Genomic DNA, 144,179 nt, shown 5'->3' with positions numbered 1-144,179 from the left:
CTGCAGTCGAGGTCTTAGTGGACAAAGTGATAAGCAGTCACTGGTAAGTTTTCAACATGTGGCCCGATACTGTGTTCAATGATTGCTCACACCCATTCACAAAACAGGCCGAAATGAGGAAGCAGGGCAACTGTTGCAGCTGTGTCGAGGTAAGCCAGATGACATCCTAAGCCACATAATCACCACTGACGGATACTAAGTGTATCACTATGACTGCGACAAAGGCAAGAAAACAAGCAGTGGGAACATGTGGATTCACAGCCACCGAATATGGCAAAGAGCCAACCGCCATCGGGCAAGGTGTTTCTTGGTGAAAGAAGTCTGTTTTCAAAAAAATATTCATCTTCATGATAAAGGGGACGCCTGGGATAAGATACCGGATAAGAGAGACGTTTTAGACAAATTTCATACTCGTACCGCAATCTTCACGTACCACTGTGATTGCGGGAGACACGTGAATGAATCTGCACAGATATTCCGGCTCCCTAATCCCATTAATATCGATTCTATATATTAATACATGAACTGGGTGCTACGTGGTACGAACAGAATGACCCAGTACAGATTCCTTTAGTTAGCTGCATTTTTCATTTTGAAATATTCATCATGTCACTGCAGCAGGTTAAATAGACGGAACAGAGAAAGCTGAGATTCACGGTTACCAGCGACGCGCATAATTTAAAGGATTCTCAGGATATTCGTTTTATGCTAAAGCAGTGGCGTTTGCGTGGAGGTATGAATGAAAACAGACAAGCAACATTGCGTGAAATAACCGCACAAATCAATGTGGGCCGGCCGGGGTGGCCGAGCGGTTCTAGGCGCTACAGTCTGGAAGCACGTGACCGCTACGGTCGCAGGTTCGAATCCTGCCTCGGGCATGGAAGTGTGTGATGTCCTTAGGTTAGTTAGGTTTAAATAGCTCTACGTTCTAGGGGACTGATGACGTCAGAAGTTAAGTCCCATAGTGCTCAGAGCCATTTGAGCCAAATCAATGTGGGACGTACACCGGACATATCAGCGAGAACAGTGATGCGAAATGTGACATTAATGGGCTACGGCAGCAAACGACCGACGGATGTGCCTTTGCTAACAGCATGACATCACAGACAGTGCCTATCGTGGGCTCGTGTCCATCTCGGTTGGATCCTGAGCCACCCAACGACAGAGTCCTGGTCAGATGACTCAGGATTTCAGACGGTAAGAGCTGACGGTAGGTTTTGAGAGTGGTGCAGACGTCACAAGGCTATGGACCCGAGTTGTCAAGAGGACACTGTGCGAGCTGGTGGTGGCTCCTCAGTGGGCTGTGTTTACATGAAATGGAGTGGGTTCTCTACTCCAACTAGATCGATCATTGACTGGACATAGTCATGTTCGGCTACTTGGAGACCATTTGCAGCCATTCATGGACTTCAGGATCCCAAAGAATGATTTTATTGATGAGAATGCGCCATGATACCGGGCCCCAATTGTTCGCGTTTGGTCTGAAGAACATTCTGGACAATTGGTTCGGATGATATGGCCACCCATAGATGTTTAAGGAACTTAATCGAGAGTTCAGTTCGAGCACAGACTCTCGCTCAGGCAACATTTTCGCAGTTATGGACAGCTATAGAGGCAACATGGCACAATGTTTCTGCAGAAGGCTTCCAAAGACTTGTTGAGTTCATGCTATATCGAACTGCTGCACTACGCAGGGCAAAAGGAGATCCGAATAGATATTAGGAGGTATCTGATGACTGTTGTCACCTCAGTGTAGTGCCACGCATCGTGGTTACCAACCAATGATCAACAAAACTACGGTTTAGCAAGTTGATATCACACGAATGCCGAAATAATAATCTCTGAAAGTTTCTAACAGTGATCAGTCAGAACATGACCAGGTGCCTAATTGCCGATATGACCATTCTGACACATAACAGCGATGACGCATCGTGGCAAGGAAGCAATGAGGACTTGGATGGTTGGCCACCGGGGAGGGGGGGGGGGGGGTTGGTGAGGGGAGGGTTTGCACTACATCTACACATACGAGGGACTTAATTTAATTCCCGTAAATTCCGGGGGGCGATCTCTGACGCCAGGTTTGGTTACACTACAGATGTGTTCGATCGGGTTCAGATCAGGCAAGTTGAGGACCAGCACATTGTAGCTCGCCATTATGTTGCTCAAAAAACCGCATTCTACAATTAAAAGCTGAGCTAATACAACCAAACGTATGCTGCAAAAGAACTGAACTGCAACTGTCAATGAAACGGATTAAATTCTGGTACATGATGAAATGAATCAGATGAGTGTAACTCCAAACCATATCCGTAAGCTCAAAATGGGTTACAGTATTACACTCAGTAGACCCCGACAAAGATTGTCTGACATTTCGAAAATTCGGCCGGACGCCCTCGCCCGCAAGTGGTGGGGAAAACCAAACCTTACTCGCTGACAACTGATGATCAATGGCGTTGAAAGTAAGTGGTAAATCATTGATACGCCCTGTCTTTGCTACTAACCCCCAACTACAAGAATGCGAAAGCACTGCCTCCCTCTTCGCCTTCCACTTCGTGCAATTTTTTCTATGCAGATTTGGCGAATTTTTTATAAGTTACTGAGTAGTTTTAATAAAAATGGTACATCAACTTTCTAAAAAATTTGAAATCAAATCAAACTCTGTATCACATTGTTTGTGGCCAGCTACTGTGCATTAGTTGTAATATGATGTGTAACAGAGAACAACTATCATTTCATTATTGATCAGAAACAAATGAAAATTTCTATATTAATGGAATTGAGAAAATATTCGTTTCCAGGATTGTATTTTTATTAGAATTTTACTTAGCATTTTCTTGCTTTGAGCAAAGCAAATGCATTGATTATATCATAGATGTTTAACGTCTGATTAACAAGAAAATACTAAAAATACTAAAAAAGAAGATCTACTTCCAGGAGTCATACGACAGCTGATGATCAATAACAGAGCATACGTTTATTTGTACGAGAGTTCAGTTAAGATAAATAAAGTGACTACGGCTGTGTGCAGACACAATGGCTAACAACTGACGTGTAATTATTAACCAGAGACAGAAGGTTTATTCTTCACTTCTTTATTTACGCAGCAGAGATTCACCCAACTTAACTTTCGAGGAGCAGAATTACTGCCTGGAGGATGAGTGAATTACATGTCGCATCCCCTCCATGTTTTCTGTTTGCTCTTCCACAGCTGTATCCTGCTCCTGCCCTCAGTCGGCAGAAATCCCCAAATATCGCAAGCCTTCGGTCAAACAGCATATTTACTCCAGTACAAGCTTGCAGACCATTTAGATCCAACAACAACGTAGCGAAGCAGCAGCAACAACTCCACTGCTGAACATAGGCTAGCGGTGTACGCGGTCCTATGTGAGAACAGCGTACTGTTGTCGCATATGTCATTTTTACGATAAATGTCTGCTCACCGGTAGTCACTTCTTTGTAATGCTCCTTCTTTCTGGTTCAATTTGGACGAGCTGACGCTATGATAATAGTGCGTCTTCACAGTCGCGAGCCGAGGGAAAGACTTCTTTTCGGAGAGAGAAGCCAGGAACATAGGATACGGGACAACCCACGTACCTTTCCTAAATCTTAATTTTTCTTGTAATTGTTTTTCTTTTCTGGTCAGTTTGTGGACGCGTTATATGCCTGCGCCCTTGGCAACGGCCTGTCTCGTCATCTCCTCGGTATGGCCCTGCTAGCTGATCCCTGGAGGAACTTACAAAATTGATTCATTCATCCATTAATCCAGAAAATTTAACTTGAAATAATGTGGAGTAAAAACGTCTTACTGCTTAATAAGCACATTTTACATCCATTCTTCTATCACAGGCTCGTCACAACAGTAGAAAAATGAACTATAATTCGATAATAGCACCCTCGGAAATACCTGCGGCTTATCTTATGAATCGGGACTGACAGTTTCGTTTTGTTGGGAGTGCCATGACATGGTGCTAACAGATTATCTCGGACGGGCAAACCATCAAAGGAGCGTAGTACTAAAACTTCCTTATGAGGTTGCGAGAAGTGTCAAGACGAAGCGTCGCGGTGTGGGTTTACTCCACGCCAACGCTCCAGGCCATATTCTGCACAGAACACAGTGACAACGGTGGGGCTTCTTTGGGCTATCAAATTTGCCCTCCCCAAACACTCTCGCACGTACTATGAGGCGTCAGAAGTCATCGGATAGCGATGTACACGTCTAGGGTACAGCGTACACAAGGTATTGGTGGAGCTCTCATTTGTTCTCAGGTTATTCACTCGTAGAGGTTTCCAACGCAATTATGGCCATACGATGGGAATTAACAGACTTTGAACACGTGATGGTAGTTATAGCTAGACGCATGGGACACTCCATTTCTGAAATCGTTTGGGCTCGCAGTGTGACGACAATAGCAAATTTCAGGCATTTCCTCACACGAAGGACGTCGCAGTGGCCTTCACTTAACGACCGAGAGCAGTGGCGTTTGTGTAGAGTTTTCAGCGCTAACAGGCAAGCAACACTGCTAGAAACAACCGCGGAAATCAGTGTGGGACGTACGAAGAACGTAGCAGTGCGACCGACGCGAGTGCCTTTGTTAACAGCACGTCATCGCCTGCGGCGCCTCTCCTGGGGTCATGATGATATCGGCTGGACCGTCGACGATCAAAAACCGTAGCCTGATGAAATGACCTCCAATTTCAGTTGGTAAGAGCTGATAGCAGGATTCGAGTGTGACGCACACCGCACGAAACCATGCTACCAAGTTGTCAACAAGGCACGGTGCAAGCTGGTAGTAGATCCATATATGGTGTGGGCTTTGTTTACTGGAAGCGGTTATATTCGACTACGGTGGGCTTCATGTTCCCAAACTACGATGGGCATTTTATGGATGATAATGCGCCATACCATCGGGTCACAATTGTTCGCGACTCGTTTGGAGAACATTCTGGACATTGGAGCGAATGATTTGACCACCTAGATCACGCGACATGAATCCCATCGGACATTTATGGGACATAATCGGGAGGTCAGTTCGTGCAGAGGATCCTGCACTCGCGAATGTTTACCAATTGTGGACGGCTACAGAAGCGGCATGGCTCAGCACTTCTGCAGGGGTCTTCGAACGACTTGATCCCATGCAATCTCGAGTTAGTTCACTACGCCGGGTGAAAGGAGGTCCGAATCGATTTTAGGAGGTATCCCATGAGTGTTGTCGCTTCAGTGTAATCTTCTGACTTGGCACCCGGTGACTTTTGCTCTTTCCTCAGGTGAAGAAAACATTGTGTGGGTGGCATTGTATGACTAACAGTCAGGTGATTTTCGAAGTGGAACGCTTACTGAACAACGAAAATGCGTACAATTGCAACCAAGATCTCTGCCAAGGCATCAATCGTGGGGCAAAAATGTGTAGCATTGAAAGGGGAGAATATACAGAAGGACAAATCTGGCATCGAGTCTTGAGTTGATGATTAAAACCTTATTACTATCCGCCATAGAGGCATATGATGTGTACGCTAATTGTTCACACAGCTTCAACAGTGTATTGGATAGAGAGCATCTGCAGTTTGCCGCCACTTATTGTTTGCGGGCGCCACTTCTATGTCAACGCTGATTTCTCAATTATCAGTGTAAACCATTCGTAACAGGCATTATCGCTCAAATGGATGACGAGCGTAGTATTAATAGCATTCGCACTAGCGTTACGGGCTCTCACAGATTTCACTGCGATAATTAATCATTTACTGCTTTGCACATCCTGTCAGATACACGGTTGCAATCAAAGGTACGTAAAGGCTTACAGATCTCTTCAAAGATTTAAACCATTCTCTGTGCAACTATTACTCATTATACTCATTGTTATCTTCGTTAACTATTCACTTTCTAGTTGGGAATGTACAGCACAATAACAGCTAACCAAGGATCCGTCACATATTTCAGAGCCTCGCTTTGCTCTTGCAACTACATGCATTTTCGCGAATGTAGTCTTTACTCTTACAACAGCGTATGAGCACCGTATGAGCGAATTTACGAGAGAATTGTGTAAAATTTCTAGTGCGGCATTTAATGAATGTTTTAATTTCACTATCATCTGTACAAAACTTTTCTACGCTGGTAGTTTATAGGGAATGATGGACTCTATATCTTTCCTTTGGATTCAAGATGGCGAATCGGTGCAGCATTATCGAGAGTAATTAAAAAATAAACATCGCTTTGTTTCACCATCTGACAGTAGTAACGAACACGCGACCCTTACAACACATTTTTCCATTTGATTGAACTCTACACATAAAACCCGACCGATTGAGACCGACCTGGTAGAATAACTTGCTGTAATACACTGATTTTACTTTCTTGCGGAATGTACCTTAATGCGTACTATGCTAATCGTTTCCTTACTCTGTGAATCAATAACCCATAAATTCTTTGATTTTATGCTTTGTTAGCTGGGGTTGTTAACTTTGTGAAAAGGAAGTATTCTGCTAGAATGTACTATAACATTTACAGAGTAAGTGATTTACCATTCTCTGCAGCAATGTCTATAATATCAGCTCAAGGCCTCGTATGTAGGCGAGCTTTGGGTGCTGCGCCTAGGTTTCGTAATTGTCGCTAGGGCAACGGAAACAGGTACAGCTTATTCCGTTTTCAATGCAAGTAATTATTAGGCTGCGGTGGCAATAATTATCACTCTACAAATGTCAACGCGTTAATTATCAAGGAACGTCCAATAAATAACCACGTTGTTCGAATGTTTAATTCATAACGTTGTTAACACAGCATACAGTCGAAATCGCACATGGTGGTAGGTGAAATGACTTCGCACTGCATTAATAATAAAATTAATTATTTTACAGTGAGTGAAGTGCGTGGTCCAATATCGAACGTCATACTTTGCTACGGGGAAAAATGCAAAACATAAACTTTTCATGTCATTGATTAAAATAGTAAAAAATGCAAAGCAACACATATATAAACATTGATGACTGACTACAATCAGACACACCATGTATGACTTAAGAGGCTGTGTAACTGTTCTCTACCTATTTAGTGAAATAGGAAGGATAGAAAGAAGTAGATTGAGTAAAACCTTATAACTGTAGGAATCGCAATTTCTGAACCTGGTGGCCAAAATTAAAACTAATTTCCTTCAAATGTAAATCTGTAGCGCATTAACGCATTGAAATATCTCCATCACACGATAATTACAACTCACATTGGACTTCTGTTAGTAGCTGTACGTCAGTTATAACCACCAGGTATGTGCTGGAGTGTGACTCGAAACTGGGTCCATTGTCTTTTGTGTTTAGGTTTTCTATCGACTGAGCTATCCAGATACGATTCACGGAGTGCTCTCACAAATTTACTTCGGCCAGTAGCTCATTTCCAACCCTTCCAATTTACAGAGAAATTCTGCAGCATACGTTGCGAGATTGACAATCTTAGAAGAAAGGATATTGTGGAGAAATTACTTATGCGCAGCATACGGTATTGTTTACCGAATGAACTTTCACTCAGCAACGGTGCGCGCGCTGATACGAAATTTCCTGGTGGATTAGAACGGTGTGCCGGACAAGGATTCGGGACCTCAGCCTGTTGCGGAGAAGTGCTCTCGTTTTTAATCCACACGGAAGGCTCACATTAGCGCACACTCCACTGCAGAGTGAAAACTCATTTTTAAAATAATCCCGTAAGCGGTGGATAACCCATTTCCCTCAATATCCTTTCATCCAGGAGTGCTTGTTGACACCGCTCTATCAATACTCGCCCTCATAGAGTTTATTTCCGCAGCGTTGAGTTCCGGGTTCCGTAGCGGGACGGCGCCTTGCGCGCGAGTGTGGACAATAAAGGGCAGGTGCATGTGATGGACGGAGACAGTTGGTTCAAATGGCTCTGAGCACTATGGGACTTGACTTCTGAGGTCATCAGTCCCTTAGAACTTAGAACTACTTAAACCTAACTAACCTAAGGACATCACACACATCCATGCCAGAGGCAGGATTCGAACCTGCGACTGTAGCAGTCGCGCGGGTCCGGAATGAAGCGCCTAGAACCGCTCGGCCACCGAGCCGGCGATGGAGAGAGTGCTGCTACGGACCAGGAGACAAGTAGATAGACGCCACGTGGAGTCAGCGAGCAGGACACAGCAAGGTGTGAAGAGTGGCTTGCTGCAGGTGAAAGAGGAAGGGATGCTAGAAGAACTCAAGAGGATTGTCGCCGACGGTTGTGTGTCTGGGCCGATCCACCAAGCGTGTGTGTGTTTTGTATGTATGTATGTAGGTGTGTGTGTGTGTGTGTGTGTGTGTGTGTGTGAGACCATTCCCTGCTGCGGGTGCACCAGCATGTATAGACTTTAGTTTTAGAAACGATGGCCATATATCTTAAAATGTGCTCCGCAATGGTAACTGGTCATCGATGTTGTGTGGTTGTACGCGGTTATGCCAAGTGAAGTTCCGTCATTCCTTCGTTTCCGGTAGTCAGTGTGCTGAACCAGGGGCACGACTATTGTGGCTTATTAATGGTTTAGTCTTCTCAGTGCAGTTCTTCCATGATGTCGGCCCACTGGCGTCGATCCTTTGTTTTCAGAGAAGCACTGCTTCTCACCGGTTTACTGAAGACGGTATGGATTTTCTCAAAGAAGACTAATGGCAGCTGCAATACATGCTGTTTGCCGGTAATCAGCTTAACTACGCAGTACCTTCTGCATCGTGAATGACGGTGTTGTACGGGGTAATCGATGTTCATGTTTTCTAAAGACAAATCGCTCACTGCTAGCAAAATTAACAGCGCAGCATTTCCTTTTCTGCACTCTCGTTATTAATGTTTCAATCAAGACAAAGACTAAGCGCCAGCCATTAGTAAATGTAACTGAGCAGTAATTTTCACTGTGCACTAAAGGACTATGTTAACTACACATTAAATGTATTCGTAATTGCGAATATGGACAAATATCAGCAGCAGAATTGATAACGACAATGAAAATTTGTGCCAGACTGGGACTCGAACCCGGATTGCCCGTTAATCGCGAGCGGTCGCCTTACCATTTAGCTATCCGTGCACAAGTCGTGCCCGGACCGAAGCCTCCATATGTCGTTAATCACGGGACTACAATCTGTACTCGTACATCCATCTTGTATGTTCTAGCACAGGTGAGACATTTTACTTGAAAGTCGCTTGCCCAGTTTCAGCGGATAAATACGACACTGCAGCGCCTGTGTTATTCCGAACCACAATGCAATGTTCTCTTGGACATACATTCATTGCAGTATCTTATTTACCCGTCAAAACCGGGCAAGCGACTGTAAGGGAATGTACACTACTGGCCGTTAAAAGTGCTACACCAAGAAGAAATGCAGATGATAAACGGGTATTCATTGGACAAATATATTATACTAGAACTGACATGTGATTACATTTTCACGCAATGTGGAAGCATAGATTCTGAGAAATAAGTACCGAGAACAACCACCTATGGCCGTAATAACGACCTTGATACGCCTGGGCATTGAGTCAAACAGAGCTTGGATGGCGTGTACAGGTACAGCTGCCCATGCAGCTTCAACACGATACCACAGTTCATCAAGAGTAGTGACTGGCGTGTTGTGACGAGCCACTTGCTCGGCCAACATCGGCCAGACGTTTTCAGTTGTTGGAGATCTGGAGAATGTGCTGGCCAGGGCAGCAGTTGAACATTTTCTACATCCACAAAGGCCCGAACAGGACCTGCAACATGCGGTCGTGCATTATCCTGCTGAAATGTATGGTTTCGCAGGGATCGAATGAAGGGTAGAGCCACGGGTCGTAACACATATGAAATGTAACGTCCACTGTTCAAAGTGCCGTCAGTGCGAACAAGAGGTGACCGAGACATGTAACCAATGGCACCTCATACCATCACGCAGGGAGATACGCCAGTATGCCGATGACGAATACACGCTTCCAAAGTGCGTTCACCACGATGTCGCCAAACACGGATGCGACCATCATCATGCTGTAAACAGAACCTGGATTCATCCGAGAAAATGACGTTTTGCCATTCGTGCACCCAGGTTCGTCGTAGAGTACACCATGGCAGGCGCTACTGTCTGTGATGCAGCGTCAAGGGTAACCGCAGCCATGGTCTCCGAGCTGATAGTCCATGGTGCTGCAAACGTCGTCGAACTGTTCGTGCAGATGGTTGTTATCTTGCAAACGTTCCCATCTGTTAATTCAGGGATCGAGACGTGGCTGTACGATCCGTTACAGCCATGCAGATAAGATGCCTGTCATCTCGACTGCTAGTGATACGAGGCCGTTGGGATCCAGCACCGCGTTCCGTACTACCCTCCTGAACCCACCGATTCCATATTCTGTCGTTGGATCTCGACCAACGCGAGCAGCAATGTCGCGATACGATAAACCGCAATTGCGATAGGCTAGAATCCGACCTTTATCAAAGTCGGAAACGGGATGCTACGCATTTCTCCTCCTTACACGAGGCATCACAACAACGTTTCACCAGGCAACGCCGGTCAACTGCTGTTTGTGTATGAGAAATCGGTTGGAAACTTCCCTCATGTCAGCACGTTGTAGGTGTCGCCACCGGTGCCAATCTTGTGTGAATGCTCTGAAAAGCTAATCATTTGCATATCACAGCATCTTCTTCCTGTCGGTTAAATTTCGCGTCTGTAGCACGTCATATTCGTGGTGTAGCAATTTTAATGGCCAGTAGTGTACATTCCAGCGCAGGGTGAGTCATTTTACTTGAAAGTCGCTTTCCCGGTGTCGGCGGATAAATACGATATTGCAGTGCCTGTGTTATTCCGAACCACAATGCAATGTTCTCTTGAACATGCATACACTGCAGTATCTTATTTACCCGTCGAAACCGGGCAAGCGACTGTACAGAAATGTACATAATGGACGTACGAGTATAGGTGTGGGCATATGGTTGACGACGTATGGAGGTTTGGGTCTCGCTGCGAGTCGTGCACGGATAGCCAAATGATGAGGCACCCGCTTGTGGTATGCGTGAAATCCGGGTTCGAGTCCCGGTGCGGCACGAAGTTTCATTGTTGTCATCCCGTTCTACAACTGATAGTTGTCCATATTCGCAACTGCCAATACATTCATTGTATTTCATAACATTTCTTGTCGCCACAGACCCTGTTCCTTTGGACATGCAGGCATTCCAAAGGAACTTTGCATCGTAATTCAGAATAACGCAGGCACTACAATACCGTATAGGTTAACTGAAGTGGTTGGTTGAAAGATAAGACTTGAGGGGTGATATGTATGTGTTTCATCGTCGTGCCTTTTAAGAAAATCAGCCTTTAAACTCGTTCGAGTTTCACTGTTTTAGTAAATAGATTTACATGCTGTTACGCCCCATTCCTGTGGGGCGACGGCCTGCTTGTACACTCCTGGAAATTGAAATAAGAACACCGTGAATTCATTGTCCCAGGAAGGGGAAACTTTATTGACACATTCCTGGGGTCAGATACATCACATGATCACACTGACAGAACCACAGGCACATAGACACAGGAAACAGAGCATTCACAATGTCGGCACTAGTACAGTGTATATCCACCTTTCGCAGCAATGCAGGCTGCTATTCTCCCATGGAGACGATCGTAGAGATGCTGGATGTAGTCCTGTGGAACGGCTTGCCATGCCATTTCCACCTGGCGCCTCAGTTGGACCAGCGTTCGTGCTGGACGTGCAGACCGCGTGAGACGACGCTTCATCCAGTCCCAAACATGCTCAATGGGGGACAGATCCGGAGATCTTGCTGGCCAGGGTAGTTGACTTACACCTTCTAGAGCACGTTGGGTGGCACGGGATACATGCGGACGTGCATTGTCCTGTTGGAACAGCAAGTTCGCTTGCCGGTCTAGGAATGGTAGAACGATGGGTTCGATGACGGTTTGGATGTACCGTGCACTATTCAGTGTCCCCTCGAGGATCACCAGTGGTGTACGGCCAGTGTAGGAGATCGCTCCCCACACCATGACGCCGGGTGTTGGCCCTGTGTGCCTCGGTCGTATGCAGTCCTGATTGTGGCGCTCACCTGCACGGCGCCAAACACGCATACGACCATCATTGGCACCAAGGCAGAAGTGACTCTCATCGCTGAAGACGACACGTCTCCATTCGTCCCTCCATTCACGCCTGTCGCGACACCACTGGAGGCGGGCTGCACGATGTTGGGGCGTGAGCGGAAGACGGCCTAACGGTGTGAGGGACCGTAGCCCAGCTACATGGAGACGGTTGCGAATGGTCCTCGCCGATACCCCAGGAGCAACAGTGTCCCTAATTTGCTGGGAAGTGGCGGTGCGGTCCCCTACGGCACTGCGTAGGATCCTACGGTCTTGGCGTGCATCCGTGCGTCGCTGCGGTCCGGTCCCAGGTCGACGGGCACCTGCACCTTCCGCCGACCACTGGCGACAACATCGATGTACTGTGGAGACCTCACGCCCCACGTGTTGAGCAATTCGGCGGTACGTCCATCCGGCCTCCCGCATGCCCACTATACGCCCTCGCTCAAAGTCCGTCAACTGCACATACGGTTCACGTCCACGCTGTCGCGGCATGCTACCAGTGTTAAAGACTGCGATGGAGATCCGTATGCCACGGCAAACTGGCTGACACTGACGGCGGCGGTGCACAAATGCTGCGCAGCTAGCGCCATTCGACGGCCAACACCGCGGTTCCTGGTGTGTCCGCTGTGCCGTGCGTGTGATCATTGCTTGTACAGCCCTCTCGCAGTGTCCGGAGCAAGTATGGTGGGTCTGACACACCGGTGTCAATGTGTTCTTTTTTCCATTTCCAGGAGTGTATATTGGAGCGTAGTGGAGGACTGCCGCGCGGGGTAGACGCGAGGGCGCCTTGGCACGGTCCGCGCGGCTCCCTCGGTCGGAGGTTCGAGTCCTCCCTCGGACATGGGTGCTTGTGTGTGTGTGTGTGTGTGTGTGTGTGTGTGTGTGTGTGTGTGTGTGTGTGTGTGTAGTCCCTAGCGTAAGTTAGGTTAAGTAGTGTGTAAGCTTAGGGACCGAAGACCTCAAGAGTTTGGTCCCAGAAGTCCTTGCCACAAATTTACCGCCGGCCGCTGTGGACGAGCGGTTCTAGGCGCTTCAGTCCAGAACCGCGCTGCTGCTACGGTCGCAGGTTCGAATCCTTCCTCGAGCATGCATGTGTGTGATATCCATTAGTTAGTTAGGTTTCAGTATTTCTAAGTCTAGGGCACCGATGACCTCTGATATGAAGTCCCATAGTGCTTAGAGCAATTTGAACAAGTTTTCCGTAGCGGAGGCCTAGGCTGGGCCATCTGAGTCTCAGCATTGCGTGCCGCTTGCTGGGTCGCTGCGCGTTTGATGCTATTGTGTGTTTTCTTTTCTAAATTGTATAATGGATTCATCTTCATTGTGAATGAGATATTAAATGGTTTGCCGAGGGTGTTCTTTGTGTGGCTAATTTTTTAATAATACTTGCATTTTTTTAAATTTAAACATTAGGGTTTAGCTTTGGATGTTGAATATACTGCAGTTATGTGAAAATTGAGCAACATTTAGGGGTTACTTTCTCAGAAAGGATACATTAATTACCAGGACGTAAAAATTTGAAACTGATTACGTCTTATTCTTTTCTCTGATATTTTCGCATGGTCAAGAAAACTTAATGCTGGCTTGTACGTAATAATTGTAGTGAAAAATAAATGACGCCGTTCAGGACTTGCCTCTCCATCACATGGGTGCTGGGCTACTGCAAGAGTCTCTTTCAGACTGCTGGAGTCATTCTGTAAGTGTGTTTGTTATTGTATTTGCTTCAGTGGGGTCAGTGGTTTCCACTCCCGGATCCCCATGTCCTGTTACCATATTACACTATTCCCGCAAGGTATCCAGGAGAACTGCAAAATGTTCATATGTGTGTGTGAATTCCTAAGGGACCAAACTGCTGAGGTCATCGGTCGCTAAACTTCTACATTACTTAACCTAACTTATGCTAAGAGCAACAAACGCACCCATGCCTGAGGGAGGACTCGAACCTCCGGCGGGAGGTCACAATCCGTGACATGGCGACTGAAACTGCACGGCCACTCCGCGACTTACCTCTCCATCACATGGGTGCTGGGCTACTGCAAGAGTCTCTTTCAGACTGCTGGAGTCATTCTGTAAGTGTGTTTGTTATTGTATTTGCTTCAGTGGGGTCAGTGGTTTCCACTCCCGGATCCCCATGTCCTGTTACCATATTACACTATTCCCGCAAGGTATCCAGGAGAACTGCAAAATGTTCATATGTGTGTGTGAATTCCTAAGGGACCAAACTGCTGAGGTCATCGGTCGCTAAACTTCTACATTACTTAACCTAACTTATGCTAAGAGCAACAAACGCACCCATGCCTGAGGGAGGACTCGAACCTCCGGCGGGAGGTCACAATCCGTGACATGGCGACTGAAACTGCACGGCCACTCCGCGACTTACCTCTCCATCACATGGGTGCTGGGCTACTGCAAGAGTCTCTTTCAGACTGCTGGAGTCATTCTGTAAGTGTGTTTGTTATTGTATTTGCTTCAGTGGGGTCAGTGGTTTCCACTCCCGGATCCCCATGTCCTGTTACCATATTACACTATTCCCGCAAGGTGTCCAGGAGAACTGCAAAATGTTCATATGTGTGTGTGAATTCCTAAGGGACCAAACTGCTGAGGTCATCGGTCGCTAAACTTCTACATTACTTAACCTAACTTATGCTAAGAGCAACAAACGCACCCATGCCTGAGGGAGGACTCGAACCTCCGGCGGGAGGTCACAATCCGTGACATGGCGACTGAAACTGCACGGCCACTCCGCGCGGCGGGGAACTGCAAACTTCGGAAACTAGTGAATTGAGTAATGACGGCATCGAAGTCGGGCGATGTTTCAGTGTCGGTTGATGCATCGTGAGGAAAGGATTGGAGCAGTAGCGGGTGGAGGGCGGCGCGTGCACCGTGAGACGTAACAGGTTGCCGCGGAGCTGCGCGCCGCCAGAGACTTGTTGCGGAGGGCCGGTGGTCCCCGTGCTTGCGCCGCGCGCACGTCCCACGCCGGAGCGCGCACTGCTCCGCGGTGTGGTGAGCTGTGGCCAGCTCGATAATACGACACCGCCGCCGCCGACGTTCGCGCGTCCTGCCCGGAGGCTCCCATTTCCTTTCTGCTCCCGTTCTCGGCTCTCCGGCTGCAGGGCGTGCCGCCCGCTACCTTAATCAACCGTCCCCGAGCACTCCTCGGGAATCTCCGAGATTAAGAAGCCGTTCTCGGAGGCGAGTTCCACGGTCTCGAGGAGACGGTCGGCCTGGAGAATGCGTAGCACCTATTCACAGGATTACTGTCGAGAAGAATGCGATTGCAGTTTATTTCAAATGGAATTCCTGCAATCTCCATTATCGGACAACTACGGGGGCAAAGTGAAATTTTTTTTCTTCTTAACAGCACAGAGAACGAGAGAGAGAGAAGGAACCCAGTACGTCGTCCTCGACGACGAGTGTTTATCGGTGGCAGAGGTATCCTCAGGAGTGCCCGTAGGAAGTGCGATAGGACCACTGTTATATTCTGTATACGTAGATGATCTATCGACCGGGAAGAGCAATAATTTGCGGCTGTTTTCTAACGATGCCGTGGTGTCGTCGTTGAGTTATTGTAGGAGGATACAAGATGACTTGGACGAAATTTCTAGTTGGTGTGATGAACTGGAGCTAGCTCTAAATGTAAAAAAAAATTGTAGTTAATGTAGATGAGTAGTTAAAACTGGTTTCGCAGGACATGTAGTCGAAAGGGCCCAAGGTCAGTTACTGTTAGTTATATAAGAACACACAAAACTTTATTCCTTAAACCAATGCACAATTTTCTCTTTAAAAGAAGAAAGATCAATTCACGGCTGAGGGCCCAAGTAACTTCTCCAGAATAAGTTTAAATGATTGCTCTTAAAACACTAGGATTTAGAATAACGGCTGAAGGCCTTACTTAAGTAAAAGTACAGTATCTTCTCGTCTACCGGCCGCGGTGGTCTAGCGGATCTGGCGCTGCAGTCCGGAACCGCGGGACTGCTACGGTCGCAGGTTCGAATCCTGCCTCGGGCATGGGTGTGTGTGATGTCCTTAGGTTAGTTATGTTTAAGTAGTTCTGAGTTCTAGGGGACATATGACCTAAGATGTTGAGTCCCATAGTGCTCAGAGCCATTTGAACCATTTTTTTATCTTCTCGTCTAAAGACCGAAATAATATTTCAGATCAGCTAATGAAATTCTTTAAACGCCAACCATTTACAAATTCCGGCTAAAGGCCATATTAAGGAAAAGCTCAATTTAAAAAAAAAAGTGCTTTGCATAATGAAAGATAGACATTAAAGATAAGCCTTTACGCAGTACAACAGAAAACATCTTAAGAAACCTTGAAGTACCTTATCGGCTTAAGGCCCAAACAATTACTCACGAATAATTAAAGACAACCTTAATGGAAACATTTACAGAACACGGCCGTTTCAAGAATTCAAGATAATTAAAGAGAAACCTTACTGACAAGGATTTACATATTAAAGTCACAGATTCCGAAACAAACTCGGCTGAAGGCCTAAATGCAGAGCAACAAGTATTTTAAATGAAACACGGCTGAGGGCTGATCTTAAAGTTGTTATGAAGTTCGGCTGAAGGCCATAAACTAATCCTTAAACAGACAATACTAATACACGGCTGAAGGCCTGGCATAGGACCTGCGACCAAACAAAATGACAATCACACACAACGCCGGCCGCGGTGGTCTCCCGGTTCTAGGCTCTCAGTTCGGAGCCGCGCGATTGCTACGGTCGCAGGTTCGAATCCTGCCTCGGGCATGGATGTGTGTGATGTCCTTAGGTTAGTTAGGTTTACTTAGTTTTAAGTTCTAGGGGACTGATGACCACAGATGTTAAGTCCCATAGTGCTCAGAGCCATTTGAACCATTTGAATCACACACAACAAACAATGGTGCTCAGAAGTGTTCCAAGGGTCGACCTTTGGAGGAAACTCTAACAACAGCTTAGGTGAGACAGGCAGCCAAGCGTAACAGTAAATGATCTGGTGGCAGCACGACGTAGGCACGGCTGACGAACCAACCAGCAACCTAATAAATTCCCCTCCATCGGACCAACGGCACGACATCCGAAAATATCAGCTAGGACGAAGATCGCAGCAGCACTACTTCTTTATAATTAGCATCTAAACACATCTGATCAGCGGAAATCACAGAAGCTACTCACAGTTCCACGTAAAAACTTGCACCAAGAACTCCGACAATCCTAAAACCAATCACCGTGGAACAACAAGGAGAAATGACAAGTTACACACACACACACACACACAAACACACAGATTCCATGAGCGGTCGGTGATCAAATACACGTCATCCAATGAGTCGACGACAGAACGACCAACCAAGGTCGTCCCCAATCAAGTTATCAGTGTCGGCAAGGGTCGGGCGAGTCTTGGCTGCCCGGCGCTCACTGCGGCTACAACACGACTCAACTCGACGTCCGTTCAGAACTCGGAGACACGGCGACCCGGGCATACTGGCTCGGACCCAACCATGCTGAGGTAACACTTGCACATTGGCCACCCGACAGCTCTGCCAAAGGAAGGAACCAACCCGCGTCCAACAGGCTGACCAAATGACGAGGCCCAGAAACGGTCAAAAGACCAAATACAGGTCTCCCGATGAGACGACCGTCCGGACGACCAACCAACGGTCGTTCCCGCTCCAGTATCCTTCCATTGAACAGAACATGTGTGTCACCAGCGGTCGGCGAGTACCTGGCGCTCTGTCCCAACTCGACTACACTGGCGCTTAATCCTGACTGAACTCCCGACGCACGACGACCCGGAAATACTAGTGGTCGCTCCAGAGATGGTACGACAGTGTACGTATCGATAAGCGCTGCTGCTGCCACTCACTGGCAGGTAAGGCAGCAACTTAGTGACGCCAGGAAATAGAATAATAAAACGAGGCGGCAGTACCGTAAGTGAAGATGACAAACAATAAACGGCATGCACCCGAGCCGCGCACGCCTCAAGTAGGAAAACCGAACTCATAATGTTTGAATACAGCGTTAGTAATGTGCTGCTTGACACAGTCACGTCAATTAAATGCCTACGCGTAACGTTGCAAAGCGATATGAAATGGATCGAGCATTGTAAAGGCTATACCAGGGAAGGCATATGGTCGATTTCGGCTGCTTGGGAAAATTTTAAGAAAATGTGGTTCATCTGTGAAGGACACCTCATATAGGAAACTAGTGAGACTCACTCTTGAGTACTGCTCAAGAGTATGGGTCCCCACCAGGTCGGATTAAAGGAAGACTTCGAAGTATTTCAGAGGCAGGCTGCTAGATCTGTTACCGGTAGACTTGGACAACACGCAAGTATTATAGAGATTCTTCGGGAACTCAAACGGGAATCCCTGTACGGAAGGATGCGTTCTTTTCATGAAATGCTAATGAGAAAGTGTAGAGAACCAGCACTGAAACTGACTGCAGAACGATTCTATTGTCGCTAACGTACATTTCGTGTAAGGACCACGAACGTAAGAAAAATTAGGGCTCGTATGGGGGATTATAGACAGTCGTTTCTCCCTTGCTCTATTTACGAGTGGAACAGGAAAGGAAATGACTGGTAATAGTGCAGTGTACCACCACGCAGTGTACGGCTGCTTGTGGAGTATTGATGTAGATGCACAAAGAACGAACCGTGGAGGGTATGAGGTTGTTTACGTGTAGCAACACCTTGAGTGCTGTCAAGCCAAACACCGTGATGCTGCGGAAAACGTTGGCATTAAACAGTATCGTTGGTGAAGTATGGCAACGTCGCATTCTGGACTGGTATATTTATCACAACGTAGCGCTGTTCATGGGGAGACGTCGAAGTATCATTGGCTACTGGTGGTTAGTAGAGGGGAATTCGCAGCAAGGTTCGGAACTGGATCGCCTTTCTATGTAACGTGCACTATAACTGTTGTGGGTTGGCAGGAGAGCCAACACCGTGTTACTAGAGGAAGCCGAAAGGCACGCGTTTTAGCTCACGCAGGCTGGCGTGAGGTCTGGAACAAGTCAAGGAAATTAGAATTCAGAAAAACGGACGTAGCTGGTGGAATACTTAACTTTAATCCATTAATGATGAGCGTCGCTCATGACGGTACATGATTCCTAGTATCAATAGTAACTGGTAATGGCGTCTTGCTAGGTCGTAGCAAATGACGTAGCTGAAGGCTATGCTAACTAAAAAATGGTTCAAATGGCTCTGAGCACTATGGGACCCTACTTCTAAGGTCATCAGTCCCCTAGAACTTAGAACTACTTAAACCTAACTAACCTAAGGACATCACACACACCCATGCCCGAGGCAGGATTCGAACCTGCGACCGTAGCGGTCGCGCGGTTCCAGACTGTAGCGCCTAGAACCGCTCGGCCACCCCGGCCGGCTATGCTAACTATCGTCTCGGCAAATGAGAGCGTATTTTGTCAGTGAACCATCGCTAGCAAAGTCGGTTGCACAACTGGGGCGAGTGCTAGGAAGTCTCTCTAGACCTGCCGTGTGGCGGCGCTCGGTCTGCAATCACTGATAGTGGCGACACGCGGGTCCGTCGTATACTAACGGACCGCGGCCGATTTAAAGGCTACCACCTAGCAAGTGTGGTGTCTGGCGGTGACACCACAATAACACTAAGTTACTTCTTCACTTATTTTCGTGTAGATACTGGGGGAAGCAAACAAAACTGACGTTGTTTGTATTTGAGGAGGGATTTGGACAGGTGAGCGAGAGACGTGTGGGGGGGAGAGGGGGGGGGGGGAAGGATTGTAGCTCGCCCACACTAAATCAATTTAAACAAGGGCTAGAGGCAGAATATTGTACAAAGGGCGCTCAAGAGGGTGTGAAAGGGACGTGGGAAGAATGAAAGAGGAGGTATGAGGTTTGTCAAAGGCAATAAAAGGTCGTACAGTGAAAGAAAATATCTGCCGTTATTTCAGTCTATGGGGCCAGAATGGGACCCTCCAAGAGGGAAGTACATTTTCCATATGCAAGGAGGACAACTATTGTTGGCCGAAAGCTGAACACCAATGAGAAGACCTGAGAAGGCTACAGAAGTAGCAGGAGCAGATGGTCTAATCTGTCGTCCCTGGGAGCATGTCATAATTCTGTCGACGAATTTTCATTGTAACCAAGGACGGGAAGGAAAATCTGTGAAACGTTTATGTTTGATTTCATGTCTTAACTCATTTCTGTGTACTGAACAGATGAATAACTGCTGCCACTGCTAAAAAAGTTCAAAATGTTCCAAATGGCTTTGAGCACTATGGGACTTAACTTCTGAGGTCATCAGTCCTGTAGAACTTAGAGCTACTTAAACCTAACTAACCTAAGGATATCACACACACACAAACATGCCCGAGGCAGGATTCAAACCTGCGACTGTAGCGCTCGCGCGGTTCCAGACTGTAACGCCTAGAACCGGTCGGCCTCCCCGGCCGGCTAAAAAAAAGTCCTTGTATTAATCCAGGACCGGCTTCGGTTTTGATATTGAAGCCATTTTCTACTGCAATCTGAAATTAAGTTGTACATAATGATATATAATTAACATTTAATTACTTTACGTAACTGGAATGTAGGTGTTTCGACATGGGAAACAAACATATATTGACACGTGTACAATTTAAGTATAAAAAAAGGAAAATACAGGCTACCATGCACTGTGGTGAAGCGAGGTGAAAGTCGGACAGAGTTAAGAGATCTATGGTCAATAATATCGTAGGAAATGTGGTCGTGTCATGGTTATAAAAAGTTTATATTTTGAGACATTAATACTATCGGCATGTCTTAGCATTAAAAGGAATTATATTTAAACATGTTCCAACTTCAAAATGAATAAAAATCAAAATTTAATTGTTAAGATTTACTGAAATTTTAAATAACTAAACACAAAATACCTTTAGCTTTTTCATTGGTAAAGTAGGGAAAAATCTACTGTTTTTATGTTCATGACACACCCATTGTTTCTACAATATTATTCGGTACAACACATTTGAGTCTGACTGGCTTTTACTTTCGTAATCATGTGACTTCGCTTCACCACAGCACAGTGAAAGCTAACTTTTTCTTTTTTCTGTGCTCATACTGTAAATACGTAAAATCAACTTTTTTCATGTTGAAGCTCCTACATTCTTCATACAGCAGAAACTTTCATGGTCAGTATTCGTGCCCCATGTGATCTGTTATATGAGCATTATGTCGTGGCCCAAGGTGCATTTATCTACCTAACGTTTTGTCTCTTAATGCTGGAGGCACCGTCTCAGTCTCAGTAGCTTCTGATGACTTCTGCACCATTAACTTACGAAACGTTACCGACAGAAATGTGCCGCGCACCACATTATAATGCACATGAGACTAAAATTCTACATTCCTGTCTAGTCACCTCAACGAGCATCTTCCACAGTACTGCATTGGACGTGCTGCGTCGAATGATGTGGCGTTCATATATTGGCCTCCCAAGTCATCTGCCCTTACAACAATCAATTTTTCTTTTGTTTTGAGGATGTGAGGACTTGGTTTACTTGCCACCATTTCCGCAAGACTTAAGCAGCTAAGGCACTGGATAGCTGGCACGGTTAACTTCATCGATCAGGCTTCGTTGGAACGGATCTGGCAGGAAATGCAGTACTGGATGAAAATCTGCCGTGTCACAAATGGAAGCCTTATCGAACATCTGATAATGCCCATCGGAATTGTGAGAGTTAACATTTCACTCTATATGTGTAATTCCAAAATAAAGTTGTTACTATAGTGCAGAAATACTTTATTTCTTGTCCCATCCACTTTGAATCACCCTGCATGTAGCCCGAATTATATGAAAGACTGGAAAGTGTCGAAGTGAGAGGGTCCATTGTTCTGTGACGTCACGTCACGTTACAGTTACTGCAAGCTGTCACAGGAGAAAGAATGCTTATGAGGGTCACAGTCCTAGGTGCTGTCTAGGACAATCAGTTCACCCCTAATCAGAGGAAGAACGATAGCCTCTATGTTCCAATTCATACTAAAAACTTGTGATGTTCGTGGAAAGACAAAATTGAATTCTTGGTTGCAGCATTACATAGCTAAACTTTGCTGCACACACTTGTTTAACAAAATTACCTGAGTAATGTGCCCTACGTGGGCCACATTAGACTGCATTAAGATTGCATATTTCAACTACCCACCGTACTGCTGACTTACGACAGCCTCGTGGAGATCGTGATTGACCATTTGTTGAATCATTCATTAAACATTGGACCATCCCAGGAGTCTCTCGTGAAGTTAAGTTTCCAGTTGCTGCAGTGCGACACCGAATGGCGTGGAAATTATGTTACAATTCTATGCTTACAGGTCAAGGTCAATTAGAGTGAGTATGCTAGTAATACCGGGTGGTTATAATCAGACTTTCCCTATTTAACTCGCTCTAGCATAGAACCTAATTACCGTACGAGTACCAAACTTGGTAGCATTAATGTTAAGGACAGAGGAAGAGAAATAATGCTGAATCAATTCAACTGAAACACCTTTAATATGCTGCTACAGTACGTCATACTATTACATATCGGTACCATTACTGCTACAAAAGGGGCACAATATGGAGGAGCCCATCAGTGTCCAGAAGAATATGAAAGCACGCAATTACATTCTCAAAGCAGAATGAAGTTAGTGCGTAGGTATGATGGCTACCTCTCTTGATAAGCTGCGCTTTATATCAGCACATCTGCAAGTGTTCCCCTGGTAAAGCTGTCAATCAGGTAGTCAAAATGGTTCAAATGGCTCTGCTCTGAGCACTATGGGACTTAACATCTGTGGTCATCAGTCCCCTATAATTTAGATATACGTAAACCTAACTAACCTAAGAACATCACACACATCCATGCCCGAGGCAGGATTCGAACCTGCGATCGTAGGGGTCGTGTGGTTCCAGACTGAAGCGCCTAGAACCGCTCGGCCACAACTTCCGGCTCAGGTGGCCCCGCAACCAGAAATCACAGGGAGTGAGATCAGTTGATCCTGCCGACCAGGCATTTGTAAACAATCACCTGATAATTCGATCGTTTCCGAATTGCTTCGGAGAAGCAGGTGACTTCACGAGCGATGTGCGGTGGATCCTTATCTTGCATGAAACCCGTTGAGCTCAGTACGTCTCTCTCCCGTAACACGGGTATGACAAGCTGGCGAATCATACCGCAGTAACGCTGGCCAGTCACACTGCACGTCTTTGGCCCTTGAGCGCCAACCTCTTCAAAAAAGAATGGCCAATGATGAACGTAGCCATGAAACCACGCCATATGGTGATACGTTCAACACACAGAGAAACTTCATGCACAATGACTGAATGTGAAGATCCCCACACTCGGCAATTCCGTGTACCCACCTCACCCGTCAGAGAATAATGAGCTTGGTCTGTCCATAGGATGGTCCAGGACCAGCCCTCGTAACTCCAATCCTTGCAAGAAAGTGGAGAGCGAAGTTAATAGGTCGTTGCACGTCCTGTGATGCAGGCTGCAGTACGATACAGATCTTGTACCGATACCGTTTGACAGTGGTTCGAAGCACCTTCCGTACTGTGGACCACAGGATGTTCGACTGTCGTGGCACAGCACGCGCAATGCTTGACGATCGGGAATTGCGCGCAGCGTTGTCTGCTATAGCAACAGTGATTTCATCAACCACTTGCGGTGCAACCAGTCGTCGGCCTCTTCCTGAAACGACGTCCAGCTCTGCAAAGCCTTCATCGTTCTCCGTACAGCAGGTGAAGGAGAGGCCGCTTCCGTAATCCTTCAGCCGACGATATTCTCAAAGTTCAGCTGCAGCATTACTATTGTTTTGATAATAGAGCTTCACCAATAATGCCCTGCTCCTTTTGTTCAAGCTCATGTTGACACGACAACAAGTGCACTGCGACTGCTCAAGTGTGAGAGGCTATGAATCACGATAATATAACGGCGGGTATCGAGGGCCTCCCGTCGGGTAGACCGCTCGCCTGATGCAAGACTTTCGATTTGACGCCGCTTCGGCGACTTGCGCGTCGATGGGGATGAAATGATGATGATAAGGACAACGCAACACCCAATCCTGAGCGGAGAAAATCTCCTACCCAACCGGGAATCGAACCCGGGCCCTTTGTATTGACAGTCCGTCGCTCTGACTACTCAGCTACCGGGGGCGGACATGAATCACGATGATTGATCACGGCACCTTGTGGCCGTAGTTGAAAGTGGACGGTGGCGCTGTGACGCATGGAAATCATGCACCCCGTACACTGGACATTAATGCTAGCAAGTTCGTTGCTCGTACGGTAATTAGTTTCCGTGTTATAATGTGTTAAATAGGGAAAGTTTAATGATAACCACCCGGTATCTTCAAGAACGTGGGATCACCGGCTACCGTTACTGGACACATCCCATCCCACACTGCTGTGTTACGGGTTGCCAACCACGCCTGGAACGCAGTGAGCAGCGCCAATCCAACGGCTGGTCAACAACAGTCGCCTTCGGTGGATGAACTACACTCCTGGAAATGGAAAAAAGAACACATTGACACCGGTGTGTCAGACCCACCATACTTGCTCCGGACACTGCGAGAGGGCTGTACAAGCAATGATCACACGCACGGCACAGCGGACACACCAGGAACCGCGGTGTTGGCCGTCGAATGGCGCTAGCTGCGCAGCATTTGTGCACCGCCGCCGTCAGTATCAGCCAGTTTGCCGTGGCATACGAAGCTCCATCTCAGTCTTTAACACTGGTAGCATGCCGCGACAGCGTGGACGTGAACCGTATGTGCAGTTGACGGACTTTGAGCGAGGGCGTATAGTGGGCATGCGGGAGGCCGGGTGGACGTACCGCCGAATTGCTCAACACGTGGGGCATGAGGTCTCCACAGTACATCGATGTTGTCGCCAGTGGTCGGCGGAAGGTGCACGTGTCCGTCGACCTGGGACCAGACCGCAGCGACGCACGGATGCACGCCAAGACCGTAGGATCCTACGCAGTGCCGTAGGGGACCGCACCGCCACTTCCCAGCAAATTAGGGACACTGTTGCTCCTGGGGTATCGGCGAGGACCATTCGCAACCGTCTCCATGAAGCTGGGCTACGGTCCCGCACACCGTTAGGCCGTCTTCCGCTCACGCCCCAACATCGTGCAGCCCGCTTCCAGTGGTGTCGCGACAGGCGTGAATGGAGGGACGAATGGAGACGTGTCGTCTTCAGCGATGAGAGTCGCTTCTGCCTTGGTGCCAATGATGGTCGTATGCGTGTTTGGCGCCGTGCAGGTGAGCACCACAATCAGGACTGCATACGACCGAGGCACACAGGGGCAACACCCGGCATCTTGGTGTGGGGAGCGATCTCCTACACTGGCCGTACACCGCTGGTGATCGTCGAGGGGACACTGAATAGTGCACGGTACATCCAAACCGTCATCGAACCCATCGTTCTACCATTCCTAGACCGGCAAGGGAACTTGCTGTTCCAACAGGACAATGCACGTCCGCATGTATCCCGTGCCACCCAACGTGCTCTAGAAGGTGTAAGTCAACTACCCTGGCCAGCAAGATCTCCGGATCTGTCCCCCATTTAGCATGTTTGGGACTGGATGAAGCGTCGTCTCACGCGGTCTGCACGTCCAGCACGAACGCTGGTCCAACTGAGGCGCCAGGTGGAAATGGCATGGCAAGCCGTTCCACAGGAGTACATCCAGCATCTCTACGATCGTCTCCATGGAGGAATAGCAGCCTGCATTGCTGCGAAAGGTGGATATACACTGTACTAGTGCCGACATTGTGCATGCTCTGTTGCCTGTGTCTATGTGCCTGTGGTTCTGTCAGTGTGATCATGTGATGTATCTGACCCCAGGAATGTGTCAATAAAGTTTCCCCTTCCTGGGACAATGAATTCACGGTGTTCTTATTTCAATTTCCAGGAGTGTACTTTGTTCGAGCCTTCCACGCGTGCCAATCTGCGACATCGAAAACATCATCCGGTCAGCAAAGCCAGCCGACGATTAACTCTGTATCTCCGATATCGGCTGCCAATCACGCTATTCATTTGTATTCAGACGCGCGGTTTTGTAGCACGCAACTAAGGGCTACAGAGGCAGTCTCACCATGGAGTCGAATCCAGGAGTTGTGACCGGGAGTTCTTCAGTCATCACGGATTAATTTGGACGCCATCCTGGAGTCCATCGTAGTGGTGGCGGAATCGTATTTGGACTTAGTTTCCGGCTGCGGTGGTATTACTGGAAATACTGTACACTTTTTTCTAAGGAAATTTCCGCCTTTTGAGTGTTTCTTGTTCATTTATTTTACACAATCATGATTTCGGCTTTATAGCCATTCTCAAGTCCACGTTGAAATATTAAAATATTTCTAGCCCGTCTGTAACATGTCATTATATTAGCTGTTAAATAAGCTATACTGTGTGTTAATAGTTTTTCACGGTGCACAGTGTTAGCTATATTATGTATCTTCGCTTTGTACTTGTATCATTTGATACAACAACTGCTCTATAAGGTGAGAAATATTTTTCTTCCATGATGAAATGTCATAGACAGGTCAGACATATTTTAGCATTTCAATTTCCACTTCAGTGTGGCTCTAAAGCCGAAATCACGATTGTGTAAAACAAATAAATAACACTCAAATTGCAGGAATTTTCTTCAAAAAATTCTGTATGACTGTGGTTCCGCACGAAGGAAAGAGCATTGTGTACTTATGCTCAGAGCTCTGATCGAGGCATTTTTGTGTTATAAACGAGAGTTTCTGGGGTCGTATTACTTTATTCTGGAGTGGTTCCAGAACGCTATATCGGTGCAATCAGAGTGACGTAACTGTCCAGCACCGAAAGTACGTCACAACGACTAATACTGCGTGTGTCCCCAATGCAAGTGAGTGATGGAAATGAGACCGTGTCATTCGTTAGGTACGAAAGTAGTTTGAATGATTTTTAATTTAGTTTCACTTTGTTATTATTAATTTTCACCGAGGTTCTTTTATATGAACGAGAACGCCCTGAGCGCAGAGACACGTGCGGCTGGAGGCAGTTGGCGACTAGGAGAAACCAACGTAGTACACGTGTAAAACTGAACTTGTTCCGTCGCAACTTCTATTGAGGTGCAATTGGTTAGCAATGAGGTGGTTTTCCGGAGAATCAGTGAGAAAAGGAATAAATGGTAAACAGTGACAAGAAGAAGGGACAGGATGGTCATGTTGGCAGGACTTCCATTAGGGCAACACGGAATAACTTCCAAGGTAGTAAGGGAATCTGTAGAGGGTACAAATTTAGAGAAGGTAACAGAGACTGGAATACATCCAGCAAATAATTGAGGATGTAGGCTGCAAGTGCTACTCTGAGATGAAGGGGTTGGCATAGGACAGGAATTCGTGGAGGGCCGCATAAAACCAGTCAGAAGACTGATGATTCAGAAAATGTGAGGGCGTCGATAGAACGTATAACCACTCCTGACGGTATGTGATCATCTTGCTGAAGCAGACAAGAGCCAACTGCATTACTGTATCATTTACGTGAATTTTCTGGGGCAGCTAACACGTAATTTCTGCGTCGTCAGTCAGTGGCATAAAACTACCTTCCTGCAATTCTTTCGCGGCATATCTAACAGTTTTTATAAATCTGTAAGTAAGCTATATAAAAATTGTGCGTCATTGAAAATTATTAATTATTTGATCCAAACTGATGAAAAATATTGCACACGACAAACTGCATTGATCATTGCTGGCCATAAACTACAATTTTTATAAATTTTCTGAGAAACATTTAAAATAAAACCAATTTCTAGCTTACTGTTGATGGCAGCTACTTCAAATTGGTTGTAGTATGATGAGTAGTAAGAAAAAATATTTTACTTTCTCTTCATAAATTATAGATAGTACTTACGTTATTAATTGTAAATAAAATTGAGGCTATGATGAACGGTTGAGGAAGTATCTATATCCAGGAATGACGTTTTCATCATAATTTTACTCTCCATTCCCTTGCTTTTAGCGAAGAAAACTTATTATTGTACTGACGTCAAGTTTAGGAGATGTAACGTACTCTATCTAGAAGATTGTTTTCTCCTATATCTCGACCTAAAGTGGTTTTCCAAGCTACAGTGACTTTCATAAGTTTTGAGACAAACAGAATAGTTTTGTATTTACTTTGAGAAATAAAATATCAACAATTAAACTATTACGTTTGTTATTCCAACAGACGGAGTGATATTCATAGAGCAATAAATTGAAAATTTTTCTTTGTTTACCCGATTCACAAAATACAAATAATTTCATATTTATATGAAATAACATACACTCCTGGAAATGGAAAAAAGAACACATTGACACCGGTGTGTCAGACCCACCATACTTGCTCCGGACACTGCGAGAGGGCTGTACAAGCAATGATCACACGCACGGCACAGCGGACACACCAGGAACCGCGGTGTTGGCCGTCGAATGGCGCTAGCTGCGCAGCATTTGTGCACCACCGCCGTCAGTGTCAGCCAGTTTGCCGAGGCATACGGAGCTCCATCGCAGTCTTTAACACTGGTAGCATGCCGCGACAGCGTGGACGTGAACCGTATGTGCAGTTGACGGACTTTGAACGAGGGCGTATAGTGGGCATGCGGGAGGCCGGGTGGACGTACCGCCGAATTGCTCAACACGTGGGGCGTGAGGTCTCCACAGTACATCGATGTTGTCGCCAGTGGTCGGCGGAAGGTGCACGTGCCCGTCGACCTGGGACCGGACCGCAGCGACGCACGGATGCACGCCAAGACCGTAGGATCCTACGCAGTGCCGTAGGGGACCGCACCGCCACTTCCCAGCAAATTAGGGACACTGTTGCTCCTGGGGTATCGGCGAGGACCATTCGCAACCGTCTCCATGAAGCTGGGCTACGGTCCCGCACACCGTTAGGCCGTCTTCCGCTCACGCCCCAACATCGTGCAGCCCGCCTCCAGTGGTGTCGCGACAGGCGTGAATGGAGGGACGAATGGAGACGTGTCGTCTTCAGCGATGAGAGTCGCTTCTGCCTTGGTGCCAATGATGGTCGTATGCGTGTTTGGCGCCGTGCAGGTGAGCGCCACAATCAGGACTGCATACGACCGAGGCACACAGGGCCAACACCCGGCATCATGGTGTGGGGAGCGATCTCCTACACTGGCCGTACACCACTGGTGATCGTCGAATGGACACTGAATAGTGTACGGTACATCCAAACCGTCATCGAACCCATCGTTCTACCATTCCTAGACCGGCAAGGGAACTTGCTGTTCCAACAGGACAATGCACGTCCGCATGTATCCCGTGCCACCCAACGTGCTCTAGAAGGTGTAAGTCAACTACCCTGGCCAGCAAGATCTCCGGATCTGTCCCCTTTGAGCATGTTTGGGACTGGATGAAGCGTCGTCTCACGCGGTCTGCACGTCCAGCACGAACGCTGGTCCAACTGAGGCGCCAGGTGGAAATGGCATGGCAAGCCGTTCCACAGGACTATATCCAGCATCTCTACGATCGTCTCCATGGGAGAATAGCAGCCTGCATTGCTGCGAAAGGTGGATATACACTGTACTAGTGCCGACATTGTGCATGCTCTGTTGCCTGTGTCTATGTGCCTATGGTTCTGTCAGTGTGATCATGTGATGTATCTGACCCCAGGAATGTGTCAATAACGTTTCCCCTTCCTGGGACAATGAATTCACGGTGTTCTTATTTCAATTTCCAGGAGTGTAGATTTTCCTTTGCAAGCCTCGTGATGCCAATTGAGAAGCTACTCGACCGAATAGTAGCGGCTCCGGTCAAAGAAAACCATCACAACGACCGGGAGAGCGGTGTGCTGACCACACGCCCCTCCTATCCGCATCCTCAACTGAGGATGCCACGGCGGTCGAATGGTCCCGATGGGCCACTTGTGGCCTTGAGACGGAGTGCTTACTAGCGCATCCCATAAAATCTCTATGGGGTTCATTTCCGGACTTTGTGGAGGAAGACTTACAACCTTTTGGCAGTTGTACAGGAGAAACAACTGTAGCATACAGGCGGTATGTTTGGGGTCGTTGTCCTGATGAAATTTGAAATAGTCTCCAATCCCCATATATTCTACGCTCTTCTTCAAGTTGTTCTTTAGAATCTGCAAGTATACATTTTTATCCATTGTTTCGTCAATGAAGGACAGCTCACCCAGTCCCTTGGCCGACATACAACCCCACACCATAACATGTCCCGTGCCATTTTTCACTGTGGCTTGCACATTTTTATCTTCCAGCTCTTTGCTTGGCTGCCGCCAGATCGTTACTTGTCCATCCGGTCCTGATATGTTAAATTTTGATTCATCCGAAAAGATTACTTGATTCCACAACTTGCCTTTCCTTGCGAATAACAGCCTCTTCTTCCTAATGGCAGAACTGATGTAAGGAGTCCTTCTCGAAGGTCGCCCACGGTAATTTTCTCTGTACAGTACTCGTCTGATTGCGCTAGGGCTGGCCTTCTTCCTATATCTTCCTCAGCCTCAATAGAAATTCGTGTAGCAGTGATTAGTGTATATTTATTGACCTTTTGTACCATTGTCCTCTCTTCACTGGAACCTCTAATACCCAGCAGCACATCCTCTTGCCAATGCATGCATGTATTCGTCGTGGCATACCATCCACAAGTTCATTGAGGTACAGATTGTCCCACTCCTCAACGGCGAATCGCCGTAGATCCCTCAGAGTGGTTGGTGGGTCACGTCGTCCATAAACTGCCCTTTTCAGTCTATCCCAAGCATGTTCGATAGGGTTCATGTCTGGAGAACATGCTGGCCACTCTAGTCAGTCGATGTCGTCCATGAAGAAAAATACCTCGCCAATATGCTGCTGACGTGGTTGCACTATCTGTCGGAGGATGGCTTTCACGTATCGTACAGCCGTTACGGCGCCTTCCATGACCGATAACGGCTCGAAGGAACCCTGACAGAAACAGGACGTCGTGTTACGACAAACTGTACGCAATACCCTGTACGCAATATGCTGCATGATGCGCAACTCCATTCCTGACGTCCACAGCGAGATCGACCCCACATAAAACCACCCGAAAACAGCATGGAACTTCCACCTTGTTGAACTCGCTGGAAAGTGCGTCTAAGGTGTTCAGCCTAACCGGGTTGCCTCCAAACAAGTCTCCATCGATTGTCTCGTTGAATACATATGCGACACTCATCGGTGAAGTGAACGTGATGCCAATCCTGAGCGGTCCATTTGGCATGTTGTTGGGCCCATCTGTACCGCGCTGCATGGTGTCGTTACTGCAAAGATGGACGTCGCCAAGGAAGTCAGGAGTGAAGTCGCGCATAATACAGCCTATTGCGCACAGTTTGAGTCGTAAAAATGACGTCCTGTGGCTGCACGAAAAGCATTATTCAGCATGGTGGTGTTGCTGTCAGTTTTCCTCCGAGCCATAATCCGTAGGTAGCGGTCATCCACTGCAGTAGTAGACCTTGGGCGGCCTGAGCGAGGCATGTTCAAAAAATGGTTCAAATGGCTCTGAGCACTATGGGACTTAACAGCTGCGGTCATCAGTCCCTTAGAACTTAGAAGTACTTAAACCTAACTAACCTAAGGACATCACACACATCCATGCCCGAGGCAGGATTCGAACCTGCGACCGTAGCAGTCACGCGGTTCCGGACTATGCGCCTAGAACCGCGAGAGCGAGGCATGTCATCGACAGTTCCTGTCTCTCTGTATCTCCTCCAAGTCCGAACAACATCGCTTTGGTTCACTCCGAGACGCCTGTACACTTCTGTTGAGAGTCCTTCCTGGCACAAAGTAACGATGCGGACGCGGACGAACCACGGTATTGACCATTTAGGCATGGTTGAACTACAAACAACACGAGCCGTATACCTCCTTCCTGGTGGAATGACTGGAACAGATCTGCTGTCGGCCCCCTCCGTGTAATAGGCGTTGCTCATGCATGATTTTTTACATCTTTGGACGGGTTTAGTGACACCTCTGAACAGCCAAAGGGACTGTGTCTGTGATAAAGTATCCACTGTCACCGTCTATCTTCAGGAATTCTGGGAACGGGGATGACACAAAACTTTTTTCATGTGTGAATAAACAAAGTTATTCATAAGCTATTTAAACTGGAACTTGAAACCAGCTTTTTCATTTCCTAGCGTCGCCGTTATCAATATCTCCCTTAATTTGGCTTACATCTAAGGCATTTACTGATGAGGAATTAAAGTCGTTTGAAATAGCATCATAGTGGTATCATAGTTTGAGATCTAGTTTCCATTTCACTCTTTACTGTACTAAATACACTAATGGCCATTAAATTTGTTACACCAAAAGAAATGCAGATGATAAACGGGTATTCATTGGACAAATATATAATACTAGGACTGACATGTGATTACATTTTCACGCAATTTGGATGCATAGATCCGGAGAAATCAGTACCTAGAACTACCACCTCTGGCCGTAATAACGGCCTTGATGCGTCTGGGCATTGAGTCAAACAAAGCTTGGATGGCGTGTACAGGTACAGCTGCCCATGCAGCTTCAACACGATACCACAATTCATCAATGAGTAGTGAGTGGCGTATTGTGACGAGCCACCATTGACCAGACGTTTTCAATTGGTGAGAGATCTGGAGAATGTGCTGGCCAGGGCAGCAGTCGAACATTTTCTGTATCCAGAAAGGCCCGTACAGGACCTCCACTGTTCGAAGTGCCGTCAATGCGAATAAGAGGTGACGTAGACGTGTAACCAATGGCACACCATACCATCACGCCGGGTGATACGCCAGCATGGCGATAACGAATACACGCTTCCAATGTGCGTTCACCGCGATGTCGCTAAACACGGATGCGACCATCATGATACTGTAAACAGAACCTGGATTCATCCGGAAAAAAATGAAGTTTTGGCATTCGTGCACCCAGGTTCGTCGCTGAGTACACCATCGCAGGCGCTCCTGTCTGTGATGCAGCGTCAAGGGTAACCGCAGCCATGGTCTCCGAGCTGATAGTCCATGCTCCTGCAAACGTCGTCGAACTGTTCGTGCAGATGGTTGTTGTCCTGCAAACGTCCCCATATGATGATCGAGACGTGGCTGCACGATCCGTTACAGCCATGCGGATAAGATACCCGTCATCTCGACTGCTAGTTATACGAGGCCGTTGGGATCCAGCACGGCGTTCCGTATTACCCTCCTGAGCCCACCGATTCTATATTCTGCCAACAGTCATTGGATCTCGACCAACGCGAGCAGCAATGTCGCGATACGATAAACCGCAATCGCGATAGGCTACAATGCAACCTTTATCAAAGTCGGAAACGTGATAATACGCATTTCTCCTCCTTACACGAGATATCACAACAACGTTTCTCCAGGCAACGCCGGTCAACTGCTGTTTGTGTATGAGAAATCGGTTGGTAACTTTCCTCATGTCAGCACGTTGTAGGTGTCGCCACCGGCGCCAACCTTGTGTGAATACTCTGAAAAGCTAATCATTTGCATATCAGTGCATCTTGTTCCTGTGGGTTAAATTTTGCGTCTGTAGCACGTCATCTTCGTGGTGTAGCAATTTTAATGGCTCAAAATAGCTCGGAGCATTATGGGACTTAACATCTGTGGTCATCAGTCCCCTAGAATTTAAAACTACTTAAACCTAACTAACCTAAGGACATCACACACATCCACGCCCGAGGCAGGATTCGAACCTGCGACCGTAGTAGTCGCGCGGTTCGGGACTGAGCGCCTGAAGTGCTAGACCACCGCGGCCGGATAGCAATTTTAATGGCCAGTAGTGTGCTCAGAAGTATTTGAGTGGGCAACAATTGGCTAAAATCGGACCCGAACAACGACCTATAGCATACCGTAGGGAAGCAGCAGGAAGAGCTCCTTTGATGTGCATGCGCGAGCTGTGTAGGCGACAGCTGTGTGAACCAAGGGCATTGTTGTCTGTTAAACAACGTTCGCGGCAGACGTCTGTTCGGTTGTAGTCGTCTCTGTATGATGCTACCTGAACTAAATGCAACTGCGTTTACAATATCGGGACGAGGGGAAAGTTTTCCTCTCGCAGGAAAAAGTAGGACCATCGGAAGTAGTAGAACTGACATATCTGCATTTTCATATCGTCTTTTACTTCTGTTGACTACTTGCGCCCTTGCCGAGGACCTATCTCTCCACTCCCCCGGTACGGCCTCGGCTGCAACACGTTTACAGAGAAAGCGGGAAGGGGCCACGGTGGAACTGGCTGTATCGACGGCGCAGTATTCTACTCCGACACAGCCAGCGGACGCTTAGCGCGCGGTGGTGGGGGGGCCGTGGCTAAAAGCCGGACGGCGCTCGGTACTCACATCGACGCGTGCCCGCGAGTGCCGCACGGCGCATGCGCGCGCTGCGGTCACGCGGGGACCGCACGAGGCGAGGCAGCGGCGGCTGCTGCGTTCAACAGGCCGTGGACCGACGCACCGCGCTCAATCGCCAAAACAGTCACGCACGGGAATGGACCGTTCACCGGCGTCGAACGGGTAGCGTCTTTCGCTGCTAATCGAAACGTCGTAGCTCTCTTATTTCATCCCAGCCACTGCCTAGACTTTGAATAAAAATCATTAGCATTGGCGACCGATGACTTACGGCCTATGAAGTCACCTTCGCCCTGCGAACCGCCTTGTCAAAGAGGGTGGAGGAGCAACTGTTCAAGCATTTTATTGCTCTTGCGGTGATAGATTACCCATAAAGGCGGAAGAATCAGCGATGGTTCAGACTCATGAGGATGCAGAAGATGACAGATGATGATGATGATGATGATGTATGGTTTGTGGGGCGCTCAACTGCGCGGTTATCAGCGCCCATACAAATTCCCAACCTTTCGTCAGCCCAATCTTGCCACTTGCATGAATGATGATGAAATGATGACAACACAAACACCCAGTCATGTCGAGGCAGGTGAAAATCCCTGGCCACGCCGGGAATCGAACCCGGGACCTCGTGCTCAAGAAGCGAGAATGCGACCGCGAGACCACGAGCTGCGAACAGGAGAAGGTGATAGAAACCACTGGAATAAAGACACATAGTGTGTATCCACAGTACATGTAGTCTGTAATTAAATCGTGGCGTGATGATTTCTCCATCTGTAATTGATTTCCGGGAAGTCTCTCCTCTGATCTACAGGAGGAGACACAGGTAACCATGAGAAAAAGTACTTTAAAAATGAACAAAGAGTTTCGACCGCAAAAAGCATTCAATTCGTGGCAGCCGATTTCGGTCAATTTTTGACCATCTTCAGACCTCATATCATGATGATGGGTGGTGATGGTGAATGGAGCGAGTGTTATAACTCTATTCCCCGCCACCGCCTACCATCTAAAGATGGTCACAAAATGACCGAAACTGTTTGTCACAAAATAAATGTTCCTTTCGGTAGAGACTATTTGCGTTCATTTTCAAAATACTTTTTGCCAGACAGCTTTTCTCCACGACAAATGTTGTCAAAAAGTACATGAGGAAAAGGCTGAAAAATGGTTCAAATAGCTCTGAGCACTATGGGACTTAACATCTGAGGTCATCAGTTCCCTAGAACTTAAAACTACTTAAACCTAACCAACCTAAGGACATCACACACATCCACGCCCGAGGCAGCATTCGAAGTTGCGACCGTAGCTGTCGCGAGGTTCCGGATCCGTTTAGTGAAAAAAATACGAGCTTACGGAATATCGGACCAGGTTTGTGATTGGATTCAGGATTTCCTAGAAGAAAGTACACAACATGTCATTCTTAACGGTTCAAAATCTGCAGATGTAGAGGTAATTTCGGGAGTACCGCAAGGAAGCGTGATAGGACCTTTATTGTTTACAATATACATAAATGACTTAGTTGACAACATCGGTAGCTCCGTGAGGCTATTTGCAGATGACACGGTTGTCTACAAGAAAGTAGCAACATCAGAAGACTCGTACGTACTCCAGGAAGACCTGCAGAGGATTAATGCATGGTGCGACAGCTGGCAGCTTTCCCTAAACGTAGATAAATGTAATATAATGCGCATACATAGGGGCAGAAATCCATTCCAGTACGATTATGCCATAGGTGGTAAATCATTGGAAGCGGTAACGACCGTAAAATACTTAGGAGTTACTATCCGGAGCGATCTGAAGTGGAATGATCACATAAAACAAATAGTGGGAAAAGCAGGCGCCAGGTTGAGATTCATAGGAAGAATTCTAAGAAAATGTGACTCATCGACGAAAGAAGTAGCTTACAAAACGCTTGTTCGTCCGATTCTTGAGTATTGCTCATCAGTATGGGACCCTTACCAGGTTGGATTAATAGAAGAGATAGACATGATCCAGCGAAAAGCAGCGCGATTCGTCATGGGGACATTTAGTCAGCGCGAGAGCGTTACGGAGATGCTGAACAAGCTCCAGTGGCGGACACTTCAAGAAAGGCGTTACGCAATACGGAGAGGTTTATTATCGAAATTACGAGAGAGCACATTCCGGGAAGAGATGGGCAACATATTACTACCGCCCACATATATCTCGCGTAATGATCACAACGAAAAGATCCGAGAAATTAGAGCAAATACGGAGACTTACAAGTCGTTCTTCCCACGCACAATTCGTGAATGGAACAGGGAAGGGGGGATCAGATAGTGGTACAATAAGTACCCTCCGCCACACACCGTAAGGTGGCTCGCGGAGTATAGATGTAGATGTAGATAGATGTAGAACCACTCAGCCACACCGGCCGGTGAAAATGTTGAGTAACCAATAAAAGGGTAACATCTTGCGGAATATAGAAAATTTGAAGGGAAGTGCAAACGTTCATTATAGATATTCTGTTGGTCACTAAAGTGAAATGGATAGAAAGTAGGTATTGGTAAAATTAAAGTTATGTAATATAAAAAGAAGCAGAAAATGGCGTAAGAGGAAGGTAGAGCAAAGAGAAAATTACAGTACACAATTCATTGAGAGGATTATTCGCATCAAAAGCGATGGCACTTAGATGTCAACAAAAAACAGTTGGAGCTTATATGCCGGCGTCACAAGCAAAAGTAAATGACGCAGAGAAATAGGTTGCTGGATGTGTAATTCAGTATGTGAAGGGAAGTGAAAATTAATAACTACCGAGGATGGGAACGCTACTGTAGAGGAACGAACACGGGATTGGGGACTATACGAGTTCAGAATGAGATATGAGAAAGACTTCTTCAGTTCTGCAATAAATTAATACAGCAATAGTGAATATACTGTTCGAAATTGAAAGGAGAATGAGATACACTTCCAAAAGGCCTGGAGACACAGGAATGTAGCAGGTGGATTACATCATGCTGAGACAGAGATTCGGAAATCTGATATTGGGTTGTTAGACGTACTTCGGAGCAGACATGCAAAGTGTTACAGGAAGAATAGGAAAAAATTAGGAGTCGATAATACGGAATAACTCGAAAAACACATAACATAAAACACGGTCCCCATTTATTTTTTGCAGAGGTTCAGGTGGTTAACGAGATAGATTTTCATTTCACGTTGCGGTCGCTTTACTTATGGCTCATCATTACCTGTTTAGTTTAACTTGTGAAAATATAACTGAATTTTTCAGCTGTGACTGTGACCGTTTGGCCAATTCTACTGCCTCGTTTAAGCATACTGCTTGTATTTAGAAATGTCGAGTATGTTGATGTGGTATTTGGGTCCGGGCTCTCCAATGGAAACGCTGCTGCTCCTGCTGCTTGTGGATAATACGGATGAATGATTTCTATAACGGCGGAGTACCAGTTTCAGGAGTGTTTATTCGTGTTTAAGCTGTACTGTGTGAGACTAGTGCAGTGCACAATAGCTCATCGTAACGTGCAAATGAACAGAGTAAGGAACAAGTAGACATTATTTAGTTGGTAGAACGCAGTCCTTTATAAAGTCACCCGAAGAATTTCTACACGTATCGGTGTTTCACATACAAGAAAATTAAGTATCCTTATCATTTACAGCGGATTCAACACCTTCGATATGAAGGTAAGTGACACGAATGCCATCATTGGATAGTTTCAAATCTCCGAATAATCGCAATTACCGGTTTTGCTAATGAAGCCAGTTTCACTCTTGCCGGTATCAGTAACACGTACAACTCATATCGCGCTCCAACGGAAACCAGCGTTTCTTTGTGGAGAAATAATTTCAAGAACGTTACGTAAATATGCAATGTGGTATCATCCATAATCAATTGACTGAGCCTGTTGCGTTACCAAATCGTTTTACAGGGATCTGTTACCTAGGCATTTTTGAAAATGAGCATCCAGTATTGTTGGGAGAGGTTCCTTTTGCTATAAGGATGTTGATACGTTCTTCCGACATGACGGTGGCCCTGCACATTGTATTCGTAGGTGACAATTCATCTAACCGCAAAATTTTCGAGACGGGCAAATTTTTAGGCCACCAAGGTCTATGTGCATTACACTTTTAGATTTTTACCTGAGGGGTGGTTAGGCGAAATCTACAACCAAAAAGTAAAGAGACAAATTCATCGTTCAGATTATGAATAATGCTGACCTCTGTGCCGAGTGGGTGGCGCGATTCAGTATCGACAGATCCCTCTCCTTGCCAGCAACACTGGCGGTGGTAGATTCAGAACGACTTTCTGCCGCTGGAGGGAAGCGCAGTGACGATGAGGTCGATTTCAGCGCGACCACGGGGACGGTTGCTTTCTCAGTGATCGGGTAGGGTTGTTGGGTTGTTTTGGGGGGAGGAGACCAGACAGCGAGGTCATTGGTCTCATCGGATTAGGGAAGGACGGGGAAGGAAGTCAGCCGTACCCTTTCAAAGGAACGATCCCGCCATTTGCCTGGAACGATTTAGGGAAATCACGGAAAACGTAAATCAGGATGGTCAGACGCGGGATTAAATTGTCGTCCTCCCGAATGCGAGCCCAGTTTGCTATACCACTGCGCAGCCTCGCTCGGTAATGATCGGGTATTTAGCGGTTTGTGTGGCGACGGCAGGTAGTAAGTCGAGGCGCACAAAAAGATAGGCCGTACGTCACAGCATATGACACTGCATGTCTTACGAGTGCTAGGAGCCATCTCTGGTGCTGTGCGATTAGCTATTTCAGACGGTTAATAATAAAATTCTTAACTTCTTGTTAAATGTATATACGTTATCAGTACCCCACGAGAAACTTAAAACCTCTAGTGGGTGCCTTTCGCATTACATATTGATTTCTCGTGATCCCCGCATCGAGCCGAGCGTTCGCGACGCGTAGCGGACAAGCCAACTAGTGTGACGTCACAATGTCGCTGCATGGCCGTATGTCTCGTTGGTCCCGGTCGTAAGCGTCGTGACATCGTAGCCGATAAGATCCATGGCTCGCTGCAGCATTTGGAACGTTAGAACGAGTTACACGATGTCCTAGGTCGGCCGGATCAGTGGATATCGCTCGATGTAGGAGTGATTTCGGTGTGTTGCTTCGGCACCTACTTGGATTTGGATTATTCCGAAGAATCCTGTGTCCAATGTTGTGCTGTGGGGTTCCCTGTCAGCCAGTTCCAAAAGACTGAACACGAGGACGGCTGGTGGATATGCTCATCCCACTGCAGCCATTCACTGGTCTGTTGTTGACTTACTTTCCTACTCCCTGGCAATTATAGTGAGCATTCACTTACAGTCCAAAGCGTTATAGTTGCCGTGTGAAAAGGTTATTCTCTTATTTTGCCATCCTGGTTATCCATGGACCTCTGCAAAACTGTTTTTTTTTTTAACTTTTGGAGAGATCTCATTAAAGTCATTCTACTCCGTAGTTGTGACGATCAGACTGGCGGTATGGAAGCACCTTGCCCGGTTCGGCCGCACTAACTAGAGTTACATAAATTAAGCAGTATATAACTTGATTTCAACACATTACTCGCTTTTCTCAAATTTTGTCCAGCGTCCTTTGGTGTTTTAATTTTTACCTAAGCTTGTTAACCAGTGGTGGTAAGTTCCTATGGGACCTAACTTCTGAGGTCATCGGTCCCGAGGCTTACGAACTACTTAATCTATCTTAAACTAATTTACGCTAAGGACAACGTAAACACCCATGCCCGAGGGAGCACTCAGACCTCCGGATGGGGGAGCCGCGCATACCGCTGCAAGGTGCCTAAGACCACGCGGCTATCCTGCGCGGCTGCTGACTAGTAATTTTTACGTTAGAGGGTAGCACGAGTACACATGTGCTTTATATTATGAGTTCCGCTAAAAGGGCCTTGGATAAAAGAAACGGTTATTCCTCAACTGCTTTATCTACCTGTTAACCGAACTAAAGCGACAGCCTAAAAACTCACCTCGCCAAGCAGGTTGAATGTTGTTGAGGCCTTACACGGACACCTTGTCTGCAGTACCAGCGGACTGCGCTTTATGTAACCTTGTCAGCAGCCTATTTACTTGGACTGCTTGTTTTCCCTAATTACATGAGATCTGTTTTACTTGCCAGTGGATGTCGGATGTTAATTGCCTGTTAATCATTTCTGTTGGTTTCTAAAGCTTAAATTTGAAAAGTACTGTTAAACGCCACATTGTTCATCCACTTTAACATCTGTGGTAAGGCTTGTATTTAATGTCAAGATTCCAGAATTTGTTCTTAACAGTCTTTTCTTAAACTTTTTTCTTAAATGTTATTTTAGAGGTTTTGTAAAGTCTGCCGCCTGTGCTCTGCTTCTGAAAGAAAAAGTCACTAGTACACTCTTGGAAATTGAAATAAGAACACCGTGAATTCATTGTCCCAGGAAGCGGAAACTTTATTGACACATTCCTGGGGTCAGATACATCACATGATCACACTGACAGAACCATAGGCACATAGACACAGGCAACAGAGCATGCACAATGTCGGCACTAGTACAGTGTATATCCACCTTTCGCAGCAATGCAGGCTGCTATTCTCCCATGGAGACGATCGTAGAGATGCTGGATGTAGTTCTGTGGAACGGCTTGCCATGCCATTTCCACCTGGCGCCTCAGTTGGACCAGCGTTCGTGCTGGACGTGCAGACCGCGTGAGACGACGCTTCATCCAGTCCCAAACATGCTCAATGGGGGACAGATCCGGAGATCTTGCTGGCCAGGGTAGTTGACTTACACCTTCTAGAGCACGTTGGGTGGCACGGGATACATGCGGACGTGCATTGTCCTGTTGGAACAGCAAGTTCCCTTGCCGGTCTAGGAATGGTAGAACGATGGGTTCGATGACGGTTTGGATGTACCGTGCACTATTCAGTGTCCCCTCGACGATCACCAGTCGTGTACGGCCAGTGTAGGAGATCGCTCCCCACACCATGATGCCGGGTGTTGGCCCTGTGTGCCTCGGTCGTATGCAGTCCTGATTGTGGCGCTCACCTGCACGGCGCCAAACACGCATACGACCATCATTGGCACCAAGGCAGAAGCGACTCTCATCGCTGAAGACGACACGTCTCCATTCGTCCCTCCATTCACGCCTGTCGCGACACCACTGGAGGCGGGCTGCACGATGTTGGGGCGTGAGCGGAAGACGGCCTAACGGTGTGCGGGACCGTAGCCCAGCTTCATGGAGACGGTTGCGAATGGTCCTCGCCGATACCCCAGGAGCAACAGTGTCCCTAATTTGCTGGGAAGTGGCGGTGCGGTCCCCTACGGCACTGCGTAGGATCCTACGGTCTTGGCGTGCATCCGTGCGTCGCTGCGGTCCGGTCCCAGGTCGACGGGCACGTGCACCTTCCGCCGACCACTGGCGACAACATCGATGTACTGTGGAGACCTCACGCCCCACGTGTTGAGCAATTCGGTGGTACGTCCACCCGGCCTCCCGCATGCCCACTATACGCCCTCGCTCAAAGTCCGTCAACTGCACATACGGTTCACGTCCACGCTGTCGCGGCATGCTACCAGTGTTAAAGACTGCGATGGAGCTCCGTATGCCACGGCAAACTGGCTGACACTGACGGCGGCGGTGCACAAATGCTGCGCAGCTAGCGCCATTCGACGGCCAACACCGCGGTTCCTGGTGTGTCCCCTGTGCCGTGCGTGTGATCATTGCTTGTACAGCCCTCTCGCAGTGTCCGGAGCAAGTATGGTGGGTCTGACACACCGGTGTCAATGTGTTCTTTTTTCCATTTCCAGGAGTGTACATTAAATTCTAGTAGTCCGGTTTTAGACATTTTTGATATTGCAATAACGTGTTTATTCCTTTATTGAATTTGTTAGTAAAATTACATCCCGTTATCCTACCACTCAACACCCTCGCCACAGCACTGCATCCACATAAAAGAGCGCCAAGACGACATCAGAAGAGCTACACGTGGCCGTTGTCAAGAGAATTAGAAAGTGCAATGTAGTCGGAGGTTTGACTTATGAAAATCAACTTTCAAATTAGTCCTCTGGTTTCGGTTAACACTTTCAGAAATATTTTTGGGTTTCATTCTAACGGCAGTATCTCTGCAACCAATAAAAATAGGACATATGCTGAATGGAAAGGTTTATTGGCGTTACTCTATAGTACTACCTCTCAAAATATTTGCTGTTTCTCTTCAGAAACTATGCAGACTCAGATCACGTTACAGACCTTTATGGTATAATTATTAGAACCACAGTCAATAAAATCCTCAAAGTCCTGCTCACACACACATACTGACAGGTCTCTTCAGAGACTATGCAGACTCAGATCACAATTTAGTAGTGATGAGGAGTAGGCTAAGGTTTAAGAGAATCTAGAATCGAAGTGCAAGGAAGAAAGCTACTGGAGCACTGAGAAATGATTATATGCGTTTGAAGTTCTCTGAGGATGTAACTACTGAAATAAGGAATACAACAGTAGACAGTTCAGCTGAAATGGATTCGTTATCCCTAATTGGACCAATCGGGGAAGTCGTAACATAGGTAGAGAGTTTATTAAGTACTGTCACCGCAAAGCCAGGCCGTAGTCTTGCTTACGTAGGAGTCCTTCCGTTTCAGTGCAGAGGGGAGTGCCTTCACCTTGGGCCCTGTCCAAGGAGAAACTGACTCTTGATCCTACTCCTGACCACGTATCGCTAATGAATTGGCACTGCTTGTAGGCGGTTCCAAATTGGTTAGTAAGAGACTGAAGGTGTGGACAGGGTTAAAACACACAGTTCCACTAAAAATATTTTCATTTAAATGTTCATATATTAAAAATCCTAACTTTAAACATTGGCGAGGACAACCTTCGTAACACACTGACAACAAAGAAATCGATTGAAACAATATGTTTACTGATACCAGTGACTGTTTATTATTTGTGAAAATAAATAAACAGAGATTGGTAACAGTAAATTTGTTGTTTCATTCGATAGCAGTGTTACGGCTGGGGTATTTGGACCAAACAGTGTAACTGCAACCACCGCCGTCCAGGAAAAAGTGGGGTGAGGTGTCTCAGCACCGGAGTAGTTCGACTTCGGAGTGATTCCCTCCTCAGAAAGCTCCCGATTAAAAAAGAAAAAAATAGGTTCCACACCAATAGCTGAAAATGGCAGTGACCCGGTTGTACCATCTGGGACATAAAGAGCAGGTAATGCCTTCGTTCCTCATAGGTTTCCCATCCAGCCCTAATGCCAACCGGAGCAAGGTTGCACGAGTTTCGTATCAAGGTGCTTCTTTGAAGAAGGACAAACCGTTCCAAATTTTTGTGAATCATAACAGTTGTAGGTATTTTGATGAAAATGGAAAATTCTCTCATAACGTTCGTACCACTGGTCATGTTCCAGGATACTGCACTCCAGAAATTAAGGAATCTATCATGGTCTCTTTTCTCTCCGATTTTTCTTGGAGTGGTTATCGGCCTATAAAGGTATGCAGACAACAAAAATTAATAACAAAATTTGAAGTAAACAATCGTGTTAATTGCAAAGAAGAATGTGTAACAATGTGAACCCTATTTAACTATTATGAGTATTTGCCTTTGTTTAATGGCTTGGCGCGAGTCTCATGTACACGTCTCGAACCCATGCGAGACTGGCTTGAGTTGAAGTGTTACGAGGTTTGACTGACAAATGTAGATAAAAGGAAGGCAACGTGAATAAAGCTAAGATGACTGAAAAAATACTAAAATTGATCGATGAAGAAAGAAAACATAAAAATTATGTGTATAGAACGCAATCAGCCACAAATACAGTCACTAATTAAACACAAACACGAATCCTGTGCAGAAAAATGGAAAATATGGTAGAAGCCTTGGGGAGGCTCAGTTTGGATTCCAGTGAAACGAAGGAACACGTGACGTAATACTGATCCTACAAATTCACATAGAAGATAGGTTAAGGAAAGGCAAACCTACGTTTTTAGCACTTATAGACTTATAGAAAGTTTTTACAATCTTGACTGGAACACTTTCTTCCAAATTCTAATGGTGGCAGGGGTAAAATATAGGGGGCGAAAGGCTATTTACAATTTGTACAGAAACCAGACGGCAATTGTAAGAGTCGAGGGGCACGGAAGGGAATCAGTGGTTGAAAAGGAGTGAGACAGGGTTGTTGCCTATCCCCCATTTTATTCAATCTGTATATTGAGCAAGCAGTAAAGGAAACAAAAGAAAAATTTGGGGTAGGACTTAAGGTCCAGGGAGATGAAATAAAAAGTCTGAGGTTTGCCGATGACATTATACTACTGTCAGAGACAGCAAATGACTTGGGAGAGCAGTTGAACGGAATGGACCGTGTCCTGAAAGGAGAACTTAAGATGAGCATCAACAAAAGCAAAACGAGGATAATGAAATGTGGTCGAATTAAATCAGGTGATATTAAGGGAATTAGATTACAAATGAGACAGTTAAAGTAGTAAATGAGTTTTGCTATTTGGGAAGCAAATAACGGATGATGGTCGAAGTAGGGAGGATATAAAATGTAGACTGGAAATGGCAAGAAAAGCGTTTCTGAAGAAGAGAAATTTGTTAACATCGGGTATAAATTTAAATATCAGGAAGTCATTTCTGAAAGTATTTGTATGGAGGGTAGCCATCTTGGGAACTGAAACATGGACGATAAACAGTTTAAACAAGAAGAAAATAGAAGTTTTCGAAATGTGGTTCTACAGAAGAATGTTGAAGATTAAGTGGGTAGATAACGTAACTAATGAGGAGGTAACAGAATTGGGGAGAAGAGGAATTTGTGGCACAACTTGGTTGGAAGAAGGGATCCGTTGACTGGACACGTTCTGAGACATCAAGGGATCACCAATTTAGTAAAGGTGGAAAGCGTGAAGGGTATAAATCTTAGAGGGAGACCAAGGGATGAATACAGTAAGCAGATTCACAGATTCAGAGGGATGTATGTTGCAATAGCTACTTGGAGATGAAGAGGCTTGCACAGGATAGAGTAGCATGGAGAGCTGCATCAAACCAGTTTTGGGACAGAAGATCACAACAACAGCAACAATAGACAGTTTCAGCATAAAAAAGTGTCAAAATAACTGCCAGTTTAAGTGAAAGCCGAGAGACAACGGCAAAAGAGGAACAGAGAGAAGGGAGAGTATTTAATTGTGAGTTTCTACGTAAATTCTGATTTCACAATTCTCAGTCTTTTCCTCTGTTTCTGTATCACCTTTCATATTTAATACAGCACCTCTTCAATCTGTTGCTTGGCACTCGTGTGACACACTAATTGTACATTATTAAGATCATTAATTTATAAGGAACAGTAAAATGAAAACGAAACTGATCAAAGGAACAGTAACCCCACATGTTGCCAAGGTTGCTTCGACTATGCTTCAGATGTTTTTTTAGGAAGCCCTGACACATCATACAGCCCCGATCTCTCCCCACCCATACCCTTGGAGCCCCGAGGAAAGACATCCGTGGCCTCGATTTGCCTCGGACGAAGAGATGGAAGAGGTGGTCACCTGGGTACAATCATCCATCCGCAGGCAATTGCAGACATTTTCCCGTGAAGGCATTGACCGTATTGATTCACAGTGGGAGTAATGTATTAATAGTTACCCCGTTTTCATTTGACTGACTTTTATATATGGGACTCATAGAACAATTTTGTTCAGTTTCATTGCCTGGAGGCTGAAGCATCCGGACGGTACATTCAGTTTAAAAATTCACGTTTAGACTCCAGTATCTCCTAAGGCGACGGTGACACTAGCAGCCTCTCCAGCACAAGAAACTGCGTTTGTGAGGGGAAAAAAAGACTGGCTATTTGTGCGAGCAACAGACAGAAGAAAATTACTCACATTTCCAGATGTTATTTTTTAATTACAGCACGTGGAGGAACCCTACTTTGTATTGTTATCTTTAATTTAAGAGAATAATTACTTTCACGCAATAACTTACTTGACTTAGTTTTTTTAACTGCTTGTTATACGTAAGTTTCCCTACGTCTGCGAATGCTTATAACCATACACTACTTGGTGCCTTCCAGAGCTCAGAAGTAGAACTACACTCTCTTAATCCCACATTAAGTTACCATTTACACGGGTATACCATTTCCTTATATCCTAAATAAAGTATAATGTGCAAAGCACTCCATCTTAACTAGTTTATCTTTTTCAAGTCCCTGCCCGACCATCCAGACTTAGTTTTACCATGATTTTCGTAAAGCGCTTGAGGCAAAGACGGAAATGGTTCCTCTGAAAGGGCAATGCTGACTTCTTTCCCCATCTTTCGCCATTCCCAGCTTATACTACGTCTCTAATAACGTTGTCGGTGACGAAACATTAAAGCCTCATCTCCCTTCCTTTCCTTCGATGTATTTTTTTTGTTTGTTTTGTTTTTAGTGTCCACAAATATACTGAATAGCCGGAATGTATATCAACTCGCGCTGCATATCAAGGTGCTGGCTGGCTGTGCTTGAAGTAAAGATAAGGGCAAGTTGCTAAGCTTTCTACCTGATTGAAACTATATGCTTCAACGAAACTTACTTTTCACAAGCCGTACTCTGCTCACTTTTTTATTTTTTATTTTTTTTTGTCGGGCCTCCTGCCTCCTCGTCAGCCTGTCCTCACGCTCGCTCGTACTGTGGCATCCCAACCTGGCTTCAGTGCCTTGTCTGGAATCGTAAAATAATAGGTTACATTCAACACTCTTGAAACTAAAATAAAAAAATCTTCTTTTATTAATAAAGGTCCTAAAATCATTAAGACAAAACAAATCAGGTTTTTCTGGAAATTTTTTTTTTTTTGCTTTTCTTTTCTTTTTTTTTTTTTACATGTTGTGGTTTCTAACAGAATTTGAGTCCACGGCTTTTCATAAGCAGAAACTTTTGCATCAAACTTATTGAAACGAATGTGCACTTCTTGGCAACTCTTACCTGAAGTGCACAAACCCAGAATTATCACTTCTTTCCGGTACAGTGTGAAGTAACGAATTTTGAGGCAAAGATTTGTATTTTTAAGCTTTGTATTTTTAATCTTTGTATTTTTGACTCTTTTGAAGACTATTGTAATTTCCATTATACAGGTTGTTTCACAGTTCATGTTACACACTTATAGACGTTTTATAGACGGGACATAGTAAACCGTCATTCCGTCATTCTTGAAGGTCTATATCATCACAACCCTCTATGTATACACATTTACAGGCGTCGGCTTCTGCAACTTTGACGTTCTGTGGGGTCGATGGATGATTTTTCCGGATATGGGTTCCCACGTAGAACTTGATCTATTAAGTCCCCTCTACAACCTCTAGAAGGCTATAAACACCCTGTATATTGTACATACTCAAACATACTCGCATTTCTGGTCATATTGGCAAAAGATGCGAACTGACCGATTATGCAAGCATAACTATTGTTCTTTATTTTAGAAAAAAATGCAGTTTGCCTGAAGTACATCTTTAAGTGTTGTAGTGGTTTCTGAAATCCTATAACTTTTCAGTAACTGCTTGTTGTTCAGTTTCATACAGGAAATTGATCTCTTTAGATTAGTGTCTGTGCCAGAGTTTCGATAATATGGCAACGATCGCAGTAAGGACTTTCCTTCAAATTAATTTTGTCAGGATTTTTACCCGTGGGGACCTTCTCGCTTCCAGTATCACACTCTTTTGGATTGGAGATTGGGGTTAGTATTATTCTGGACCTTTCACTGTTAGCAGCTGGATACTTCTCTTTCACAGGGTTTGGCCTGTAGTTTCCTATCCGTTAACAATCGATCTTTCCGGTGTTCCGGTTGTGGAACATATCGAATCTACCTCTTTTCGAAGAAGAAAGTTCGGACGTACTCGACCAGTGACCGTTGAGACACGACCCACGACCCGCCATCAGTGCTTTACGTCTAACAGTACATCTCTCTTGCTTTCCAAATTTGACATCAGCTCTCCTGACACAACGTTTCAAAACAGCGGACACTACACTGCAGCGCAAAATTCATTTGGACAGCCAACCCTAGACTGTGGCTAAGCCATTTCTCCGCCACATATTTCCCTAAAGGAGTGCTAACCCAGTAAAGTACACAGGAAAACTTTGTGGAATTCTGAAATTAAGAGAGAGGTAGTGGCAGAAAGTAATAAACTGCTGTTGGATAACCCATATCGTAACGTTACTGATGTCATCTCCGCCCCGATAGCTGAGTGGTCAGCGTGACGGATTGCCGTTCTACGGGCCCGGGTTCGATTCCCGGCTGCGTCAACGATATTCACCACTCAGTGATGCTCTGATGAAGAATTATGGGTCGTTTCCGGATAGCTCAGCGGGTGGAGCACGGCGCAGAGGAAGGTTCCGGCACACATCTTTAATCCATAATTGGTTCCAATGGCTCTAAGCACTATGGGACTTAACATCTGAGGTCATCAGTCCCCTAGACTTAGAACTACTGAAACCTAACTAACCTAAGGACATCACACACATCCATGCCCGAGGCCGGATTCGAACCTGCGACCGTAGCAGCCGCGTTGTTCCTGACTAATACATAATTCAATTAATAAATTTCTAGTAGCAAATTATAAGAAAATTATGCTTTGAAAGAGTAATGAAACGCTATAAAGTACATAAGATCAAATTTAAAATGTTACACCTGTCAGTCATGTCGAGTAGTAGTTAAGTCAGCAGGCCTCTGAGAATCTGAATACTTATAACAATTAACGTAGTAAAAGATTTTTATTTAACAGTTTGACGTTTCATTGAAAGGATTTACAGGATTAAAAATGAAATATATATGGTAGCATACATTTTGAATAATTATATATCATAAAAAAGCCTTATTCATAAAATTCTTGGAAACGGTTTATTCTCTTGCTTAGATAAAGATGAACGTTACACTTACTAGACGTGAATACTCTCTGTCTTTTACAATCTGGTCTATTACATCTTAGCCTTATGTCAGTGACATGAGGGAAATGAAACGAAAATGAAATATGATGTGGCTCGGGCCTCTCATAGGGTAGGCCGGTCGCATGGTGCAAGTCTCTTTAGTTGACTCCACTTCGGCGACTTGCGGGTCGATGGTGACGAGATGATGATGATGATGACAACACAACGCCCAGTACCCGGGTGGAGAAAATCTCCGACCCAGTCGGGAATGGACCATGAGCCCCTTTTGTATGGCATTCTGTCACGCTGACCAAACGTTTCTTTTCTTTTTTTTTTTTTTTCTTTTTGTTCATTATTGTTCGTTGCATATGATAGCAGCAGACATCATATGACGTCCGTCGAAGTTTGTTGCTGATCTCTGCACTCAGTTTATTATTATTATTCTTATTATTATTGTTTCAGGGAGCAGCCAGCTCTGACCGAAAACGTGGAGCTACCGTGCCGGCACCACTCAGTTATCGAGGCGGACACATGAAGGCAATTATATACTACAGCAGTTTTCGGATAGACTTACCTGGAACCGGTTTTGTTGGTGGGGGGTCTATTGCTAATAAAATAAAAACTTCAGAGAATCAGCAGTTCGTTAGAATTTCTACATCTGAATCTACATCTACATCTACATCTACATTTATACTCCGCAAGCCACCCAACGGTGTGTGGCGGAGGGCACTTTACGTGCCACTGTCATTATCTCCCTTTCCTGTTCCAGTCGCGTATGGTTCGCGGGAAGAACGACTGTCTGAAAGCCTCCGTGCGCGCTCTAAACTCTCTAATTTTACATTCGTGATCTCCTCGGGAGGTATAAGTAGGTGGAAGCAATATATTCGATACCTCATCCAGAAACGCACCCTCTCGAAACCTGACGAGCAAGCTACACCGCGATGCAGAGCGCCTCTACTTGCAGAGTCTGCCACTTGAGATTGTTAAACATCTCCGTAACGCTATCACGGTTACCAAATAACCCTGTGACGAACACAGTTTAATATAATCAGTCGAAACAGTGTTCAGGTCGAACGTGCATTTGAATTATTGGAACCTTGTAATAAAATGAAGTATGTACGTTAACAATGAATAAAATTTATCACTGAAATGTCCTTGTTTTACAAATCAATGCGAATATTCGCTTTCATTTAACTTCATTTCATCTCTGCTTGCGCCCGCAAAGGCACACAAACGCATTATGATGTGTATTTACCACAAACAGTACTCTCGAATTCACTTTCACACGCTGCTAGTTGATTGCATCAGAATGTAATTTGCGTCATGTCAGAGATATAATGCGATCATAAAGATTCCGTCTGAGGGCGTTGCTGCAGGGTATATGTGTTGTAGCGCGACCCCGATGCGGGTGTATAAGCACTGACACGTTGCTCTTGATGTGGTCTTCAGTCCAGAGACTAGTTTGATGCAGCTCTCCATGCTACTCTATCCGGTGCAAGCTTCTTAATCTCCCAGTACCTAATGCAACCTACATCCTTCTGAATCTGTTTAGTGTATTCATCTCTTGGTCTCCCTCTACTATGTTTACTCACCACGCTGCCCTCTGATACTAAATTGGTGATCCCTTGACGCCTCAGAATATGCTCTACCAAGCGATCCCTTCTTCTTGTCAAGTTGTGCCACAAATTTCTCTCCTCCCCAATTCTATTCAATACCTCCTCATTAGTTATGTGATCTACCGATCTAATCTTCAGCATTATTCTGTAGTAGAACATTTCGGAAGCTTCTATTCTCTTCATGTCTAAACTATTTATCGGTCATGTTTCACTTCCATACATGGCTACACTTCATACAAACACTTTGAGAAAAGTCTTCCTGACACTTAAATCAATACTCAATGTTAACAAACTTATTTTTCAGAAACGCTTTCCATGCCATTGCCAGTCTACATTTTATATCCTCTCTACTTCGACCATCATCAGTTATTTTGCTCCCTAAATAGCAAAACTTGTTTACTACTTTAAGTGTCTCATTTCCTAATCTAATTGCCTCAGTATCACCCGACTTTATTCGACTACATTCCATTACCATCGTTTTGCTTTTGTTGATGTTCACATTATATCCTCCTTTCAAGACACTGTCCATTCCATTCAGCTGCTCTTCCAGGTCCTTTGCTGTCTCTGAGAGAATTACAGTGCCATCGGCAAACCTCAAAGTTTTTATTTCTTCTCCATGGATTTGAATTCCTAATCCGAATTTTTCTTTTGTTTTATTTACTGTTTGCTCAGTATACAGATTGAATAACATCTGGGATAGGCTACAACCCTGTCTCACTCCCTTCCCAACCGCCGCTTCCCTTTCATGTCCCTCGACTCTTATAGCTGCCATCTGGTTTCTGTACAAACTGTAAATAGGCTTTCGCTCCTTGTATTTTACCCCTGCCACCTTTAGAATTTGAAAGAGAGTATTCCAGTCAACATTGTCTAAAGCTTTCTCTAAGTCTACAAATGCTAGAAACGTAGGTTTGCCTTTCCTTAAACTATTTTCTAAGATAAGTCGTAGGGTCAGTATTCCAACATTTCTACGGAATCCAAACTCCTACCAGGTCGGCTCCTACCAGTTCTTCCATTTGTCTGTAAAGAATTCGTGTTAACATTTTGCAGATTTAACTTATTAAACTGATAGTTCGGTAATTTTTACATCTGTCAACACTTGCTTTCTTTGCGATTCGAATTATTGTCCTCTTCTTGAAGTCTGATGGTATTTCGCCTGTCTGATACATCTTGCTCACTAGATCGTAGAGTTTAGTTAGGCCTGGCTCTTCCAAGGCTGTCAGTAGTTGTAATGGAATTTTGTCTACTCCCTAGGCCTTGTTTCGACTTGGGTAGGCACGTAGGCAAGCGACTAGTTTGGGATTCCTGTCTTCCCGACGTGTGTGCTGTAAATGTGGAAACATGAACTATGGCGACGTTATTACCAAATGCGCCCAAACAGGACCAACATGCTGCTATTCTTTTCTGGGCTGCCGAAGAAGAAACACATATTGATATCTGTCGGAGAATGAAGAATGTCGAAGGGGCAACTTGTCCGTCGAAAACCACCGTCGTGAAATGGTGCGCCATGTTTCGTGTTGGTTTGTGATTCGAAACCAGACGCCGCTCGATCTGGGAGGCGCGACTCAATCGGGACACTTAAGTAGGAGATACTCGAGCAACCACCCTACTGTCTTGATCCCTCACCCATGGCATTACCGTGCCTTTGATTCTTTAAACAGGCCGCGACGGATCGACAATTCCTGTCGAACGAGAATGTGCAGCAGGCAGTTACTGACTTCTTCGTGCAGCAGAACACTGTGTTTTACAAACCGGGCATATTCAACATGGTGCGTTGGCGGTATGATTGTCTCAATGCTCGTTCCGCATTTGCCTCGCTGACATACCGATTCTGGACTGTACAGTCTTCGAACAGAAACGCTTTGATTATCTCTTATACAAATAATTTTCGAAACTGAAATTACCTCTGCATATGGCTGTAACTCTCAAAACAGCAACGGAAACATCTCGTGTGCGCATCGTAAACGAAGGCGCGAAGAGAATTCGCTCTAGAAGTAACCGAAACAGCGGCGTTGGTAGCTTCGTGTATAATCTACACCTGTTGTCACTGGCACTCAAAGCAATTAACCTTCCATTTATTAGCGTCGCTTTTCTATGATGCGAATTTGCGACGCTCCGCATTAAGGGGTTAACATGATTTTAAGCTTAAAAACAATGCACACTCTGCTGAAGAGTGGATTCATTCTGAAAACAAGATTGTGGTCTAACTTATTGATGGTAGTGTTATTAAAGAATGGTTAGCAGCACTGATTGGATAACGATGAGGCATGTTCAAACGCAAATAAAAAAAAGACACATTTACTGTAGATGGTTTACATAAACCACATAAACCTAAATCGCAATAGCAGCTTAAGAAATTTTTCTGAACTGTGTTTGCTATTCAAGGGTAGCGCTGTTCCGATTGAGCTACCCATGCACGGATCCTCGCTTGCAGAAGTGTTTGACCAGCAAGGCATCTCGAAGAGATTCTGTGAAATTTGGAAAGTAAGAGAGAAATACATAATAAAATTGCAGCTGTGAAGGGGAATAACGAGTGGAGCCTGTACAGATCGATAGTGTGTTCGTGTCCAGGCCCGGCACACAAGTTTTATCTGTAAAGGAGATTCCGTTTGCTACTCTTTTGTTATCGGTTTCTCTGAATATGGATGTCAATTTACACACACACATACACATACACACGCACAAACACATACACACACGTCCACTCAAATGACGTCAGATTAGATTTTAACGACTACGAAAGATGTCACACGCACACGCACACACACACACACACACACACACACACACGTGTCCACTCATTTAGATTTTAGCGTCCTTTCGACAACGAAAGATGTCACTGGTAGTAGAGTGCTAACCCGGTTGTGAGAGTGGTGGGGCGAGTGGATGGCAAGATGATTTTGAAACAAACTCATTCCGCGTTTGCCACTAATGGTTTAGCATCACAACGAAAAACTTAAAATCCGGTACACACGTACATAAAAAAAATGCAAATTACATATACGAGTCAGCATACGAAACCACATGCACACATTCCTAGCACCTGGAGACAAATAGATATGGAAGACACTATCAGATGAAGAAAAAACAGATCACCTTTCAGTTTATTGGCGTCTAAAACAAAGAAGAACACAACGCATACAGCAAACGGTTAATTCTAAAGAAGAAAAATAAAAATGTTCTTAATGAGGAAATTTGCTTTTTCACAAATATTTCAATCAACGTGCGACATGCACAACACTTGAGGACATTGCTAATATGGAGAATTTGAACTTTCAATAAGAGGTACGATTTCTGCTCAAAATGATTACAGTCCGTTTAGAAATCAGAATTAGAACAGGCATTATATCTTGGAAGTAGCACCTCCACTAAAATTTTTAACTGAGAAACAGAGTCTACTTAGCATTTTTGAAAAAGACATGTCTACAAATTACTGAAAACATCCCACATGGTACTACGATATACAAAGAAGGAAAAACTGGATATGGATCTCTGCAAATCTAGCATTCGATTAAACAAGTCCAACAAGCAGGTTGACAATCTGTATTCGCTAAAAAATAGTGATATACTGAAATATATTAATTTTTTTCAAATTCTTCGTGCATTTAACTACGAGTGTTCCCAGATAAGAATACTATATTTATGTCTTCGTTTTGCTTATGAAAATTTCAGTTGAATACATACCTTTACAATGTTGGTTGTCAAACTTACTGTCTAATCGATAAACGCACAGTTTATCCTTAATTTGGGGGAGTAAATGTTCTAAAATGTGACCACCGTATTTCAAGTAATATCCAATTGAAACTGTTATGCAGCAACCCGTAGTACTACTAGTTGTCACGACCGTTTAACAATGCCACATTGGTCTCCTCTAAGTTGGTTGGTTGGTTGGTTGGTTTGGGGAAGGAGACCAGAAAGCGTGGTCATCGGTCCCATCGGATTAGGGAAGGATTGGGAAGGGAGTCGGCCGTGCCCTTTCAGAGGAACCATCCCGGCATTTGCCTGGAGTGATTTAGGGAAATCACGGAAAACCTAAATGAGGATGGCCGGACGCGGGATTGAACCGTCGTCCTCCCGAATGCGAGTCCAGTGTCTAACCACTGCGCCACCCCGCTCGGTGGTCCCCTCGAAGTGACGGGAAACAACTGTGGGTTATTTCAATTAGCTGTCACCTCTGTCTGTTCATAAAAACGATTTTGCGTGTCACACTGACGTGTGAACGGAGCTGATGGCCTTTCCAGGTGGCGGGCTACTGTTGCTTGGTTTCTTTTATCTATTTAGTTAGAAGATGGTTCAGTTCTGCTACCTAGTGTTGTATTTAGATTTCTTTGTTTCAGCTATTCTTCAATATTTTATGTTTTTGAAGTATTGTTAGATATACACCGTATGAGGTAGTGAATCCATATATATTGTGTAACCTTGTCAAACACAATGCGTACAATACAACCCCTTTTAGACAACAAGGTAAAGCATTTAACAGACACAGAAACAAATAAATAAATTAATAGTAACTGCAAAGGATAACTGTTTCAATCTGTACCTTTCGGCTGGCTGACAAACATGATGTAGTGAAACGACGAATGTATTTTTAAATTGCATTACGTTAAAGAATTATAACGAATATAAATAAAAATTAATTTAGAGTAGTTTGAGTAAAGAATGGATTAAGAGTAAATAGTAACAAAGGAACGGATTATCAAAGGCTGCTAAATACGCGAACAAATCTACTCCATATGTTCCTGATCACGAACGCAGCACTCATACTTTACGACACCGAAACTGCTATTCGCAGTACTGCGTCCATGTTTATAAGTGTTTGTGCCTAACTGAATACGCACTGAGTGTTCCAATGCAAATGTCGTTGTTTAAGTATGCTGCCTTTTTATCTAAACATGAATAGTAATAACACTTCCGTATTAAAGAAATATGTGAAAAATGTTTCACATTTCAAGAGCACTTCAATTATCTGAGACAGCACCACCTAGAGAAGTAAGTCTTTGGAGTTTGACGGTAATATTATCAGGTAATACAGTGCAAAGGAGAGACGAAGCGGATGTTGTGAAACAGCATCCTACTCGTAAGATTATAACAGGAGTGGAAGTGAGTTGTCCGCAATTACAAGAAGGATATCGAGGATAAAAGGAAGGTGCTATAGTTAGAAAGACTGAAATCAACGTTGTATAATAACGTAAATATATTGCACACGTGAGTAGGTTCCATGTTTTGTAACAAAAGGCACATGACACATAAAACTGGATCTTTCTGCTTGAGTTATGAATCACGATTACAAAACAATGATGAGCTCAAATTAAGCTGGTTATGGATAATGTCGGTGGTCTTTGTAGTGTGGTTGAACTGATTTGAATAATTTCAAAACGCCATATGATTAAATTCTGTAACGCTGAAAAATGTACAGCATCAATGACTGATTAAGTTGGGTACGCTTAAACTATGTTCTTCTTTGGACAATGGATAGTAAGTTTTAACAGTTTCAGGGAACTCCATATTGCTCTGCAAGTATTGTTAATTTGGAATAATTATTAGTCGATTTAAAACAACTGATACCACGTTGGGGGACGTGTCCATACCAGGAAAGTAAATTGTAGCGGTGATACAGAAAAGCGACTCCAATGAAATTAAAGATCACTAATATTACTCCTTGGCACGTAATGCTCCAAAATTGTCCCATTGTTAATGTTAAGCACCGAAACAGTGAAACTCAGTTAGTGTTAACATGTAAAGTACTTAATTTATTTTTAACAAGGTCTAGGAATATGTAGCAACAACTGACTTCATTTCATCATTTTTAAATAATAAGTTAAGAGACCTGTTTGCTTATAATGTTTCAACACGATTGACTAAGGAGTCAGGAGCTAATTACTACACGCACTGAGGCACACTAACACACACACACACACACACACACACACACACACACACACACACACCACACCAAATAGCATTAATTCGTCACTGGGGTTTTGAAAAGTATTTTAAAATAACAAGTCACTGTAGAGATTAAATAAAAAAAAGGGGTCATATTCTTCCTCGATGGAGTCTTACCTGTTCCTTTCAGTGTTTATGAAGTCTATGATTTGTTTCTTCTTACTGCAGTTTGTTTAAAGGCGAGATGAAGTCAATAACAGTATTATTATTCAGACCAGAAGAAGCTAATTCGTTGCTTTATTTATCAATTTATCTGAGATAAACAAAAACGAACTGTCATGTTATATACCGATAGGCTAAACATACTTCGAGTAACTAAGTACAAAGTGTAGAATAAAATATGCACTAATTTTATGATTTTGAATACACTAAGTCACGAAACTGAAAATAAAAGACAACATCGTGATAAAACGGGTGATTTGCATTACCTTCAAAATTACACTTTTATTTAATATTTTGCAAATGTATACTGGATCTGATATAATGTTTATCAGCATCCTAAAATAGGAGCGTCATTATTTATAAAAGAATTTCTTATCCATACGTCATACTGACAAGTAATAAACTGGGCATTTTTCTTAAAATAAGCCTCAGAGCTGAATTGTAGTCTGAATTGAGGCCGGCAAATCCTTTCTCTAGCATTCCATGAATATCAAAGAAAGGTTTTAACAGACACGACAGTCACTGTATTTATTAAATAAGACATGGAGTACTGTAAGTATGCTGGAACATCATATATGAAACCGTAAGTAATAAACGGAGTATCACAGTTTAGGTAATGTGATAATGACGTGAGATATACAGAATCGGCTGACGTGTAACTTACAGGCAGCGATGGCGGTTTCGTGTTTTACAGAGAGAGCTAAGCACACCTTAGCTCCCCGCAGCCAAAAATGCTTAATTATGATTATTATTCCAAATAGCTACACTTCAAACTATCACAATTAACTTTGTCGTGTTTGCTTGATGTATGTTAGTGGAAAAACAAATGCCAGAACATAACAAGTAAAGCAAATCTCGGTGTTGTTATAATCAGCTTGTATGCGAAAGGACTATGTTGGAACACCAACTGCCCGTATAAAATCGTTTGTTCGTATCATCGGGATTTAGACGGTATTCCACGTTTAGCTGTTGCCACAACAGAAAATCAGACCTACCAGAAAACATAGGAGAGGGGCAACAGAATACTTTACCGCTTGCCCCCCAAAACTCGCATACAGGTGTTGAACTTGTTTCCATGATGCTTGTTACTTAACTAACCTTACTGGTATCTTCTCGTATCTGCACATAAATCAAGACATAGTGAAAGTATGAAGCCAACTTGAGTGCATGGGGAACATACCCACGAATCACTAACTGCAGAGGGAAACTTGTCCAAAATGTGCAAAATTCGTTTTGTTGCATCAAAGAAGTCCTACTGCGTAGGTGCGTCGCTTACTGCAGATTCGTAACCTGTCCACAGTCAATTTCTAGCGACATGTACAGTAGAACGCATCGTTTACTGTAGAAAGGTAACATGTCGTGACTTCATTAGGGAAAACTGAGAAAGGAGGAACGATATTCCACTGTTAGTGACATGAGAGACCCCGAATTTCTTTCTTCGCAGAAAAAATACAAATTTAATGTTATTGTCATGAAAACAAAAGATTTTGCAGATTAAAATACATAGCGCCCAAAATTCTACAAAAGACATGCCTTAGTAATGATTCTTAAGAAAAAGTGTTCCAAAAAAGAAAAAAAAATATCTTTTGCACTGTCAAATTATCATGAATCTAGTTACAACAAAGATACACCACAGGTAGTTCAGTGTAAGATAAACATCAATGGCTTGGAAGTTGATAGGTTTTATTTAAGGCATACTCAGACCAATCTCGGGTTTCCCAAGGAACCTGACTACAACACTAGATTACACAAAATCGTTTTAAAAATAGCTGATATAAAAAAAAAACTTTGATCAGCAATTCTGGAATCAAATTTTCACATATCCGACAGCGAAGAGGGATGAAACTGAAGAGGATGCTTAAGTCCATGAGCTTGTTTTGATGTAATAATGTTTAAAGTGTATTTTGTTTGAGGAAAATATGTAAAATAAATTTGTTTCCTCAAAATATAAGGCTTCTCAGTCATGTTCCACATTGTACTGCAAAAGAAAAGAATATATACTGTCGCAAAAAAGAGGTTTTTTTGAGCTACCGGTAACCCAAAAGTGAACAAAAATTACATAGTCTAAAGCACTGTGCAACGACATATAGAATAATTTTATTTTGGTGGGTTCGTACAAAGCAGTTTCTTGTCTCTCCTGTAAAATTTGTGAAAGTGGATTTGTTCCATTTCTATAGTTAACAGTTCGTTTATAACTTGACAAAAATTCCTCACATAGGTGCTGAAAGAACTCTTCTTACTAGTTATTCAGTTACTTACATCCGAAAATGAAAAATAAGTGCAGTATAACAAAGGAAACTTCTTTCTAAACGATGATTTTTAAATCGATCAGTTGTTCTATCCTAAAATTATTTTATTTTAGTCTTGTCTGCGGATATTAAGTAAACATTTATGGGTCTGACTTCCGGAGTAGATTGAAACATGCAAAAATTGTAGCACAAAAACTAACAGTTAACTCATTGGTAGGAGTTTAAAAATATTTAATACAGTAGCAGGTCATTGTAAAATTACATAATAAAAGTAAATCATTACGATTTTAGTGGATGTAATTTGATACATTCCTTCACGTATCTAATATGTGCGCAATTTCACTGCAAATTATTGCCGGTCATCAAGTTGAAAGAGCTGCGTTTTCCTTCCGCATGCAGTTTGCTTTATTTCCGCGGAACACGAAACCTAACGGCAAATATATACCGATGGAAATTCAAACAATGAAAATACGCACTCACAATGCACTAAAACTAATACGTGTAAAAGGCAGCAAAATGAGTGTGTGTAATGTACTGGAACGGCCCACGGACGACGACAACACTGGAAAGTAATCTTCTAAAATGCGTATACACAAGCAGCTAAACCAGAACAACATTCAATTCAATAGCTAAAACGACCACTGATATCACTAACGACTATTGATGAAAATTAAACAAAACAGTTCGCCACGGAAGAGCACACACTTCGTAGTTTTGTGACAATGGATCAGAAAATGGGATCACATTTATGATACAAGCATATAGTGGAATAGCAGATTATGTTATTCCCAAACATCACTAATTGGTGCCGGTCAGTACTGAGCCAAAAGCACGTATTTCACATGAACCGTGAATTTAAGAGTGTGTGACACTAGACACATTTTATTCAAACATTATCGTCAGTGGTCTGCCTGCCAATACATCAGCCATCTAGTGTTTCTACAGTTTGATATTGATTAATTATTTCCTTTTTCATATTTAGTGTAAGGGACATGTTTTTCTTTCGTTAGTACCAGGCTTTGCTAACGAAAAATGACTATTTGCAATTTAACTGTTCAAAATATTTTGGCTTTGTGGTACTAGCTTGTTCTTTCGCTGCATTATCATTGTTTTTATTTCACTGTGCCGCAAGCGACGTCGCCATGCAAGTCGCCGAGGCAGTGCTGTGGTACGTTAACACAAGTGAACGTAGCAAGACAACGCCCAGCGAGACCCAGAGCGATGCGTCCGCACTCCTCGACGTTCGCAGAGCGAATGACGCTCCGTGCTGCGGCACAGCTGCAGCCGGCGCGCAGACGCCGGAAGTCGCGATAAGGCAGCGCGCCTTATCACTTGTTGCGAAAGCAACCGGAAGCGAGTTTTCCAGCAACATGGGCCTAGTAATACTAGGGCCCGTATCACCACAATTTGAATTCCCGCCACGATTCGTACTGCGCGCCACAGGCTAACCAGCCAATCAGAACGCGCCAAGCGCTCAGCGCAGCGACTAAGTCCGCTTCAAGGTCACCCGCCTAGCGAGCAACCAAGAGAGGCCGAGCCTACTGCTTTATAATGAACAGTGTTTTTAGTCTTTTTTAAAAAAAAATCTCACGGGATAGATAACGATGGTTCTCGGGTAAGTGGATCAATCTTTATTGTCTATAATACAACATACAATCACCAGAAATTTTTATTTTACATTATCCGTTGCCAACTTTAGCCCATATAAACAGGTACTCGTCTGCATTCAATTTCTTCTTTCTTCTGGTAGTCAAAACAAAAGGCATAGATGGAACAAGCGTACCATATGGAACCTTAGCCAAGAGTCCTGTTGTCTCTGCTGTACTCCACGTTTTCCAGACCAAAATATTTGCATCTGGAAAGGCTTCAAGGCCACCATAATCACAGTGATTCCCCCACACTACAGCAAGTGTGAGCCATGTACTACCTCCAAAGAGAGCCTGTACATCACACGTGAAATGCAATCGGAGGCCTCGAAAAACATTCGGACCTCCAATAAGCTGTTGTTTATTGAACTGTCCAGTTTGGCCATAATTAAACTTTCGGTACTTGAGAGGGCTCCCATGAAAAATGAGTGACCGTCGGACAATGGAACTCAGTACAACTATATATAAAGACACGCGGAAGGGAAATAACGAATAAACCATAGAAAGGACCATCTTAATTTCCACGCGAGAGCGTTGAAATCTGGTGATCTTGATGGGTATGCAGTTTAGAACGATCGTCCAGTGATTCGGTTTCCTCAAAATGTGTTACGGAGTAACGGAGTGAGCTCACGAGGAATGAGGGATGGAGCCCCAACGTGAGTCGTAAAAGGTGAGTCTAAAGCAGCTCTCTCCCGTAGAGCAGGGATCCCGTACTAGCGAATCAGATCACAGTAACGTGTTCCGTTCACGCTGCATATCCTTTGTCCCTGGGTTCCGAGTTCCTCAAAGCAAAATGGACCACTCATGATCCGTGTCACACCAAAAATTGATGCATTCACTATGCAGAGGAACTTCATGAACGTTCTTCTGTGGTGACGAACCCCAAATGCGGCAGCTGTGAGTGTTCACTGCCCCTGTGGGCGTAAAGTGCGCTTCAAAACGTTCGAAGGCCACAGATCATCAACTTCAACGCTTACAGTAAATATAAGAGGAAAGTTTAATCGAATGTCTGCATCATTTGGCAAAAGTTGGCGAGTAATGTTAGGCTTGGACTGATACCAGTCCAGACCTCTTAGCAGCATTTTTTTGAACCGTCGACGTTGAAATGTTCAGCTGTCGTGGCACAGGTCGTGCACTGTTTCAAGATTTCTCATTGCGTAAGCATTTTCAGCTATGGCAACAGTAACTTCTTTACATTTTGTGGTGCAATTGGCTGTTGGCCTCTCCCTGGAGGAAACTGAATCATGTTTTGATCGGTCCAGACTGCCACCAAGATCCCAGATTTGAACCCTCTCATATTGAAATTAAAATGTGTTTCTTCCAATGGTTCATTTTTTATTTCTCTTCCGCAGGTCCTTACAAATGTTTCATTGTTCTACGATCACAATATTCCGTGCTGACCCTCACAACCACCGAAAGTTTTATTACAGCTAACCGAATGTACGAAGGCAACTTGTACGAAGTGTTACATACGTGAAATGCAAAGAATGCAAATGCAGTAAAAGAAGAAGCGGGTACCGAAAAGACAAAGAATCTCAAAGGATTAATCTTTTTAGGTAACACAGTCGCGGTCATGGTAAGTTCTTACGTTTCATTTGCGGATGACCGATTTCGATATACGGCTCTTCATCAGATCTATATTCCTTGGTGTTATTGGGGATCCCTGGCGACGAGCAGACTCATTCATGCTGGCTTCGACAGCAGTGTTCTCAGCGCCAGCATGGATGGGCCTGCTTCACGCCAGGAATCCTTACTAACACCAAGGAATGTACATCTGATGATGATTTCTTTAGTAGGTCGAAACTGATCATCCACAAATGAAAAGTAACAAGTTATCATGATCACGACTGTGTTAGCTAAACGAATTACAAATTTAGATCGCTGCTTCCTGGAACAACGTTCCAAAAAATTTCAAATGGTTAAATTGGAATCAGTCCTTTTCCGACTACAATGCCTGCTACCAACGACAGCAAAAAATGTTAAAAGATGTAAAAAGGAGTAATTAATCGATAAGTGTCAAGTATCAAACTGTAGAAACGTTTCATGGCTGATGCATTGGCAGAAACACCACTGACGATCATTTATGAATAAAATGCGTCTTTTGTGACGCTCTCTTAAATTGAAGCGCGCTTAAAACATAACAGCTACTGCAGACGATCGTCATCTGAAACTTATAAATTAAGGAATGCATTGTAATGATAGTCAACCAGAGATGCTTTTATGTACTTTTTAATTACTGCTAACGGTTTCGAACATGGCTTATTTTCAAGCTTTCAAATTTTTGATGAACACGATTGATATCGCGTGCAAAATTTAGGATTGTCTATTTTTATGAATTATCTTTCATCGATATGAGTTTTGTCGGTGTTCTGGACACGCTTTATATTTCTGAGTTCTGTTTGTTCATTTAGGATGTAATTTAGATTTTTGCGTATTTTTATATTTCCTTCAAGGTGCTCAAATGCTCATGTAGCTACCTTTTTCGGTTGTATAAATAATGCATATATTGGTGCTTATATCTGCTGTACAGTGCTGATTTCCTCAAACGTGCATACTAAACGAGGAGAGGTTTTTCACTTCTGTTGATACATCCTTAAAATCAAGTCATATCTCTGACACTCATATCGGTAATGTAACAACCATGCGCAAATTAACAAAACAGAAGTACACCACATTTAAAACATAGCATTAAAAAAATTTTGAAATAAGAAAGTTTCAACAAGGAGCGCGTTATTTTGGTGGTGAAACGTGCGTTGTATTCTACAGCACATACCCCTTAAGTATTTCTCTCCAGATACAAACAAATATCAACATTCGCCCGTCTAAAGGAGTTTAATTACTGGTTTTGTAAAGATAGACTACGAAATTTCTTTAATGTCGAAAATACTACCTTTCTCGGGGTAGCTCAGTGTTATCTATCTAGACGAGGGAGCATGGAAACAGAAAGAGAGAGAGAGAGAGAGAGAATGGTGCTGGGCCGCGATTGATGTCGGTGTTTACCGGGACCCAGGGTCCATCATCCTCGGGCAGAGAGGGCAGAGCACGTCTCGGCACAGTTTGTTAAGGCCTCTCTCCGACTGCCTTCTGATCACCAGGCTAGAGATCTACCGTAACTGGTCACTGAACTCTATCATGAAGTACAGTAGCTACTGCTGGGTTTCAAATAATCTACACCAGCACGAAGGATCAATATGGACTGTAATTATTCCTATTCGTCCGAAAGGCGGCTGAATGTAATAGGTCACACAGATACAGACCAAAAAGAACCATTAAAATAAAATTATAAACAGCCGATCAGTTGCAATGGATAAATAATTCTTTACCAAGGTTTCGACAAATATAAATTTGTCTTGTCGGTTGTGTCGGTTGTGAGCTCTGCAGGATGCATGTACTAATTTATATTTACGTGACAAACCATAATTCTAGGGCTATATTTCATTTTTGATAAATGGATCGATGCCGACATTTGTAAAAACGGCGATGGTACATTAGTCCTTACTAACGTAAAATTTCCACCTTCTGAAGAAGACAAATTTATATTTGTCGAAACCTCGGTAAAGAATTCTTTATCCATTGCAACTGGTCGGCTGTTTATAATTTTATTACGTGGAACCGTTGCTGTTGTGCAGCTATGTTTAAAATATTGAAACCATTAATACGTTTTGTTAATTTCTTAACACTCTACTGCTCATATTAATTCTTGTCTGGTATTGATATATACATTTCGGAGCAAAAAGTATTGTGCAGAGATACATTTGTACCGCAAGGCAGGAGAAAGAATTATGAATATGACTATCGCTGCAACAAGTAATCAGTAAGAAATAAGATAAATGATTTATACTAATAATAGTGGGTGGCCCATAAGCAAGTTCTCTTTAGCAGTTCTTAGACTGCTTAGCCTAGCGCAGTAGTTTCGCAGAAACCATGAATGGGAAGTTAACTACAGAACAGTGGGTATTTGTTTTGGAAACATGGTGGAAACATTTCCATAATTTGTGATTTGTCTGTGAAACGTTTTCCAAACATCCAGCATCTATCTCGACAAGGTATTCGTATATTCAATTAAGATTTGAAGGAACTGCTTTGTTAGCATAGCATTCCCGTTCAGGTACGCCAAAATCTGCTACTACAGACGACACTCTTAAAGTTGTCGCGGAACGTTTTGTGCGATCACCGACTAATTCTCAAAGTAAAGCGTTCAAGGTGTATCAAATAGCAAGATAAAGCCTACGAAGAATTCAGAAAAAGCTGAAACTAAGACCTATCAGGCCTGCTTCAATTCAAAGACTAAATGAAGGTGACCTGGTCAGGCGAACGGAATTTTTCGATAGAACGAAGAACCAGTCGAAGTTGAGAATATTTTATTTTTCTTTCGATGATTAGTTTCAGGCCGACATCCATTTTCAGATCAACGTAACAAAGTCGAAAATGGCATTTCCGAAGAGTCGAAAAATGTGTAATGTACATTACAGTGCATACAGATGCATGCATGCGTGCACTGTAGTGTACATTATACATTTTTCGACACATTCGCAAATGCCTTTTGTCGGCTATGTTACGTTGGTCTGAAAAATGTTCTCGGCCAGAAATTAATCATCGAATGAAAACTAAAATATTTGCAAGTTGGGCCGGCCGGAGTGGCCGAACGGTTCTAAGCGTTACAGTCTGGAACCGCGCGACCGCTACGGTCGCAGGTTCGAATCCTGCCTCAGGCATGGATGTGTTTGATGTCCTTAAGTTAGTTAGGTTTAAGTAGTTCTAAGTTCTAGGGGACTGATGACCTCAGAAGTTAAGTCCCATAGTGCTCAGAGCCATTTGAACCATTTGAAACTTGGACTGGTTTTTCGTTCTATTGATTGACAGAAGTTACTGACCCAAGTTACTCCAGACTGCTGGACGTTAGCAATTTTTTGAGTTGTACGCAATCCGATAAGAAGCCGATCCAAAGTCTTACAAAAGGGGTCTTTGGACGGACGAAGCGACTTTTAACATAAATGGCAGAGTAAACAGACACAACTGTGTCTGCTAGGATTGTACGAATCCCCGAGAGGCGATGGCGACAGAGTTAAACTCTCGACGTGAGCCTGAAGGGCGGGATTTTCATTGGCGGGATGATCGGGCCTTATTTTTTTAAACAGTACTGTCAGTTCAGTAAATTACCTGGATATCCTTCAATAAGTGTTATTACAAATTGAAAATAGTCCACTTCCATGCTTTTAAGACTGCAGGTGGTTAGGAGAAAGCTGATATAGCAACCAGATGGAGCACCCTCGCATCATGAAGCTATTGTGTGAGATTTTCTGTACGACAACTTTGATGACGAGGTGCAGCTGAATGGCTTCCACGCTCTCCAGATGTAGCCCATGGATTTTTCGTTCTGGGGTATTCTAAATAATCAGGTTTATTCCTTCGATATTCGCGATGTTGATCATTTAAAGGAACAAACCCAGTGAGCATAATCTGGAAACCTACAGTCCCAGAAAATTTGCAACAATATTTTTAAATCAGTGTTGTGTCGTATCCCGGCTTGGGTCGCGACATATTTACTATAGATGCTCACTCTCAGATCAGAAGTGACGAGGGATTTTCAGGTGATTCGTTTCTTGGTACACGAGCAACCGTGTACAGGAGTGAAACGGTGACGGGGTGAAGCTGAGATTTATCAAGTCTCCCTGGTTCGAGACCGTGCATGAACTCGGATGTTAGGTTAAGGAGGCAGGTATGGCGAAGTTAGGGAAATGAGGCTCTGAGTTGGCCTACTGTTCTGATTTTTATTGCTTCTTCACGTGTTAGCAATGAACATGGAGAAGGGGAAGACACTCGTTTGTAAAAAACAACGACGAGGCTTATTAGATTCTCCATTCACTTACCAGAACAAATGGGCTCGCTGGGCTATAACTTTGTAAAGATTCGTGTACACCCAGTAATGTATGTTACCACAGATCACGACCCATGCAAGTGCCAGATTCTTTTGCTTTAAGTCAACCCTTAGGTTCAACAACTCATCAGGATGTAAGTGACACAGAGCCACGCGTACACGTAGACAAATGTACAATGGGAATCAACAACCCTAGTCCAGATTTACGTATAGGCAAGCTTTTGCAATTCCTTCTCAATGCACAAAGTTAACTGAGCCTGAGTTCTCTCTTACACAGTATCTGCTGGGAACGTTCATCCGATACTGCTGTCATTCGCTGGACGTCCAAAGTCTGCCTTGCTTAGCATTTGGAGACCTGTGCATACGGCGTTGGGGCGGTTTGTTTATAGATGATGCGCCACTGCGTCGGTTTTCCTTTGAATTCGCAATTAATGGGAGAGAAATCAGCGGTTTCCCAAGGCGTGCGACCTCCTTACGGACTGACGAAAGCGGCTTTCACTGTGTGGCTCTACCTGTTTCAAGGCTTATAGCTAATATTCATACGTGAATGATTTTTCTGTTTTGGCCACCTTTCATGATTCGGTCATTACAGTTAGAAAAACTGTAGCATTTATTTAGAAAAACGATTATGGCTTCTTCTTTAGCCTGAGTGAACTATACATGTATTTCTGTGTTGGTAATAAATGTGTATCTTTCGTTTGTTTAGCAATACTGCGCAAAACGTGTTTTTTAAAAACTGACTTATGGTTCAAATGGCTCTGAGCACTATGGGACTTAACTGCTGTGGTCATCAGTCCCCTAGAACTTGAACTACTTAAGCCTAACTAACCTAAGGACATCACACACATCAATGCCCGAGGCAGGATTCGAACCTGCGACGGTAGCGGTCGCGCGGTTCCAGACTGTAGCGCCTAGAACCTCTCGGCCGCTCCGGCCGATACTGACTTATGGTCCACCATATACACTAATAAAATGATGCTCTAATTCATATCCGTTTTGTTAGCAATAAAAATATAAACCTAATATGCAAAAATAAACTCTAAGTACTAGGAAGAAACAAGAGAAATATAGTAATATAAAAGAAGACGTGAATTTTGCAAGTAATGTACTGTTGTGTCCATTTGATCGCCCACAAAACGTACAAAAGAGCACTGAGCGTTTTATTTCAGCAACTCTGGTAACATGCATTATGAGTTTTTATCTTGAGCAAAGAACACTCAGTGGCACGTAGCAACTACTGTTCCAGGTGCACCAATCCTTCGCCTTAAGACGAACTCTGCTTGGGACATTTTCAATGGGGAGTCTGAATGTCTGATGAGCAATGGCTGTCCATTCTTTCTCATGATCCGAAACCAGAGAAAGTAGTGATGCTGGGGGCTAAGGTCTTCTTTTTTCTTTCTGCGGATGATCTACGGTCTGTCTTGACTTTCTTCATTATTCATACTCCTCGCTTACACTGCCTCCTTCACGTCCTTTTGTCTGTTGCATATTGCACGACGCCGTTATTTCCACTGGGATAGGGTATCCATTTCCATCCATCGCCGCCTTACTCATTTCTTTCCTATCCGCTCTTGTACAGCATGAGCTGAGCTTCGTCTTAAATAGTTCATCTCAGCGGCAAGCCCCCCCCTTTTTTTTTTTTTGCTGTTCCGTACAAAACTACATTCTGAACTAAAGTCTGATACTTTCTCTTCTTCTTTGTTCATCTTATCATTCTGTTGCATAGAAAAGATTATTATAGCTCGTTCTTTATTTATCCTACTAATGATTTCATCATTACTTGTGCCCGGTTCATTAAATAATATCCCAAAATATTTTGCCTTTTTCAAACCTCCACCCACCACTGAATTATCTATTTTTTCCATACCAACAGCCAGTTACTCCCACTTCATGTGAGCTTCAGGCCAGCCTTTTAGGAGGCCTTCTCATATAGCTCACATAGTCATCATCTTCTGCTAGTAGAATCTGGTCATCTTCGAAATACACGTTAACTACCTTTGTGTCCTATGGTGTCCTTCCATAATCTGACATTCACTGTGCCAAGTTAGCAGGATTGCTCCTAGATACAGCTTAAAGAGGGGTCGGTGACAGCCCACATCGTTGCCATAATCCGTTATTCATTTTGAATTCTTCGCTCTGACTATTCCCAACCATTGCATTTGTTGTGTTATTTTAATAACACAGAGAAAGGCTGGAGTCTGGATCAAAATGGACGTTCTGACTTACCCAAGCATGTTACACTTGGAATATCTCGGTACTCTGGGCAGGCCAATCCACTTGAGGAATGTTATGGTGCGCAAACCATTGCCTCACCACTGCTGTTCAATCGTTAGGGTTCATTGTCATGCCGGCCGGGGTGACCGAGCGGTTCTAGGTGCTAAAGTCTGGAACCACACGACCACTACCGTCGCAGGTTCGAATCCTGCCTCGGGCATGGATGTGTGTGATGTCCTTAGTTAGGTTTAAGTAGTTCTAAGTTCTAGGGGACTGATGACCTCAGAAGTTAAGTTCCATAGTGCTCAAAGCATTTGAATCATTTTATTTTTTTCATTGTGATGCTGACACGAACTACCATCGTCTCCGAACAGTTCCTCTACTACAAGCAGTAGACAACGCTGTAATATGTGTCAATATCCTTCTGCAATTAGCATTTTCCTAAGAGCAATAAGGGGACCACACCATAACTACGAAGAACATCCCCTCCGGACTCTACATATGAAGGCCGTTAACGCTCTCCAAGCATTCGGCAAACTCGAAAGCTTCCATCGAACTGCCACATGCTACAGTGTCAGTCATCAATCCAAAAAATTTATTTCCATTTATCCACAGCCAAACGGCATCGACCTTTACACAGCGTAAAGCAAGGCTTATGACTACCTGCTCGGCCATTGTATGCCAATCTTTATAGCACAACTCGCTAAGCATAGCTATAATGTTAGCGGGACTGTTCGTAAAACTTTATAACTCACGTGCGATTTCTTCCGCTCTTTTTATGCGACATTTTCCAACTACCCTCCATAATGCTTCACGGCCTCTGTCCTATAATACATGATGTTCTTCCTTATCTTGGTTTAGCACTGGTTGTTCTTTGGCGTTTCCACTTCACAATCACATCACATCACCAACTGTCGACTTGGACAGGTCTAGGAGGGTCGAGATGTAATAGCCCACGTTCGAGATCATTATGCTCTCCTCTAAAATGTTCATATTTTTGTGAAATCTTATGGGACTTAATTGCTAAGGTCATCAGTCCCTAAGCTTACACACTACCTAACCTAAATCATCCTAAGGACAAACACACACACACATGCCCGAGGAAGGACACAAACCTCCGCCGGGACCAGCCGCACAGTCCATGACTGCAGCGCCTTAGACCGCTCGCCTCCTCCCGCGCGGATAAGCTCTCCTGACAGCGCTGTTGCCGCCTCTCTACTCTTTGTTTATGTTGGTGGTTCCGCCTCTGGTGATACATTCTTCATGAGGTAGTGTACAAAATGTAGGTGGAAACAGAAAAGGATGTGTAGGAATTTACAAGGTTAGCCTATTTGGCATGGCCATTATCTTCAAGTTTCCAGAAGCAGTATCGTGGTACCGGAGGCACGTACGCATTTCGAACAGGTTGTTTGTGAAACTGTAAACCGCTAAGTTCCATAAGCCACTGAACTTGTAACCTCCCCACGCAAAATAATAAAAAAAATATATAAAATGAATATTATCGGGTTAAAGATTCTAATTTAAATGTAATGTCCCCACAAAATTTATTCCTTTCACATTTGTAACCTCCCTACAGAAATTCATTCACATTTAACCTCCACAAAAAATTTGTTTCCCATTTAATGTAAGCTCGAAACAGAAAAATTCCTAAACCTCGTAATAAAAAATAAATTCAGTAACCGGGTAGAATTTGGACGACAGCAACGCTGCGTCATGGCCCTGTAGGATCATTCTGAATAAAAAAAAAAAAAGGAAACATTCTTACCTCAATAAGAACGGTGAATATATCTGCTCTTATATAAGATTTTTCCAGGACAGCTCTGTGCACTGCTGGTCGATAGATTTGTCATTTTATGAAAGGAAGCAACTGATTTTTCTTTTGCAACAATAGGAATGATCGTGGATTGAATAAATTAGTAAATTCTTTAAATTGAAATGAATGTTTTTTTTTAAATTACTTTATATCACGAAGATTATTATTAGGACATTTTTAAATGATTTACATGGGATTTCACATAACATTACTAGATATGCGCGAGGCTGCTTTTTTTACCTTATACAATAATACTCAAGCTTCGGCATCGCTGCACCGCGACCGGCCCAGCCAACATGATACATCAGACAGGACAGACTAGCGCAGACAGGCGACTGCTCGCTAGCAACAACTTACTGCTACTGCCACACAGTTCGTACTGCAGTCAACACTGCTCTTTGGTCTCAGATTCTCTTATAGCTTACATATCGCAGGCAGCACATACCTCTTACAAACTAGCTGCTCCTTCACCGAATTAGGTTTCCTGTTTATTTATTTATTTTTATCTCATAATTTGATTCACTGTCCTTTCCTCTTTAATTTTTTCCAGTATTTGTTTCTTCGAGTTTCTCAAAGTCCAAGTTGACACACTGGGCTGGAGTGGCCGAGCGATTCTAGGCGCTATAGTGTGTAACCACGCGACCGCTACGGTCGCAGATTCGAATTCCACCTCGGGCATGGATGTGTGTGATGTCCTTAGGTTAGTTAGGTTTCAGTAGTTCTGAGTTCTAGGGGACTTATGACCTCAGAAGTTAAGTCCCATAGTGCTCAGAGGCATTTGAACCATTTGACATACTGGCTGTTGACTTCTGTCTCAGGTGCTTCAGTTGACGTTTATTTGACGGATATTCTGACGTTTCACTATCACCCTTTGTTGGCAGTGCCAAAGGTTCACCCTCTACTGTTGGAGGAGGACTGGAGTCGAGCCCGCTATCGGAGGTGATATGTAACAGTTGCGCCAACGTCTGAGGCCTTTTCCCTGGTCATTATATCGCTTTGGGTCTTCACTCGCTACATGCAACTGTCGTTCGTTTCAGCACGGGAAAGCAGGATCCGTTGAGGATTTCCTCTTTCTTAATTGAAGCTGTTATCATGAAGCCATTGGCTTCCGTGAAGAAGCGGGAGTCGTAGCTCCATAGCAAGAACTTTCACGTCAGCGGGTTTGTATTGTTTTGGCGGTCTCATGCAGCTTGTAGTCCGCCACGGCTGAGTTCTCCACCTGACCCAACCTGCAGTGATCCTGGTACTGACTCATCGTCCAGTGATTCCCACACAGACATTTCCGCTTGTACAAGGTGTGCAGTATATTCCCGACACTGCAAGTTGGTGGCTCAACATGCCCCTACACGACAGAGCTGTCGTTGCCCACCCAGTACCACGCTGTAGGTTTACAACATGCCAAGTCCATCGGATGTCTTTCGTGATGCTCCGTGAAGACGTGAAGAATCATGGAATTCTTCGAGACATTTGCGTAGAGAATTAGAAGATATGATTGTCAATGGTGAACTCTTAGGGAACGAAAAAAGAAAAATTAAAGACATTAATATGTGGGTATGGAAAAGAGCATAAAAAAATTCTGAACTGAACTAAAATTATTCAGGCTTTCGTGGCCAATTATTGACGTACTGCCTGTTGCACTCCGTCTAGGTTTCTTCGAATGGTCTAAGTGGAATATTCATGGCGACGCCTTCCAGCTGTTCCTAGACCTGCCATTCCTCATGAACTGGCTGTGAGGCATGCATGAAAGAGCCGAGTTATGTCATGTGGGAAATCCATCTGATATGCTCCAGAGAATCAGTGCGCCGCACTTTGGTAAAGAAACGTCAACAAAGCTGACCAGGGTGTCATTCAGTGCAAGTATTAGTTTCTTCTCCTTCTGCTTCCCGTCGATGTGAAGGTCAATATTGACGGAGCACACACTGGGATTGTGTCTAGGAAAGGAAATCGGCCGTGCCGTTTGAAAGTAACCACCCCGACCTCTGACTCGAGCGATTTAGGGGAATCACGGAAAACTTAAACTGGACAGCCGGACACGGGTTTGAGCCGTCTTCCTTCTGAATGCGAGTCCAGACTGCTAACGAACGAGCCACGTAGCTAGGTCTTCTGCTTCTATATGAAACATTCCGAGCATTGTTCATATGTGTCAGACTTTCCCATTCTCAAGAGCATATCGGTTCCATTTTTCTTTATGACATCATCAAGCTCTTTCATGCACGTCTTAGAGTTACCTCACGTGGGATGGCGGTTTCTACGAACAGCTGGAAGGTGTCGCCACTGATAGTGCACTTACTCCAGCAGTGGTCAATTTCTTCATGGAGCATTTCGAAATACAGACGCTGGACTTGGCTTGCTGTAAACCTACGGTGTGGTACAGGAACATCAACGATACTTTCGTCGTGTGCAGCCATGATGAGAGATAGCTCGGTGACTTCCTAAGGCAGCTGAGCAGTCTCCATGCCAACATAAAATTTGGTATGGAATTAGAAAAGGAAAAACGGTTACCTTTTCTAGACGTGCTGTACACGTGGAATGTCGAAAACCTGGGACACAGCATTTATCGGAAACCGATACACACGAACCAACACCTATACAAGGTGCCAAATTACACCCGAGTCAGAAAAGAGACGCAGTTAATACGCTCGTAACGTGCGCAAGACGAGTAAGTGAGCGTCATGACCTCAGTTGTAAGACGCAGCACCTCGAAAGCGGTTTGAGGAGCAGTGGGTACAACATTGCACACAAACGAAGTGTCACGATACAAGCACTTGGCGAAGGGATCGGAAGAAGAAATATCGGGTACGACCTTTCTGCCATACATTCCCAGGCTGATGGATAGAATCTGACATATACCACGTAAAAGCACAGAGACCGTTTACAATCCAGCCAAGAACTTTAAGGAGCGTCTAAGATCGGCAAAGTTCAAAAGGGATCCATTTCAATATCGAAAATGTACTGCACACTCTGTAAATGTGGAAAGTTTTATTTGGAAATGACTGGACGATACATCAAAACCAATATCATTTAATATAAATGGCTCGTTGGAACAGGTGGAGAAATCGTCCGTGGCGGAGCACGTGTTGTGTGACATCCACCACACAATAAAATTCGCCGACACAGTAGTTCTTGCTGCCGAGAAGAGCTGCCATGCCTGCTTGCTTAGGAAATCCACAGAAACCATGACAACAACTTCATTAAGAAAGAGGGAGGCCTTAAGGTAAACGGATCCTGGATCCTCGTGCTGCAGCGTACGATCATTCCAGGTAGCGTGGGGAGAACAACATCTGTAACGACGAAGGAAATGCCCTCCGACGTTAGGCTACAAGTACACAATAATCTCCGGCGGGTTCGACTCCAGTCTGCCACCAGCAATAGAGAGGTGAATCTTTACCAATGCCAGCCACTCGTGTTGGCAAAAGGTCAGAGAAATCGTGAGACAAACGTCGGCCGAATAAACTGAGACAGTTGCCAACAAACAATACGTCAACAATTGGCCAGTAAAGTCTCAATAATTTTAATTCAGTCCACATCGTTTCTGTGGCTGTTCTCCATATCCACATCTCTGTTGCTTCTGAATTCTTCTTCTTCTTCTTCTTCTGGAGTCCATACTTCAAAATCATAGTTTCAAATTCATCAAACAAAGGTCTTGATGAATATTATGGTAGTTATCTGTGAATAAATTACTATTATTGCTAAAACCATGTTTAATTACTGCAGTACATCTTTCGATACCTATTACACTTCTGTTGAAACCTGTTACAGTAGCAAAATTCATTTACTTCCATCAGTATTCAACTTTTATCTCAATATTTGCTCTTGCTAGTGTGTTAATTTATCTATCACCACTATTTTAACATTGTTTGCGTTTAATTTCAGTTTGTGGTTGTATCATGCATTCATCGACGATTATTCCATCCAAAATTATGTTGACAGGATTAGCCAGCGATGGAGGTGCTGAAAATTGCCGAGGTCTGTACGGAATGCTTCAGTGGCAGACACAAGAAAACTCAGCGTGAACCGACGCGAGCCAAGTTCAACAAAGAAGCAGCAGAACGGTCAAACTGTTAAACTCCCTGTAGAAGCAGGTTGTCCACTTACCTTATATTGTCGTTCAGGGTGTAACGTCAGAAAAATAACCTGCGACACACGAGTTCAGGGCTGTTCCAACATGAGAGCAAGAGCAAAGAACGTATATTTTGCTAAGTTATTAAATTTCAAAGCATAACGATGGATTTACCGTGTTTTTAGTTGTTTCATGGTTCACCGAACGACGCCGAGCGGAGTCCACCCGGCGCAAATGACAGACAGTCCGCCGGGCATTCGCAGAGTTGTTCTCCCTTAATAGCAAACACCAATGTAATCCTTCGAAAAGGGTGTGAGGTACGGTTTTGTAACTGTTGATAAAACTTCTATTACAATTTTTGCTACCAAAGACTAATAGCAGAAGAGCATTTATTCCATCGAACGGCCTCGTTATTGCCAATGATTTTAACTGCAATCATTATCTAATCTAAATTTTCATGTTAGCATGGAATGTCACGAGAAATGAGGCAATTTGTCGGCCACCGACATTACTGACTTTCGCAGACGAAATATAGGTGCTCACGTCGGAAACGTTTAATGTTTATTCCAATCTCTTTATACTTGAGATTACGTAAGAGTGCATGTATCATTGGACAACAGACTCCAATCCGAAGTGTCAAAGAGCTTGATCTGGCCATTGTCGTATCTCATAATTTGGAATTCCTAAGATTTAGGTCGACTGTTTCTAAACAAGTTGTGGAGGCAAGTGGATCTAAGTGCTGTTTCCTGCCCCGGTGTGTAATATATCATTTCGGTTTTCATGCCGTGTTTACGCTTGCGGAAATTTCATGACGTGTAATTAACAAAATAACACAGCAGTTTTTGATTTATGTGCACAGAATATCAGAAATTATATTCAACCCAACTGTATTTCTAACGTGTCTGTAGCGTGTTCACTTGTGTGACATGATTTCAAACTGTATTGTGGTTAATGAGCACTTCTCACCATGGAAAATGGCACCTAGAAAAATAGAACATTTCGTAGGTACAGATTTTTATGCATTTCTTTTTTCTAATGGAAATATGGTAATATTTGATGGCAGTATCGTAGATCTGGAGTAAGCAAAATCGTAGGACTTTCAACTTTCATAATGTGTTAAGTAGTTTCCGAGAAATATGGTATTCGGAACTTAACATTTCTCTGTTTTGAACATCAAACTGGTTGCTGTCTTACGCGAAAGGGCTGCGTGTCAAAGCGTCGTACCAAGCCGATAGGTCACTCGGTCTGACGAAGCTAAATGACACTAATAGCAAAATCGAAATAGTGGGCATACAAATCTGTAGCTAAGTGACACTAATAACAAAATCGAAACTCTGGACGCATTGAATACAAGGCTGTATTTCCTTTCTGTCACTTCTATACTGCAACAATCCGTTTGCGCTCTATCCGAAGTGGCATTCGCCTTATTTGAATATGATATTATGAATTTCCACGTAACACAGCCAACACTTTCCCGCCCAAAACAGAAATCCTCGGTATTACAAGAGGAAATTTTTCCGTTGAATTCGCCTCGTTCGAATTTGTGATAGTTGCAGCAGAAAATGGTATTGTTCAACTGGAGGAAGAGGGTGGATAAACGAAGTACATGTCGGTATCTCTGCAACTGGCATTGCAAATTCAAAAGGGTTATTGTTTACTCGGGACTTTCTTGTAATTAATTCAGGTGAAGACTGGTTCCGGAGCAAGAGGCTTTAACACATCACTCCCGGTGAATGCCATTCAAATGGTTCAAATGGCTCTGAGCACTATGGGACTTAACATCTGTGGTCATCAGTCCCCTAGAACTTAGAACTACTTAAACCTAACTAAGCTAAGGACATCACACACATCCATGCCCGAGGCAGGATTCGAACCTGCGACCGTAGCAGTCCCGCGGTTCCGGTCTGAGCGCCTAGAACCGCTAGACCACCCGGTGAATCAGACAGACGTTTCTGGTATGACATGCACACATTATTCGCGCCAAGTTTCATCACGCATCACTTTCTGAAACTGCTAAAATGGAAGATGTTACATCATGAACACCTTTACCAAACGCTACTCTGCTGTATAATAAAATATCACCTCTGTGCGAACTTGTTTTCAGTATGGGAATATGGCAGCGATATATTTCACGGACAGCTTGCTGTAGTACAACGTAGAATTATGAGATGAACTTGACATAATAATATCGTAAGAACCTTAGGCGCTGGTCTTTCCTGAAGGACTGCACCACGACAAGATCGTACAGTAGTTTGACCGGCTGTGACGAATAGACAGTCAGCTCAAATATGATCCCTCTGTCCACAAACTGTCTGGAGTAGATGCATGGTGTACATCTACACCTACATGGATACTCTGCAAATTACATTGAAGTGCATGGCAGAGGGTTCATCGAACCACTTCACAAATCTCTATTATTACAATCTCGTATAGAGCGCGGAAAGAATGAACACCTATATCTTTCCGTACGAGCTCTGATTTCCCTTATTTTATCGTGGTGATCGTTCCGCCCTATGTAGGTCGGTGTCAACAAAATACTTTCGCATTCGGAGGAGAAAGTTAGTGATTGGAATTTCGTGAGAAGATTCCGCCGCAACGAAAAACGCGTTCCTTTTAATGATGTCCAGCCCAAATCCTGTGTCATTTCTGTGACACTCTCTTCCACATTTTGCGATAATACAAAACGTGCGGCCCTTCTTTGAACGTTTTCAATGAACTCCGTCAGTCCTATCTAGTAAGTATTCCACACCGCGCAGCAGTATTCTAAAAGATGACGGAAAAGCGTAGTGTAGGCAGTCTCCTTAGTAGGTCTGTTACATTTTCTAAGTGTCCTGCCAATGAAGCGCAGTCTTTGGTTAGCCTTCCCCACAACATTTTCTGTGTGTTCCTTCCAATTTAAGTTGTTCGTAATTGTAATACCTACGTATTTAGTTGAATTTACGGCTTTTAGATTAGAATGATTTAGCGTGTAACCGACGTTTAACGAGTTCCTTTTAGCACCCATGTGGATGACCTCACACTTTTCGTTATTTAGGGTCAAATGCCACTTTTCGCACAGTTAAAATATCTTTTCTAAACCGTTTTTCAGTTTGTTTTGATATTCTGATAACTTTATTAGTCGAGAAACGACAGCTTCATCTGCAAACAACCGAAGACGGCTGCTCAGATTGTCTCCCAAATCGTTTACATAGATAAGGAACAGCAAAGGGCCTATGAACCTACCTTACGGAACGCCAGAAATCATTTCGGTTTTACTCGATGACTTTCCGTGAATTACTACGAACTGTGACCTCTCTGACAGTAAATCACAAATCCAGCCACATAACTGAGACGATATTCCATAAGCACGCAATTTCACTACGAGCCGCTTGTGTGGTACAGTGTCAAAAGCCTTCCGGAAATCCAGAAATACGGAATCGATCTGAAATCCCTCGTCAATAGTACTCAATACTTCATGTGAATAAAGAGTTAGTTGTGTTTCACAGGAACGATATTTTCTAATCCCATGTTGACTGTGTGTCAATAGACCGTTTTCTTCGAGGTAATTCATAATGTTGGAACGCAATATATGTTTCAAAATCCCGCTGCATATCGATTTAAACGATATGGGCCTGTAATTTAGTGGATTACTCCTACTACCTTTCTAGAATATTGGTGTGACCTGTGCAACTCTCCAGTCTTTGGGCACGGATCTTTCGTCGAGCGAAAGGTTATATGTGATTGTTAAGTATGGAGCTAATACATCAGAATACTCCGAAAGGAACCTAATTGGACCAGAAGACTTGCTTTTATTAAGTGATTTAAGTTGTTTCACTACTCCGAGGATATTTACGTTACTTATGTTGGCAGCTGTTCTTGATTAGAGTTCTGGAATATTTACTTCGTCTTCTTTTGTGAAGACATTTCGGAAGGCTGTGTTTAGTAACTCTGCTTAGGCAGTACTATCTTCGATAGTATCTCCATTGCTATCGCGCAGAGAAGTTGCCGCTAACATACTTCACATACAACCAGAATCTCTTTGGATTTTCTGCCAGGTTTCGAGACAAAGTTTCGTTGTGGAAACTGTTATAGGCATCTCCCATTGAAGTCCGCGCTAAATTTCGAGCTTCTGTAAAAGATCGCCAATCTTGGGAATTTTGCGTCTGTTTAAATTTGGCATGTGTAGAGTCATGGTCTAATGGGATGATGAGTGGTATGAATTTCGGCGCCGCTTGTTGCGGTCAGATCGACGATAGGGTGAAAAGTCACAGAAAGAACAATTCACGAGACCACTACCTCTGCAAATACTAGAATCATGGTCGGGAAGCTATTGGAGTTTTTAGTAGCTGACCTATGCGTGGCAAGAATGGCAAACCTTGATTCCGAATCCGTTAGGACCAGGATATACAATTGCATATTTCAGCAGGATAAGTCAATACGTTGGACTTCAGCTCACGCCACAATCTCCGTGAGGAATGTAGAGATCCTGAAGTGGCCTGCACTGTACTCTGTTTCGTCACGCACGGAGCACGACGAAGCGAGCTGGCGCAGTGGCTAGCAAACTAGACTCGCGTTCAAAAAGACGTCGGTTCAAACGTTCGTCCGGCCAGCCTCATTTAAGTTACCGTGATTTCCCTAAATCGCTTGAGGAAAATTCCGGGATGATTCCTTTGAAAGGGCACGGCCGACTTCCTTTCCCATCCTTCCCTAATCCGGTGGGACCGATGACCTCGCCATCTGGTGCCCTTCCCCGAACCAATCAACCAATCAGCTATGGAGCACGTTTGGGATGTGATGGTAAGACAAATACTTTTAAATCAGCCTATAGTGAGCGAACTCCATGAACAGCCGAAGCTTAATTTTCAGGCATGGCACGAAATTCCTCAAGGTGACACTTGGTATCTGTTTGCTTCCACGTCAAAGGGAATGCGATAATGTATTGAAAGTAGCCTCTTTGTATGTTGGAACCTCTATAGACTGTGTTAATATCGCTTACAGCGCTCTGCACCCTGTTCAAGAGATTCTGTGGTTGGACGGACTTGTAGTTAGCGAGTGGAAAGGAAAGTGTATGGACATTATTTTCTTAGTGGAGACTCTGTGTTGGTAAGTCATGCATTGTAAAGTGAGATGAAATGATGTGTTTATAAGAAAATACACAAGGAAATGAATGAGGATTGATGTTGTTGATAATTTTTGGGTAGTGGAACTATCGACAACTGTATAATTTCTGGAACTGCATGTCATACGAATAAGTTAAAATTTTCTAAATACATTGTTTGCTCTTCAACAAAATCTTTCTTCCGGCTAATCATATTCCTCCTAAAAGGTGGAATCTATAGTAGTTGTTGCTTCTTGCTGTAACTGCAGTAGTTCGTGTTAACAAGATTTTCTGTGAGTTATGTCAATTATGAAAAAGAATGGGTTTTCCACTATCAGTATTCGTGATTGAAATGAGTTTAGGCAGTTAACAGAGTTAGAGGTAGTTTCATATTTCTTTAATTTCATATTTTTAGATTTGTATAATTGTTAGGATTTCTTGCATTTCAGGGCCAATCTTTTGCGTTAATTATTGGAAGTCATGTTGTCAATGTATTGCAGTCTGATTGCGTTGGGGTCGCATATTTTGGGTAATAAATGAATAGGTTAAGTTTGAGTTGTCTTTGTCAGCAAAAATTTAACAATAAAAAATTAATTTACGAAAGAGTTTCAGTATTTGCGCCCACGGATCACTCCTCACACTAATGTTGATGATAGACATCAGCTCGGAATGGAATTATAGTTAAATCATTTAATGCACATCAGGAGATGAGTATCCCCACATAGGTTGATTAACATCGGAGCGATTCTTCTTGGTGTAAGAGTTTTCCTTTCCACCAGTGAATTTCGGCGAAACACCACAAATACATTACAGGCGTTGGACAACAATATCGAATCATGGCGAGAAATGTCCGTCCCGATCGGTGAGTGGTCAGCGTGACGGATTGCCGTCCTACGGGCCCGGGTTCGATTCCCGGCTGGGTCGGGGATTTTCTCCGCTCAGGGACTGGGCGTTCTGTTGTCTTCATCATCATTTCATCCCCATCCGGGGCGCAGGTCGCCCATTGTGGCGTCGAATGTAATAAGACCTGCACCAAGGCGGCCGGACCTGCCCCGTAAGGGGCCTCCCGGCTAATGACGCCAAACGCTTTGTTCCATTTTCCATGGCCACAAATGGCTTGAGCATAAATGCAGATGCTGGCGAAGCCTGCAGATTGTGCTGTTGTACGAGGGTGAGTCAAATAAAAACCTTAAATATTTTTTTTTAATATTATTTATTGTGCAGAATTGGTACAAAGCTGTATCACTTTTTAACATAATCTCCCCCACGCTCAACGCAAGTCCTCCAGCTCTTACGAAGTGCATAAATTCCAGAACCACTCATGGTTCTGTTCGAAACTTCTTTGGTTTTGGTGATGAGGAATGGCTCCATTCCTTGATCGCTCTCTTCGTTTCCTGTTGGTGGAAGTGAACTCAGTAACGATTCTTGCAAGGAAGCCATCACCTTCTCTTTCAAAGCGCCGAAGAAGTTCTCCACAAGCATCAACAAGTCGTTGTCTCATTTCAGGAGTCAGCTGCCTTGGCACCCATCTTACAGACACTTTGTGAAACTGGAGCACATCATGCACAATGTGGTGTGCTGTTCCATGAGTCATTTGAAAACATGCTGCAATGTCATTCAGTGACACTCGGCGGTTTTCCTTCACAATGGCTTCAACTGCTGCAATGTTCTGTGGAGTTACAACTCGTTGTACCTTACCTGGACAAGGAGCATGTTCCACTGAAGTTACACCAATTGCGAACTTCCTACTCCATTCGTAGACTTGCTGCTGTGACAAACATGCATCACCGTACTGAACCTTCATTCGTCGATGAATTTCAATAGGTTTCACACTTTCACTACGCAAAAACCGAATAACAGAACGCTGTTCTTCCCTGGTGCAAGTCACAAGTGGGGCGGCCATCTTTATACTGATACTGCTACGGTATGTGTGCATCTGCACTATGCTGCCACCTACAGGCCATTCTGCACGCTGGATGTAGCTAGCTTACCAACCTACAGGATAACGGCGCGAAATTTCGATTTGTTATTACACATTTAAGGTTTTCATTTGACTCACCCTCGTATTTGATGATGAACGTCACCTGTACAAAGTCCTTAACGCATTGCAAGTGACAGTCGTCAGTGCGTTATGTCAGTGCCATGTGAACTGCAACTTTGGCAAATTGTTTATCCTCATATGGTGGGTGCTTCAGCAAACAAAATAGCGAAAGTGTTTGGAGTTTCAAGAGGCACCATAATGAAGATTTATACTGCATACAGGAAAAGTCGAAAGACATCATCCGCTAAGGCAGAAGGCTGACGAAACTGTATGACAGACGGTCACTGAAGCAGATTGTGAGGAAAAATAAGAGAACGATAGTTGTAAAGTCACTGCTGAATTTAAGGCCGCACTCGCAAGCCCCTTCAGCACAACATGAAGGGAGCCCATACACTGGAAACTGCAGGATGCGCTAAAATTCCAAAACCAATCAGCAGTGATGCAGATGTCCGTAAAAGAAAAACATAGCGCTGAGGTAATAAAACCTAGACTGTGGGACAATGGAAAAAAAATCACTTAGTCCGATGAGTTTTGTTACACTCTGTTTGCAACAGTTCTGGTCGAGTTTACGTCCAAAGATTGAAACTTGGTGGGAAGTTGGGCGATTATTTCGACAGGAATATCGCGGTATTCCATGGGTATCTGTAAAGTCTCATTACTGCCAAGGATTATACGAGCATTTTGGCTGATCGCGTCCACCCCATGTTACAATGTTTGTTCGCCAATAATGATGCTGTGTTCAAAGATGACATGGCAGCCGTTCGCACAGCTCGGATAGTCCAGGACTGGTTTTTGAGCACAAGGATGAATTGTCGCCTCTCGCCTGGCCGTAACAGTCACTAGACTTGGTGTTATTGAGACTTTGTGGTCTACTTTGAAGTGAAAGGTGCGCGGTCGCTATCCACCACTTTCATCGTTACCAGATCTTCCCATTAGTTTGTAGGGTGGTTGGTTCAATTGGGAGATGGGACCAAACAGCGAGGTCATCGGTTCCATCGGATTAGGGAAGGATGAGGAAGGAAGTCGGCCGTCACCTTGTAAAGGAACTATTCCGGCATTTGGCTGAAACGATTTAGCGAAATCACGGAAAACCTAAATCAAGACGGCCGGATGCTCGTTTGAACCGTCCTCCACCCGAATGCGAGCCCAGTCTGCTAACCACTGCGCAACCTCGCTCAGTTTGTAGGGAGGGTAGTGTAAGATTCCCTTGAAAATTGTACATTACCTGTATTTATCCATTTCGAGTCGGGTGGAAGCTGTTTTGAATACGAATGGGCTTCCTACATAGTATTAAGCACATTAGTATGTTGTGTTTTTGGTGTTTCCATATTTTTGTCCATTTCCTGCACTCGTAAAATGAAATACTCATTGCCGTATTACTCGTAAATTACGTCTTGCAGGATGGTTATAATCAGTGCTTTTTTTTTCTAAAAAGTAGTTCGAAGGTACTCCGACACTGGATATAATGCAGTGAAAATTACTTATAATTTAAGCATGGGATACCACCCTTCTGCTTTTAGCCATGACGTCATGAACATTTTAGAGGAAGGAGAACAAGTAAAATAGTTTGTTAGTTTTCTGCTCGTCTCTCACCTCCAACATAACTTACAAGTTGCAACGAAAGAACAAGTTGCAACGAAAGACAGGACACACTGTAAACCTTCGCACAACCGACAAGAACGGAACAGCAAACGCAAATGAATAAAGAAAAACAAAACAAGGATGGCAATGAATAGCGAAGGATCACGGTAGCGGGACCGTAGAGACATCTATCGGTAGCTCGGCGTTTGAGCGTACGCGTATCCGTTTAGCACTACCATCGCCCACTATTAGCGGGTGAGGTCACTACATGCTTGTCGAACTGGCTGCCGGCGATTCAGTTGTCGAGGACGATTGCTGCAGTTTCGAAATGCTTGAAACAGTCAATGACATCGCTTTTCCCACCAAAACTACACTGGTATGGTTCGTTTTGCAATTACCAACACGAAAAAATGAAATAAAAAATTTACGTCCGTGAAATAAATCTTTGGCACCCTTCCAAGTTCTCAACATCATAAAAAAATTACTTTGTTGACGAAAACGTATAGGGGTACGCATCACCCAGCGTTCCTCCAGAAAAACAGCACTGGTTATAATTAAAGTGCAGTTATTCACAGGCCCAATGTAGGTTTTAATTATCGTACAGCACTGAAACTAGAAAAATTTAGTTCCATTTTTCTGCACCACGTGCTAATCTGGTGCTGTGAATGCTAGAAATATGTATATAAATGTTTCCATGTGTAATGGATTAGGGAAGAGTCGTGGATAGAAAAGGTCAAACAAGTGAGAAAGGTATAATATTGGTTTTATTATTAACTACCGCTGACACATTTGTTCAATATGAGCACTAGAGACATTAAAGAGTGGCTGTACAGCGCCAGATTTTGCGTGTGGTGGCCAAAATCTGAACTAATTTTTTTCAGCGAAAATCGATTCCTCATTAATGGCTTAAATGGTTCAAATGGCTCTCATCACTATGGGACTTAACATCTGAGGTCATCAGTCCCCCAGAACGTAGAACTACTTAAGCCTAACTAACCTAAGGACATCACACACATCCATGCCCGAGGCAGGATTCGAACTTCCGACCGTAGCGGACGCGCGGTTCCAGACTATAGCGCCTAGAACCGCTCGGCCGGCTCCTCATATGCATTAGCGTATCTATCAGGTTTCACTGCAGCTCACACTGGACTTCCGTAAGTAAATGCACTTCAATTAAACCACACAGTATTTCGCACAGTCAAAATCGTCATCGCTGTACAGTGGGGGCGAACAAGGTGGCTAGAAAATAATTCGAGGTTTCCTGTCTTCGCAGTGGACATAAATTTTGTCCCTCTAACTCAGAGCAGCAGCTTTTATCTTCCCTCTGTTGCCCCGACGCGGGAGTAAATTTTCCTCTCGTGAGTCGCTGGACCGGAGCCGGGTTGGCGGTCAGAGGACCCATTAATCTTATCACTTTCACGCGCCTCTGCGCTTACAATTAAACAGCATGCGGCGGGCGTGGCCGGACCGGCGTGGTACAGGCCTGGGCTGGCGTGCTGTGGAGTGGTGCGGCCAGATGACAAAGCTGGGACACTTGTTGCGCGCGGGCCTCTCGCCAAGTGGTGCGCGTCTGCGCCCTTGGAGACGGCCAGGGAGGGCGGAAGCTCGCAGCGCGTCGCCAGGCTGGTGCCCGCATCGCACTGGACTCTCAGTGACATATCGCACGGCGCAGATCTGGCTGGACCCTAAACAGACCTTGGGAAAGCAATGCACACCAATGCACCGTTGTCGCTGTGGTCTTCAGTCCAGAGACTGGTATGATGCAGCTCTCCATGCTACTCTATCTTGGACAAGCTTCTTCATCTCCCAGTACCTACTGCAACCTACATCCTTCTCAATCTGTTTAGTGTATTCATCTCTTGGTCTCCCTCTACGATTTTTACCCTCCACACTGCCCTCCAAAACTAAATTGGTGATCCCTTGATGCCTCAGAATATGCCCTACCAACCGATCCCTTCTTCTAGTCAAGTTGTGCCCACAAATTTCTCTTCTCTCCACACTGTCCTCCAAAACTAAATTGGTGATCCCTTGATGCCTCAGAATATGCCCTACCAACCGATCCCTTCTTCTAGTCAAGTTGTGCCCACAAATTTCTCTTCTCTCCACTTCTGTTCAATACTTCATTGTTAGTTATGTGATCTACCGATCTAATCTGCAGCATTCTTCTGTAGCACCACATTTCGAAAGCTTCTATTCTCTCCTTGTCCAAACTATTTATTGTCCACGCTTCACTTCGATACATGGCTACTCTCCTTACAAATACTTTCAGAAACGACTTCCTGATACTCAAATCTGTACTCGATGTTAACAAATTGTTGTTCTTCAGAAAACCTTTCCTTGCCATTGCCAGTCTACATTTTATATTCTCTCTACTTCGACCATCATCCGTTATTTTGCTCCCCAAATAGCAAAACTCCTTTACTACATTAAGTGTCTTATTTCCTAATGTAATTCCCTCAGCATCACTCGATTTAATTCGACTACATTCCATTATCCTCATTCTGCTGTTTTTGATGTTCATATTATATCCTCCTTTCAAGACACTGTCCACCCCGTTCAACTGCTCTTCCAGGTCCTTTGATGTCTCAGCGACCCTCAAAGCTTTTCTTTCTTCTCCACGGATTTTAATACCTACTCCGAAGGGTCAGTATTGCCTCGTGTGTTCCAACATTTCTACGGAATCCAAACTGAGCCTCCCCAAGGTCGGCTTCAACCAGTTTTTCCATTCCATTCTCATGTGTCGTTATGATGATACAAAAGTAACTTACAATCTTATTAGCAGAAGTCTTGCGAAAGTAGAAAATTCTCAAAACTTAAACAATGTGTTGAAAAAATGACATACTGTCTTGCAGATTGTGTGACTGATATCTGTTCTACTTTTCCATGAAATCATTACGCCACGAAGTCACTGTCACGTAACCGGTATCGTCCAGCTGTGGGGAAGCAAGCACCTTGGATATCTATCGGCAGGTTCGAGTTAACATCAAGAGAGAGAGGGACTATTATCACTCCATCCTCATTCTCCGCTGCTAATCAAGCACGTAAGGTATAGTGGGAAAGTGCCACTATAACTCTCCATAATGTTCCACTAACATTTTTGATAACTTAAAATCATGTAATTTACTATTAAGATAATTCAGAAACATATAAATGTCATCATCTAGAGTCAGAATCCCTGCTTTTCAAAAGTGTCTACAAAAGCCAATGTTTTACGAAAGTAGCTATAATCTTAAGATACAAAGCTGGTAGGTTGTGTTCCAAAAATGAAAAACATAGAGACAGAAGTGATGACACTTTCTGCAGGAACTGACCATCATTTTGCAGGACAATGCTCAAGCACGTACAGTGCAAGCTGTTACTGATTTGCTTGACTGATGGGGCTGCTAAGTGCTAGGTCATCTTCTGCACTCCCCTGACGTAAGCCCTCGTGAGTTTAACTCACTTTATAAACTGAAGGAAACACTCACGGCATTCGCTTCAGAACTGCTACAAATTCGTCGGGCAATTGACCGCGCCACTCGAACTGTCAACACAACTGGCACAGCTAAGAGTATCCTAAGACTTCCACATGCCTGGCAACGGGTTATACAGAATGCCGGTGACTACTTTGAAGGTCAGTAAAACTGTGAAACACGTATCTGGTTTGTACGAGCTGTAAATAAATAGTTGCCACTATTAAAGATCCAACCCTAGAAAGAGAGAGAGAGAAAGAGAGAGAGAGAGAGAGAGAGAGTGAGTTGTGTATACAATTGTTCTAAGTGTTGTTTAAAATGTATACAGCAATAGTCCTAATATTACATAGTTTAATTTCGTGTTTGGGATACTGTGCGATAAGAGTAAGTGAAAGGGTGCATACTATGACCACGGGAAAAACACTCTGACTGTAAATCACTTCTAATACATTTGAGAGTTAGCACCTTCAACCTTGTTTATTGTTGTTGGAAACGAAACCATGCTTCGCGTAAAGTCAATAGGTAAATCGGATGGGATCATTGCTAAACGGCGTGTGAAACACACCTCTCCAGCTGCTGCATCTTTGATGATAGTCGGTTCAGTGACATTATTTCGCATAGTTTTAATCTGCGAACGGGTAGAATTAAAAAGTTTCGGGCGATTGAGATTGCTTAGTGGTTTTCTAATAATAAGCCGATAAGTCAGAAATGCAGCTCACCTGATGTCCTTCCCTTTCTGTTAAAACCGACTTCGAGGAAGGGAACAAAACACCAAATTGTCATGTACGTAATTTTCCTTTAAAATCGGTACACATGCGACAGCATACTCTACCAATATGTTACAGAACGCCGCGCATAAAAGCGGGATTCCGTGGCTCATACTTCGGGTTCTTTTGGTGATAGAAAGTTAGGGTCTAGTGTTTTGTATGGCTTTCGGCTAAAGACCTTTTGTATACACAGAAGATGGAGTGCCTTATCGTAACTTCATTACGCGATGCCCCCAGCTTCGGCAAATGGAGCAAATAGGTTGGTTCATTTTGCATTATATGTGATCTACGGTGCGCCTTAAGCAGCCTTATCGCTGGCAACACATTATTTCACATTAACGTACACAGTCTGCTTTACAGTATGTAAAATGTCGCTCACTGCAATGTGAAACTCAGCAGATGGAAAATACAGCTACTTGGGCCATGATATGACTATAATACTTCATTATTGTAAGATAGTAATTTTGAGATCGTAACCAAGCTTTTATTATTACACAAGTGAACACACTTTGTTTTCATGCAATGCACATCTATTGTTTTACATAGAGCATGAGTGAAATGTGGGGCCCTGCATCCCGCCGGCCCGTGTTGCCGACCGTTTCTAGGCGCTTTAGTCTGGAACCGCGTGACCACTACGGTCGCAGGTTCGAATCCTGCCTCGAGCATGTCTGTGTGTGATGTCCTTAGGTTGGTTAGGTTTAAGTAGTTCTATGTTCTAGGGGACTGATGACCTCAGATGTTAAGTCCCATAGTGCTCAGAGCCATTTGAACAATTTTGAACCCTGCATCCCTTATAGTTTTAATAAGTTATTGCTAGTTATAACTTTAAGTACTCAAATGTCTCTAGATTAATTACTGAACTTTATATACACTTGCACTGTAAGCTTATTAAACCACAGATTCGAAATAACAGGCCTCAGGTGAATGCGACTTAATAACACACACATATATACATGAATACACAAAGTGTCAGAAATTATAAGTATAAATAGGAAAGGTGAGGGCCTTTGAACTGTTAAGGGCAATACTTGGTCTTGTAATCACTGTTTCGCTGCGCAAAATTTATATACTGAACAAAACTTTCAATAATAGTTGACATGTGTCACTTCAACTACGTGTTTTCAAACACTTATTCTTTTGCTGTACTTTACCACTTAGGCAGCCACATGGAACATTTCACACACAAGACTAACTAATCAGTTAATAAATCCTTACTCCACGTAAGTTAATATAGATTTTACATGGCATTGATTTGAGATAAATTGATGTTCACGACACAAAATTAAAACAAACCACCTGTTTGAAAGTTTAGCAAATTACGGAATAACACTGCGCCATGGGCGGAGCTAGTGTAATACGCATTTCTGCCGCTAGGCGTCTAGAGCAAAACTCATTGCCAGTTCAGTGCCACCTGTGTTTTCGACCTGGTTTATTCTGTTCACTGCAAGGATCGTTTCTGCTAGCGCTGTTTTGATCTTGTTTCATTTTTTATGACGGCAAGTTTAAATGAACAAAGTGCAGCTGTGAAATTTCGTTTTCTACTCGGTGAAAATGCTTGTGAAACTGTTTTGATGTTGAAAACAGCTTACCAAGATGACACTATGGGGAAAAATATCAAGCGTACGAGTGGTTTGCTCGATTTAAAAATGGCGACATGTCGACTGATGACAAGTCTCGGTCCAGACGTCCGTCAACTGCCCGAATCGACGAAAATATTGAAAAAATTCGAGAGCTTGTGCTCACAGACCGTCGACAGCAATTGACGGAGATTAGTAGGCTGTGTTGGAGCTCGGCTCACCGAATTTTAACGAAAGATTTGGGAGTGAAAAGGGTTGCTGCCAAAATTGTTCCTCGGGTTCTGATGGACAGTCAAAAGGAACGTCGAGATGAAACACGTCGTGCTTTGAAACAACAGCTTGAAACTGATCCAGACTTTCTGTCAAAAGTCATTACTAGTGACTAGTCATGGTGCTGTGGTTACGACCCAGAAACAAAGCAACAGTCAAGACAGGACGTCTCGTCACAACGTCAAAAAAAAAAAAAAACGTCGTCTAGTCAAACTAGTCAAATCAAACATCAAAATTCTGCTGATTTGCTTTTTTGATGCCAAGTGCGGAGTTGATTTACAGTTCTTTCCCCCAGGTCAGACCGTCAATCAAACCTGTAATTTGGAAGTTTTAAGAAGATTGCGCAACAGTGTTCGTCAAAAAAGACAGTATTTGTTGCAGACAGGAGAGTGGTTCTTCCACCACGACAACGCACCTGCACAATCAGCCCTCTCTGTTAGAGAGTTTTTGGCTAAAAATGACGTGGTTCCGCTGCCCCACAGACTTAAACGCCTGACTTGGCTCCATGCGGCTTTTGCTTACTGCCACGCATGATAAGGGGCATTAGAGGACACAGAAGTCAAGAAAAAAATGGAGGAGCTGTCAGCCATTTCTAAAGATGGCTACAAAAAGTGTTTAGAACAGTGGAGGCACAGGCGCGACAAATGTATTAGCTATAATTGAGAGTAGTTTGAAGGTGATAAGTTTGTTTTGTAATTTGAAAATATATATCCCCTCGTATATGTACTATACTAAATTTTACTTGCCCTGATGGTGGTGGCTGTGGTTATCTTCTGTGGAAAAAGAATAAAGTAGTCTGGTGTGATCATGGTTCTTGATCTAACATCCTGTGTAAAACATCTTGGTTTCTGGATTTCACCATGCAAAGCAAACCAATAAATGCCATGATATAATCACCAACAACATTCCCCACCTGAGACATAATTATACCCCTGTTGCTGCTACTCTTGCCTCGTTAAACACTCGAATGCTAGCTTGTTGGATGGTGGGCACAGACTCTATCCGTCACATAGATTTCTCGCCCTGCTTTGCGCCAAACCACATTTCACACTCCCTCCTAAGCCTTTTTGTTCCTTGCCAGGTTTTATATTTCGTACAATCTACACTTCCTAAGCATGAACACATCATGCATAAAGTAATTTAGAACATTTATATTATGAGAGAACATAGTTTTAAAAAAGAAATTTACAAATTAATTCTGTTTACATAAATTTACAGAATAAGAACTATTATTTCCATATGTCTCAAATCAGAGGACACATATCAGATATAACAGTAGCTATGGGAAACATAGAAGTTACGTAAAAGTATCGTAAGCGATAACAGACATAAGTGTCATAAGCTGAAGTGGTTTTCATTAATCATTAACAATAATTCCAGCTGTGGTGCTCAACATGGTCAACATTAATATATCAGAACAATGATGCTACGAAAGAAATCATGAAAGCGTGCTCTTAAGTGATCCTACCATACTGATCGAGTATTTTTGCAAAGGGAGTCTTCAACAAAACCTAAGCAAAGCAGAGATTCATGCACTTCATCTGCATAATGAGCAGGCACACAGGATGTCAGACGTGTTTATAGTAAGTGTGTAGGTGTCATCTTCGATCGGACAACGTTATCTATGTAGCACTACACGATCCCATCAAAGAAGCTCGTCTCGAGGGTACATCAACTGCACATAATAGCTGGAATTAGCTGGAAGGAAACTGAGATATGTTACTCAATGTTGCAATCTAACTTGTGTATTCAGCTGCTGAATACTGTGCTCCTTCAATGAAAACAGCGCACACACAATCAGCTAAACGTACTTCTGAATGAGGCCATGAGGACCATTACTGAACTGTCAGATCTACTCCCACTTTGTGGTTGCCTGTTATATTCAGTATTGCGCCACCCGCCCACCCCTCCCCCCTCCCACAGATCAGATCTCAGAAGAAAGGCTGGGAAGGTGCAAATTCTTAAGAAGACAGGATAGCTTCAGTTTCACTCCTAAGTAGTGCTTTTAAAATTTATCTGCTACACGTCTGAAGACAAGCAAGTCTGCTTGGGTCGATCTTCCGATAACATAAATTTTCGATGTCACCAAGAAGAGGGAAGAAACGCTTGAATATGCATCCATCCCAGGACGTCCACCAAAGTAAAAATGCAACGACGTAGGAAACACAGTTTGATCTTTTCGGACGAAAATGATCGAAACCCAGTAGCATCCGAACAGGACGAGATAGAAAGTGTCACTTCTTGAAGAAATGGGATTATTGTGAAAGATCTGCGTGTGACTGTCGCTTAGAGAACCGACAGCAAGGCATATTATGGATAACTGCCCATTCGACGCCTTTAAATGTGACTTGAAAGACTTTCGTGAAACGACACTGAGCGCACTGGTTTGTTTTCTGAATTTAAACAGTAACCTGAAAATACATCATGACGTAAATGCGTAGCCGTGTTATGCAGTACGATTTTATATATATATATATATATATATATATATATCGTAGTCACCAACAGAATAGTCTTACATATAAATCCAAATAGCTAATAAGGATAATACAGATAGTTAATAAAGGAAAAATTGTGAATATTAGTGCTCTGCGAGTCTGCACGAAAGAGGCAGTGGCACATCTTGGGAGAAAATTAACTTGTGGAACGATAAGTCCCAAAATACCTAGCTGAATCAAAAGTTTGCGATTGAAGGCGATTTCATTTATAGCTGATTTCTGAGAGACAATTTGGACAGTTTCATCCCTGACTGATGAATGATGGTTGAATTTCCCAGTCAGGCTTCTATATGGCCGTCCCATTAATCCTGTTATGATGTACAGGTACGTATATAGAAACCGAAGATCCGCGAAGAGAAACAAGAAGTCATCTCTACTTTATCTCTATTTACAAGGACATGAGACTTCTCTTTTACTGACGAATTACAACATATTTTCCTCAAGGTGCAATTATTTGCAAAACAATAAATGGAACACCAATATCTTACCAATTTCTCCCCGCTTGACAGTGCTGTTGAAGTGCGGCTATTAGTGGTGCCGGCGGCTTCTGTAACAGCGGCCTCTAGAGACGACGACCTGTCGAATACTGGCTCATTTAGGAATTCATGGCGTCCCTCGTTGAGCATAAACATCGAAGGTCCCACTGCGGCTCTATACATGAAAATTCAATAGGGTGACCTTGCATTTGCGTTGTAAATGCGGCCTGGACAGCGGGGCCATCTGTTTGCGGGGAGGGGGGATGTGGAAAGCAACCCCTAACGCAGGCGGCGGCCCACAGCATCCGTCCTAACACCTCGTATTGGCTTCCAAACAGCGCAATGCTTTCCACCGGCTTACGTCGTTCTAGCGCAGTGGCCGCGGCCTGGAATGCTCCACCCGCTAGTTCCCTTTTATGGTGTGCTATATTTACTTACACTGTTTGCTACTGTATAATGGTTGGGAGTGTACAGGGCGATTCAGCTGGCCCTACCTATGGGTTTCATGCAACCCGCAACACCTTCAAAAACCACATGTGAGATTTTCATAATCTCTGGCGTGCTATATGCAAACTATTAGCCTTAAAGAAAAAGATGAACAGAAACGTTTTGTATGAATTTCAATATAGTTTTTATTTTATACTAGGATATGTTTTTGCTGGAGGCCACGGTTTTCGAGTAAGTCAAGGAAAACGCATTTAAAAGACACATTTGTACGTTTTCTTGAAATATTCTAAAAATACAGTCCCTAGCGAAAACATATCCCAGTACAGTAGTTACTTACATTAAATTTCCTACCAAGAGCTACTGTTAACTTTTTCTGTAGGACTAACAGCTTGCACATAGTGAGCAAGAGAATACCTTTACGGAAATCTTGCACATGGTATCTGAAAGCATTATAGACTACATAAAACCGAAAAATTGGGGCAGCTGAATCTCCGTGTATTTCAGTTTTCATGAGAAGACGTAGCAGGCAGGATTAGCTCGACTTTCTTCAGAATTACAGCTAACATAAAAACCTTTCTTTCTGCTCCTTGTATCATATGTAACACATATATACTACACACATTTGAAATATTCAAATTCTTAAAGAAGCCATATTTTTCATAACATAATTATTCGAGGCTACTGATAGTATGAGGGTAAATACTTCATGTAGAAACAATCACTTTAGTGAAATATTAAAAATTTATGACTATTAAAACTACTTGCATTTCAAAATTCGACCTTCCGACTAATTACTTGTCCTATAAGCGGCATAACTTGTCTGAATGTCCTCAGTTTCTTTTTTCTAAAAATAATTTTGTCTTCCCTGAATACTGTACTGTTAAAACGTTACATTTATTCAGAATTATGAGTTTCCATAATTTGAAATATCAGAAAATACCGTTTCTAAAACCCAATGTTGTAATCTTGTAGTACCCATTTATTGATTAAAAAAATGTGTAAATTTTCTAGACTAAAATATAAGTTAATGAAATCCCTTAAATAGAAATTTTGAGTTTCCATTAAATAATTGGTAGGCTTTTCTTAATCCTAGGAATACCAGTGCACGCTCAAAAATCCGCCACATGAAATAGGCCGTATGATTTAGACCTTTTTACGGATATTTAACCAATTATCAATCACAACAATTTACTTGTATAATGTATACATGTATATAGTACTTCCTCTGTCTTTTACTATTTAAAATTTAATACCTATTAAACATTTCGTGATAACACATCTTCAAATAGGGTTGAAGCCAAATTTAATATGGGGTTTAAAGCGAAGTTGACAGACATAAATCTTAGCGAACAGCCAACGTTCAAAGAGCGGAAACACTATGTTACTTGTTGTTCTATTTACTCAGATGACGTACAGCATTCTTCATGAAAAGTTCCGTGTTACGTAAACAACTCTTTAAAGTGAGTCCATGGTTAGCTTCAATCACGTAAAGTACTCTGTCAATTAGCATTATGCGTAATCAATTCCTTAAAGTTAGTCCCGACTGTATTCTCACAATGTATCTATATACATCAGTCACCGCAGAGAATTAGTGAGGTTCTGTCACTTGTGTAAAATGTAATTGAGCATTTCTAAAAGATTTGTCACGCATTGATGCTATGTCTTCCTGTAATTTAGACTCATCAGAGTCTATGTGGTTTTAATGATTTTCGCTACTACAGCCCTTAGTTTACTATGCAAAAGCTCATCGTCATCAAGACAAGCAACGCAAATAAAAGTACATACACCTGAAAATAGACTTCGTTGGTGTTTTGTAACTTCATTCCATTTCATTTAAGGCTCTTGACAATTGACGACTGGACTTAAGTAAAAGAGGAAGACTTCTGAGGAACTCGACTGGCAGGGCAGTAAACTTACGAATCATTTGATTGGTTAGCACTACACAAGGGAATCTTTGATGCAAGCGTAATTAATTATGGTCTGCACATTTCGTATGGAGTAAGATAAATTTAACCAGGGGATCCTTTTATTTTTCCTGGCATCTCCGTCAAAACTTCTTTAAAACTAATGGTTCAAATGGCTCTGAGCAATATGGGACTTAACTTATGAGGTCATCAGTCCCCTAGAACTTATATCTACGTAAACCTAACTAAGCTAAGGACATCACACACATCCATGCCCGAGGCAGGACTCGAACCTGCTACCGTAGCGGTCGCGCGGCTCCAGACTGTAGCGCCTAGAATGGCTCGACAACCTCGGCCAGCAACTAATGGTCTACCACAGTTTATTCATACATTCAACAGCTCACTTTTCACATACATGCTAGTCTTATTGCAATTTGTAAAGCTGATGCTTTACTTCAACGGGAAATATGACCAGTAATGTCATTCGATTTCCATTTCGTGGAAGATCTTAGGAATACACTTGACACAATGCACGCTTTTCTCTAACTGGCTGATTGCAGTGTGTTGGCAGAAACACTCACGTAACCAACACCCCAATACGAATGTTTTTCGATTGAAGCACTACTATTTCTATAGCCAACTTTACGGAACATTTACTACGGACCTACAATAAATAATGTTAACATGAAACCAACAACATTTCAGTTTTCAGAGGACATAGGGAAAACTTGAAACACTATTTTTAGATTAAAGAGTTTTGATAACGTTATTGCAAATACAGTTATCTGTACTGAAAGTTAAAAGAAATATGTCTTGATCGAAAAAATTTTTTAAAATTTTATTTTAATGGTAAACAGTTTGTCTTGGCAATCATCACCAGACCATTACATGTCTCTGAAAAATAAGTAACGTTTTCCTTAGGTAGAAACAGGAACAAAATGAAATGAGTGATAACAATATGTACAATAAAAGTGATAATAATAATAATAATAATATAAAGAAAGTTTTATACCATTCGGTGATGTGCAGAGACGCCAAGAGAAGCATGAACACTCAGGAATGGCAGGAGATATTTTAGTTGAATGCTGAATAGTATAAAAACGCTATGCGTTAAACAGCTGACGTTCGCGCCATCGTCCGCTGCATGACCGCACAGGCTGCCAACAGGGCTAGTCAGTAATGTTTGTAAAAGCTTAGAAGAATGAATCTTGTGCATTATAAAAGTAAAAAAATAGCAGGTTAAATAGATCAATAATATCAGCTATAATCATTAGTTAAATCTGTAAAAGTTATAATTAAACATCCATCGACAAAGAATACAAGTCGCTTACAGGAAACGCAAATGCCGTCTATAGGCGTTACATGAAAGTAACAACGATTTCTTCGAAGCACGATCGATGCAAAGATGAACGTGGACGACGCCATCAGTTGTCACGGAGACACTCTATGATTCACTGACAAAAAGAATGCTCTTTTATATTGCTGTGGATGACTTGATGTAGATTTTTGACAGCATTTGTTGTAGTATGTTTCGTAAAAGTAGCAAAATAATGTTTGCCATGATCGTTGGTAATAGCGAGTTTATTTTGTAATTTTCATGTTCTACAGTAAATAACAATTTTGGATGAACTTTACTTAAAACCTCAGGTAAAGTACCTACTTCATCTTTCGAAAAGCTACATCACATCAACTACAGAAATATAAAACAGCATTCTTTTTATAGATGGTTCATAGAATGTTACCGTTCCCACTAGATTTGGATTAATTTCAAAAATAAGTTACTGTCCTCAAGCAAATAGTAAGGACTAATGGTTTTAGAGCAAATGAGGTTGATTCTTTGTTCAACAAGTTAAAACAAAAATCTTCAAATTCTCCTGCCACAGCTATCATCATTCCACAACCGCAATACCAGATCGGATACGTCTAGCATCTTAGCTGTACCTTTACATAACACAAAATCTTTCTCTGTGTCATTCTCCATCTCAGCCATACGACTATGGAACGCGCTCCCCTGTGATCTGCGTCTTATCCAGAACCACTTAACATTCAAGAGGGAACTCAAGACTTACATATTAGGGACGGTATAGCCACCATTGTCATGCCCCTCTCATCTTTTTCTTTCTCCTCTCCATCATAGCTTCGAATTTCACCATTCTATTTCTCTTCCTTTAACCAATCTACCTCTTCTGTATCTCTTTCACCCCATTCTATCGTCTTATGTCTCTGCTTGATGAGAATAACACACAAGCTGCAAGAATATAACGAGAAAATTCCCAACTAGCAATAGGACTGACATTCATAAAAGAAAAAATATGTTTACTTTCCTATACATAGTCATTACTATTATTATTATTCTTGATTATTATAATTATCTTTTGATTGTTATAATTATCATTGTACTCCTTTTATAATCTCTAATTTTTTTCTGTAACATTAATACTGTATAACATGTTATATGTCCTTAATGTTCTGTAGAAACTGAAATTTGTTGAATCTGAGTATGCCTGGTTATGTGTAAGAGAGGGCCTGAAGGCCCTAATCCTGCCAGGTAAAATAAATGCATAAATAAATAAATAAATAAATAAAATGTGTTTAGGTGGCCTTTAAAGGCAATCCGCCTGATAAAGTAATTTTGTTTTTGAAAATACAGGCATACACAACGTTTGCATTTGTAGATACAATAGAATTCAAAAATTCTAGAAAATGCTCCTAAATAGCACCTGTTAAATACCCTTGAAGAAATCTAAACTTGTGTACATTATAAAAACCAGTCATTTAACTCACTAAACGAACAACCGAACTTTAAAGAGAAACATTTAAATGATAACTTTGAAGACTTTCTATAGTAATTCTCTTCTGGTCTATTATTTCTTGTTTGAAATATTGTAAATGTTTTTATACTCTATTTTATTCTTCCTTTAACTTATACATTTATTTTTCAGGCAATACATCTGTATATTTTTATTGTTTTTATTCTACTTCAACCCCTGCGAGATATACTATTGACTATTTTTGCCACTTAATGCCTACTATTGACACTTTAATAAGTCATATGCTATAATGGCGCACACAATCTAGTATTTCGTTACATATTGACTTACACAATACTTTCCATCCTAACATCGACTGATGTGAGATTTGAACAGAAAAGACGGTTCACCACTGAAACACTGTAATCTTTGAGTTGGGGGTCGACTGCTACTGAAGCAACAGACCGTGGCCCGGCACATCGATGTTCTTGTCTCCTCGGTGGCCGACAGCATCCATTACCGACACCTCTCGCTTTTCGCGTGCCTCACCGCAGACGCGCTTTATCGATAGAGTCCAAGCCTCCGTATCCATGACAACTGATTGTGCACCTACATTCATCTTCGCATCTATCACACTTCGACGAATTTGTTGTTACTTCCAAATACTACCCATAGGTGACAGTTTTGTGCTGTGTTATCGACTCTTATTTCCTGTCTCTGTATTTTGAATAACATCTTCTTACAAATGTAATTAATGTTAATAGCAGCTAAGGTTAATCTATTTTAACCTACTATTTCAAACTTTTATAATGTTCCCAAATTGATAATTCTAAATTTTTTCACAGGTTATTGTCGTGTGACTAGCCATAATGGCACCGTCCATGGTCATATGGTCATGCAGCGACCAGTGCATGGAGCTCCACTTGGCTATCACATAGCCTTCCTACGCTATTCATCATTCGACGAATGTGTCTCCTGACTTACGTTCATGCTCTGCTTGGCGTCTCTGCATACCACCGAACGGTATAAATGTTTCTATGCATTGTTACATATTTTATTGTAATATTGTTATCACTCATTTCCTTTTGTTACTGTTTCCCTCTAAGGAAAAAGTTATTTACATTTCAGAGTTAATATAGTGGTCTGATGATTATCATCTAGATTAAAAAAGATTACCATTTGAATAAAATATTTAAAAAATCAAGACTGATACGTCTTTCATACATTACAGACATTTTATCGCAGATTAATATCAGACTGCATCAATGCTTTAATTTACAGTTTTCTTGATAGAGAAATGAACGATGTACGTAAATTGGTTGGTTCGTTGGTTGATCGGTTGATTTGTGGTGGAGGTGACCAAACAGTGAAGTCATCGGTTAAATCGGATTAGGGAAGGATGGGGGTGGCAGTCGATCGGTCGTGCTCTTTCAAAAGAACCATCCCGGCATTTTTCTGAAGCGATTTAGGTTCAAAATGGCTCTGTGCACTATGGAACTTAACATCTGAGGTCATCAGTTCCCTAGAACTCAGAACTACTTAAACCTAACTAACCTAAGTACATCACACACATCCATGCCCGAGGCAGGATTTGAACCTGCGACCGTAGCAGTCGCGCGGTTCCAGACTGAAGCACCTAGATGCGCTCGGCCACCGCGGCCGGCAGCGATTTAGGGAAATCACGGAAAACTTAAACCAGGATGGAACCGTCGTCCACCCGAATGCGAATCCAGTGTGCTAACCACTGCATCATCTCGCTCAGTGCATATGTAAACTAAACTAGTTATAAGCTAAGACATGTTCGCGAATTGAACAGTGACCGAACGTAGAATAAATTTCCTTTACTACACATCCGTAGTCACAAATTTTATAAAACAGATCTGAAGATGGTCATTATAGAGCGAAACCAGTAGTCTGATGACAAGAAAATTTGTGTTCATTTACTTGTAGTAATGGAAATTTAAACTGGATACAATATTGACCAAGGTGATTTCACACTGCGGTATCGGGTGACGGAGTGATTAACGTAATTATTTAGCTGCCAATGTTAAGCTACCATATGGATGTACGAGGGTTATTCCAAAAGTAAGGTCCGATCGGTCGCGAAATGGAAACGACTATGAAAATCCGATAAAGCTTTGCACAGATGTGTTGGGTAGTGTCTCTAGTATAACCCCAGTTAGCATCACGTCGCTCTTCACATTTCTGAGCTCGCAGTGAGTGCGTAAAGATGTCTAGGAAATAGTGTCTGCCGCCAAGTACGAGGGCCTGGTGAGAAATTTCGCCTGAAGCTATGCAGCCAACATTACATAACTGTCGTGCTGTTTCGTCTTCACGACAATTCTCAGCCGCATTCTGCAGGGGCAATGAAGATGCTCCTGCATCGTTTTCAAATGGAAATGTTAGATTACCCACAATACAGTCCGCAGTTGTCTCCCCCTGAGTTTCATCTCTGGTCACATGAACCGCTGTCTTTGAAGACAACATTTTGACACAGACAACGAGGTGTAGGCCAGCGTGGAGAATTGGCGGAAAGCACTGGCGGCTGCCTTCTATGATGAGGCTATTGAAAAGTTGGTACAACGCTATGACAAAAGTCTAAGTCAGAACGGCGACTACATAGAGAAGTAGCTGAAAGGTGTAGCTAATTGTTACAAGTAAAACATTTCTGATGTTCACTGTGGTTTCAATTTGGCAATCAATCGGACCTTACTTTTGGAATAACCCTCGTAATAGAGAAAATCACTGGGTAACATTACGAAATAAAATAAAACACACCACAGAATGCAGTAGGGGTATTCTTTCCCTTGAGTTATCCTTCCTTCTCTTTACGTATTCTTGTGTGTATCTGTAGTTGTGTTTCATTTTCATAAACTAGTGATTATGTGACAAATCGTACTGAGGTTTCAGTGGAACCAAGCAAAATGAAATGAAGAATAATATAAAACGATACACAGGGTGATTCAGAAGTAACTGTACACATTTCCTGGGTGAAAAGTAAGCATCAAAATAAGAATAAAATGTTAATAAAGTTTTGTTTGAATTTTTTTTAATTTCCGAGGTACGCAGTAGAGTGGGGATCACAAGTGAACCATAAACAATGCTAATTCTTCTCAGAAAACAATGACACTGACGGACACGAAATTCAGTACAACTGTACACTGTACATTTACTGCAGAACATGTTCAAAATGACGTCCATGTAGACGAAGACAGTAACGTGCTCGACGTCTTACCATTCGGGGAGTGTTACAAGCTCTGTTCACCTCACTCCGCACAGATGCATATCCATTTTCCAGTTCATTGCTGTAGTTGTGCTTCTTTCTCAATTGAAATGCCATGCACGAGCTCCTTGAGATGGCCCCAAAGATAGAAGTCCAAAGGAGTTATGGCTCTTAGATCTGGTGGGGCGTGCCCCTGGTCCTGCGAAACCTATACACATATCGGGGTAAGGAACACTGAGGCACTCTTGCCTCCAGACTGAAACGTGCAGCGACACCGTCATGCATATAGCATAAGCTGGTTCGTGTAACGAGTGGGATTTTATGAAGCAGACTACTCAATTCATGTACCGAGAACTGTCGGTACCCTCTGCCAGTCGGGATCTGTGGAATAACATGCGGTAACCGGTTGTCCATTACACCGCAACAAATGTCCACTGCAAAATGATGTTAATATCCTCTTACTGTAGTTACATGAGGAATCTCGTACGCCCCGAAATGCGTGTTATGATCTTTCACTTACCCGCACGGGTAAAGAGGCTCTCATCCACGTACAGTATCTGGCAACCGAACACTAAATCAACACCATGTTGCTCGAATCACCATTAACAGTAATTCTGACGTCTAGAGGAGGTTACAGCTGTCAGTTCTTGCAGGTAAAAAGGGTGGGATGGACGTCACCATAGATGGCGCTATACAGCTGACTGAGGGATCCCTACAGTGGGTCTTACAAGGAGCGTAAGTGTGGTCGCATCTTCACCTACCATTTCCAGGATGTTCTCAAAGTCTATGCCGTGACACCTACTTCAGATGACGTTATGCGTCCTAACTCAGAAATAAAGCAATGTCGGACAAAACTTTAATTAACATTTTAGTCTTACACTGAAGAGTCAAAGAAACTGGTACACCGGCCTAGTACTGCGAAGGGCCCACGCGAGCACGCAGAAGTGCCGCAATACGACGTGACATGGGCTCAACTAACGCCTAAAGTAGTGCTGGAGAAAAATGATACCATGAATCCTGCAGGACTGTCCATAAATCCGTAAGAGTACGACGGGGTAGACATCTCTTCTGAACACCATGTTGCAAGGCATCTAATATTTACTCATTAATGATCATTTTAGGGAAGTTTGGTACGTAGGTGAATTGTTTGAACTCAGAAGAGTGTTCCTGGGGCCACTCTGTAGTAATTCTGGACGTGTGGAATGTCTCATTGTCTTGCTGGAATTACCGAAGTCCGTCGGAATGCAAAACGGACATGAATGGATCAGGCAGGATGCTTAAATACGTGTTACCTGTCAGAATCGAATATAGATGCCCATCCGCTCGATACAATTTGAAGCGAAACTCGTCGACCAGGCAACATGTTTCCAGTCATCAACACTTCAATGTCAGTGATGCCGGGCCCAGGCGAGGAGTAAAGCTTTGTGTCGTACAGCCTTCAATGGTACATGAGTGGCCCTTCGGCTCCGAAAGCCTATGTCTAAGATGTTCCGTTGAATGGTTCGCACGCTGACACTTGTCAGCATTGAAATCTGCAGCTATTTGTGGAAGAGTTGGACGTCTGTCACGTTGAACGATTCTCTTCAACTGTCGTTGGTCGCGTTCTTGCAGGAGCTTTTTGCGGGCGCAGCGATGTCGGGGATTTGATGTTTTACCGGATTTCTGATATTCACAGTACACTCGTGAAATGGTCGTATGGGAAAATCCCTGTCGCTCCCTCGGAGAGGTTTTGTGCCCTCGCTTGTGCGCCGACTATAACACCACGTTCAAATTCACTTAAATCTTCTGCGATTGCAGCAGCGGTAACCGATCTAACAACTGCGCCAGACACTTGTCTTATATAGGCGTTGCCGACCGTAGCGCCGTTTTCTTCATGTTTACGTATCTCTGTATTTGAATACGCATGCCTATACCAGCTTGTTCGGCGCTTTATTGTATTTTTTTTGCATACTTTAAGCTCCTCACGAAGTGTGTGCAGTTACTTTGAATCTTTCTGTGTATACAGGATGTTTCCGTAAGAGCGTGCAAAAATTTAACACGACATAGAGGATGCTCCACTGAGCAATCTGAGTCAGCGAACCTGGGGTCGGAGAAGCCAGCTTAAGGTGATAGTAGAAATAAAATCACACTACTATGTGGCCAGCCGTTGTGGCCGAGAGGTTCTAGGCGCTACAGACTGGAACCGCGCTGCTGCTACGATCGTAGGTTCGAATCCTGCCTCGGGCATGGATGTGTGTTCTGCCCTTAGGTTAGTTAGGTTTAAGTAGTTCTAAGTCTAGGGGACTGATGACCTCAGCTGTTAAGTCCCATAGTACTCAGAGCCATTTGAACCACCTGAACACTACTGTGTACTTTTTTATATACATTAGATACAGTTACCTTCAAATACTATCACTGACACAATGAACGTATCATTTGTACTATATCTTACAAAATGTGCAGAAACTGATGGCCATCAACCTCAGCGCAAGCATGACATCGACGAATAAGATTCTGACGCTCCCTGACAAAAAGTCCTGGTATGTTTCGAATCACATCACGGGCAACTATAATTATGACATCCATCTTCGTTTAAACTGGGACCTCAAACACAAGTGACTTTAAATATCTTCGTTGGAAATAATCAATGGGATTCGGGTCAGGTGACCTCGAAGGCCATAAAATGGAACCTGTCCTCTCAATCCAGCTTCCAGAAAATACATCCAATCTGAAGTGGGGCGGTGCACCATCATGTTGTACGCACATCCTCTCGCGACATGGGACAATGAAAATAAGATACAAAAGAGCCACCTTATAGACAAGTGAAATAAACAAAATCTGCATCATGACTTCCTAGTAATCAGGCTCGTCCTCCTTGTTTCCTTGCACGAAATAAAGAATATAAATGTAAATGAACAGTACAGTACGTGCAAACTTGTACGTATATTAGTCATAGATAAGCTGGATAATCGTAATGCTCGCCAAAGAGGTAGACTTGTTTACATCCAAATCTCCTTTAAGCTGGCTGCTCTGAGCCGAGGTTCACTACCTCAAACTTTACAGTGAAGCATTCTCTACATCCAGTGACATTTTTGCAAACATTTACGAAAACACTCTGTATTCTAATGAACATTTTTATAAAAGTTATCGCTGACTATCCAATTTGTGCGAATGTTAAACTTATCATCTCACGGGTAAAAATTAATGTAAGTACCGGTATGTCATGTTTTATATCAAAATGATTAGGTCGTGAGCACGCATCTAATGATTCATTATTATATCAATTCGGCCTATTCGTTCGAGAGTTGCGTATTTCATATAATTTATAGTGAGTGACGTCACTAATGACTGCACTAGCTAGGAATAGTTGAGGGTGGAGGGGGGGGGAGTAGTGTTTGAGACACGGTGGAGAGAGGAGGCACAATTTGGTCAGGATAATGAAGTGACCTGGATCTAGATCGTGGAAAATATGTTGAGCTTAGTTTTCTGGGAGGCGTAGAGTCGCATGTGCTTGCACAGTTGCGATGCTTGAAAATTCCAATCCAACCGAGTTACGGACCTATTACAACTTATCTGCACTGGTGATTACGAGTTATAATAGGACAGTACTTGAACCTTTGCGTACTAATTGCCAATAGCAATTGCCAAACCTTTAATTCTCTGCCATGAGGTATGTTTCGTCAGTAAACAAATATATTTCTATTGACATAAAAGTGTTGTACCTTGACATAATTTAAAAAACTATACTGGAGAAATGTACGAGACTTAGAAAACCTTTATGTCAACTGGTTTTGGCTTCGGAAGTCTACTCAACAACATTACATTACTAACTTAACACCTGGAAGTGACGTAACTGTCATTCTGTATCACCCCAACTACAATTTAATTTCGAAAGGCATCTCAAGCCCTTAAATTGATGATTAGTCGCTTGTATGTGTAGGTTTTGTTTGCGTATCGGTAGAACTTCCATTCGATTAACTACGGAACAACAATTGTGTCCTATTCAATTTCTTTACTTCAAGTTTACATATATTACAAATTTTAAGGTTTCTCTTACAATGGAACATCGAGGCGCCAATGTGTTTTCTTTATACATATATCTTCAGCTTGTGTACATACATTGGTGCAGTCGTCTACGATTGCTTATTTTTCACCATATTTTGTAAAAGGAATCAAAGTTTTTAATGAGCACTTTGTAGCTTCGTTGCTGACACGTTTGTTTTCATTACATTCCAAAGTAGTTCCATTGTATTCATGTCGTTGCAGTAGCCACATAATAATATAATAAAATACTTATTTTCTTCTAACATCGGCACACGATGAACACAGACTTGGCGTTGGAAGTCTTAAAAATATCTAACACTTCTCGACCACTCATGCCTTCCGATACTGATTATGAGATACTATCGATCTGTACGATGAGGTGTATTTTCTTTCTGGGAAGCAAGGCTGGAAGCTTTCTTTTCTTTAACCGTGTGATATGGTGCATTTCTTCAAATAGAAAAAATGCATCTGTACGAGACATTTAAGATTTGTAGTTTCATAAAACCCGTTAACGTTATTTTCCTTGTTAACCTCACAATATTTTTTTTTTCTATTCAGTTCATGAGTTTTCAGCTCTGACATCATATCGCTGGCGGTGGGATCTTTGTGTCTTCTTTCTAATCCACTAGGAAAACATGTAGTAAATATTATATAGTGCACACGAATAACCCTTTTATTCGCGGAAACGGAAGCGATTTCTCCACTCCTCCGATCTTGGCGGCTCACGAGGTTAGTTCTGCTGCTTGCTATATATGAAGACGGTGTGCAGTTCATATTGAAACTACCTGTTTTGTTGTTTTGTAAACTGAATCCGTATGAGGTCTGGTACTGTAGTCTAGCCACCACATTCGCCGAATCTGATGGCCGTTTGTTTGTGAAAGATAATCCGACAAACAACGGTGATCTTCGCGCCAACTGGTCCTGAGTATCAAATTCCAATACTGTTACTGCGGTCTCTATCGACCTGTTGCTCCACAGACGCTGAATGCGGGTTGGTGGCACGGTCAGATCATAATACAACGCTACAGGGTATGATCCGCTGGCGGCGCAAGGATCTCATTGTAGCAGTGCTGAGCTCTGTGCACAATACCGGCTCGCAGCGTGAGCTTCAGGTGTCTCTCATTAATGGCTGAGTCAGCTGGTTCTCAAGTCTGAGAAAAGCAACAGTTCGAAAGCTGCTTAGGAAAACGGTAGCAGCAAAGATATGTAATTTCTTGAGTCGTGAATGTAGCATAATGATCCAATTGCTAGTTATGAGCAACGTTATTGAACCGAGCTGTAAGTAAGAATTACCACCTTGTCTGGAAAATGTTATTATGTGGTCTAGAGAAGGAGCCTGGTGCGACCACCTTAAGTTTGGACGCATATGTACATTTTCTGCCACATGAACTGCCGTATACACGAAAATGCACTAGCCTGTAACCGATTGGAGACACAGTCACCTTGGATGCATGTCGGCATGTTCCGTCAGAATCCGACTACAAGACACCTCTGAAGTTGCACCACAGATAGATGTCGTAATGTAATATTGCGGAGTCGACCGGCATTGATGTTACCTCCCCAGGTCAGAAGCGACTCCAAACCTGTCCAGCAGAACGCTACTGAATACGAACGAAGAGCAGCTTTCACCGTCGCAGTCAGAAGTTATGCTTCCCTTACTTCTCCACGCGGCTGGAATTTAGCAACAGGCAACAGACTTGCTAAATGAAGAAACTGCTGGCAACTGCTAATCTGGGCCTTCACTTATCTGCAGCCATGCGGCTATTCTTTCGGCAATGAGTGTGGTTGGGAGGAATACACAGTGAAATGGGAGTATAAGGATAGAGGATTGTACAAACTAGCGTCGAAAGTAGCCCGATATATGAAAGAATTGTATTTTTCAAGAAACAATTGGTTGCAACAACAAAAGAGACGCTGACAAAAAATAAAATAAAATAGTACCATTTACTGCGCAAGGATTCATGGAAATCGCTTAACAGGAAAATATTCGCAAAATAAAGTAGGTACTGTGACTACCGCAAGTAATGTGTCTCGAATGAAAAACACCTCACAGTTGCACTAAATTATGTTTATTTTAAACCTTGACCATGGTTTCAGCTATAATAATATAGCCTTCTTTAGATGTCCTAAAAATGATCAAAATAACAACTAGACCAGTGATACAATCTACACATTAACTTCAAAATTAGGTAAGTGATAACATATTACTTCTTAGCCAAGCCGCTCTTGGCGCTGCCATGTCGAAAATAATGCTAGTAATGTGGTTAGACCAACAATCATCGGTATGACGAACACACGATACAGTGACTCCAGATTCGTAGTTTCCCGCTACTTCAGGGAAAAGTATTTTTTGGGTGGGAACTTTTGGGGAAACAGAAACGTTGGGGAAAGTTTTAGGGAAGAAATTTGGGCAGCCCGGAAAATGGGAAAGTATTTTATTCGCCAAGCATTACTGATAGTGCCATCTCTGATATTTTAGTTCAGACAACAAATATTTAGCATTTCGATATTCAATCAACATTCCTTTGCTTTTGCGATAGACGTCAGACTGACCTCGGTGATATCTCACCGTGACGTCGCTATCAAATGTAGACGCCCAGATTCCACTGTTTGGGATATCCATTTTCGTGGTCGTATCGAGTTTGGCGGTAACGTCATATTGGATCTCGTAGTGATAGTTGAAGCTTGTTTTTAATGAATTTTATAACGTATATCCCACGAAAATAAATTGTTTCAGATAGTGAGGATCTCTAGAAAACGCTTCGATATTTTGATATGATTTTTTACAATAAAATGTAAGGCAATCGCAGTGACGGTTAAGAGTCTTCAAGAGGTGTATATAAAAAACACAGGCAGGGACTTTATGTATTTACAGTATCGCACTGGATAGAGTTGTACAGTGAGGTATACAGGTATGAGCGAATGGTAAATGAATAGAATAACGAAAACGCGCCCCTAGAGCAGGACTTTTATTTTTCTGTTCAGGCTATTGTTTTTATTTACAGATTAAAAATTTTAGTGTATGTACTACAGTTTTTTCATGTGTACGATAAATTTACGTCTATGAAGACATAGTTCCACCTCTTCAAGTTGCCAACACTGACAAGAATTAATAGTTTCAAGGAAAAAGGTAGATTTAAGATATTTGGGGAAAAGTTGCCGAAATACTGTCATTTTGGGGGTTTTCTTTTCTGTTATGGGGGAATTTCGAAAACTCAATCTGGAAACTCTGGCTTCAACATACTGATTGAACACATTGAAATTCTAGTTCACAAAGGGCAAAGTATTAACAAGTGTTTGGAAAGGGAAAGGTTGGGCCCATCGAGGATGAAAATTCCTTCTGGGACGGAACTCCCGTCATAAAGTTGTTATTTGGCGTGGAAGAGACGTCTAGTGGCACCACGACAGAAACAAACGTTGCGAATGTGATGAACGACAAATAAGATCTCGAAGCGATTGTTAAAAATCAATATTCCAAAGATAGTGGCTTATACGCAGAGGAATGTGTGATATCATCTGCTAACAAACACTTTCTAGACATGTGCATCTGTCTGTACCACAAAACAGACCAAGATGGACACCCGAGACCAACGGATATTCTACCAAGTGTCCATCTTCTTTGTCCTGATAAGGACTGCTACTCTCCTTCGAGATCTAACTCGAACGAAGCATAGGCACAGCTGAGAGGTAGACGAGGTGCGCTCACAGGATATTAGCAAAGTCTGTACGCTACCACCTCGCAAACGCCGATAGTTACCCACTAGTCTTGGGAGTGACTGTCACGACTGTATTCGCTAAACACCAAATGTGAGGGGGGGGGGGAGGTGGAGCCTCAACTAATTAGCCGAGTTCAAACGAGCAACAACTGCTTCTCACTAGCTGCCATCTATTGGATTTCAATTAATGACTGACCGACTAGTGCCATCAAAACGAAACTTAATATACTGACCATCCTGTAGCTGGAAATTTTACAGACAGTTCTCTTTGCGCTATACAATAACTGAATGCATCGCTTCCGAGCAAAGAGTTTCCTTAAATCTAGATTAATTAACATATAGAAATTTAAATCAAGTAACTAGTCTTTTAATTTTCGTTACATAAGCTTTTAAAAGAAATCTCTGGATATCTGAGTTGCTGCACTAACAGTGGATTTTCTGCGACCTGTTGGTCATGTACTGGACCTTGACAGCCCAAAAATTCTTTATTCCTTGTCCTCTTCCAGTCGGTATCCATAGTTGAAAATCACTTGTTGTGTAATATTTTTAGGAGGTGGTGCCTCACACCTATGAGCCGATGGTAAGATACTCTATTTATACAAACAGATTCAGTCGTCTGACCATCTTCAGGCTCATAAACTGTTCGCAGTGTTGACGCCTATCACAGTTCGAACACACACATGCACTACATAGCACAGTTTTTAAAGATAGTCGACGTAATTTACGTTACGATATAATGGCAGTGCATCATTCGTGGTTTTATCACCTGGCGATAACATGATGCTGTTAATACTTTTATGAACTTGATGATCGTCGAACGACTGAAACTGGTTGTATAAATATTGTATTTTACCAGCAGCTGAAGGTGGTAATACAACATGTCTCAAACGGTGTACAGTACCTTCAAATTTGTTCCACATCCCTTTACAGTCCATCTCCATCGCCCATAATCGCCCCGTGTTTGATGTCTTCAGATTTTTAGAACTTTCCACCTGAATACTTTAAGTACGAGTAGTACGATACACCATGAATTATGCGTTTATATCTGCTCTGTTTTGTCAAAGAATGACTTACGTCTTTTGTGGAAATTTTTAGTTACTTGCATTAACAGTTCCAGAAACATCGAAATATTCTCAACTTCAGTCCTGCACTGATCATCCACCAACTTGTGACGAAAATCCACAACTTGCTCTAAACGTGGAAAAATATAAGTTCATGCAAATGGGTAGGGAAAACGTCTCCAATGTTCGATTACAATATTAGTGGTTTGCAGCTTGGCACAACCATGATGATTACATATCTAGGCGCGACCGTGCGAAGTGACATGAAACTGAACGGGCACGTAAGGTCAGAGTGTTTGAGATCCCGTCCAGCTTAGTTTAAGCGAAGACATCAAAGCAATTCAGAGGCTTGCTGCCAGTTTTGTTGCTGGCACGTTCGATCAGTTTCTTGATTACTTATGCCGATTTCTTCTAGGTCCTTAATGCATTTTCATACTCCAGTTTTTTTCAAAACACTGTACACTTACTGGTGTCACTCTAGTAAGAGTCACCGAGCGATGTGGCGCAGTGGCTAAAACACTGAACTCGGATTCCGGAGGACGACGGTTAGATCCCGCGTCCGGCCATCCTGATTTAGATTTTCCGTGATTTCCCTAAGTCGCTCAAGGCAAATGCCGGGATGGTTCCTTTGCAAGGACATGGCCAACTTCCTTCCCTGTCCTTCCCTAATCCGATGAGGCCGATGACCTCGCTGTCTTGTCTCCTTCCCCAAACAGCCCAACCCAACCTCTAGTAACAGTCAAATGTTAGTCTTCGTTTTCTAATTATACGGTAGTTTTTTCCAGATTACTGCATATTTCAGTGTTACTACTGCTGTTCTGTTTCCCTGTAACTCCTCTCTCCGTCCGAACAGGCCCCGGAAGGCCCAACGGTACCGTGCGACCGCCGTGTCTTTCGCAGCCCATAGGCGCCACTGAATGCCGAGACGGAGGGGCGTGTTGTCAGTAGACCGCTCTTCCGACCGTTGTCAGGTCTCGTGAACGGAGCCGCTAGTACTCAGTACATCCTCAACTGGCCTGACAAAAGCTGAGAGCAGCCAGCTTGCCAAACGCACTTGGCAGACCCGGACAGTTCTCATCCTATCTTCCAACAGCTTCCTCGTGATCTTGTTGTTGTTGTTGTTGTCACTGCGTTCATCATCATCATCATTGCGCACAGGTTACCGCAAGACGAGTAACAATTTTGTGGGTCGGCAGTACTAAACACATCTGGTAGAGGCGCTAGAAGATGGTGTACTGTAAAACCAAAACCACTTGGATACGTATAAACCCAGTAAATAAAGCTGCCGGTGTTATCCTTCCTTTAATAAAGGGTAGGAACTGCATCATGTAATTAGCAATTGTATTATTTTAATTCTGAGAATCGATTTCTGTCATAATCTGTCCGTCTCGGGGCATAAAGGATATATTCAACTGTGCATTTTACAACTGCAGTAACAAAAATTTTAAAATGATCCATTTTGGTATAACTTGTGATATAATTAATCATGTATATCGTCTTTCAATGTACACTATCAACACACCTGGTATTTCCTTCGTTAGGATAGAGTATAATCAAATCGTCGGAATATTCAGAAAAATCGGAAGTAAGACAAATGAGTTGGATATTTAAGTGACGAACGTATACCTCGGCCAATGCTACACATTTATAAGACAGTTGTATTTTCGTGTTGAGATTTGTTGGCTTCGCCAACTCACAACCGTACTTTCACATTCCAACCTAACCTAGACCTCGGGCTACGCTACAGATACGTCGGTCAGCACTTCTAGTTTTCTTCCACCCGCCATATCAATGTAACGTAATCAAATTTTATCTTCTGCTGGAAGAAATCGTTAGATCCATGGCTACAATGTCTTAACATCCGATTGCCTACAACCAACTTAAAGGAAATGTAACCCAAGAACTGCAGACACCTTATATGCATTTTAGCCCACCAGGCTAGTTTACATTGGAAGCCGAAGTGTACGATTAGTTAAATCACACTTTAGGCGAAAATGGGGGATACCAAGATTCTTCTTATTACAGTTGAAGAATGGAAATGGTAAACGCTCTGACTGCCACTTTTCAAAAAAGCATGTTTCAGTGCTTTTGTGTTCTGTGTGCTCTGTTTTACATCCCCAGACGTGTTTTGTGGGATAAAATGTTGCAAACATCCGCCACGAGATGGTACGTGGCCCTTGCGCCACGCAGTGCTCCCTGTTGGAGATCCAGGAGTTCCAAGTGCCATGCGTCAAGCTCTCTTTCATTTGGCCAGGGATGGTTTGAAGAGAAAACAAACAAGCTTTTTGAGCTGCGACAGAGGCTTTGGAACTACAGAGAAACGAAAAAGGTAAATAAGGCTTTGTTCCATTAACATTTGCACAAATTGATCAGTCAGCTAAAGCTAGGAAACCATTATATTTAATTCCTACGAATACAACCAACTTCTTTGATTTCAAATATGCTGCTGAACCACTGCTGACAATGTAAGTTCACCAAATTCAAAAAAATGGTTCAAATGGCTCTGAGCACTATGGGACTCAACTGCTGTGGTCATAAGTCCCCTAGAACTTAGAACTACTTAAACCTAACTAACCTAAGGACAGCACACAACACCCAGCCATCACGAGGCAGAGAAAATCCCTGACCCCGCCGGGAATCGAACCCGGGAACCCGGGCGTGGGAAGCGAGAACGCTACCGCACGACCACGAGATGCGGGCACCACCAAATTCAGTATGATCAAAATGTCTCATACTCATCCATCTCAAATAGTTACTGATAATTCTTACTGAAAAAGAGAGGAATGGGAGAATGTCAATGTATTCAAAATAAAAAAGACCATTGCGGATGTTTACGCCGCCGTACTTCATCTGAAACATCAGCCATGTTTATCAGTTGCGAACCAGAAATACCTGTCGACGATGTTGCCATTTTCTCAACAGCAGAGCGAGTTTTACTATAAACTATGCAATATTTGATGCCTAGAATGAAGCTGTGTGAGAAACAGAAGTCAATACTGACAGATTTTTTTTTCAATTTACTTTCGTAATTAGCTTGTACAAATAATCGTATGACATTGATGTCCCCACTTGCGAAAGTTCAGCCGCCGAGCAGGAAGTCGTTTCAGTTGACGCCGCACTGGACCATTTGCATGTCGCAGTTTCCGAGCGTCGAAAATCTTCGACCCATCTGGAGATCGGATGCCCCCTGCCGGGAGTAGCTAACGTTCTGACAGAACACGCTGAGGTACAGTGCCAGCATCGCAGAATCAAGGAGGCGGGCTCTCGTAAAAAAATATATGAAAAGTAGTTTTTGATAACATTTCTAATAGCTAGAAAGATACTGGTTGTTTTCGTACTTGAATTATCACATATAAAACATTGCGCATCTCTTTTTATGACACGTACTACATCACCTTCCTTATTGGCACTTAGAATGAATTATGGTGCTTCGAACCAGACAGTTTCCTAGTACGACGCTTAGAAGGTTCTTAATAAATTATTTTGTGATTTGTTTCACTAGTTTTGGAGTGATGAGATAGGCAGCATAATTCTGTGATATCAGTTATTTACAAAACGAGACAAACTGTTTTTTTATTCTTCTGACCCATGTGAAATCTTGCACTTGATAGAAAATTTTCTATTTTACTCTTTAAATGTTAAATGTACAGTTGAAAACGTCTTCTTTTGCCCAAAATAGAATTTCGAAATCAAAATACTTACAGCTGTGTACTGTTGAAATAGTTTATAAGTTTTATATAAGAGGTAGTCAAATGAAAAGTGACGCATGGAAAATAGTAAGTGTGCATTGCCCTTCCTTGACGTCCTCATTCGGTGGAATACCAATGGGAACCTCACCACAGTGTCTACGGGAAACCTACACACGCATCGATATTACATGCTTCCAGGCACCGCCATCGAGCAAAAAAATGTGGCGTTCTGAACACCTAAGTCAATCGTGCTAAATTGGTTCAAAAATGTTTGAAATGGCTCTGAGCACTATGGGACTTAACATCTGAGGTCATCAGTCCCCTAGAACTTAGAACTACTTAAACCTAACTAACCTAAGAAGACCACACACATCCATGCCCGAGGCAGGATTCGAACCGGCGACCGTAGCGGTCGCGCGGTTCCAGACTGACGCGCCTAGAACCGCTCGGCCACTCTAGCCGACGCTAAATTCGTCTCAGACGCTGAAAATCAGCCACTAAAACCAAACCACCTCCGAAAGTCTTCCGAGAAAGTGGCTACAATCACCGCCAGATATCACAGGCTGTTTCTGGTCAGACGCGCAGGAGAAACATCACCTTCGAAGAGAACAAGAGACTTGCGTTTTCGCCATTCTTACCACAGTGTCGGGAAAGGTTAGCCCAGGCACCAAGCAAAAGTACGAAAGTTCATTAAGCCTTGAAGGACAATCTATGTCTTAGAACACATGGAATGCACGAGACAGATCTCAGTCTGGCTGCTGCTATATCGGCCAAACAATTCACATTGTGGAACAACGCTGGACGGAACGCGAGAGATCCTTACAACTACTCTATTCTGAAAAATCTTCCACAGAACAACACGCTTTACAAAGTCGACACCGAATTCTATTCACGAAACATCCGTCAGTATCAGGACTAAAGAATTTTGGCACTGTGTTGCAAAAAATGCTATACAAATAAAAACATCAGAAAACACAGTCGGTAAGGACGACGGTTTGCAGCCCAGCACCACCTGGGACCCGGCCATCGTGAGGTTGAAGCGAACGCGACGAACGCGGAACGAAAACATTACCATATTTGGCGAGCAGGAGAGCACCAGTGACGTCACAGCCAGCAGCCGGGCCAACGAGACAATGGGCCCTACAACGAACCTGTGACGTCACACTAGTTGGCTTGTCCGCTACACTTTGCGAACACTCGCTCCGTTCAGGGTCCACGGGAAATCATTGGAAAGGTACCTACTAAAGATATTAATTTTGTTGTGTGCTATCGAGAACTTGCATGCATTTAAACACACAGTCAAGAATTGTTATACTTGTCTGCAATAGTTACTTGGTCCTCTGCTTGCACTCATAAAAGGTGCAGTGTCAGGTGCCGTGACGTACGCGCCTCGACCTGTCTGTCTCGTGGGCCACGCAACAGCGCGGCTACGCAATAGCGAGACCATGGCGACACGGCAGTAATTTACCTCTTAAAATGGCCCAAATGAGCTCATTCGAAAACCCATGGAATTTTAACCACCTGACGCGAATTCGTGTATATTATTTCAAAAGTAATCACAGCAACAGTTAACACATTTGTGAGACAAGATGGTCAGCGCCTTCATGGTAAAACGATTGCAGTTGCCTGCGGGAACATAACTGTACCCAGGGTTGCACTTCTTCGTACGAAGCAAATCGGCGGCCACGAATGTTTTCCTTCAGGTCATCAAAATTGTGGAAAACGCATGGGGAGGTATCAGGACTTAAAGGACGGTGTGTGAGGGATTCAAAGCGAAATCTCGGCAGCGTCATCGAAGCAAGCGTCTTGGCTACACGTGGGCGGGTGGATGCCTGGGCAGAAATATGGTTTCACAGTACAATGAGACTACACCGGTGTCATTCTTTAGTGTAGCAAATGGCGATACGGCGTTAATCAGCCGTGCAACATGCTAGATATATTTGCTTTTATGATGTTTTGTAACACTGGTAAAGCATATTTTTTGAATGTGAGATTATTGGCTTATTTCAATTTTTGGGGCCCATATATTTTTATGCCATGTTTGTTTATCTATTTTTATTGTGAAAGACTATTGAAAACTAAAACTGATTATTCAAACTTAATTACATTCAGTAATTATTTGCTATAATCTAAGCCGTTTCACATGCATGTCAACTGTGTGAAAAATCGACCTGTCGATATAAATTCTATTCATGTTAGGCTTATGTTTTCCACTGGCTAATAGTGGTAGTGGAGAACTAAATGTGAGCTGTGATGGCGATAAGTCGAAATGTAACTCGTTTCTGATGTACCCGCCTCGTTTATATTGTTCATGTCTCAAGAAACGTGAAAAAACTATTTTGCTGGTATTTAAAAGTGAAGAATACATATGAAAGTGACTTAAACTGATGTTACATTTTAAAGGAGTTCTATTCATACACTATGTGATCAAAAGAATCCGGAAACTCCCAAAACATACGTTTTTATATTAGTTGCAGTGTGCTACAACCTACTACCAGGTACTCCATATCAGCGACCTCAGTAATCATTTGACATGGCGTGAGAGCAGAAAGGAGCGCTACGTGGAAATCACGAACTTCGAACGTGGTCGGGTGATTGGGTGTCACTTGTGTCACAAGTCTGGACGCGAAATTTCCACACTCATACACATCTCCAGGTCCACTGTTTCCGATGTGATAGTGAAGTGGAAACGTCAAGAGACACGTACAACACGAAAGCGTACAGGCTGACCTCATCTGTTGACTGACAGAGACCGCCAACAGTTGAAGAGGGTCGTAATGTGTAATAGGTAGACATCTACCCAGACCATCACAAAGGAATTCCAAACTGCATCAAGATCCACGGCAAGTACTATGACAGTTAGGCAGAATGTGAGAAAACTTTGATTTCATGGTCGAGTGGCTGCTCATAAGCACACATCACACCGGTAAATGCCAAACGACGCCTCCCTTGGAGTAAGGAGCGTAAACCTTGGACGATTGAACAGTGGAAAAACGTTGCGTGGAGTGACGAATCACGGTACACAGTGAGGCGATCCGATGGCAGTGTGTCTGTATGGCGAATGCCCGGTGAATGTCATCTGCCACCGTGTATAGCGCCAACAGTAAAATCCGGAGGCGGTGGTGTTATGGTGTGGTCGTGTTTCTCATGGAGGGGCTCGCACCGCTTGTTGTTTTGCGCGGCACTGTGACAGCACAGGCTTACACTGACGTTGTAAGCAACTTCTTGCTTCCCACTGTTGAAGAGCTTTTGGGGGATGGCCATTGCATCTTTCAACACCATCGAGCACGTGATCATAATGCACGGCCTGTGGCGGAATGGTTACACGATAATAACATCCCTGTAATGCACTGCCCTGTACAGAGTCCTGACCTGAATCCTACAGAACACCTATGAGATGTTTTGGAACACCGACGTCGTGCCAGGCCTCACCGACCGACATTGATACCTCTCCTCAGTGCAGCACTCCGTGAAAAATGGGCTGTCATTCCCCAAGAAACCTTCCAGCACCTGACTGAACGTATGCTTGCGAGAGTGGAAGCTGTCTTCAAGGCTAAGGGCAGACCAACACCATGCTGAATTCAACCACTCCCAATGGAGGGCGCTACGAACTTGTAAGGCATTTTCAGGGAGGTGTCCGGATACTTTTGATCACATAGTGTACCTCAAACATGTAATTAGGAGAGCGCGACTGATCTACATTATTGAAGATTTTGCTGAGTGAAGGAATTACGCCAAAATACTGAGACCGAGATTAAGATTAACGATTTTTTATTAATTTTTTACACATGTAGTTCTGTACGGCCAAACTGAGGAGCACATCTCCTATGTAATGGAACGTGTCAGTACATTAAATTATAATATAAAAGTAATAACAGATAAAATAAAATATTCATTAACCCAAAAAAAGACAAACGGTAAGTTTAAGTAAATGCAATCAACAATATAACATAGGAACCCACTGAATTTTTCAAGGAATTCCTCGACAGACTAGATGGAGTGACCCACGAGGAATCTCTTCAGTTTCGATCCGAATTCGTGTGGATTACTGCTAAGATTTTTGAATTCTTGTGGTAGCGTATTGGAAATGGATGCAGCAGTATACGGCACACCTTTCTACACAAGAGTCAAACAAGTGCGATTCAAATGTAGATTGGATTTATGCCTAGTACTAACTGAGAGGAAGCGCATACAATATAAGCTTTCACGGCCGGTATTGTCTTCACTTAAAACTTCCGGGCTGATTGGCCGTGGTCGAAGTATAAAACTCTCTGCTGACGTTTCGTATCCAACTGCGGGAGACATCCTCGGAGGTAAAGCGGCGAACTGCGAAGGGAACTCGAGGAAGCGCTGATTATATAGGCAGTACAGAGGGAGCCACTGTCGATCACGTGGTGTCGGCTATGAGCGTTGCAGACTGCCAGTAGAAGACCAGCCAGATGGTATCGCTATGTCGATGAGTCGATGACACGTTCGTAGTATAGACACACGGAGCAGAGGAGTTGGATGCCTTCCTGACACATTTAAACAGCATTATCCGAAAATCCAATTCACTATTGAGACGGAAAGGAATGGGCAATTGAACTTCCTGGATGTGTCTGTGATTAAACGACGGGACGGAACGTTGGGCCATAAGGTGCATAGAAAGCCCACACATACTGATCGTTATCTACACAAAGATTCAAACCACCAGCCTAAACAAAAAAGAGGTGTAATGAAAACTTTGGTAGACAGGGCGTACAAACTTTGTGAACCTGTTTATTTAAAAGATGAGATTGGACATCTACGGTCAACTTTCGTGAAGAATGGCTATTCTAGCAAGGATATAGATCGAGCACTTCGCTCTAGGCAGAGAATTAGGAGTAACGACGAACAACAGTCATCAAAGGGCAAAGTTTTTCTTCCGTTCATTAGTAAGGTCACAGATCGCATTGGGAAAGTTTTAGGCAAGTATGGGGTGGAAACTATTTTCAGACCCACTAGGAAAATAAAAGAATTTTTAAGGTCGGCAAAAGATGCACGACACCCTTTGGCTACAACGGGGGTATATACACTCCTGGAAATGGAAAAAAGAACACATTGACACCGGTGTGTCAGACCCACCATACTTGCTCCGGACACTGCGAGAGGGCTGTACAAGCAATGATCACACGCACGGCACAGCGGACACACCAGGAACAGCGGTGTTGGCCGTCGAATGGCGCTAGCTGCGCAGCATTTGTGCACCGCCACCGTCAGTGTCAGCCAGTTTGCCGTGGCATACGGAGCTCCATCGCAGTCTTTAACACTGGTAGCATGCCGCGACAGCGTGGACGTGAACCGTATGTGCAGTTGACGGACTTTGAGCGAGGGCGTATAGTGGGCAAGCGGGAGGCCGGGTGGACGTACCGCCGAATTGCTCAACACGTGGGGCGTGAGGTCTCCACAGTACATCGATGTTGTCGCCAGTGGTCGGCGGAACGTGCACGTGCCCGTCGACCTGGGACCGGACCTCAGCGACGCACGGATGCATGCCAAGACCGTAGGATCCTCTGCAGTGCCGTAGGGGACCGCACCGCCACTTCCCAGCAAATTAGGGACACTGTTGCTCCTGGGGTATCGGCGAGGACCATTCGCAACCGTCTCCATGAAGCTGGGCTACGGTCCCGCACACCGTTAGGCCGTCTTCCGCTCACGCCCCAACATCGTGCAGCCCGCCTCCAGTGGTGTCGCGACAGGCGTGAATGGAGGGACGAATGGAGACGTGTCGTCTTCAGCGATGAGAGTCGCTTCTGCCTTGGTGCCAATGATGGTCGTATGCGTGTTTGGCGCCGTGCAGGTGAGCGCCACAATCAGGACTGCATACGACCGACGCAAATAGGGCCAACACCCGGCGTCATGGTGTGGGGAGCGATCTCCTACACTGGCCGTACACCACTGGTGATCGTCGAGGGGACACTGAATAGTGCACGGTACATCCAAACCGTCATCGAACCCATCGTTCTACCGTTCCTAGACCGGCAAGGGAACTTGCTGTTCCAACAGGACAATGCACGTCCGCATGTATCCCGTGCCACCCAATGTGCTCTAGAAGGTGTAAGTCAACTACCCTGGCCAGCAAGATCTCCGGATCTGTCCCCCATTGAGCATGTTTGGGACTGGATGAAGCGTCGTCTCACGTCTGCACGTCCAGCACGAACGCTGGTCCAACTGAGGCGCCAGGTGGAAATGGCATGGCAAGCCGTTCCACAGGACTACATCCAGCATCTCTACGATCGTCTCCATGGGAGAATAGCAGCCTGCATTGCTGCGAAAGGTGGATATACACTGTACTAGTGCCGACATTGTGCATGCTCTGTTGCCTGTGTCTATGTGCCTGTGGTTCTGTCAGTGTGATCATGTGATGTATCTGACCCCAGGAATGTGTCAATAAAGTTTCCCCTTCCTGGGACAATGAATTCACGGTGTTCTTATTTCAATTTCCAGGAGTGTAAAATTCCCCGTAGTTGTAGACAGGTTTACATCGGTACCACAAAGAAAGTGTGAACGCCCGTCTTGTCGAACATAACAGGAATTGCCGCCTGGGTCACACGGATAAATCGGCCGTAGCGGGACATGTTTACCAGGAAGGTGATCATGAAATAAAATTCAGCGAGACGAGCGTCATATCAAAAACCTCGCATTATTATGCACACTTATATAGAGAGGCTATCTATTGATAAACATCGTAATAATATTAACAGGAAAGACGAAGGTGTTAAACTGGATAAAATTTGGATGTCTGCGTTGCACCGCAAGTGTGACGATCGATTGCTTTCAATCGAGAATGTTGGCATTACCAGAGACAATCTCATAGCCGACGCCACGTGATCGACAGTGGCTCCCTCTGTACTGCCTATATAATCAGCGCTTCCTCGAGTTCTCTTCGCAGTTCGCCGCTCTACCTCCGAGGATGTGTCCTGCAGTTGGAGACGAAACGTCAGGAGAGAGTTTCATACTTCGACCCTTTAAGCGAGAGGAAGCTGCTATTTCTTAGGAGTAAGCTGATATTGTTAACAAGAAACGACAGTAAAATTAGAGATAAAATTAGAGAGAGAGAGAGAGAGAGAGAGAGAGAGAGAGAGATAGAGAGAGGCCAATGTCAGAATAACCAGACTAGTTAACAAGGGTCTCGAACCGCCCGTTTCTGTGCCAAAAATAGAACGGGAAGAGTTATCCCAAAATAAAATACCATCGACATAAGTGTACTAGTTCTCGCGTCGAACGATCGCTTACTTCAGACACAGTTCGAATAGTAAACATGACAGCATTAAGTCATTGAACAAGATACTGAACGTGGCTTTCCACAGTTTACCATCTATCTGAACACCTAGAAGTGTTCTTAAACACTTTCAATACCCAGTAGCCCTCTCGGAGAAATCATATCCCGTTTATTTTCAAGACAACGAGCGACAACAACAACAATAACATCATCTACAGCTATGAACAGAACGAGGAGTATTGTTTTTGACTATCGATTTTACAACGACCAGTGTTAACGAATTAGTTCTTGGAAACATGTCCTATAATTGATCTCAAGCAATCCTATGTCTGGTAATCACCGACAGAAATATAACTGTACTGTTGTTACATCAGCTACTTCACAATAGGCGAGGCAGGTACCACCATTACAGTAGGCAATCGCAAACATTTTTCAATGAGGTCATTGATCATCTTGTCTCGCAGTGGAATATGTGTCTTAACAGTTATGGCGATCACTTTTCTGTTTACTTAATTTTTCCATGTGTCTCGTTTTCATTTGACTGCAACTTATAATTTTATACCAGAGGTTCAAAATACCGCTACAGTTGTAAGTTCTTTTATTTAGAACACGGCTGGTTTCGGGATCTTGTACGCCCATCTTCAGGTGTCGTAACTAGGTGCTGTGACCCCGAGCGCCGCGATGGGCGTGTACAACACACAGTGTGCTACTAGCGAGCGCAGAGCACAGGGAACACAGCACCAAGTTACGACACCTGAAGATGGGCGTATAAGAGCCCGAAATCGGCCGTGTTCTAAATGAAAGAACCTTACAATTTGTAATGTCCCCACAGAAAATACCCTCTACCACGCACCAATTAATCATTTTCAATCAAACCATCCACATTCATTCACTTTGGAAAAGTTATGTGATCTGATTTTCTCGTAATATATGCGGCGACGCCAAAGTATTTTCTAGTGAGTTTATTCTTTGAAATAACATGCATTCTCCATGGTTGTTAGAGTGGTAACTAGGACAGCATCTGGAGTATCTGTTGAGGGATTGACGTGTTTCTGAGAGATACATATTCTGCTTTCCTCCTCGCTAAAGCGAGCCAATTAACATTTGTGCCGCTAGCGTTTGTTTGAAGAGAAAGAGACTATAAACGGAAAATAATTAAGGCGTGGAATCACCGGAGATCTGGACATGTAATGGCGATGGATTTAATACAAAATTTCCTCCATAAATAAGGTTTGTGACTTTTTTGTTGTGGAGTGAATGAACAAATGAGTTTTTTCTGAATCATTTGATGATCACGTTGGCCCTGTAATTAGTGGGGAAGTTTGAGCTGTGTCGAAGAGAGCCTGCAATCACTGAGTCTGTGTTAAATCGTCCAAAATGGCTCCGTACACATCTGGAATTCGCAATCTTTCGTAAAAGGAACAAATTGTCCAAACGATTGATTAACCCGACTGACTGCAGTGTTTAACCGTAATAATAAATGTAAAGATCTCTTACAGCAAGCCAGCCGCTGGTTACCAAGATGAAGGACTCCACCAAAGATCCTATATGGCTGATTTCACGTAATGAAATAGTATATTAAAAACTGTACATAGATAAAGGAGAGAAAGAGAGAGAGCGAATGAAAATAGAGATAATAGTGATAATCCTCCATTAGTCTAATTTTTCGCCTGTCTTATCACGGATCAGCCAAGAACGGGGAAGGCCTTACTTTACTGTATAGATTTATGTGTGAAGGTGAAGGGATCTTAAAGGGAACAGATACACGTCTATACAGAGAAGACATTACACAGAGATAACGGCTAGCTGCATTCATCATCTATTCTTAGGTAAAGAGACGGCAACTTATTATCCGAACATAAAAAAGGTTAAAAACTTAACGGTATTTTCAACCTCTGGTATACTGTTCAGTTGCAGATGTTCCTGCTACAGGATTGTCTGTATAATTTTATAGTTTTGTTCTCGACTGTGTAATGATTCGGCAGTGTCGATCGTGCGCGGACGCCCTAACGATCCGGCACTACCGGCTGTCGTGGAGCGAACCGCCGACCGCATCGAGTGACAAAACTCGCGTCAGCGCAGGGCAGAGTCGCGGTGGTGGTGGCGAGCAGGCAGCTCACATGATTCTATTCGCAGAACGGCGGCGAGTTGTGTGTTTCGCCAGATCGATACAAGGCGGCGGTGGGGGAGGAGCTCCGTGCCGGGTAGGTGCGTGGGTGGAAATTTACGATCGCGGCGCGCCGCGGCGCACCACAACACAACACCGGGCAAGGTGTGCGCGGGGTCGGCGGTACAGTACAGGCCCGCGTAGCCCGCCGGCACCTGGGCCGCTTCCGCTGGACCGACGCGGCAGATAAGCCCGTGTAAATTTTATTTACCGTACACACCTAGGCGGAAGTTGCTCTTCCTGTCGGATGTATTGCACCCGTAAATAATCCAGAGTGTTTCCCAGGCGGCGATATCATGCTGTAGGAGCTCTACTACAGAGGAGGCATAAGAAAAGAATTATTGTAGCCTAGAATGTACTGTGAAACCTTGATCTTATAAGACAGCTTGCTCGTCCTTTTAGAGAGAACAGTAGTACTCTTTTACGCTACATTCTTTCACACCTCCCACCTGCGAATGAGCGTACCATCTGTAAACGCACTAGATCGTCCATGTCTCCTTTATGGAGCCTACCCAGTACGAGTCCCTGCAACAAATCTACACTATCCAAACAAAAGCATACCGACACAAACTAGTTGATATTAGTATTTCGGCGCTGGTCTCGTAGCTAGCCGCTATTACCTGTACACTGACTAAAATATCTTCCTGTGTACAAATACGTAGTTGGAAATTCAAAACATTTTTAGGTTTTGTACACTTTCTGGTTGAAATAACATATTTTGGTATTGGTTCAAATGGCTCTGAGCACTATGGGGCTTAACTCCTCAGGTCATCAGTCCCCTAGAACTTAGAACTACTTAAACCTAACTAACCTAAGGACATCGGACACATCCATGCCCGAGGCAGGGCTCGAACCTGCGACGTAGCGGTCGGCCGGCCGGGGTGACCGGGCGGTTCTAGGCGCTTCAGTCTGGAACAGCGTGACCGCTACGGTCGCAGGTTCGAATCCTGCCTCGGGCTTGGATGTGTGTGATGTCCTTAGGTTAGTTAGGTTTAAGTAGTTCTAAGTTCTAGGGCACTAATGACCTCCGCTGTTAAGACCCGTACTGCTCAGAGCCATTTGAACCAGTAGCGGTCGCGCGGTTCCAGAGTGTAGCGCCTGGAACCACTCGGCCACCCCGGCCGGCTATTTTGGTATTGCTAGTGTTAAATCTTGAATGTGAAGGTGAAACTTCAATGTAACATTAATCATCAAAGAAATAAAATTCATAATGAATTCTAGCATTCAAATATGTAAGCAAACATGCGATATTTCTGTTAATATTCGTTTTAAAGCGAATTAGATCTAAAGAAACACACACTCACGAGTTCAAAGCCAAATTTTGAATTCATGGTGGACTAGAATGTAACGCTAATTGAAACATGGAGGAATACACGGTCCAGCATTACGTTCACTGGACTCTTAAGCTCACATTCACAACAGCACAATCTGTAAGAAAATACGATAAATGTACGCAGTAAGTCATCTTAAAAAATGTATATAATCACTACAATTTTCAGATGTATAAACTGAATTGTCATCACATACTTCGTTTAGATGGTCTGTAGACCGGTCAAGGCGTTTGTAATTCATTTTCTCAAAACGTTTCTCCTTTACATTGCACATTTTGAACACAAAATCAACAGAAAAGTACCCAAAAAGGCACGAAAGCGTTTGATGAGGTCCGCCACGAATTCCTCTCCTGTGACAACCTCTTCATGTCAGAGCAGGACTTACATCCTATGTCCTCAATCATTTACTGGATACATTCCAATCTCTATCTTCCTATACAGTTTTTGCTCTGTACACCTCCCTCTAGTAGCATGGAAGTCATTCCTTCACGTCTTAGCAGATGTCATATCATCCTGTCCCTTCTCCTTATCAGTGTTTTCCACATATTTCTTTCCTCTCCAATGTTGCACAGAATCTCGTCATTCCTTAACTTACCACTCGACAAAATTTTCAACATTCGTCTGTAGCACCACATCTCAAATGTTTCTTTTCTCTTCTATTCGTGTTTTCCCACAGTCCACTTTTCACTACCATACGATGCTGCATTCCAGACGTAAATTCTCAGAAATTTCTTCGTCCAGTTAAGGCTTATGTCCCTGTTAATAAACATCAATAAAAGGAATATCACGCGAAACTAATATGGAACCGTTCTGCCGAATAGTCATGTAAAATTCCACGTCAAAACTAACTTTGTAACTAGAAGAAAATCGACGCTTTCAGTCGACGCTGAACGCTGCATGAGAGGCGAGATGGGCAGCATTTTTTTTGGCTGACTCCAGATACACGTTGCAAAAACTGGTACTTAAGCTCGCACATATTTTCAGGGTAACCACTGTTCGTTATTGGACAACACAATTTGCATTGTGTTTGCTATTGGCCAACTTCGACCGTTTAGTCATCATCAAGCAACATACAAATTATATCTATGCATCATGCTGCACCAGACGTGACACACAAATTATTCATTAGTCCACTTGTGGAACTACACACAAACATTAACATAACATGCGTGAAGAATGAACAGAAAGTGTGGGAGGAACGCGTGTGATACAGCTAAAATACGTATTTGACAACCAACCACTGATAACGCGCATTTTTCCATGCATGAATCCGCACTTATAGTTGAGTAAGTTGTGCTCCATGTATTGTGGCGGAAATGCGCTCATAAGACGATAACCTGCAAGAGCTGGTTAGCAGTCACTACTGTATCTTACAGTTTCTTCTCTTATTTCTCATGAAGATTCTCTGCTATGAGATTATTTCTGCTGTCTTACCGGATGGTGGACTGGAATAAGGAAATCTGCGGAAATTATACAAAAATATATAGCCTCACTTAACACCTAAGGTGACAGAAAATAAAATAGGAAAAAAGGTGCAGGACATTTTTGTTTACACTTTTTCTGGAATTAATAGTTATAGCAAGAATTAAGATTGGGTTCCATTATTGCGTGGAGTAATTGTATTGTAAGTTTTGAAGTGATGAACATATACCTAAAGATTTTTCAGTAAGACTTTCTTGTATTTAACAGCATAGTTGCCAGGGAAATACATTCTATTCTATATTTCGGCCTTTAAAGACGGCAAGAAAATGCTTTTACAAATGTTTGAGGCAACAAACAAGATCCGAGACGAGAGAATCGTACTAAGCAGCAACTTCTGGCACAAATTACAAACTTTAAAGCAGCTGCAGTCTGTTATAGCGAGCAAAAACTAAGATTTTAAAGGAATCTGACATTAAAAAGGAAATTTTATTTCTCAAAGTAACACTTAAAGACTACGTTTATGATATACTAGCTGACAAATCCGGCATTTTACGGGTATTCATTTTCCCAATGTTGTACTGGAAACGAAAACAAAAAAATAGCCGTGTTTATAGTCGATTGTAATATTGAAAAAAATTCATTTTGATGTAATGTATAAGTACAGTATCCAAATTAAGAAACGTAGTATGCAAAATAAAAATTCTCTGTAATGTTGACTTAACTTAGACCTTGATTGTAAACAATATTTCAATTTTCATGTCCAGGCAGCTGTGCGCCTCTCCTTCGCGTGTCTACAACGTAGTTTTATAAACGTTCCTGTGGCAGTGACTCTTCACAGCTTATAGAAGGCTATACTTTTCACCTACAGACGTTTGCGTTTCGCATTTGAACGTTTCAAAAGCGCTGTCAGGTTTCAGGGATTTCCTTGAGTAAACTGTAGATCTGTGTTAGTAGTTACGAGTAAAGGATAGAAGCATGCTGCGGAATTTTTACACACATCTCATCTCAGTGTGTGACATTGTATCTCCTCAGTATGTGTGGTACCATGATGTAATTTTGTAGGTGCATTTAGGGGTATATGTGGGTAAAGTTCACGAAATTGATTACGAATAGAGTTAGTAGCATAGTAGTAATAAATTTAAACGTCAAGCACGATGCGGCAATTTTTCGAGCATCTTACTTTTCATGATGTTTAATCTCCTGAAATATGATAAGTAGATAGACCTTATGCCCACTCCACACAGCGACTGTTGCCTGACAGTGAGGAATATGCGTGTACGAAGTTTGACCGAAATCGTTCCATAGATTTTCACCGTAGTGATTCTCGGTTTCATCCGAGAGCATTTTTAGATTCATTTCCACAAAATCATAACTAACGAATCCGTTCTAAAATGTATTTCAGGTCTATCGGATATGTTGTTGTTATATCTCTTAATAGTAGATTGTTGCGACGTGGAAAAATTGAAATCACATACAGGTTTTCCAGCCGAAGTGGTGTCTTATGATGGTTGTCCTTTACCTTAAATGTGTTTGACAGGGAATTTTTCATTCTGAAGCTAGAACCGCGTGCTAATAACACACAAAGAAAAATTATATTCTTCACTTTAATTAATGAGAGCTAACCTGAATTAATCAGTATTTGAATTGTAACAGTAAGTAGCTTTTCTGTGTCATATGAGCACAAAGGTTGCGGTCCAGTATGCTGTACGCTGCCTAATGCTAATTATAATTAAACAAAGTAAGAAAGCTGCCAACTTACTTCACGACGTGGCCCGACAAACAACGAAGCCAGGTATAGGATACTCACCTGAAAGGAAAATTAGCCGTATTAAAAGCACTGAATTAATGAAGATTGTCAGCTTAATTTGTTACACATTTGCACGCTGTTTTTATTAGCAGGTGTTAGATTTATGAAGCTATAACACACAATACCTTTAATGAAAGTTATGACAGATATCTCGCAACTACTTGAAATAAAAAGTGATGTACGACAAGGGCGTTGAAATTTGGAAACAAGAAATCAAAACTACGTCAATAATTGGAGGAAGGAAATCGAATGGACGTTAACTGCCTAGCTGTTGCAACTGATTTTCAAGTACTTTCGAATTTATCTAACACAAACATTTTTGAAATACGTTTTCCAGTAGGTACAAAATTTAACCGATAAGCGAACTTCGTATTAAAGAACAAAATTAATCACAAATATATAGAATACGTAGGAACACACACATATATAAACTAGAAACAGTTAGTAAACATAAATGTCTTGCTGATACCGTACAGCATAATGGACTAAAAAAATTTGCATTTGAAACAAGGGTTACTCAAATGAAAAAAGAATATGCTTTAACAAAAAGTATATACAACAAGAAACAGATCTCTAGAATTAAAAAACTAAAATACTATTAAATTATATTTCCTTACACCTAAATGGTTAACTTAACAAAAATCTGACGGAATTGAGATGTGTGGAAGACGGATTATCAGGAAAAAATGGTATTAATGGCTCTGAGCACTATGGGACTTAACAGCTGTGGTCATCAGTCCCCTAGAACTTAGAACTACTTAAACCTAACCAACCTAAGGACATCACACACATCCATGCCCGAGGGAGGATTCGAACCTGCGACCGTAGCAGTCGCGCGGTTCCGGACTGAGCGCCTAGAACCGCGAGACCACCGCGGCCGGCGGATTATCAGGAAAATAATGTGCTTAATAGAAATTATGGATGGTTTGAATATGATAAGTAATGGGAGTAACAAAACATACAGAAAATATTAAACTTAATGGCAAAGAGAAGATCAACTTTCTTTGGACTCTTCTACCGAATAAATCAGAACGGACTAACGAAACAAACATTCCTGGCTTTTAAGTAAGAAAATAAACAAATGGCATGAATTAGAGACAGAATAAAAGAATTAGAGAGAACTGTTATCAGAGGAATAGAAATAACACAAAATAACTTTTTTAAGAATAAAATACTAAAAAGAAGTACGCAAAGGTTTTGAAGGCAGAGTTAGTAGGAAACCAGTGACAACATGGCAAAAGGAAGGAAAATACATCGTCGGATGAAGATAAATGATTACCGCAAAAATAAGAAACAACTAAGAAAGCAGGAGAATGAAGATGTTACAAGATTCCAGTTGGTCAATGCGAGGATTAAAAAAGTAGTCTCAGATAATCTTCAGGAACCATACGTTGCTTGCTCATGATAATTTTCAATTTTACTTTGCGGATTTTACGTGCACTGGTGGAACTAATGTCGAGATACAAACACGACATATGAATACAATAAAAACGATTTGCAGTTTTGGACTAAAGCTGCGGACTTAAACTGGCAAACTGCAAACACTGTGCAGGCGGATGACTATCAAGTACGATACCGTGATTGTACTACACATTTATTCACCGTCTCAAGCAGAGCTACAGTGCATTCAGCTTGAAGCATCCTGGTGCTGCACGGAGCATCACTATGGTCGATTCCGAATGTATAGGCTCCGAGGGAAAATAACATCGCCCCATGCAACTCGTCATAGTCGCACGAGCGCGGCACCTGTGGCACTGATTGTCCCAATGGATACGCAACACGATCACCATTGTCTCACATAACCAGTAATTTGGACAGCAGGTGTAACCATTCTGGCGTGCTACGGCTGGTGGGTGTGCCCAATCTTGGTAGTCTCTGTAGCGTTTCTTTCAACAATATAACGCAAGACCTCATACTCGGTGTATAGAACACAAATGTCGTAAACTTCAGAGATTTACTCCTGAAGTCAAGACATTACAAAAAGTTCGTATGAGCGTGAGTCCTTAAATTATACGTTAGCATGGTATTGAAGGGATTCCTTGTAGTGACTCCAGCTTGTATAGTTTACCTGAAATGTGTATTTTTGCTCAATTTGCTTTTTACAGTTGTTTATTGCATTTATTTTGTCTGTTTACTTTTTTTAGAGTAGTTTCCATCACAACAACACATTAAATGAGGTATTAAGTGGCCAAATGACGGATATTACGTACATGTACGGCCTATCAGAAGGGACTACTGAACGTTAACCTAACATGCAGTTGCCTCGTACAATAACGTTTGTACAACTCCACCTACACTTGCAAGAGACAGGGTCATTTGACGAGAGAGTTGCAGATAGTGAAACATCAGTTGCTGGTGATGAAGCCCCATCAGCTAGTACAAGGAGGACTGCAGGAAGGGAAAGCGTTAAGCACATGAGGATCAGGAACATTCTGCTTGAAAATCTTCCGCACCCCTATCAACTTCAACTGGTGCAAGGAAGAAATGCAAAGAACAACTTTGGTTTGTGTGCTGTGTTCCTGCAGTTTTATATAGGTAAGTTAGTCACTGTTGACGCTTTCTTTTCACAATATGGGATCTTTGTGAAATACTGCTAATTATGAGAGATAAATTTTCTTTTCTTTCTTTTCTGCTGTCTCATTTACCCTGTATAAATATCTTTCATAGTTTAGAATATTTGTTGTCTTTTTCTATAGTATGGCGCGGCCCTGGTGGCCGAGCGGTTCTAGGCGCTTCAGTCTGGAACCGCGTGACCGCTACGATCGCAGGCTCGAATCCTGCCTCGGGCATGGATGTGTATGATGTCCTTAGGTTAGTTAGGTTTAAGTAGTTCTAAGTTCTAGGGGACTGATGACCTCAGATGTTAAGTCCCATACTGCTCAGAGCCATTTGAACCATTTCTATAGTATGAATTTTTTTTTGTTTATTAATACTGCTACATGAATCTCTTTTAACAGAGTATGCAAAAGCGTCGGTGTAATGGTTTTGAGAAATGCGCAATGTGGAACTTAATGTAATATGCAGCACTGTTTTTGCATGAACTGTGATGTGAGAACGATATCTACAATTGGCAATCGAACAGTGACATTGAGTGGGTGCGCAGCGTTGCGTGCGCGCGTGTGCTGTGTATTCGTGCTAGACAGAAGCACAAGAAAATTTGTGACCGCGTTCTTATATTTTTGTCGCGGTATAAACTAAACTTTATGAACCGGAATGTCAGACTGAGGATACTGTAAGTTTTATTGAGTATCGTAAACAGCAGTGACAATGCCTATTCGAATGGTTTGTCACTGTCATGGTTAGAACTGCTTTGAACGTAACTGGGTTACACGAACTAGTGAACTTTAAATTTATTATCTCGTGTGGAATGTAATGAGCTGCCGCGTGTGTTAAAACTTAAACAACCCCTAGGAAACTTTGAAACATTTTATGACGTGTGGTATTGACTCCGGCAGATCTTGCACATTCACGATTGTGATTGCCAAAAAAAGGGGATGGAATGTAACCACGCGATCATCGAGTAAAAGTAGATTGTATACTGTTTTAAAACTGCTTACGGGACGTTATAAACAGAAACGTGCGTTTGTAAAGGACGTTGTAATCGTACACACAAGAACGTGGATTTATACAGCGACACCTGCGTCTAGCCGTCTTACAACAAAAAGATAGCAATGGAAGATAATATTATCGTCTGGAGAATCACACACTGAGGAAGAGGATGGTTCAAATGGCTCTGAGCACTATGGGACTCAACTGCTGTGGTCATAAGTCCCCTAGAACTTAGAACTACTTAAACCTAACTAACCTAAGGACAGCACACAACACCCAGCCATCACGAGGCAGAGAAAATCCCTGACCCCGCCGGGAATCGAACCCGGGAACCCGGGCGTGGGAAGCGAGAACGCTACCGCACGACCACGAGATGCGAGCGGAAGAGGATGTATATACCGTAATTTTTTGACTAATGGAACTACAGTAATTACGCCGCCAGAATCACTGAGCCCCTGATGACGTCACAGCGCATCGTCTACAAAAAAATAAGCTGATACGCCAAGCGCTCACACCCTGTAAAGACTGAAAAAATTGCATATAGTTTCAGTTTTAATTTCGCTCTCTTTTGTAACAAACATTTCTCAGTATTTGCTTTCTTTAAAAGTTAATGTAGTTTCTGAAAGTGTGTTCACAGTCAGTGTTAACATCGTTGAGTCCACACTTAACAGTAGTGACTACTGTTTACCTTATTCGTCTTACTAATTTTTTTTATTGTAGTTATTATTGCATACGTTTCTTCTATTCTTTTGCAGGGGTGTGGATTTATGAATGTAAACAGTGTTTTATCAGGCGCATTTACGTTTTTTGTTGTGGAATGTGCCAGCCCGCTTAAATTGTGGCGTCCGCCATTAAATTCTGAGCGCCGACCAATCACAGATAGGTGACTCGTCCGTTGTTGGTGCAAAGTGCGCTATGGGTGGAGATTTTGAATGTGACAGCGGACAGCTACGTAAACTGAGCGTACGTTCAATAAGACTTCATACTACGACATACTCATGAAGTGCGACTATATTGGACACTTACAGTTAGTTATAACTGAATAAATTCGTAACCACTTCCTTAATTATTTACGTACTTATTACGTGTGTCTTTCAAGAGGGCACCTTTACATATCTCGATATTGGAGTAAATAACAAAATAATGAAATAATCCATAGTAATACGTCCTTTTCAAAATGGAGAGAAGACTGAAACGAAAGACGGGCCCGAGAAAGTCGATTACGAGAGAAGGTGACTTAGGTAAGTTTTTCTCTTATGAGCTCCAAACATTTCGTGTAGAGAAAAATTTTGTTTGTACGGATTTAGAAAAAGTTCACTTCGCAGGAACTCATTAGAGTCTCGCGAGACGAGATTGTTCTAGTCCCAAGAGGCAGAATTTTTCTAAATCTCGTAACACAGTATTTGTAAGCCCATAATTTATGAGAGTCACGCCAGTCGAGAATCAATCTAAGTGAGCACCGCCGAGCAGTTTTCAGGGTCTACAACGGTAAAATTGCTCTGAACCCCCAGTCATGATTTCAAAGTCCCCGACAATGACGCTTATTAGCTAGCCTCAAAGCTCCACCCATGTCTTCTCTGATTGTGCTGGCACAAGCACAGTGCTGGTCCCTGATTCGGTACATGTGGTCCGCTAATGCCGACCGTATTTGCTTTCAGGTTAATCACTACTGAAGAATTTCAACGCCATTTCAAGTTCACGAAAATTTCATCAGTGGACAGATTTCAGAAACCATACAAGATTTTCACTGAAACTTTTTCCCAGTCTTGCTTCGTTCTTGAGATACTGGTAACCTGGGAAAGTTGCAAAGAAGTGCCCCCTGGCGACAAACCATTCGGTTTTCGAAACAAATGTTCCCTACAAGCAATACGAATAGGGAATGAAAAAATAAGGGTTGCCATTTGCAAAAATGAACTTGACCTTGGAAACAGAGTTCAAGGTCATTTCGAGGTAACCATTCCATGACCCCGTTCAAGCCTTACAGCTTTTACTAGAGACTCATTTTTTTTTTTTTTTTTTTTTTTTGCGGAATTGTGGCACCCCAGAGATATCGGCCGGTATGGATTAAAATGGGACACCATGTATATATATCCTCTCAAATGACAGGACCGTTTTCAACGAAATTTCGTACATATATCACTGGGAATAATCAATGTTTGGGTAAGGTAAGACCCACCTACTTATCAAAGGGGTAGGGGTGGGAAGGTAAAAGCAGTGGAACCATGATGCGTAATAACCGAAATTTACCCATCCATTGTTTGGAAATAAGAGCACTTAGTGACTTACAAAAACTTAACTCTTAATTTCAAACATTTTGGAATATCTTTTCTCGATGGCAATCCCCTGAGAATGATGAAAGGGAAAAAGTTTATCGCTTACTACACTTTCGCTGTTTGTGCAGTAAAAGTGCCGCATGAAGCATAACGTTTTAATTTATTACTTCCTTACCAACAACTGTATTTTGTAGACAGTATTCATATATAAAACTGAATATACCAGCAAAATTATATCATTGTATGGCACACGGATCAGGAGATGGGACGTCAAACACTGAGATACCTGTAAAACGGCAGCAAAATGCATGAAATTTCAATTTATTACTTCTCTACTAGTGACTCTATTAGCGACACATTTCGCTGACTGTAGCACCATATGCCACTGGAAGTACCTCCAAAATTATGTCACTGTACCACAGACATCAGGATATATGGCGTCAAAAAAACTTAGCTGCATTAAAAGAAAACTGCAGGGCGAAAGTCACTAGAGATACGTGAAATATACGGACAATTGCGTGTGAAATAATTTACATACGTGTGAAGTATATTTGACATGTGCGTATGCAAAGCAAAGCCATAGGTATAAATCTCTTCCTACACCCCTGGAAAGAATTCCCCCAAGTTTGGTATACATATTAGCTCCGATCTGGGAAGAAATACTGGCCGGCCGCGGTGGTCTCGCGGTTCTAGGCGCGTAGTCCGGAACCGCGCGACTGCTACGGTCGCAGGTTCGAATCCTGCCTCGGGCATGGATGTGTGTGATGTCCTTACGTTAGTTAGGTTTAAGTAGTTCTAAGTTCTAGGGGACTGATGACCACAGTTGTTAAGTCCCATAGTGCTCAGAGCCATTTGAACCATTTTTTGAAGAAATACTGTGGAGGTAAGAACTACCAGCCTCCTATTGGGGTGAGGTGTGATAACTTGGAGGCGGAAAGGCGTAAGAGGAGATGGAGAGTGGGAAGGAGAAGATGGAAACAGGTAAGGAGGAAGAGGAGAGGGACTGAGAGAGTGGAAGGGGGAAATAGAGAGAGGGATGGGAATGAGCCGGCCGAAGTGGCCGTGCGGTTAAAGGCGCTGCAGTCTGGAACCGCAAGACCACTACGGTCGCAGGTTCGAATCCTGCCTCGGGCATGGATGTTTGTGATGTATTTAGGTTAGTTAGGTTTAACTAGTTCTAAGTTCTAGGGGACTAATGACCTCAGCAGTTGAGTCCCATAGTGCTCAGAGCCATTTTTTTTTGATGGGAATGAAATGGGCAGAGTAAGGAAAGAGAAGTTGATTGACAGAGAAAGGGAGGAGGAAGAGATGAGCATAAAGGAGGGGTAAGAAGAAGATGGATAAAGAGAGGGGGGAGTGGGAAAGGATACAGAGAGGGAAGAGGAGGAATAGGCAGAGAGAGGGGAGAGGAGAAGATGTAAAGAGAAAGGAAAGAGAAAGGAAAGAGAAAATGGATGGAGAGAGGAGGGTGGAAGAGATGAAGTGCGAGAAAAGAAAGGAGGAGATGGATAGAGAGAGGAAGGTGGAAGAGACGAAGTGCAAGAAAGAAGAGGAGGAGATGGGAGAGGAAATGTGGATGACTGACGAAGAGAGTGGGAGGAAGAGATGTCATCTGAAGGGGAAAGGAGGGGGTGGACAAGGGTGGAGGGGCGAGCAGATGGGCAGAGAGAGGAAGAAGGAGGAGACGAGATTAGAGGGCGAGAGGGTAAAGTGGACAGAGGAGAAGGGACAGATGGACAAAGGGCGGAGGAGAAGGTGGGCAGAGAGAGGGGTAAGAAGAGATGCGGTGAGGGAGGTACAGGAGGTGATGGAGTGAAGGGTGGAGGACGTGGATAGAAATAGGGGGTGGAGGAGGTAGACAGAGAGGGGGTGATGGAAGAGATGAAGAGAGGGAAGGTGGGCTGGACTAATAGAACACTGAAATAAACAAATACTTTGGGGCTGCCAGGTACTCAACTAGTGAGTAATATTTCGTCTATCCGCTCTGGTGTGCAAATGTTATGGTGCAAATGTTACGGCCGGAAGTGTGGTTTGAAAGTTGTGTCTCATGCTCTGTGTCAAGCTCCAAATTGTGAACCTCACTGAAGTTATGTAGATGTAGAGCCAGCTGCTCGTTTATCTCGATGGCCGCAGCTTCGCTCAGTTTCCCGAGAACTTACTTAAGCGCAATCTCAGAGTCGCGCTCGGAGGCGGCAGATGAGATGAACTGGCTTAGCCGGGGCGGGGCTATTTGTACCGACTGTCCCAGGTGTCGCTCGGGCGGTGCCAGGTGTGCGGGAGTGCCGCGGGGGCGCAACAGCATTGGCAGGCGCTGCCACCCGTAAAGCAAGGCTCGGCGCGGCCTGGCCGGGCCGGTTAGGCTGGGGATTGAATGTGAATTATGTATCCCGCGCTGCGCTGCGCCGCGCCGCGCCGTTCCGCGCTGCGGTAGCAGAGTCTTTACTGCCGACCCGGCGCAATCTGCAGCTGTCCCTGGCCTAAGGGATGAATGGCGGAGGGGGCCGCGGCTGCCGCCACTCCTTCCCTGCTGCTCGTTTATTCATGCAAGGCGAGCCGCTCTGCCCGCAGGTGACAACGGCGCTGGCCCTGGGCCTTAACGATAATCCACTGCTCCGCTGCCGCGTTGTCCGCCGAGCACGTGGCGGTCGGCAGACTCACTGTCATACAACCTGTTCGTTCGGTATAATACTCCGAAAATACGGACGGCGTAAAAGAAGTCACGTGTGTGATGACTTCCCTCCGGAAAGCCTTTGAAATCGGCAGCACTCTAGCTGTATTTACACTACTGGCCATTAAAATTGCTACACTAACAAGAAATGCAGATGATAAACGGGTATTCATTGGAGAAATATATTATACTAGAACTGACATGTGATTACATTTTCGTGGAGTTTGGGTGCATAGATCCTGAGAAATCAGTACCCACAACAACCATCTCTAGCCGTAATAACGGCCTTGATACACCTGGGCGTTGAGTCAAACACAACTTGGATGGCGTGTACAGGTACAGCTGCCCATGCAGCTGTAATACGATACCACAGTTCATTAAGAGTGGTGACTAGCGTGTTGTGACGAGCCAGTTGCTCGGCCAACATTGGCCAGACGTTTTCAATTGGTGAGAGATCTGGAGAATGTGCTGGCCAGGGCAGCGGTCGAACATTTTCTGTATTCAGAAAGGCCCGTACAGGACCTGCAACATGCGGTCGTGCATTATCCTGCTGAAATGTAGGGTTTCGCAGGGATCGAATGAAGGCTAGAGCCACGGGTCGTAACACATCTGAAATGTAACGTCCACTGTTCAAAGTGCCGTCAAAGCGAGGACGTGACCGAGACGTGTAAAAAATGGCACCCCATACCATCACGCCGGGTGATACACCAGCATGGTGAAAACGAATACACGCTTCCAATGTGTCGTCGAACACGGATGCGACCTTCATGATGCTGTAAACAGAACCTGGATTCAGCCGCAAAAAAGGCCTTTTGCCATTCGTTGACCCAGGTTCGTCGTTGAGTACACCATCGAAGGCGTCAAGAGTAACCGCAGCATTGGTCTCCAAGCTGATAGTCCATGCTTCTGCAAACGTCGTCGAACTGTTCGTGCAGTTGGTTGTTGTCTTGCAAACGTCCCCATCTGTTGACTCAGGGATCGAGACGTGGCTGCACGATACGTTACAGGCATGCGTATAAGATGCCTGTCATCTCGACTGCTAGTGATACGAGGCCGTTGAGATCCGGCACGGCGTTCCGTATCATCCTCCTGAACCCACCGATTCCATATTCTGCTAACAGTCATTGGATCTCGACCAACGCGAGCAGCAATGTCGCGATACGATAAACCGCAATCGCCATAGGCTACAATCCGACCTTTATCACTGTCGGAAATGTGATGGTACGCATTCCTCCTCCTTACACGAAGCATCACAACAACGTGTCACGTGAGCACGTTGTAGGTATCGCCACCGGCGCCAACCTGGTGTGAATGCACTGAAAAGCTAATCATTTGCATATTACAGCATCTTCTTCCTGACGGTTAAATTTGGCGTCTGTAGCACGTCATCTTCGTGATGTAGCAATTTTATTGGCCAGTTGTGTATGTTTTACGGCTGTGCATTTGACTACATTCAGTACACAGCAAGTACGAGAAATAATGCCTCCAGTCACAACAAACTATCGTGGTTTACTATATCACACGATACGTTTCGGGACATAGTGGTTCCATCATCAGGTGCAAATCGTTTGATACATTTAAGACAAAAAGACTATTTACCACGACGGAGTTACGCAATATTCGCCACAAGCTGATATTCATACAAGTATCGACGGAAAATACAAACTGTAAATTTTTGCGGTCGATGGATGATTGTGTGGCGCTGCAGCGCAATTTCACCGCGCGGCTGAGAAGGATAGTAAATACGGAATACAAAGGCCATAAAGTCTTTGCGAAATTCATTCCGAGTATTCAGCTGGACAGTAACTGTGACTCGTAGACTGGCGAGTGAACAAAATACGCAGACTTCTCCATTAGAGAGGACGTGTAATTGGGGTCAAAGAAGTCGGCTGGAGTTCTCCGCAAATCGCTCTGCATGTGAATAGGAGCGATGCAACTATTCGACGATGATGGCAGGAATGTGTGAAATATGCCCGAACACATTATCAGGTATGAAGCAGTCGACTTACAAGACAGAACCCGATGACCGAGCACTCGCCGGAGAGCAACTACAAACCCAGTATTCATCATCGACCCGACGTGCAACTGCTCCTTCAGTAACCATTAATAATCGGCTCGCAGAAATGAGGCTGAGCTCATATCTTCCTGTCGGCCGATGTGGCCGCTACGGTTGCAGGTTCGAAACCTGCCTTGGCCATGGATGTGTGTGATGTCCTAAGGTTAGTTAGCTTTAAGTAGTTCTAAGTTCTAGGGGACTGATGACCTCAGATGTTAAGTCCCATAGTGCTCAGAGCCATTTGAACCATAGCTTCCCTTGCGCCGACTACCGTTGACTTCTGTTCATCAACAAGCCTATATCTTGTGGTGTCTGCCACATTAGGCCTGGAATTTCATTGACTGGAGTACATTTGCCTTCAGCGATGACTCTCGCCTAGAAATGAGCTCCATAAGACCAGAAAAGACGTGGTTAGAGTCGCCCAAAAAGTTATTGCCTTTTTCCATTTCTCAAGCTCTTTCCCTTGAATAAATTATTCAATTATTCTGAAACCGTAATCATTTGATTGTCTGTACATGTACATCACTTATGCAGGTTTCTATCCCATAGGGAAGCATCCTTCGTAGTGTGTCCATTTTTTTTTGTCTTGGTGTACACGTTATTTATGTCTGCACTCTATCACGCATTTCTGGAAAGGATAACTCGATGGTTGCTGACATTTTAGCGTAAAAAATATTCTTCCTGAATATTTTGACCAGTCTTTCACTGCATTTCATCTCCTTTCCCTAGTCTGGTTAGCGAATTTAGAAGCTTAACACCTAACATTCTCAGAACAAGGACCTGCATTCCGCATCACGTTTCATAAAACGAGACGAAAATCTAGACTTGTGCGGAAATATTAATGACGAAAGTAGCTTTTGCATGATGCGTTACTAGGAAGTAACACAGCTTGATGAACATTGGACAATACAAAGAACTGCTACTGTAAACTATTGCTGTTAAGTGAAAGAAATACGCAAAGAGACGACCAGAACGACAGTTTTATTGAGAGGGAGTAATTACACCGCGATTTGTGATGGTCCACGGATTTGACAGAAGCCGGGATATGATTTCTAATGACATGTCTGATTAGCACGGCCGGTAAAGACTTTGCAACGTGCTCTCACGCTGTTATACGGTTGGTAAGTAGTTCTTGAGGAACAACTTACCATTCCTCAACCACCTCGATGGGTATTGGTGCATGTGGACGTTCTGCAATACATCTCCCCGATGAATCCCTCACGAGCTCTATGAGATTTAACTTGTGGGAATTGGCAGGCCAAACCGTTCGCCGATTATCCTCTCGTTCCGAAAGCTCGTCCACTTGTGCTGTTCCATACGGTCGCATATTGTCAACTACAAAATGTAAATCATGGCCGGATGCACCCTTGAAAAGATGCACGTGGGGAATGAGTGCAATGTTGACCGGTAGGTGTACCATGTTCAGAGATGTGGAGGTCAGTCTCCCCATGCGTCATTATACCCAACCACGCCATAATATTGGACCACCAACATGATAATGTTGGACAGTCTCCCTGGGCACAATAGATGTTTCGACCTCTCGGCATGTGAGGATACGTCCAGAATTGCTACTTGGACCAAACGTGCCCTCATCGGAGAAGAGCATGCCACCCCACACTCCTATGTGCTTGCCACCATCGCAGACAGCGCCGCCGATGTGCGTGTGTCACCGGAATCCAACGTGCTGACAGTTATGCAAAGAGACTTTCTCCATGCAGTCACCGTGCCATTGTGGAACCCTGAGACTGCTTGCCTTACCTTCCTGCTAAATATATTTGCAATTGCAAGCGCTGTCTGACGTGTGGCAGTTGCAAAATGCCGGGATCGTCTGGTGCTCTAGCTGCCCGTTGTCGACCACCTTTGGGCAGCAGTGCCGGTGGTTCGAAACGCTGCCCCTGCAAGTGAAACAGTGCTGTGACTAATACCAAACTCCTGGGTTGCATTCGTCACACTTCGTTGTTCTTCCAGTTTTTCGATGGTTCTTCGCCATGTGAAGTCACCAATGTCTCCGGGAAACCAAAAACAGTGCACCGTAACTGCTTGCTGATTGATTTGCTCTGTCTTTTCCCTTTCATTAAGCTGTCTCTTGATTCAGAGCCAGTCACATTAGGCGCTATAGTTACGCTGACTTCATGCCACGTGGCATGCCACGACGTACTGGGCACGACTGAGAGACCTATGGTAAAGTGCTGCCGCACTTTTATTCATATCTACTTTATGTAGATCGTCCTCAAGTTTAACGGAGCAGTATGTGTTACTAATCCTCTGACCCGGAGAACGGTTACCCATTTGCCGTAGCCGTCCCCGAGTTATGCCTTGCAGGGGCAGCAAGAATATGATTTCTTGTCCTAAGGTTTAATACAGTAAGTCACTGTATTATTGTTAGAAACTGTTTACATGTCTTGCACATGTAAATATATATTTTATATTAGATGCATTGTGCTGCCACCTATTGCCAGGTACTCCATATCAGCGACTTCAGTAGTCATTAGTGAGAGAGCAGAGGGGGCGCTCCGCAGAACTCATGGACTTCAAACCTAGTCAAGTGATTGGGTGTCACTTGTGTCATACGTCTGTACGCGAGATTTCCACATTCCTAAACATTCCTAGGTCCACTGCTTCCTATGTGATAGTGAAGTGAAAACTTGAAAGGACAAGTATAGCACAAAAGCTTACAGGCCCACCTCGTCTGTTGACTGACAGAGACCGCCGACAGTTGAAGAGGGTCGCACTGTGTAATAGGCAGACATCTATCCAGACCACCACACAGGAATTCCAAACTGCATCAACATCCACTGCAAGTACTATGACAGTTAGGTGGGACGTGAGAAAACTTGAATTTCATGGTCGTGCGGCTGTTCATAAGCCACACATCATGTCGGTAAGTGACAAACAAACGCCTCGCTTGGTGTAAGGAGCACGATTGAACGGTGAAAAAACGTTGTGCAGAGTGTCGAATCACGGTACACAATGTGGCGATCCGATTTCAGGGTACGGGTATAGCGAATGCCCGGTGAAAGTCATCTGCTAGCGTGTGTAGTGCCAACAGTAAAATTCGGAGTTGGTGGTGCTATGGTGCGGTCGTGTTTTCCATGGAGGGGGCTTGTACCCCTTTTTTTGTGTAGCACTAAAACAGCACAGGCCTACATTAATGTTTTAAGTAGCTTCTTGCTTCCCACTGCTGAAGACCAATCCGGGGATGGCGACTGCATCTTTCAACACGATCGAGCACCTGTTCATAATGCACGACCTGTGGCGGTGAGGTTGCACGAGAATAATACTCCTGTAATGGACTGGCCTGCACAGGGTTCGGACCTGAATCCTATAGAACACCTTCGGGATGTTTTGCAACGTCGACTTCATGCCATAGCTCACGAGCGCAACCGATATCTCTCTTCAGTGCAGCGCTCCATGAAGAATGAGCGGCCATTCCCTAAGAAACCTAACAACACCTGATTAAACGTATACCTGCGATAGTGGGATGTGTCATCAAGGCTAAGGATGGTCCAACACCATACCGAATTCCAGCATTACCGATGGAGGGCGTCATGAACTTGCAAGTCATTTTCAGCCAGATGTCCGGATACTTTTAATCACATAATGTATATTCACTCAGCATTTGAGATTGAGAACACTAAGGGCCTTGTAGCAATCCTTACACAGAGTTTCAAGCTTTTGGGAATATTTTTCTCACCCCCAAAACTGAAGAAATGACTTAACTTTATCGCTTACTGCATTTTCGCTGTTCATGCATTAAGACTTCAGCATGATGCATGATGAAACAGGTGACTGGACAATACGGAGCGACGTTCGCAGAACGGCCGTTGAGTAGACTCTTTCCGTAGTTCCTCAATTCATCTTGGATGTTAGTGGGTCAACAGTTGCACGCCTGTTCGCCCGTACACATCTCTGCAGCCGTCGTTTACCGCTTTCATCTTCGACACGTGGAGCACCACACTCGCTATGGCATTCTGCCATCGCGGCATATTTTAGCCACGGCGATAAGCGAGCAGTTTACGAACTTAGGCTTTTCGGAAATGCTTTCCCCTCTCACCCGAAAGGTAATGATCACGACCGTAAGGACGTCAGATAGATGACTCGGTGTCCCCATTACGACGACGACGGCGCTTCTCCTTCATCCACCCCCCCCCCCCCCTTCCTCCCGTCCGACACACTTTTTATACTTTCCACTGTTAGTGCTGCCCCGTGCCGCCTGTGAGTTGTTAATTTCAAACCTTTTACAAACTTTTTCTCCCTTACATGTTTAACGTCAAACATTTAACAGATTAACTAATTCGTAAAGTAATCACACGTTTGAAGCTATTTTATACGTAGGTGTTCGATTCTTTAAAGAGTCGACAACGGCGAGATTTACTAGTAGTGCTTTAAAGTATTTAAAGATATTTATGGATCCCTAGTTTCCTAAATCCATTATTATTACTCTTGGTTCCCGAGTACATCACTTCCACCCAGTTAACAATACAGGTTGTTACAAAAAGGTACGGCCAAACTTTCACGAAACATTCCTCATACACAAAGAAAGAACATGGACATGTGTCCGGAAACGCTTACTTTCCATGTTAGAGCTTATTTTATTACTTCTCTTCAAATCACATTAATCATGGAATGGAAACGTACATATGGCGCTATGGTTGGCCAACTGTATGGGGCTGCCATAGGTCAAACGGATATCAACTGCGTTTTTTAAAATAGGAACCCCCATTTTTTATCACATATTCGTGTAGTTTGTAAAGAAACATGAATGTTTTAGTTGAACTACTTTTTTCGCTTTGTGATAGATGGCGCTGTAATAGCCACAAACGTACAAGTACAGTGCGGAAGGTATTTGCTTCGTGATACATTTCCCGTGTTAAAATGGACCGTTTACCAGTTGCGGAAAAGGTCGATATCGTGTTGTTGTATGGCTATTGCGATCTAAATGCCCAACGAGCGTGTGCTATGTATGCTCCTCGGTATCCTGGACGACATCATCCAAGTGTCCGGACCGTTCGCCGAATAGTTACGTTGTTTAAGGAAACAGGAAGTATACAGCCACATGTGAAACGTCAACCACGACCTGCAACAAATGATGATGCCCAAGCAGGTGTTTTAGCTGCTGTCACGCCTAATCCGCAGATCAGTAGTAGATAAATTGCGCAAGAATCGGGAATCTCAAAAACGTTGGCGTTGAGAATGCTACATCGACATTGATTGCACCCGTACCATATTTCTATTCACCAGGAATTGCATGGTGAGGACTTTGAACGTCGCGTACAGTTCTGCCACTAGGCACAAGAGAAATTACAGGACGATGACAGATTTTTTGGACGCGTTCTATTTCGCGACGAAGCGTCATTCACCAACAGCGGTAACATAAACCGTCATAATATGCACTATTGGGCAACGGAAAATCCACGATGGTGGCGACAAGTGGAACATCAGCTACCTTGGCGGCTTAAAGTATGGTGCGGCATTAAGGGAGGAAGGATAGTTGGCCCCCATTTTATTGATGGCAATCTAAATGGTGCAACGTATGCTGATTTCCTACGTATTGTCTACCGATGTTACTACAAGATGTTTCACTGTATGACAGAATGGCGATGTACTTCCAACATAATGGATGTCGGCACATAGCTCGCGTGCGGTTGAAGCGGTATTGAATAGCACATTTTAGGACAGGTGGATTGGTCGTCGAAGCAGCATACCATGGCCCACACATTCACCGGATCTGACGTTCCTGGATTTCTTTCTGTGGGAAAAGTTGAAGGATAGTTGCTATCGTGATCCATCGACAACGCCTGACAACATGCTTCAGCGCATTGTCAATGCATGTGCGAACATGACGGAAGGCGACCTACTCGCTGTTGAGAGGAATGTTGTTACACGTATCGCCAAATGCATTGAGATTGACGGGCATCATTTTGAACATTATTGCATTAATGTGGTATTTACAGGTAATCACGCTGTAACAGCATGCGTTCTCAGAAATGATAAGTTCACAAAGGTACATGTACACATTGGAACAATCGAAATAAAATGTTCAAACGTATCTACGTTCTGTATTTTAATTTAAAAATGACTACCTGTTACCAACTATTCGTCTAACATTGTGAGCCATATGTTTGTGACCATTCAGCGCCATCTATTACCAAGCGAAAAAAGTGGTCCAACTAAAACATTCATATTTCTTTACGTACTACACGAATGAGTAATAAAAATTAGGGGTTCTTATTTAAAAAACGCTGTTGATATCCGTTTGACCTATGGCAGCGCCATCCAGCGCACCAGCCATAGCGCCATCTG

This window comes from Schistocerca cancellata, chromosome 3 (assembly GCF_023864275.1).
Source record: "Schistocerca cancellata isolate TAMUIC-IGC-003103 chromosome 3, iqSchCanc2.1, whole genome shotgun sequence".
Classification (NCBI taxonomy): Eukaryota; Metazoa; Arthropoda; class Insecta; order Orthoptera; family Acrididae; genus Schistocerca; species Schistocerca cancellata.
The sequence above is the reverse complement of the archived record's forward strand: the minus strand, read 5'-3'. Positions refer to the sequence as shown.